Source organism: Amblyomma mixtum, chromosome 2 (assembly GCF_055824585.1).
Source record: "Amblyomma mixtum isolate Tamu chromosome 2, ASM5582458v1, whole genome shotgun sequence".
Classification (NCBI taxonomy): Eukaryota; Metazoa; Arthropoda; class Arachnida; order Ixodida; family Ixodidae; genus Amblyomma; species Amblyomma mixtum.
Window position 1 is genome coordinate 203,275,573 of NC_143013.1, and position 143,479 is coordinate 203,419,051.

Below are 143,479 nucleotides of genomic sequence, written 5' to 3' on the forward strand. Positions count from 1 at the left end.
AGCACTTAGCCACTGCGCCGTAATATAAGTAGCAAAATAAAAGCCACTGAACAGCCACAAGACTGAATACAGACGCTTAAGTAGAGTTTTCCATGATTGCATGTCACCTGTTTAAAAGGACACTGAATATCAGTTCAGTAATGGCTGGGTCTTGTAGAATAGGCTGTACTGGACTGTATCACAATCGGCTGGAATGTCTCATGACTTTCATAACTGTTTTTTATATGAACACATGAAGCAATAAAATTAACCTTAAAGCCTCTGCCGAGACTGTTCAAACGATGAGATGGATATTCGCTTGCTGGTGGGGTCACAAAAAAAAATACATTCGGCTTGAGTGGGCCAGCGCGGAGTTATGGGGTTGAGCAACTGCGGTTAGCACATTAGTGTCATGTTTCTTTCTGACTGCTTGCCATAACAATCCGGAATATTGCTGATGTCTTGCGGGTGTTTTATGCAAGTTTGGCGGGTATTTTATGCAAGTAGCTTATGCAACACACTATCTTCTTGTCACCGGCACGTTCTTCCATACAGTAGGATATGTGCACATCGTAGGACAGGGCACAGGTGAAGATGACCTTAGAGAGCACCGGTGCATGCGATGCACAATCCCTACAGGTACAAAAGCGATAGAACTTAATGGGACGGAGCGCCGTGGCCTGTGAACAGATGCTGGGTGACAGGCGTCAACCTCTACACTGTCTGCACTGAAGAGCACTTATTGTTCAAGTGGTTTTGCGCACTCATGCACAAAGTTCAAGTTATCGGCTGCCGCTACTTCTCGCCAATTGCGCACGATAGAGATTACGCTGGGGATCGGTTTTAGCAAATGTCCGCAGAAACTTTACTCTCTGGCTGTAGTCAAAGGCCACGAACGATTCCTGTTGCGTGTGTTACCACGCACAAAAGAAAACGCAGTGTGCTCAAAGGCAAGCGGGTTTCCTTACCTTGCTCCTAGCTCGAAGTAATGAGCTTCAGCCTCTGCTATTAATTGCCGCCTGTGCTGGGTGCCGGTAGCTGCTGAATACACATATGCTACAATTTTTTTCTCGGGCCCCTGCAATTAAAGTAACTATATGGCGGTGTTGAGCAAAACTCTGAGCATTTTGACCAGACACCGTCACACTAATTTGTGGTATGACGTAGAATTATTTTGTTTTAAAAGCGTACTTGACCAAAAGTTTACTTCGGCTAATTTTGCGCTCGATATAGTGTGCATCTTATGAACGATATTTATTTTTATTATTAGGGCTGTGAAGTGTCTAGTATTTTAGTTAGAAGCGTTCAAAAACCTCGGTAGCAGACGGCGCAGTCCCCTAGCGGTGTGCTGGACAACTACCAAACCAGACCGGAAATGACGCACCATTGAGACACCGGCATTGCCGGCTCGCCAGTTTCAGGCGTTCTGACGTGAGTGAACGTCCTTTGTAAGCCCTTCTTCTGGCACGTTTCTGGCTGTTTTTACCGCGAATCTCGATGGTCTCTGAGAAAAATTAGCTGCTGGTATCATGTCGACGAAGTGCGTGGCCGCGGAAAGGAACATGAGGAATGCTGAAAGCACCATGTATACCTCTCGGCAACTGCCCTTCTCACCCGATCTCGAAAGCTGGTGTCAACTGTCGAGAGCTAAGGTTTTAAAGTGATTTCCCGTCTCTTCTTCAGAACAGATAATGGTGGGCTCTTGACGCTTCTACCGCACGCTAACCCTTTTTGTGAATAGGGCTTTGTCAATAGACCTCTCCCGCTATACATCATGCATCAGAGCATGTACAGAGGGCAAAATGCATGTCTAGAACGGCCGAACTGCGTGCTCCGGGCCGCTTGGAGCTACGCGCGCGACGTCTAGCGATATAACGTCTGGTTAGAGACGACGGAGTGTGGGCATGTGTGGCTAAACTGATAGCGCTGCCTGTCTTTTCGGGGTTCGCAGGCGGCCGCGGCTTTACCTCCTGCTTTTGTGATTAGTAGCACTGATTTGCGCTATCGTCTTCGAAAGGACATACGCGGCAGAGCGCACACCACTGGCTTATTTTTTTTTCACTTTCTTTTTGTGCGCTTGCACAGCTCTGGTGAGGAGCAATTCACCGCATCACACACGTGCCGGTGTACTGTATCGTCATCGCGGCTACGACCCTTAGATAAGGGAGCGAGGTTTGGCATTTTGCGTTCTTCGGCAAATGCCAAAATAGGCATGTGATTATTGAAAGCATACTGTGGCCGCAGGTGAGTTGGCCACACAAGACCAGATATGCGATAACCGGAATAAATTTTTGCACCCTGCAAGTGAAACAGACCAGATGCGTGAAGGCACTGATGATGGCGCCACGACTGACGCTAGAGCAAAGGAAAGCCATCGCGGAGATGGGACGGACAATGTCCCAAAGAGCTATAGCTCAAGCTATAGGGCGCCCTTTAGCCACCGTCAACAGTGTGCTGCAGGCCTTCTAAAAATAAGGCGGCCGATTTAATGACGCTCCGCGTGGCCCGCCATCAAGAGCGACGACAAAAGAAGAAGAGTGGCTTGTCGTCTTCGCGGGAGCAGATTATGATCCGAAAGCGAACATGTCATGAAGCGCCCGGGAGCTTCGTGACATGTTCGCTTTGAATGCATCCGCTCAATCAGGAACAGACTTCATGCAGCGGGCGTGAAAAGTAGAATAGCTTCGCAGAAAACACAACTTCGTCAATTGGATCGGGACATGCGCCTGGAATTTGCATCAGTGGTGGAGGACTGGACACCAGAAAACTGGAGGGCAGCGGTGTTCAGCGATGAAGCCAGTTTCTGCACACGCTGGGGCCAGCAGAAGCGGTTGAGGAGGCCGGGAAAAGCCCGGTAAGATTGTAATGTGTTTCGATGTGCTCGCCAGTTGAAGAGTATACAGGGCGACGTCTTTCAATTTGTCAAATTTATATTTTAAAGTAGTAGAATAGAAAGTTGGGCGAGTTGGTATACGTTCATTTTAAAACTAGCGAAAGTAGGTGGGGGCAGTCTTAGTTGTTAAACTGCATAGCGCAGTGGACATTATGTTGGTAATAGAGATGGAAGACGCATAAACAACTTAAATCCCTAATTTTATTTCCTATTTCAGGGCGAAATGATAAATTGCAAAATTGAATGTTCTGAATGTATAATGCAAGCTTAATTTTTACATTTTCGGAATGGGCAATGTTATTTGAAATATACAACGTCAAAATCGCACTTTTAATTGTTCGTTAGTTACCTTTTCCGCACTGCACCCTAAAAAAATTGTATTCTCAAGTTTAAACAGTGCGTACATTTTATGATGATATAAAATACACTACATTTATTTCAGGTATTATACTGTGTGCTGCGATGCCATATTGAAAACCTACAAAGCTGGAAAGCCAGCATAACGAGCTCGCGGACGGACATTTGGCGCTCCATATTTCGAACCATAATGCCTTTAATCTCTTCAATGCGTTGTTCTCTCGTCGCCTCCTGTCTTTCACTGTTACCACATCAAGTATCATTACTTCTAATGAGAACCTGGTTCTTCTAATAACGCCCTATTTCACGACTTGCAGAGAGGACGTGTTTCAGTCAGCGTGTGGGGAGCCAACAGCTAAGATGGACTAGGGCCCCTGTACCGCATCATTCCTGGACGTATGACGGCCGAGGTCTACACGCCGGTAGTAGAAATGGTCCTATTGCCTTATGTGCTTGATGGGCCGTTTCCGGATGGGCTGTATTACTTTCAACAAGGTGGAGCGCCTGTGCACACAGGGAAGGCTGTCCGAGACCTTTTTGAAAGTCTTGGCGTTACGAGTACTCCATGACCTGCACGAAGCCCCGACCTAAACATCATAGAAAACGTGTGGGGACTGATAAAAAAAAACCCTATTCATGAAATCGGGGATCTCTAATAGCGACCCAGATCATCCGTGGGAAGCCATAGAAAATGAGCGAGGACGCCTTCGCAATGACCGCGCTCTCGTCGGCTCCCTCTACAAGTCAATCCCGTGGAGAATCGAGAGCCTAAAGCCGTCTGGCGGAGCCCCAATCCGTTATTAGTTTCTCCACAAACCTGTGGAAAAAATAAAACAACGTGAAATGAGAAGGCAGCTATCTGTTGCATTTTTTATGAGGAAAAAAAGAAACAGTGCAGTGAAAATGAACCCGCCGCTTGCGCTTACTTCAAAGCACCTTGAACACTATATCTGCCTTCCTGCAGTTGCCGAAGAACCCAAGATGCCAAACCTCCCTCCCTTATCTAAGGCTGGTAGCCGCGATGACGATGCAGTACACCGGCGCGTATGTGAAACGGTGAAATGCTCCTTGGCAGAGCTTTGCAAGCGCGCAAAAAGAAAGTAAATAAAAAATAAGCCAGTGGTGTGTTCTCTGCCGCGTATGCCCTTTTGCAGACTACTAACGACAAAAGCAGGAGGTAAAGCCGCGGCCGCCTGCGAGCCCCGACAAGACAGGCAGCGCTATCAGTTTGGCCACCCATGCGAACACTCTGTCGTCTCGAACCAGGCGTTATATCGCTAGACATCGCACAAGTAGCTCTGAGCGGCCCGGAGCACGCAGTTCGGCCGTTCTAAACATGCATTTTGCCCTCTGTACATATTTCTGGCCCGATCGGCAAAGCATGCCACGAACTGAGGGGGGTTATAATTAGGAGAAAAAGGCTTCGAGGCGTCTCTAATCGGTAGAATAAAGAGGAAGGGGGACCACTCGTCACAAGATAGCTTAGCCGGTTTAGAAGCTAAAGTGGACGGCTTTGCTCATCGAGTAACTCCCTTTTGACGTCACATTGTTTACACCGGGCAGTAGCCTAAGGAGCGGTCTGCTTCGTCTGAAAAGGAATCAACATGAAGCGTTTATTGCAGGCACAGCTCTGCCCAATGCGCAATAATGCGGTCGTTCACCGAGTGTATTTGGTGCCTCAAGGATTCGCAGGCCGGGCTGAGAATCCTGGAATGCCACACTAGCGTTACTGAAAACGTCGAATTTCTTACTGCCTCACGCCGTTCATACTTGAGGTCGATTACAATATTAGCCAGGACAGCAGCTTGGGCATGTTGGTTATTCATTTGTGACGGAACAGCGCAAAACACGCAGCGCTTGTCTCTTGTCCCGGTGTTTTGCGCTGTTCCGTCACAGATTACAATATGCTTCACCATTGCCATCCGAGGCCCGTCTCCAAGACCTCAGAGACCTGAACGCATGTCATTTGAATGATAATATCTTCATAGGAACGCAACACGTAATTTTGATTATAAGTTCTGCGTTATTGCTCAGTCGATACAGATATACTGCCTACCGGCAATCTCCGTGGTAGGCGTACACGGTCGACTGGGGTCTGGCAACCACTTACGTCATTCTATCTAGGTTTGAAAAAGATTAGGAAAACTTTCCATCACTGCAGTGCACGGGCTTTAAGTTATTCTAGGTAAATACAGTAATGCACGTAGTTCATAAATATTTGTTCATTTGAACCGGCATGTACTTTGCAACACGCAGTGGCTTGCCCGACCCAGGCACGTAAAGATCAATCAGCCCACCATCGGCACCGCATTGATGCCACGGTCCTCGAAGAGAAAAATATGTATTTAATTTGCCACACCAATTTTGCTTCTGGCTTACGCTTTCTCTTAACACAGCGCTTAATTCTTAAAATTCTTAAATTCTTACAATTCAGAGAACCGCAGTGCGTTTTATATGTTCGCGTTATCGGAAGACCGATTCTACAACAGACATGCGTAAATCCTGCAACTGCTCGAAACACGACGAAAAAAACAACGGTTGAAACTGTTTTTCCAAATTATCAGGACTCAACTAAAAATAACAAAAATAAACAAAGAAACATATATTCACCCCCCTCTAAAACAAAGTGCGCGTTTAAACCACAGTGCCGCAATACGGCCGTACAGAGGCCACCTATATGCTTTTCAAAACTCTTTTTTCCCCTCATGTATTAATATATGGAATGGTCTTGCGGAATTCATTGTCACAGCTCAAAATGTCAAAGAGTTTGAGAACCTTTTGGAATTATATTACAGGCAACAGGAATTGACAACTGATCATGCTGTTGTTATGATTTCCCTCATCTTTGTTTGTTAAGTTGTTAAGTATTCGTGTTTTATTATGTTTTTGTTTCTTGTCGGTGCCTGAGGTTTTTGTTCCTTGATAATTAAAATAAAAACCTCCCCTGTTATGGCCCTCAAGTGAGGGCTGCAGTATCCCAAATAAATAAATAAAAATTCTCTAGAGCTCCATTTTTAGACATCCAGCGGATTTTATTAATTTCCCTCGGGTTAACAGCAGCTATTTCAAATTCCTGTGCGCAGGCAGGGATGCCTTTCGACGGGGGAGAAAAATTGGAATGAAAAGGAGAAAGCAGGTCATTTTTTTTTTCATCAAGACAAAAACCATATTGCACGCACAGCACAGCGCACATCTTCTGTTGGCACGCACGTATCCGCTCAAGAAAGCCGACTTTATAATACCAAAATTTTTTTCTACTTGGCCTCTAGTTCAATATGCCTCCTCTTTTCGAGATGTCCGAATTTTGCACAAGCTGTAATCTAATACTGCCAGGCAAACAACGCTCATAGCACTGTGGCGCGATCATCTTCGCTGTGGTTGAGCGAGGAGTTTTCTAGCCTACTACAGCTTTTGACAGGGTCCAACATAGTGATTTAATTAACAAATTACTATTAATGGGTATTAATCATAAAATCGTGCACTGGATATCAGCTTATCTAAGCGGAAGAACTCAATTTGTCGAAATCAATGGTAGTAAATCAGAATTATTAAACGTAACCTCCGGTGTACCTCAGGGGTCCGTCTTGGGTCCCGTTTTATTTTTAATCTATATTAACGACATTGCTTCCCATATTGATAAAGATGTAACAGTGAGACTTTTCGCTGACGACTGCCTGCTCTACTCTTGTATAAATAATACAGATAATCAAAAAGCGCTTAATGATGCTCTCGTAGCTGTCAAAAAATGGTGCCAATGCTGGAAAATGAAAATCAACGAAGGGAAAACAGTAGTTTTACGCGTCACGAACAGGACAAAACATGTCCATGAGTACTGTTATACGCTAGGATCTACCGCACTTACCACAGTGGAAACACTTCAATACCTGGGAGTCCTCATTTCTAGAGATCTAAGCTGGAAAAATCATGTACTAAAAATCTGTTCAGCCGCTGAAAAGAAACTCTGGTTTTTGCGCCGAAGATTGAAACTGGCCTCACAGTCTGCCAAGCTAGCTGCCTATTTAACTTATGTACGACCAACATTAGAATATGCCTGCATTATATGGGATCCTGCAGAAAGTGGCTTGATAAAAAAACTTGAAAGTGTGCAAAGAGCAGCTCGATTCATACTGTCCAGATATGCACGTACTGATTCTGTAACAGAGATGTTGTGTGTTCTCAATTTACCACCTCTAGCCGAACGTCGCCGAGTAACCAGACTAAAATTTTTATTTCAGCTCTCAAGAAATTCCTTCAATATCACTAACTCCCATTACTTGGTCCCAAAACAACTTACACATCTCAGAGCAAGCAATGAATACTGTTAGCAAACCCCGAACCCACGCATTAATGTGTATGCTAATTCTTATTTTCCGAAGACGATAGCAGAATGGAATAATTTACCAGCATCTCTTACAGTCCAGTACATTAACAACTTTCGAAAATCTCAACTTCGCACTAAAAAGTTTTTTTTCTTCTTTTTTTTTGTGTGTGTGTGTCATACGCCTAATCAACTCACCTAAGGTGAAGGCCGGGAATGTTGAAATTTTTGTTATTTTTTTCCTTTTCTGTGTGAAATAACTGTTTTTCAAGTTAATGTTTATTAACACTGCTTCTGTATAAAAAGTGAAACATTACGCGGTAAGAAATGATTGTATAGATGAAGATTCACTTTGTATTTTTGTATAATCGTCGAAACCTTTTTGCTTTCCAAGTGTCACGCCCCACCACTGTAACGGCCTCACGGCCAACAGTATTTTCAAATAAATAAAAAATAAAATAAAAAATAAAACACTTTGACATCTTTTTCTGGGAGGTGTCATGCGATTGAAGATGTGTGTTTTCATTTATAACCAGTATTTATTGCGCAAAGTGCTGCACGTGCTACCGGTACCAGCACTTTGCATGAGCCGCAACGAGCAGACGCTCCGAACCTTTCCGAACTCCAGTCTCAAACATGCGTCACTTCCGGCGGGTGGCAATGGCGCCCGTTTTTCTAGTTTCCCTATTGAAAACTCGGATTTCTGCGTGCCGTTGGCACCTTAACTGCTTGAAACTGGAACGTTATGTTTTGTGGGTGACATAGCGGGGGGGGGGGGGGGGGGGGGGTTACTATGAAAAAACAACATTTTTACTGTTTGCAAAACTTTGGTGAAGTAGGCCTTTAAGCTGGTACGATATACGGCATTTGACGCAAATCCTTAGCATGAAATTCAATATTAAGGCGGAAGCCCTTAATGCCTCATCGTTGTAAGCAGGAGCTGTCGACAAGAAATGTCACGCTTTTCAGTTGGTCGAAACGGTCGTAACGTCACAGTGCGCGAATTTCAAACGGGGCCAATTGTACTTTGGCTACTAACCATGCAACCAATTAAAGGGATCGTATAGTGATGCTCCAAGTAAGTTTGAGTTTAGTTAATTGCTTACTTCACCAATTAGCCCAATTAACCTTTCTAGTCAGACCAGATAAATAAATAAAACCGAGTAAGAAATTGGCCGAGCTTGGGAATCGAACCCCGGTCTCCGGAGTGCGAGTCGAGCACGCTACCACTCGGCCATGCCAGCTCGATGGTTTGGAATGAACAAAGGTGCGTCTAGTGAATACGGTGTCTTCGTTCACTCCCATCTTCCTCCCTTCCCGTTACGGCGAGGTTCAGGAGTGCACCGAGCTATGCGAGACAGATACATTTCCTTTCCTCAAAAACCAATTTACTGACGAGCAAGGCGTATTTGCCCGCGTTTGAGATTGGTCCAAATTGTCGTGATGTCACCACGCGCGAATTTTGACGGGTGTCCACCGAAATATGTGAGACAGTTACTGCGCAACTTTCTTTCGTCAAATACAATTTTCGACTAGTGTCTACTGAGATATGCGAGACAGTTACAGCGTAATTTCCTTTCCTCAAATACAATTTTCATTTTCTTCACTAAGGCCCCTCTTTATTCTTTCACTCCACTTCCTCCCTTCCTGTACAGTGCGGCTCAGGTGTCACCGAGACGACAGAGAATTACTGCGCCATTTACTTTCCTTAAAAAGCGTTGCGTTCAAAGGGCAAGGCGTCGCGCCGAACGGGTGGTGGCGTTCAATGGACTCAGTGGCAGCGCTACAACACGCTGTCGCGTTCCACTCCTAAAGGCGAAGCTTAAGCGTCATTAATTGGCAGTTAATTAATGCACCAACAAAATGTGAAGTGAACAATCGCGTAGCAGAATGCAGCACTCAGGCTTTCGCCTTTCAGCACTTTAGCCGCTAAAGTTCCTCGTAATTTTTTTTTAAGTGGCTTTAAAAGCTGCGAGACGTCGTTAACCTCTATTTACATTTTTTTTTTCAGGGGGGCTCGTGAACGCTTTGAGTATTGAAAATTATCTGAATTGAATTTTCTTCAGTTGACTACAAAGCCAGCAAAAAAGCGCCTGCAGCGCCGGAGGACCCAAGCGATACGTAGTTTCCAAGTAAACGCAGTTTATTCAGATGATGTACGAAGGTGAAGGATGACTATAACAAAAACGAGTATTTACCGCACTGTCTACTAATTTGTATATGCGACGAATCCGTTCTGTCTATTAAGTAGCCTGAATTGTGAAAATACTTATCCGGCCCCCAAGGTACTGCCAGGATTCTTCGACTATCCTGCGACTATGCAGTTGCTCATATATCTCGCGTATGAATATATTAATTTCTGTGCATATACCTCGCACTCCAGTAAATTCTATTTCAGACCTGAAGAACTCTGGCGGTTGCTGAACAGTAACATGTGCTCATCCAAACCAGGAGACCTGGAATGCGATCCTCCGCGCAAATGTCGGTCTTATTGCTGGTCGTCTAGGTCCTATCTGCGCCGTAAAACATCGATGCCCATCAGGAAACATACAGGCGTCGTCTTATAAAAATCAGACATAGAAACGATGTTCAGTAAAGAGGACTTTTAACCGCAAGGTATTCGCTGTTCCTGGCAGGGCGTTGCTTTGCGTCGCAGCTTTTTACCTGACGTTCACAATGCAGGCACAAAATCACAGAGAGGTGTTAGAACGTCCGTGAAAAGAATACATATTGCGTGGTAATATCCCGGTTTTCGAATAATTGGCAGCGGTCTGGAACGACGCACCTGGTATCGCCGGAGGGGCACTGAGATGCGCAAATCTATTTGAAGCAGCGCTCTCTTGAAAACACATTACACAGTTTAACAGAATTCATTAAGTTCTGGCTTATTCGAATGACCGTGAATGAAACCTCCTGTTACCAACATTCTTGCATGATCTCGCATGACGCCGTGTATTCTGGAATGAAACTTCCAGTATTCAGCAATTCTGTCCACTTTCTATTATTACTAATTTTCAAGGTGACAACCCTTCCAGGTGTTGCGGTGACAATCTTTTTGGAGTCGATCTAAGATTGAGTTTGCTTCTCCTGATCGATCAGTGAAATTAGAGTTGAGTAGCGAGGGTGATTTGCTTCTACCATTCCACTGTGATAATACCAAATCAACTTCAAGACGACGCCTGGCTGGACCATTGCTCTCAGTGTGCCGAAATAAAGCCGCTGTGAAAGTCTTTCAGATACTTATAGCTCAAAAAAAGGAATGCACTTTATTATGGTCGCTGTTTAATGAATCGCCTCACGGCGAGGCCTTAATTCCTTTCGAGGCCGACGGACGATGACTTCTACTTCAGCTTGGCCCAGACCTGCTTGACAAACTCTATGGCAGGGCCATGGATCTCTTCAAAGTAAGGAAGTTTGGACTTGAGACGCTCGTAGTAGGCGGTTAGCTTGGGGAACTTCGCCTTCTGGATGGAGCGGTTCTGTAAGAGAAGCAGTACGGAAGTGCATGATTGGCGGCTTTGAACACAACACAGGTTGAACAATATTATAACATAAGACGCGAATTACTTCAGTGCACTCTAAGGAATCATGCTGGGATGCGCAGCTCAACTGCACTGAAAGAAAGCACGTGCTGAAGTACAATGGCATGGTTTACAAGGAAATATACTTAAGATTTGCGGTGTTTTTCTCCTGCGCGCCTGCCTCACGAACTCAGTGTTTCAAGGAGAGGTTTCAGAAAACTGTAGATTTTTTCAATGTATTTCAGTTGTTTCTTCTTTTTACGTTCACGCCATGAACCTCCCTCCCCAGTTAGCCTGTTTCAATTAGCGACGACAGATACAAGCATATAACTTTGCAGGAAAGTTGCAAGTTAAATTCAGTGCCTCCTTTCTGAAGTGAGCAAAGTAAAAATCCCGGGGAAAATGGGCGCGATCAGTGCAAGCGCGTTAATTACAGTTATTGAAATGCTTGACAAAACAACTTATGACATCGAATTAGAAAGCTATGCGAAGATCAGGGCTGACTATTTCTTCAGTTGAATGCATGGTGCGATCACCGGGTCTGCGTGAATTCGCATTCTCTGTATCGTTTGTTATATTTCAACACGTGGTGGTGAGAAGTGCTCGATATGGCGCAACAGCCCATAGGCTGAAGCTTTTTGGTTGTATTCATACGCTCTGCCAGCAGCGGGGCGGTATTGCACGGTGTTACTGCAGATGAGCGACAAGTGGAAAATAAGCATGACGCACACCTTGGTATTGCATGCACCGCGATCGCCGGACTCACGCCGCGCGTTCCTCGTGGTTAGCAATAAATGCTGGTCGAGGCTAGCAAACACAGTCATATCGTAAAATCTTTCAGGCACCCGGATATAAGTAAAGTATCTGGTGCGCAAGAGGCAACAGCAAGGGTCCGATTTGTGAGAGCTGCGGTTCCCACGCATACAACAATCTTTTCGCCTTGCAGGTAAGAAGATGCCTTTGTCCCTCTTCTAAGTGGGTGGTTTCACAGAATTCTGCACTAGTGACTGGTGGTCACCGCCCCCAGCGAACTGTTATGTCAATAGGAGTGGCAGTGGGGGAGCACCAATCCCGGATATGGGACGGCAAATAGAATGGTCCTCACAACATGCATGTTGCGCCCTTCTATCTTCTCACAAGAGTCGAAGCCAAAAAGGGCTATCAAGAACCCACCAACGGGACACGCACAAATTGTCAAACGCAAAGCCGAGAAGAGGGAAAGAAATGTTTGAGGACATGTACTGAGTGGGGCTTGGTGACTCCAGACGTCGCCTGACCGTCCGGTTGGAAACTGCCCATAAAGTGGAAGACCCCCCAACTACTGAAACTAGCGAAAAATGGCCCTTTAAAGAAGTGGCCATGCGGTCATTCAATATGAGACAAATCTTCGTTATCAGAATTGGTTGTACATTTCGCTTTCACATTGATGGTCTTCTCATTGCGTACAAACAGCGCGAATTCAGACGGTTATGAAGGGAGACACACAAGGACTAGCGAGGCTTCGTCCCAGTCTATATTCGCACTGTTTCTAACTCGCAGAAGCTTCTGTTTGAGCTTCTCAATGCGTATTGCAACTTGATTTCGCGGCCGCTTTTCGTTTCTACGGCTGCGTGGGCATCAGGTGCGTGTTGGATTCTAGAGGATAGCTTTAGGTGAGTGTGCGGAATCCTTCTATAAGGTAAGCTGGACGGATGGGGTTTCTGGAGGGCGTATTTGGGAAGGGGTAGGTGGTGGGCTGAGGCCTGTAGATGGGCGATGTATTTTTACTTGTGGGAGCACGGATTTCCTCACAAAAGGGAACATCAACTCCCACACGCACACGCAAAGGCCACGGCTTTTTGGCCGTAAAATGACTATACTGCTACCGCCTTAAAGAAAAAAGAAAACTTTCAAAAACAGAATAATGGGTGGTGGAGTGTGCGTGTACAGGAAGTTGTATGGATGCCAAAAGGTGGGTATTGCCCGTGCAGCTATACGCCTGTGTGCCGAACGACAAGACAACGACAGTGGACGAAGACACAGCACAGATGCGCCAATTAGAATGACGCCCATATCTGCCGGAACAAGATAATGCCCCCATGCTTTTTTTCCATGCAAACATAGAAACCTGAAATCTGAGGAATATCTAATTGCAGGCCAGTTTCTAATCTTCAAATTCAGCCTTAAGCAGGGGAGAAAATATTATGCGCAACTCTGAATAAAAATTCCTCATTAAGCAGTTTTTAGTATATGAGAATTTGCGTTCAACCAAAAAAGTTCTGCTCAGTTGTCACTGAAGAAACAAAAGTAAATAATAATACGGACATTTAAAAAAGAAAAAGCTCTTTATCCCTGGTAGATACAAAGATTTCAGAAAAAAAATTTATAACGTCAACCACCACCTTTATTAATGTTAACAAATTATGACATTAGAAGCTCTAGTCTTTCTTAATAGAGTGGCACCTAAAGCTCTCTAAACAATTTGTACTAAACTAATGTGCTTCTTCTAACATGAAGAAAATCAATTATGTTGTTCTGCACAGCCGTATTTTAGGTCTCTTCCCATTCCCCGTGTATATAATCGTACTAAAGTGCTTCTTCTAACAGGGAGAAAATCAATTATGTTGTTCTATCAAGCGGCCGTTGTTCTGCAGAGCCGCATTTTAGGTCCCTTCTCATTTCCCCTTGTATATAATCGATAGAGTTTCAGTTCATGCTTCAGTAAATATTACGGTGTTTGCTGGTAATCAAACAAAGCTTACCAGTGGCAAAACTATAGGTGAATTCATGGAATGTGATAACGAATTTCTGTAATGCTTTTAAAAATTTCCCCAGAGTGCTATTTCAAAATTAACGTAACAAAAAGAAAAGTTCCTCTATTCCAAGCAAAAGAAATTTAATAAACGCATCTGCATCTTTCGCTTGGCGAAAACAATGATGAAGTCTTATCGAGCGTAAGGTATGTGGTAATCGTTTCGGATGCTCTAAGCTCGGATGTGCAAAGTGATAAGGTTTTAAACAAAATAAAGAACGTAACTGGCGTAATATTTGGCAGTAGACTGAACCTGCCAACTGTGTTTATGATATAAGTACTCAAAGCGTTTTTACTACGATCCCTCCCATATTTTGGGATTATTCCGGTAACTACCATCGCAGAGAACGCATACGAATAAGTGCTGCCGCAAAAGCGCTCAATCAGAGTTATCGTCAACGTGCAGTGGCCTCAAAAACCGGTACCTACTTTATTGATATTTCTGCTATGAAGCCTAAACGGCGTTCTGCCTTTTCATGCTTAAGTATATATAATATACCTGTAATAGGTATAACACAGTAATGCACTAAGCGTTTTTTTCCTCCTTTTTCCATACGCCTACATAATACTTGGGGTATACCGTTGTCTTGTACAAATTTCTAAATGGAATCAGTACCCTTAACGCCCTTGAGGATAAGTACTGTGTCAATCATGAAAGGCCATCCTATGAAACTCATTTCACTGCTTCATCATCTCAGACAGACAAGTCGACTGAAACATTTTAAGTAAATGCGCTCTTTGTGTGCTTGTTTCTGTTGACCAAATGGTGCATACAGCTTGCTGTTGTATCCGGCGCTAAGCAGGCTGCTTGCGTCTGTGGGCGCAGTGGGGCCTCCAAGCTGCATATCGCTGCTTTTTAGGGCGAAAGCTTTTAATGGCTCCTCGTTTTCCATCCGTCCGGCCGTCCGTTCGTCCGCGAAAACTGTCACGCTATAGCTGTCAATCATCCTGACGACGTCATCAGCGGCGTAATACACCTTAACCAAAATGATTGAGTTAATCGTGGCATAGTATGCTGTAACCATTAAGTAGTAACCAGCCATCAGTTAGTAATTTGTCATTAATGAGTAGTTATTGATTATTGAATAATTAGTCATTGATTAGTGATTAGCGATCGGTTAGTAATTAGTCATTAATTAGTCATCAGCGACTGAGGCAGTCAAATCGGCGCGAGAAGGCTTTCGCTTCAGAACCATTATATCGTCAAAGTGCTCCCCCCCCCCCCCCTAATTTTTTACACGGCGGCCTTTTAAAAGGAAGCATGCGTGTTGAGAGAGAAATAAACATTTCACACATGCCTTTCTGAATTATTTCGTATCAGTTTTCCAATTATTCGGTGTGTGTTTTGTGCGGCTTTTGGAGAAATTATAAAGATCGTATGGGGTTTGTCCGGATCACTACACGGAAAGGTCGGAACACATATGAACGTCACAGAACGGCATACACTTAATGCCGAAGCAAAATGGAAAGCAGGTGCAAAGCGCACAAATGGTTATGGAAAGCGTCCGAGCTTCAGTATATGTATGGTATCGTACGGACTCCCTATTTCTTCAGATCTGCTGGTGCGATTCGTATGGAAAGGCATCAGTAGGGATTGCTCTAAGTTTAGGTCTAGGTACGTGGAAAAAATTCAACATTTAAACATTAGAAGCTTTACTCTGCATTTGCTGACTTCAAATATTCATGAGGGGGTTTTAAATGCGGAAGAAAGCACAATCCTTTTGTCACAGGATATCTATAGCTGTAAAAAGTGCTTATATGCGGGCCAAAGATATCTACTAGCTCGATATGCCACCAAAACGTACCGCTACAGGCTTCGACATGGGCTTTACACCAGTTGGAGATGCATCTTATGCACATAGACAAAGAAAACATGAACTGAAGAAAGTTCAAGGCAAAAGGAGAAACATTCCTCGCTTCGAGAATAAATCTTGATTTCTGAGAAGTACCATGTTGTTTTGGAAACAGAAGCATGAACTGCTTAATCGAAGCCTTGTCCTTATCTCCGGTGTCGATAGCTTCAAAATCGATGTAGTTGCGAACATGTGTGACTTGTTAGCGACAGCATATTTCGCGGCTATCACTGCCTGAAAGGCGACCAAGAGATTCCATTATGATTTGCGGCGCTTACCTCAAGGGCAATTATTAGGTGCCCGATCAGAGAAAGGTCGGCAAGGGTGATCTCGTCTCCGATAGCAAACTTGCTGTCGCCAATGAGGTCCTCCAATCCTCTCAGCACATTTTTCTCAAAGCTGGCGACCTCTTCAGCAGTTGGCTCGGTCTTCTCCCAGAAACGAGGGCGCTGCAAAAAAACAAGAAAATCAGCGGTTGATACGACCTGTTCTTGCGAAAGGAAGCACCCGGACCGCCGTTCAATTTTGTGCATTCGCAACATTGCAGTTTTGAAAATGTTTACAGAATATTAAATGCAGACTGTGGGCTAACGCCTCAGTTCTTACGGCTGCGATGCTGCAAAAATTGAGCACACAGTAAGTTGAAAAGTTCTAAAGGTGATGATTGCCTTCTTCAAGCTCTTTAAAGCAAGAAAAAAGAAAAACATAAGGGAAGGAGGGCATAGGAGTCTATTGCGGGAGCATTAACTGTCGTTCTAAACTTGCTAAACTAAAATGTGGCGTATGCAGAAACTTTTACGTAAACCTGTGCAAGGAATGTGTGCGATTTCAGAAGTATTGAGCTTACGTAAAGCACAGCGAGGGGCTTAAATCCCGGACACCAGGAAATCGACAAGGAGCACGCAGTGGCAGGTACGGCATCATTCGGACCCCAAGGTCAAGTTGCACCAATGTGAGCTCTTCAAAATAGTCTTAGCTGCATTGTTCGAAGTCGTTATTGCGAAGTGTTCCCTAGATATCTCATGTTTCTCTAACGAACAGGTTCGAAAGGAATCCTAGTACACGTGTTTAGAAGAAAAATCGGTAATATGTGTCGTTAGACTAGGGTGAGATGAGAGCAAGGCTGGTACTTTTGCATTGGTAGTTAAGGCGCCGCAGGTATACAAGATTTTTCAAATAAGACTTTACACAATTTTCTAAAACGGGCTGTTTGAATTACACGAGCACTTTTTTCGGAATAACATTTTCAGGGGTGCAGTACATCAAAATATAGCTTGGACGTGTTAACTACCAAGTTATTTAACTAGTATTGAATAGTTAACTTTTTAACTATTACTGTTAGACTGCTTAACTATTGTGACTGCCTAGCCCAGTGTAAGGTTCTAAAATTTCAAAAACTCAGTTTACCCTGGGCGCTGAGGCCCAACAGATTTTGGCTACATCGTGCTGAAATACGTGTGTTTTCGAGAACCCTCCAGTCAAATCAACTCCTCCAGTGCGCCTAACTCGTCAGAAAGTCAAAATGTGAAGGGCCACAGCGCCGAGGATAACAATGTTTTCGAAATTCTAAAAACGGATATGGTTATAACTTTCGTGGGCTACACGCACCGCGGTGGCTCAGCGGTTATGGTGCTCGGCTGCTGACCCGGAAGACGCGGGTTCGATCCCATCCCGGCCGCGGCGGTTGAATTTCTTTGGAGGAGAAATTCTAGAGGCCCGTGTACTGTGTGATGTCAGTGCACGTTAAAGGACCCCAGGTCGTAGAAATTTCTGGAGCCCTCCAGTACGGCGTCTCTCATAGCCTTAGTCGCTTTGGAACGTTAAACCCAATAAACCAAACCAAACCCCTCTCAGTAATTAGGGAGCAGAACAATAATAATTAAAAAGTTAACTATACTGCATTGGTTAAGCAGCTAGCTAGTTAGCACGTCTCCGCTGTATTCTCATGCACTACATCGCTCACAGTGCTGTGCCGAAAAAAGCGGTCCTGTAACTCAAAAAGCTTATCTTTAAAAATTTGCGCAATTCTTAGGTGAAACAGCCTGTATATGCTGCCTAACTATAGACATGGCAACGAGTAGTTTTAAATTAATAACGTCTTCCATGATCGAAAGTCTCTTACAAACAGTTCATGCAAATGCTGAGTGGAATGTGAAATGGGCACTGAGGACAAATTGCAGTCGGCCGGGTCGATAGTCTACGGAATTCTAGTGACGGAGACCAACCTCACTATCTCGCAACATACCTACGTGTCAGGCCTAGGTTGGACACCTCGGCGAAACGGCCTCTTCATGAGGCAGCACCCGCGGTACCTGCACACTGTCTTGAGGAAGGAACCTTAACTACTCCTATCTAAAAAAAACGAACCCCGACTTGGGTAGGTTAATTAAACGTTTCTCACTCTATCTCTCTAAACAAAAATCGAAGTTCAATAGGTTAGAAAAGAAAAAAAGATGGCTGGTGGTGTAGTATTTCTAAACAAGAAATATTGTGCGAAAGCCGGTTTTTCCAGGTGGACACCAATGTCACGTACTTGACAGCACGATTGAACGCGCCTTTCCTTTCCTTTCGTGTCTTATGTCACATATGCAAGTTGATGAAGACAACGATGGGAATGCACTGCACGAGAGTGTGGAAGTTTTAACACGAGGCGTGATCGGCTGCGGCGATAGCACAGTGCTCTCGTGCAATGGCCAGCGAAGCTGTTCCGTTCGCTCCGTTGCGGTTTGAAACCCAGTAGCGGGAATATTTAACTTCTCCAGGTGGTCAAGGTCATCCTCATCGCTGATATCGATCGCTGAAAAAGATCGCTGAAATGGAGAGGCGAATCGAGGAACATACACTTACTCTCCAAACACAACAATGGAACCAAATATGTGAAAGCGTCAATGGACAGCTCGGAAATAAGAAGACATGGCATCTTCTAAGACACCTGCTCGACCCAGAACAAACACGTCCCGCGCAACAAAGTCAACTGTACAGACTCATACATAAATATTAGGGTACAACTGAAGACCTTATCAAAGAGCTAGCAGAACGTTATCTAAACATGGATGATGGTACCACACAACCAGACTACCGGGGGACTCCTAATCCAAATTTAGACGCAGACATCACAGACGCAGAGGTCTGGTACGCAATTGGAAAACTGCGGACAACATCTGCGGCAGGACCAGACAAAGTAACAAATACTCTCAGGAACTTAGACGCAACGTCGATCGCGGCAGTTACAGACCTTATGAACAAATACTGGCATGCAGGCAACATACCTCCAGAGTGGAAACACGCGAAAATCACTTTTATTCCTAAAGCGGGTAAGAAACTCAGCACTGAGAATCTACGCCCAATTTCATTAACATCATGCCTAGGCAAACTCATGGAGCATGTCATCCTCAATAGGCTCCAAAACTATGCGGAGGACATGAACCTCCTACCTGAAACAATGTTAGGATTCAGGGCCCAACTATCTACCCAGGACATACTCTTGCAGCTTAACAAGGACATAATTGAAGCTGACGAGGGAACAGGAACGAAAGCAATATTGGGTTTAGACCTTGTTAAAGCTTTCGACAACGTCACCCACGAAGCCATTTTGACAAACTTGTCAGAAATCAACCCCGGAGAAAGGACGTACAACTACATCCGATCCTTCCTCACTAACAGAACAGCAGTGATAACGGTCGGAACAATAGAGTCTGCCCCAATCACACTAGGAAGTAAAGGAACGCCACAGTGCTCCGTCCTGTCCCCTTTCCTTTTAACCTCTCCCTCATCAAAATTCCCCCCAAACTGGCACAAATACCAGACCTACATCACACGTTCTATGCAGATGACATCACACTTTGGGTAACAAAAGGATGCGAAGGCTACATAGAAGACACACTCCAAGCAGCAGTGGACATCATTGAGGCATGCGTATGGGAATCCGGCCTCACTTGTTCTGAGCAAAAATCTGAACTCTTCGTGATCCGTCGTAAACAAAGAGGTAGGCGCACCACGACATCCCCCCCGCAAATAAACGTCTATGTTAATGGACGATCTGTCAAAGAGGTACAGACCATGAGAATACTGGGGTTGTATTTACAAACAAATGGAAAGAATACTGACACACTCACTAAGCTAAAACGCAGGGTAGAAGCGACGGCGCGATTAATCCGCCGCATAGCTAACCGCAGACAAGGGGTGAGGGAAAGAGATTTATGCCACCTAGTGCAGGCCTTTGCGCTAAGCAGGATACTCTATGCCACCCCTTATCTCAAATTTTCGAAAGCAGAAAAGGACAAATTGGATAGCATGATAAGGCAGGCCTATAAGGCTGCGTTAGGACTCCCACTAAATGCCTCAACCGAAAGGCTTATGAGGTTAGGAATACATAACACCTACAATGAACTGAAAGAAGCCCATTTAATGGCTCAAACAGCGCGGTTAGCCAATTCAAGAACTGGCAGGAGTATTCTTACCAGGCTCGGAATTAACTTTCAACCTACGAATAACGATGCTAAAGTAGACTTACCCCGCGACTATAGGACGGCCCTACTAATCAAACCACTCCCCAAAAACATGCACCCCTTACACCATGAGGGTAGAAGACAAGCACGAGCCAAAGGCTTACATAAGAAATACAGACAGTGCGCTGCAACACTTTATGTAGATGCGGCAGAATACAAAAATACCAATGCCTTTGCAATTGTGGTTGTGAACGAGAATGGTGACCACATCGTCTCGGCGACAATCAAAACGAAATCCTCTGAAACGGCAGAAGAGGCGGCTATAGCCCTCGCCCTAGCACATACCCAAGGGAGCATCATCCTCAGCGATTCCAAAATGGGTATCAATAATTTCGCTAAAGGGCGAATTACAACCACCTCCCTTAGAATCCTTAACGCAACCAAATTCTCACCAAATTATTCCGAATTGATATGGGTCCCAGCCCATTCGGGGAATCCGGGGAACGAGGCAGCCCACAATAAAGCCCGAGGTTTCGTCGACCGGGCCGTGGATGAGTCTGGCTCCCTGAATTTCAAGAAGGACTCAATGATCACATATCATGATCTCACCAATCATTTTAAATTAGAGAGGAGAATTTTCCCCCCTCCAGACAAAAGACTTACTAAAGAACAAGAGGTTACGTGGCGTCGTCTACAGACGAGATCGATACGCACCCCATCACTCCTCGCGCACATTTATCCAGATCTTTACAACCCAAACTGCAAACACTGTGGCCAACGTGCTACCTACGATCACATCCTGTGGGACTGCAAAATAGAGCCACCTCCGGGTGATCTAGTTACAGCTCCTTCTCTCGAGCGGTGGGAGACCGTGCTGGCTAGCTCTGACCCCAGAACGCAAGTTTTGGCGGTGGAGTGGGCTGACAAAGTCGTCGAGGGCTATGTACTCTCGACCACTTAACGCGACCTCTTGCCAAGCTCTTCCCGGCGAATAAAATGTTTTACAATCAAATCCTCATTTAAAGCCTCGTTTATTTCCCGCCATTCCCCTCATCATGTGATTATCTTCAGAAGCTTCACCACATGCCGGCATTTCTCAGGTTAGGAGGCCAACAGTGCTTTCGCACAAAAACGAAATCCGGGTGTCGCCATCACCGGCGAATTTCGCAAGTAAAATGCATGCACCAAAACAGATTTTTTGGCGCAGATCTAAGTGACCAGGGTACGCCGCCCGTCATTTCAGTACAACGGAAAACCGTCATTTTCAGTAAGGACGCTCAAAATTCGGACAGACTGGCAGGAAAATTTTTGAAATCCACTTGTGCCGTTTATAAATGAGAACTTTTCCGCCATAGCAACGTCAACATAGCTAAAAAAATAATAAATTTTCAGTGTAAGTAAATTGCACGGAGTGATCCTGAGCGTTAGTTTGAACTGAAGCTCAAACGCCTCTTTGCGTGCATCATGAGCCACTTGTCGTCTTCTGCGAGCTTCTGCTTCTAGATTTAGAAACACAGGATCCTGTGGTTTTAGGGTTAATCTTAGTTTCGTTAGCACGAACTTCAACTTTAGCTCTTGGGTGTCATTTTCGCTGAACTTGCCAACGGCGCACATTGAAATCTTGAGAACGGTGCTAACGTTGTCGTAATCCTCACGAAGATGTTGTTCCTCTATTTATGAAACTCTTTGGTGAGGTTAGAATCACACGTTATCTGCCAGGAGCTTTTCTTCTTTAAAGACCTGAGACCGGTACGAGCTCCTAGAACGCGAAGGATGAGATAGAGTTTTTAATGTTTTTTTTTTATTTCGCCACTGGCCTCCGTGAGCCGAGCGAGGCGCAACATTGTTTAATCGAGATTTCATGCACTGGCCCTGCAATGCGTGCTGCCCACCAGGAACGGACGCCGTAAAAGATCGTCGGACACGCTTGCATTAACAGCCGCTCCTGTAAAACAGACTTGAGAGGAAGGCGCCATAACTGCGATTCGCAGTGTACAAGAATGCTGCAAACCCCGGCTGAGAATACCTGTGGTGGCTGTAATCCGAGTGGCGCAATCTCATGTGCACAACACGAACTACACTCGTTAAATGGTCTACAGGGATATACTGCAAACGCCAGAAAGGAAAGTGCTTCCCTGTCAGCATTGTCCCGTCGTCCCGACGAACGACCAATAAATAAATAAAAGAATAGGAGTACTGAAATCGAACTAAAAATAAAACATACTCACTAGAAAGGTCACGAGATGAGGCTGAATGCTGCACGAAGCTGAAGACAGTACCTGGTCGATACGAGCGCGATCCTTGATGTTAGCGGGGTACAGCTCAGATGTCGGTGCGTACTTGCGCATCAGGTAGTAGGCGATGGCGTTGCTGCAGTTGAATAGTAGAACTTGTGTAGGGCAGATAAGGCAGCGTAGGCAAGCAGCCAATAGATAAGGGAGGATGCCACGTGCAAGGCAACATTTTTTTTTTGATGGAGCAACCAATGCAGTAAGAGACTGCGCACAGCTTCAGAACAATTTCAGAACAATAGATAAATTTCATCCGACCATACACTTTTTTCGTTCTTAACGCATATTGGTTAAACCTTAGTTCATGTACATGCATATGCTTATGTCATGCATATTCCATTTTGAATGAATACATTATGCGCCCCTGTGTCGACGGCACCGAGTAACCTCTACTGCCGCACATTTATATGTCTGGAGAGAGCGGTTTGACTAGACGGGGCTTCAATTTAGGATGCTGCTGAAGGAATATCGTAGCGACGAAAAAGGCAATATACTTTAAAATTGATGAACGTGATACCAAACAGAAAATTATATCTGAGCTTTTGCCTGAGACTTTGACAGCTGTACTTGTAATTTTACTTTTTTTTGTATTAATATACCAACCCTGCTAAGATCCCTTCTGGGATTGCAGTATTCATAAATAAAAATAAATAAAATAAATTAATTAAAAAATGTTAATGAATACATCTATTCGGCCTCTTTTGAAAGCTGATGATGAGATCCGTGATGCTGCTGATAAAGCTAAATGCATACTAAATGCTTACTAAATGCTTACTAAGCCGGCAGTAACGAGTGGCAGTCCAGTGAGGTCTCTTAAAACTATGACATAACCTGCATATGCCATTCTGTTCAAATGTGGTAGCACTGTTATACTGATGGAAAAGTCAGGGTATCCACTAAGGCTTCAGGTCCTGATGGGCTGCCGGTTGCACTGCTGTGGCCATGCTTACACTCAGTAACTCCATATGGAAATATTTTATGGGAGAATAACAGTTCCCTTCCTGATGACTAAAAAAGTGCTTTAATATTTTAAGTATTTAGTGAATCCGCCCCTCGCAATAAAAGCTGCACTATCGTCCTGTTTCTCTTTCCTAAGCCTGTTTCTCACAAGGCGGGAGGTGCAAACTTCTTTAATATGATCTGAATTCGTGTAATGTAAAAGATATCGATGCATATCCTTTGTTAAACCCTAACCAGCACGTATTTCGAAAGGGATTGTGCTGCTTTATCCACTAAACCGGATCCGTCCACTGCAGCTCTGGACAACCGCATTACTACCGACTTAATTTTTTAAGTTGTCACAACAGGTTTGACATGATCCAGCATGTTTTACCGATAAGGAATAATTGTTTTACAATATTGACGATGACATTATAGTCTGAGTTTCGGATTTTCCACAGCTAAGACACCAGTTCGTAATTATAAATAAAGAATGAATCAGGCATCGCTGATGTGACGTTAAGAATCTCACAGCTGTAGTGCCCAAGAAAACTACTGCGCGATCAGTTTTAGAACATGCATGCACATTAGGGGACCATCTTACCAATACCGATAAATAAACACTTGGCTGTCTTTCGCAGCCACGCTTTTAGCCTTTAGCAAAAGCCTTTAGCTGCTCGTTCTGGTTTTAGGTAATAGTTTTAGCTTAAAAATTTTACGCCAATTAACACTTGCAAAAATTCGTTATAATGTGAGTGATTAGCACTCAGCACACCAAAGCTTCGGCTCAAATTGTTCCGCAAAACATTCATTACTCTCGCATCAGCAGCATGTATGAAACACACATTATGGAGCCACATTACGTAGACAACCGCTCGACTAGATCTCAAGCAAAAAGGGCGCAAAATAGAAATGCACGGCAGAATTTTCAGGGACTCTGTTCCAAAAGATATCTATCAGTTCAGAGGTATGCATTCTGCTCTTGCAGCTATTTCTTCGAACGACATATTCCACTGATCATTGTGCCATGTCACGTCGTGTCAATGACAGATTCAGAATGCCGATTGGCTACCTAGGTGCAACTTCCGTGTTCGCTGGATTCCCAATATTTTCCACTTGTGCGAAATGCAGCTTGCATAGTCGCGGCGTTTCCTCCATTTTCCAAGCATTTTTCATGTCCACTGCATTTTTCACGTTGACCGCTTTATTTTGTAAATTATGTTAAAGTTCTCGTCATTTCGTCGCGCATTCGGATGTAGGGTTACGAGCATTACACGCCTCCCTACCTTGCCCCACTGTAACAGCAGTTAGTTGTGACTAGTAGATGAATAAATAAAATAGATACCTGAAGCCACTTTTCTTCTTCGCTCATAACTGGCTCAACGTTCCTTTCCGTCTGCCGGGTCGGTTTTCGATGGCTTGCGATGCAGTCCTCACAGGTATGACGCCATGTCCTCACTGCGGCGGAGTGCCGTCGGATGCCGACTGAAGCTGTGTACCAAACATCACTATGGGCAGGGAAAAACCAAAGTACGTCCTCTTCCAAGTTGCGGACGTTTGCTCGACGGTGGTCTGTCACGCTCATCTTTTTCTCACCTCGCGCACGTAATAGTCCGGCAGGAAATATGGCGACAAGCTGCGAGTGTTCTTTCAAAGAAACAGCTCAATAACACAGAACGAATTCGGCTGCATCTGTAATGAAAACAAGCTACTTAATTGAGTTAAGGCCAGTCCAGAAAGAATTGTTCGCTTGCCCTCGGCGGCATGAATAAATAAATAAGCAAAAATATTTAAAGACAACTGCCAACGAATGCACTCATGACACTCGGCATGATTATGCAATGTATAGCGGCCAGATTTGTTAATCCTGTTATGATATCCAGATAACCTCAGCATAGCGGCTAAATACAGGCATACTGCATTGCCTGATGGCACTGAAATCTTTCCACTCAGGGCCTAAAAACTACTGCCGCCAGTCTTTTCAGTCGCGATAAACGGACAGCTATATTCTGGATGATTAGAGGCCCGTGTTTGGGTGGCTTTTCTTTCTTAAGTACTCTGGACAAAACCCAGTTGCCTTACGTACGCCACATGTGGTTTCGACATAGTTGGGATGCTCAAGGCCATTAGAGCAGACAGGTCGCGTGGAAAGTCACTACGAGTGCGCCTAAAAATGCGTGCTCCTATCGTACGTGGTGTATTGCGGTGCAGCGGTCCGCACCGCAGGTCGCCTATAGGGCTTCGAAATCGCGACAGCATGAACTAAGCAGGTTATTGTGCATCAAACACAATACCACTTGTTCTTCAGGAAATTGAGAAACAATGTCTACCCGTGGGAAGCCGCACCAGCAATCACTACAATCTAGCAGATCTCATATGTTCCATTTTTCATTACGCAAGGCGGAAATATGGTCAGACGGTCATTGTGCGATTTATTTACTCATAGGCAAAGGTGCACGACTAGGTGTTTCTCTATCGAACAGTGAGGAGTCAGGCTAGTATAACACTTTGCATCGATTGAAGTATGGTCAATTCGTCACCATCGTGTCCTGAAAAGGCTTTGCATAATGTTTGTTTTATTGCAAAAATAGAATTCTTTTTCTCATTTCCGAGTTACAAACCAAATATGCTTAATGAAACTGTGCGTTCTCGTTTTTTGTTTCCGCAGACGCCATTTTTTTCTGAAAGAATAAAGCTGCCAATTTCCACACATTTAAAATTTCTTGAAACTTTACATGGACTAAGTACCTGACTGCAAGACGGCATGCTTACTACCGCGTGTTCTGTACTGTTGTCAGCTTAATTTTCTGGAGCGCTGGAGCGGTGTGCTGCGAAGCGAACAAAGTGTCATCCTGATTCAGCTCCTATATTAATTGGGACAGATCAACTGCCAAGGGAAATTGCATGTCTATACTGCATCAATCGAGTGGAAGCATTGTCTTTAGAATCGTATACTTGCTTAAGAATTTCATGTCGTTTCTGGGACAGGGCGGTGTTCGAGCGCTCCAGACAGTGTGCTGAAGACTATACAGTAATGTACACCCAGCGCGTTGCCTAAGGCCATGAGTAAAATAATGTTTCTTGTTGATTGTGCGATCGAGGCATTCTGCTTATTTTGGACTGATGAGCATTACATCGAAGATCATGCGAATTTTCCATTTGTTGCCAGTTTCAGCAACGTCTAATTTTAGAGCTGAAAACTAAAGCTGCCAGAGGGACCAAAAAGAAGGATCTTCAAGTCACATAAGAGCAAGCGCTTTTATTAAGTCATTCGTATATTCAATGAGGCTTGCACACGGTGAGTACAGCACAGGTGTGTCACCTCTATTTCAGCGTAGCCACAATGTGGCTATTCATAGCAATGGCAGACCCGTAGATTTCGTCGAAACAAGCAAGTTCAGATTTGACTCGCTCGTAGTAGCCGGCAAGCTTGGGAAACTTGGCTTTGTCTACGAATCCACACTGTCAAAAGTAAAAAAGGAAGCATGGTACCAATTAGGAATGAATATGCCGCCATAATAACAAAACTTGCTCTCAGCCTCTACGCCCTGTATAAAATTCGCGTTTCTTTGTATTTGAGCCGGGGGTTCGGTAAAGTGGTGTGGAAGCTGAGCGGTCGTTAGCAGTGAAACGGTCATTCAGCTGAAGACATGAATTGAGCACCGCCACTTTCACTACACCAACAGATATCTGTCTACCGAGAGGAAGGTGTTGTGACTACCATTAACAAATATTTAGCGGATACCTAAGCTCCGCCCTAAAGGGTAGGACGCAATATCGTTAATGGGTCACACTGGCGACTCCACTTGATCTCAATAGCGTATAACTTGATCGCGTGCTCTACTTAAGTTCCAAGATCAAATGACACACCATTGTCACGTGTTAAGCATATAGTCGATCGCGTACAGTCACCCCTCACCGACATGCATTTTGCTACTTGATTAATCACTTCTTACGTACTTAGCGCCTCTCTAATCTAATACACCTTCATTATGATACAGTCGTAAGCTACCACAATATCTTAAAGGCCATATGAAACATATATAAAATTCCGTTCTAACTAAACATGCGAGCTTGGCGGCGTCACCTATAGGTAGCATGCCTGACTCGCTATCCAACGGTCAGGAGTGTCATTGCCAACTAATGACCCCAATAATCTTTTGAGAGAAATTTTAATTCATATTGTTATAAGTTGTATTGACGTCTAAGTCATGCTGCGACTTTGAAATGCAATTTTTCTAATGGTTTAGTCAATTTTGCAATTAAAAATAACGTAATAACGTCGTAATTAAAATTGACGGACGTTCGCGCCTCAACAACGCCGGACGCCGACGGGGCGACGCTACCTTTTGCACTGAACGGGGGACCTTCAACGCTGTTGTGTTTAAAGGGACTTAGCCATTGTGCCAATGGGACGTTGCATCAACCGACAGCGTACGAAGGAGAGAAGACTAAACTGTAAATAGCCAGTTTTTAAGGACAGAGGTGTCTTTATTTATTTAGCTTGTGCAAGATCTCTGCGCTACTACAAGGTAATCGACATTGTTTTGTGTTTGTAAGGGTTTCGCCATTGACTTGTGATGTCATTTTAGAGCGGAAGTACTAATCTGGAGGTTCAGAGCCTAGCAAAACCGTACTGCGTTTGGCTGTCCGAGAACAACCTGGGTCACACAAATTCCATCGGTAGCTGCACCTGCCATTTCAGGGCCGTGGCGTATCTCTCAACCACTGTACCACCACGTCAGGAGCAGTTTGAGGACTCCCAGATGTATATGAATCCTAGTTAGAGAAAGAACAATTCTGCATATATGGACACGCCGTGCCTACGCAGTGTATACGAATGTTACAAGCATTCTGTCTCACTTTCTGAGATTGTACTCTGAACATGTGCGCAAGAGCTGCTGCATCGTGTGATTGTAGCTATAAGTTTGTGTTTTCTTTCTCAATAAAAATTTAGTAGCGAATCAGGGCTCTGCTGTGTGTTCCGTAATATTTTTTGTGTCTTTCATCCGTCTCTGCTGTTACCCCTAAAATGACCTATTACCAGCAAGCTCATTTGTCGATATTATTAAAGTAATTCAGCGCTAAATTAAGATAGCAGAGGTAGAGGACAGAAAAATTGTTTACTATATTTCAACGAAACAGCCCGTGGGCAGAATGAGCAACAGGACTAGTAAATTATATCTCGGCTTCTATAAGCCCACCGAAGAAAAAGTTGTCTTCCTGCTATAGAGAGTAAGTAGCGAGCACTCATTAGCAAAATTAAGAAATACGTTAATGGTGATTATACCGCTAAACGTGCTCTCTTGGTTTCATTGGCGGCTGCAACTACTCAGACATGCGTTACTGAGCTAATCAGGTTCATGACACGTTTTCAGCAACATTGAACGAAAAATGTGGAAATAACCGCTGTCCTCTTTGGCTGCATGTGAATTTACCCGCAATTAGTTATTTGTCCTTTGCATGAATTTCTGAAACTCTACATCAATTTTCAGTGAGTGACGGCCCTCAACTTTACACATAGCCCGGCCAGTCAGCTCGTTAACATGCTTCTGGCTGTTGCACAGCGTGCTGAGTACACAGCCACACTTGTAGTGTATGCGCACAATGTAGACGAAATGGTTGCGTGCGCTTGAAAACGACTAACTTTCCACCTGCCTACGTTTACCCTCTACTAACTAAGCACGGTATCTGTGCCTCTGCTAGTTTCCAGCTCATCGCAGACGTGCCTTCAGGTATATTCAGCGTACAAGTCACATTAACCACGCACCTTCATGCATGTATTTGATCACCGCGAACAATAAAAAAACTTGGACCTACACAATTGACACCACAGACCGCTGACTGCAACTAGTTTCTTTGCAAAGCACTGTGCCCGCAAGGGTAAAACTCGGCGCATATGCGCAAGCAGAAAGAATACCAAAAACGAAGCGATACATCGAGCCCGTCCCCCATATGTAGGCGCTTTGCGTGGCAATGAACTAGTGGCGATGTGCGCTTTGTATTCTGTGCTCGGTGGTTTTTTTATTGTGTGCTGTTATCAAATAGACATGGGTAGCGAACTAGCCCGCCATCTAGTGCTGACCTCCATGTCACATGCCTAATAGAGCCCCTAGTTATAGTGCTTACCTCGAGAGCGGCAGTGACGTGTCCAGTGAGGCATAGGTCGGCAAGAGTGATCTTGTCGCTAACGGCGAACTTCTTGTCGCCAATGAGGTTCTCGAGTCCCCCGAACACTTTCTCTTCGAAGGAGCTCACCTCTTCGTCTGTCGGCTTGGTGCCTGCAAAGAAGCGGGGCACCTGCATAGAAAAAGGGAAAACGCGAAGAGCAATGACCAGCGGTCAAGTATGTCACCTCAGCAGTCGCGTTATATAGCCTAGAAGGATACTTCTCGCTCTTGAAAAGAACTTGCGCTACCAAAGACAAGCATATTGATGGAGACAGACTAAAGCGTTGCTCTTTCGTTATATTTTTGTGTGTCTCTGTTTGCTCGTTTCGGTGAGCTATTTGGTAGTGTGTAGCCCTTGTGTAGAACCTTTTTAATGTGTGCCTCTTTTGTGATCCCATGCCACTTTCAAGAACCAAAAAAATGCACCACGCTTGTCTTCAAGAAGCTTTACAGAAAAATCGCTCGAGTACAGCGCGACAAGCAAATGCTCGCATTTGTTGGATGGAGACTACGGTCGCATCTTTCGGGGGTTCGTAGTGATGCCATTAGCTTTTGCGAAAAGAATACCGCTCGTTCTGGAAGCTCAGTGATATTACGCACGAGGCCAACAAATTAGAGCCAGAAATCTGCTTACCGTCCCTTTTTGCTGGCTCTTGCATCCTGGCCACCGCCTGTAGTTTGACTGTTTGGTTACTCCAGAAAATGAAAAACATTCCGTGAAAATGCGGCAAGGAAGGCGCTTGTCCTCTTTCTAAGCTGTGTTGCTCAAGGGGTTCTTACTTCCGCGCCGTATTGCCGTTTCTGCTTGAACGGCCCGTAGCTGTGTGCGGACGTGGGATGGATGCAAGATAATTTACGAAGGGCATCAAAATCAACACGAAATACAGTAGACTACCGTTAGGACGAATTCTGCTCAGCTGGTTTTTCGGATACGATGAACAACCTGGGGTTTGCTAGGTAGCGCATGTGATTCAATGTGAAAAAAAGTGCCAGCCACCTCGATCCACGGTTATCCAGCGCAACCATACCACGGGCGTTTGCGTGGTGCAGTTGGGAAAAGGAAAAAATCTATAAAACGCTTCTAAAAAAAGAGAGAGCACCCCCAAAGAAACTTTCCCGCATTGAAAAAACGCGGAACGCCTGCACTGCGGGGGCATGGTTTCTTGCAGCAGACTCTTTCATGCCAGTGTGGAAAAGCGACGACACTTACGCACCTGCCTGCGCACGGCGCAGACGTCTAGGCTGGCCAGACTTTGGCATCATGTGCTCGTCGCGTGCTGCGCTTGGCCTCCGGTTGAATAAAAGACGCGTTGGAGGAGCTGAAGCTGCTTGGTGACTGCTGGTGACTAGGGCTTTAGTGCTTCCAAGGCGAAATTTAAACTGACGCCCCGTTGAACACGCAGTACCGCGCAGCAGAGAAGGTCCGGTATTGGCGCGGTGTGTGTATTGCCTGTGCCAGACGCAAATGCGCTGTGGTGAGGGCCGCGTAAAAAAAAATATAGATACAAACTGCTATTCAGCAAGAGAACTTTGAGAGCGCTCTGAGCATGACGAAAAGCGAGAACCAGGGAAAAAAAACACAAATTTCAGTTGCTGCTGAAGACAGCAAGGAAAAGAGGAGACGAAAAGGGCACTTCATGCATGCTGCAGTAAATGAGATTATTTATTGAAATTACGTTCTCCCCGAAAAGCCATTTTATTCATTATACGCATATGACATATATTCAGGCACTCCTAGCCTGCTCACGTAACTTTATGTGGCCACTTATGTTAAAACGAACAAATGATACCTTGAACAGATTGTCATGGTTCATTCAAACTTGCCTTGTGGGGACCCTAGTGTCCTCACAAGGGGACAATAGGAAAGCTGTCGTAATGGTATGCAACTATTGGGTGGGCTGAAATATTCACTTCATTTTGTAAGGCAAACGTATTTGCATGTACAGAAATAAAGCACCTGGAAATGAATGAATCTGAAAGAGCATCAACTAGAAGAATACTTCAAGTTACTAAATACATCACACTGAAGTAAAATGGTTGAGAGAAACCTTAATTCGGTACATGAGAGAATCGTACGTGCCAGGAGGTCAGTATGATACGGCATAGCATTGTATGGATTATAGGGTTTAATGTCCGAAATAGACTCAGTCTATGAGGGACCTCGTAGTAAAGGGCTCCGGAAATTTCGACCACCGGCCTCTAGGATTTCGCCTCCATCGAAATCTGACCGTCTTGGCCGGGATCGAATCAGCGGCTTTCGGGTCAGCAGCCAAGCACCATAACTACTGAGCCACCGCGGCGGCTGTGGCATGGTATGGTATGGTATGGTATGGTATGGTATGGTATGGTATGGTATGGTATGGTATGGTATGGTATGGTATGGTATGGTATGTTACGTATGTATTGCATGGTATGTAACCCTTTAGTTGACAGTGAGAACCGCATGCAGTGAACACGGCGGCATGAACCACCTTTGCGGGCTGAGGTATTCGAAACTGGTTTGCCCCCTACCGAGCACAGCGAGGTTTGCGGTGCCTGCTTCAAGCGCACACCCCTGAGGAAACCACGCATCGGGCCGGGGGTCGCTGATACGCATTTTTACCAGTTTATGTCCGGCGGTGGGCTTGGAACCAACCACCCCCGCAGCCGAAGCAGACGCCCGGGCCCCTAAGTCGTGACTGCGGTTCAAAATTCCCTGTGAAAACGACAATGGTGGTTGAAATATTGATCGGCTTCGCTCAAGAACCGCGCTATTGTGGAATAACTTTTAAATTGGATGTCTTATCATGGTTAGTGCTGCTGTAGTACGAACTCGTGTAAGTGCACCGTATGCAACTGTTGATTCAATCTGTTTTACTTGGTCTTCGAAGCTTATCCTCGATTGGCTTGCAGGAAGTCGCGCCTGCTAATGCGACATACACTGGCGTGAGTGTGGCGCCGCCATTCATCTAATTCGTTGTTCTGGAGAAAGCTACGCGCTGAGGAAAACTCGATCGAATTGTTGCTCTGATTATAGACTGATTATCTCGTTCTTTCTTTCCATGCTATGTTTGTCCGGCACAAAGAATGCATTGATGGCTGTGAAAATTGAACGTAATATTTTTAAGCCCACTCGATTCAAACTCGCGACGGCTTTGCCGAGCAGGACTTGTTGCCGATGTTTTCAGTTAACTCACGGTGTACCTTAATCCCTCGGGTCCGCTCCGGAAATTCGGTGTCGGGGCGTGCAGTTTACTTACGAAATCGGCCTGTGGGTCGACACCAAGATGATTTTTTTTTCTGTTTGCTTAATTACAAAAACCTCCGTATTTGAAGAGAGAGGCCCCTCTGTCATTAGAATTAAGTAGTCAGTCGATGCTTGCCAAGCTCAATAGGCCCTCAGAGTTCTTTTAAGCATAGTGAAGCAACCATGTGCGCGCAGCACTCCAGATTATGACTTCAGGCGCAGCTTATAGAATATTGCCAAGCCACATATGAGGTCTAATTGCTTTCTTTTTTGTTTTATACACTTTTAGATGCAAAAAAGTGGGGCTTTCTGTGTTTGTTTAACAGCCCTGCAATCGACAGTGTAATAATGCATTTGTAGTCCTAGTTGCGACTCAAGCACAGCATTTACAGGATTCTTGCGTGTCTAGCTCAATGGGCTCACGCTGAGAGAGAGAGAGAACAACTTTTATTTAGAAAGCCTGCAGAGTCGGTTAGGCTCCCTCCAAGCAGGGAGGACAAGCTTTTACCGCGACGCGGCCACTACGTCAATCTCGTGCTTTGTGCTCCTTGAGGTCTTGGTACGTCCCTCGCTACTTCCGCGGGTTCGAGAGGGCCGCCGCCCCCTTCCTGGGGGTGCCGCCCCCCTCTCCTCGGTTTCGCTCGGTCGCTGCCTCTCGAGAGCTGCCGAGACCTGCTGGACGGCCTTTAACACTGCGTTAATTGGCATAATAGCAGGGGCCGATGAGAAGCGCGTCCCCTCCCGTCGGCGACCGCAGCGCCATCGGGCTCACGCTCGCTCAAAAAGAAATCGAAACCACTAGAGACGCACTTACGAAGAAAGCGGCCATGTGAGGATGAATGTTACAGCAAGCGGAGGCCAACACCTGGTCAATGCAGGTGCGGCCCTTCACACAGGCGGGGTAGAGTTCCGAGTCCGGTGCGTACTTTCGCAGCAGGTAGTAGGCGATGGCGTTGCTGCGGTGCCGGCATTGGCAAGGAAATGAGAGTTCAGTTATGTGTAGTCGCAACAAGTAAAGTGAGCTTGATGTAAGGAGTACTAGGGCTAAGTTGTACCCTGGTTTTAAACGAAGCCCGCACGGATATTTATAATTTACATTTTGTGGGAAAAGAATTGCCATTGTGGCATAGTAACGCCAGTGGCGGTGGACGTTAGAAGACAGAGGAATCGTGTTAGCTCCTAGGATGGTTAAATAGTTATAGTATATAACTTTTTATGTTTGGTTAATAGTTTATGGGGTTTAACGCCCCAAGGCGACTCAGGCTATGAGGGACGCCGTAGTGAAGGGCTCTGAAAATTCGACCATCTGGGGTTTTTTAACATGCACTGATATCGCGCAGTACACAGGCCTCTAGAATTTTGCCTCCGTCAAAATTTGACCGCTGCGGCCTGGATCGAACTCGCGTCTTTCTTGTCAGCAGCCGAGCATCATAACCACTGAGCCACCGCGGTGGCGCATGTTTAATTTTTGCCCACTGCAATTCAGCACCAGGTGGTATTAGATACTGGAGCCGGTTGTTAGTAATAACCATAAATGTTTTATAAAATGCCTTTACTCTAGGCGGTGCGGCGCACCTAATTCTGAATATGAAAAGTGCACGTAGGTGCACACTGCGCAGGAACGCCCACCAATTGATGACACTTGCGAGCACACGTCTCACGTGACCTTCTGTGTTCTTCCATGCGGTAAACGAAAAAAGCTGCTGAAAGAAGGCAAGAGAACTAGAAAGAGCCGCACCAGCTCGTTGACTGAAGATAATTTTGTCCCGACAGAAACAAAGCATATAATGCACGAGTACAAAACAGATACCTGAGGATTCCTTCGTTCACGACACTAGGAAGGAGACGGAAAAAGCGCACTGTCCCTTTGCGCATCTTATCGTCTCTTGCCCCGTGGCTCCTGCCGCGAACAAGAGGTCATTCTTTGCCACTTTAGTGTCAGTCACTTAGCCTCTAATTTGGATTCTTATTGCATCCAATAGATTGTATTGTATTTTAGCGTACAGATTGTATTCTCATGAGATGAAAATACATATTAGAAGTGTGCGCTACGGGTTGGCGTCTCTAATGTGAAGAGCGTAAATCACTGGGGCTAGTTGGCTCATATTGCGCAAAATGTGGGTCCAGCGAAAACGGTCGCAGTACAAGACACGGGAGGAACACAAACAACACCGCTGGACTTACAGCTTATTTAGTCCGCTGAATGAAAGAATATTTAAATTCTTTTAATGCGGAAGCGCACTCTACGAACAAGACGATGGAAAGATATTTACGTTGACAAAAACTCACCCTGCTTTTTGGCGATGAAAACTGAAGTATCGCTTATGCGTGTCTGTTTTTTCTTTATAACTAAAAACGCTTCCAGCAGCTCACGCTCAAGTCTTGCCTCCCCCCCTACCCCCACCCGAACGATAATACTAGCGAGGTGCAGCAGAGGGGAGCAGTTGCGGCAGTCCTTCAAATGCAATGCTATGTTGCCTCCCGAGCCTGAGCCCAAAGTTGTGTGCTGCCTCATACACTCATCTGGAAAATGAAGTTCGAAGATGCCATCAGAACGTCCTATGCGTGGTTTTCATCTCAAAGACGCATAATCCTGGTTACTCTTTTAGGCTGATCGCCACAGAAGAGGGTTCTTCTCAAAAAGTGATAAAAACATGAAACATTGCTTCGAGGGCCTGGTGCAAACGGATCTCTTTCTTGTGCACAGCTCAAAGAGACTGGTGGAGTGGCTCTGCAATACAACTTTTCGACAGGACATTGAGGACCAGTTTTATTGTGCACCATGACGAACTTTTCAGAGCAGTGCGCGAATTAAATGAAAGAACTGGGACAGATTTTCTAAAGAATGAGTGCGGCATCACTCTGGAATCTTTCCTTGGATTTTTGAAGGTGTACTTGAATTTAACGATTGTACACCACGATGTCAACTTGTACGAAACCGACGTATCTGTTTTGGCTCCTGTGTGGCGCTAGTTCTTTGTTACTTATTTTAGCGAAGATTAGCTCGATGTTACAGAGCCCACTTAAGGAGAGGCGTGTTTTCAAGACATTTAGATATGTGCATGAGTTTTTATGAATATTAAATTTAACTAAAGCTCCCAGCTGACCGTTGCGACAGTTCTCAGAACCTGTTTTTTACGAAAGAGGTTCCATGTGAAAAGACTGCCATAAGGTTCCTAGATTTCCTAGGTTCCTAGCCAGTTGTAGAAGGTTCCTAGAACCGGCTTTTTTACCTTTCTGATGCCTGTATTGGGAATATGCATCGAAGTATAAAAATGCCTTTTTCCCGTATGAATCCGTACATTCAAAGTTGGTGAAGCGAACCATCGCGAATTTCTTCTTTTTGAATGCTTTAATGAAAAGTTGCCCGCATGTGAGGCCACAAAGTCTGCGGAGCAGGTGGACCGCTCTACGGCTTCCGGGATTCGCCCTTCGGTTCGGTTTTGCTGGCAGTGAGTGAATGCTAGGGGAAAATGTGAAAAAGCTTTCCTCAATGTCTGCAAGCCCAATGAAAGAGGTAGGAAGAAGACTGAAGTGTTCCCTTACTACATCAAGACGTCACATGGACTAAAAAAGCTGCACAAAAATTTGGTGTCACTTTGGCGTTTTCTGGTCCTCGCAATGTTTCCATATTGTGTGCCCGAATCTCTGGTGGCTAGGGGGAAACTGAAGATTACAAAACGAACCGCCAGACGGTGCTCACTATGTGCGCAGTGGACGTTGTGTATTCCATCCATTTCTCCTGCGGCAAAATCTGTATTGACCGAACTAGAGCGTGCCTACAGGAACGGCTGAACGAACTTTGGGCACTTGCACGGGAAGCAATTTAGCCTTTCATGTGAAGGACTGCTGCCAGTGTTCCCCTGGGTTTCACCTCGGTAGTAGTCTTGGTCGGGGAAATCAAGACATGAGGGTGAGCTGCTTGAAGGGCTTTTAATCAGATAGTATAAGCAGACATGCACATTTACGACCGGCCAAATCTTTAGCTGGCGTGCGCGACAGCCGCATTTTCCGTGCTTCTGCAGCTTATGACGTAGCAAACTTGCGAAAATATCAAATCTAAGCACAGGATCACAAAGCACTTGCGTAATATTGAGCTTTCCGCAAGTTTGCTTCGTAGCAAAGCGCAGGAGGGCTGAAAAGCGGCCGTCACGCACGCCAGGTAAAGATTTGGGTGGGTGTACAAGCAATTCTTCATTTTCCATTACCGACAAGAAGTTTCTGTTTTTATCACCGCAAACATCGTTCCATCATCCCGTTAGGAGCATGCGCTTGCGGTGGAAAAATACAAATGTTGTTTTGTTTCATCGGTGTAAATCAATTTCATGTGCAGCGGTGTTTTGTATGTACCTCCTATTTCTTGTCCTGTGTCCGTTGTCGCTGGTTCCATCTTACGTGCCTCTCCCAGGTCCTCCTCATGTTTTGCACAATTTTATGAATTAACAACTAGCCCAAGGAGTCAATCTTGCATTCGATGTCCCGCATAGCCTACTGGGTTGCAGCAGAGCCGATCAGCGGCTCGCAGCTGTAACACAGAGGATCACGTGACATGTGAGCCGAAGACTGAGTTTTTTTAGGTGGGCGATCCTTCGCGTGCTCCACAACCTACGGTTTTTAGTGGTGCACAGGATGGGAATGATTATTTGCATCGAAGGGGATATTCACATTATCATTGGTCCCAATGAAACGCGGCGGGGCTCGTTTATTGCGATCGCGACCTGAGCGAAAAGACAGACAAGCGCCTAGCCAGCACTAAGGTCTAGTATATGAGATTATACGACCCTACTGCAGGCAGCACCTTAGCGTTGTGCTGAGCTTTGGTGCTCAGTAAATGACAAATGCGCAAAGCTGTACCTCTCATATACGATTAACCCGTCGTCGTCAATTGTAGGCACCGTGTGGAAAGGGTTGATCTGCAATAGTGAAAAAAAGGCAGGCAATGTCAGTGATGAAAAAGGCACAGTGGATTAAACAGCTGCACACGGAGGTTCACGAGAAGACAATATGAGCCGAAATGGCCTAGAGGCATCGAATTTGTCTTGATGCTATCCTCGCGAGGAACAGTGAGGAAGTCGGCATGTAAAGCGACCACCGGAGAAAAAGCGCGATATGTTCCTTCCGAAATTTTCTGATCTGGCTCTCCAGCTGGAGTGTCTCAGACGTACGTCTTGCTAGACGAGGTAGTGGTGCGACAGGCTGTTTCCACTAGACACTGCCTAAAGTTAGGTGAAGTACACTTTTCACTTGAACGCTCGGCCCAGACCACTCCAATCGCCTTTCCGCAGCCGTGAACACAGAGTTTTCGATGCAGTGAACGTAATCATTAATGCCACGAATTTCGATAAGTTCAGTGGGAAAAAAAACATTGAAGCAGTCAAGCTAAACTTCAAGGGGTGAAGTGAGTCTTTTGCTGCCGAAACACTAAGAAAGAAATAAACAGCTAAAGTATTGAAATTTTCAACGGACGAGATTTGCTGTAATTTGGGAAATCTGGCTCAATATAAAATGATTCGCAAGTGAGGCATACTGAAATGATCACATTCATTAAAGCGCTAAATAATGTCTGGTTGAACTTAATAAATAAAATGCTTTTCGGGGGTGTTATGCGTACTTTTTTATCTTCATTATCTCAGGCTTGCCAGAATCGGTTAATGAGCCCCCCTTCCGCGCCTCCATCCTCCGAGGGCTCAATTTATTTGCCCTTTGTGGCCAAGGTGTTATAGAAGAACAATTATGTAAGAAATTCACGTTAATCCGTGTAAACTATGCCGGGTTGGTAAGATAAAAAACTCCATTACAATCTTGAGAAAAAACAGCGCTTGCAGACAAAGGACCAGAACAAGAAGGACACACAACTGCACACAACCTTCTTGTTCTGGTCCTTTGTCTGCAAGCGCTGTTTTTTCTCAAGATGAATCCCAACCAACTCGCCCAGCAACACACCTTGCTCCATTACAATTTTGCATGCTAAAGTAGTCTTGGGCGAGTAAGCGGGAAAGCATATTGCTCATCCTTTTGGCGTCCTCCTAAACTGCAAAATGACAACCTCCTAAACTGTAATAACCTGTTACTTTGCAGCGCATACTAATTGTAGCACTGGTCAAACAGCTACTCCGGACCGAAACTCTACTTAAAGTAGTGACTTCAGAAAAGGAACATTGAAGTAAAATATTTAGACAGTAATTAAAAATACGGCGTATCTGGCAGACAGTCTCTGGTCATGCACAGTGCCAGGATCTCACAAGTGAAATTATGGGGCAGAGTTGTGACGGACCAAGATCGGGATAAAAAAAAGGCTCTGGAAAATTAAGGGAGATGGTGCAAGCTACTGAAGGCGAAATGAATGGGGTAGCATCAAGAGAAAGGGAAAAAGGTTGGCTGGCTGGCTGGCTGGCTGGCTGGCTGGCTGGCTGGCTGGCTGGCTGGCTGGCCGGCCGGCCGGCCGGTCGGTCGGTCGGTCGGTCGGTCGGTCGGTCGGTCGGTCGGTCGGTCGGTCGGTCGGTCGGTCGGTCGGTCGGTCGGTCGGTCGGTCGGTCGGTCGGTCGGTCGGTCGGTCGGTCGGTCGGTCGGTCGGTCGGTCGGTCGGTCGGTCGGTCGGTCGGTCGGTCGGTCGGTCGGTCGGTCGGTCGGTCGGTCGGTCGGTCGGTCGGTCGGTCGGTCGGTCGGTCGGTCGGTCGGTCGGTCGGTCGGTCGGTCGGTCGGTCGGTCGGTCGGTCGGTCGGTCGGTCGGTCGGTCGGTCGGTCGGTCGGTCGGTCGGTCGGTCGGTCGGTCGGTCGGTCGGTCGGTCGGTCGGTCGGTCGGTCGGTCGGTCGGTCGGTCGGTCGGTCGGTCGGTCGGTCGGTCGGTCGGTCGGTCGGTCGGTCGGTCGGTCGGTCGGTCGGTCGGTCGGTCGGTCGGTCGGTCGGTCGGTCGGTCGGTCGGTCGGTCGGTCGGTCGGTCGGTCGGTCGGTCGGTCGGTCGGTCGGTCGGTCGGTCGGTCGGTCGGTCGGTCGGTCGGTCGGTCGGTCGGTCGGTCGGTCGGTCGGTCGGTCGGTCGGTCGGTCGGTCGGTCGGTCGGTCGGTCGGTCGGTCGGTCGGTCGGTCGGTCGGTCGGTCGGTCGGTCGGTCGGTCGGTCGGTCGGTCGGTCGGTCGGTCGGTCGGTCGGTCGGTCGGTCGGTCGGTCGGTCGGTCGGTCGGTCGGTCGGTCGGTCGGTCGGTCGGTCGGTCGGTCGGTCGGTCGGTCGGTCGGTCGGTCGGTCGGTCGGTCGGTCGGTCGGTCGGTCGGTCGGTCGGTCGGTCGGTCGGTCGGTCGGTCGGTCGGTCGGTCGGTCGGTCGGTCGGTCGGTCGGTCGGTCGGTCGGTCGGTCGGTCGGTCGGTCGGTCGGTCGGTCGGTCGGTCGGTCGGTCGGTCGGTCGGTCGGTCGGTCGGTCGGTCGGTCGGTCGGTCGGTCGGTCGGTCGGTCGGTCGGTCGGTCGGTCGGTCGGTCGGTCGGTCGGTCGGTCGGTCGGTCGGTCGGTCGGTCGGTCGGTCGGTCGGTCGGTCGGTCGGTCGGTCGGTCGGTCGGTCGGTCGGTCGGTCGGTCGGTCGGTCGGTCGGTCGGTCGGTCGGTCGGTCGGTCGGTCGGTCGGTCGGTTTATGGGGTTTAATGTCCCAAAGCGACTCAGGCTATGAGAGACGCCGTAGTGAAGGGCTCCGGAAATTTCGACTACCTCGGGTTCTTTAACGTGCACTGACATCGCACAGTACACGCGCCCCTAGAATTTCTCCTCCAAAGAAATTCAACCGCCGCCGCCGGGATTGAACCCGTGTCTTTCGGGTCAGCAGCCGAGCACCATAACCACTGAGCCATCGCGGTGGCGCGAAAAGGGAAAAAGAGTACTGAAGAAACAAGAGTCTATGATACGCTAGCAGAATGCACGAATAGAAAAACTGGGACACTTGAGCTCCACCTTAAGGGTAGGACCTTATAGCGTCAACGGGCATCTTCCCTTACATGTGGGGTTGATCATTCTCTACTTTATATTCATAGGTCCCTGGGAGTCCTCATACTACTCCTGGCGAAATAGCGCAGAGGTTAAGCGAAGCCCCACTGCCCACGCCACTGGCTGTTTAAAACACAAGCACCGGCGGACCTTGTGAGACCCAGGTTGCTATTCTCGAGCAACCTTTCTCGACCAACAATTACTTTAACTGCCGCCCGCCACGGTGGGCAGTTCTCTAGCAATCGGATCAGACACTGGTACATCAATGAAACTGTAGCGCCATCGCTTCTGAACGCGTGAGGTGGTAGAATAACGGTGAGCGCTAGGGCAATAGAAGAGGTCAAGCTCCCAGCTCCAACAGTAGCGTTGTTCTCCTTGGTGCATGACTCACACCTTCGTCCATGGCCTGACATCAGCTATAATAAAGGAGGCTGCTCTGCATCTCATTGTCGTGTTCCGCCTTTGTAATCTGTACCTTGTATCACTCCTATCTTGGTCCTGACCGGATTGATAGTATCTCTAATAAATAATTAAATAAATAAATTCCACTATGCGCCACATATTTGGTCACCGAGCACTGCCTCAACGCCCCCAAAACCAAAACACTACACCCTCGAATTTCTGCCTTTTTGCCATCGACGTGGCTGAAGACGAGTGGCGGCCACCCGAGCTTCACAAACCTTCTCGTCTGCAACTAAGGCCGTTCCGCGCACACAGCCCCGTCATTTGGTTTGCGCAAGTGAACTGTCAGCTCTACGTGAACGGAGTCCGGTCACAGCTCTGGCTTTGTATACCTTCTCTTGAAGATGGAGTTGCTTCCCGATATATGCTTCAAGCTCGATCTTATGCCGCCGGGTGAGTACCGTTACGGCTGCTTGAAGGACAACTTATTCAAATTTTTGGCGTAAACCTTTCCCTGCCTGCCGCTCGATTGGTACAACCTGCTTGACTACGGACGAACATCAACCTACGAGCTCCCGTCCCACGGCGCCTCCTGCCCAGGCCTGCTTGGCAGCTCTGGCGCCTGCCCTCGAGACGCCACCAGACGAGCTCTCTCTCGAAACATATCCCATCTCTTTGGAAAGCTCCATGACTTGCGGCGTATCATCGTTTCTAGTAACATGTTCGCCTGCCACCTCATGCCCACCCCGGTGAAGCCATCTGTCCCTCCCTTCGCGAGGCACGCATGCACGCCACATCAGAGACCTGTCGCGCATTACACTCCACCTGAACCACTTACCACGGCTCCCTGGTTCTGTGGCACCTTCACACGTCGGTGTGCCTCCGCGAGAGACGAGACAGGTGCCGTAGGCGGTGGCATACTTGCGACATGGACGCATTACAGCGGGCCCCATTGAACTCCGCCTATGGTCTCAGCACGACCGGATCCTTCTAATTCTTACCCTTACATCCCGGACTTGCATCCTGTGCCCCCCGAATTCGGTTAAATTCCACAGCGGGCACGCTTTTCACGTCAGCCCGTACATCCCGTCGCTCGCTTCGACCAGTTCCGTAGTACAGTATTCTGCGTTTTTATCGTGAATATTTTCAAAACTTTTCCCGCCTAAACCGCTAGATCGCTTGCGGTGAAACTGCACACAGAGCTTACGTATTATGGTAACTTTTGTATCGTAGCAAGTTTTAGAACGGTACTTAGTTGAGCCGTGCATGATGCGAAAACGTGATCGTCTGCGTAGAGATCGGTGAACCAAAACCCGCAAACGCAGCTTTTTTGCTGAAGGGCGACAGTGGCGCCATCTGTTTTCTGCAGTGGAAAGCGTCACGACATGGCGCCGAGGTGAGAGTTGCTAACAATATGCTTTCAATGGTAATGACTCGTTAAATCAGTTATTATGATATTTTTTTCTGCTCAGTTACCCGAGAATATTAGAAGCGCTACAGTTGAAGCGGACGCAAATGCCGGAACTGCATATTAAAAGAATCCGCACATCATGCAACGCTCGCCTCGGCGCCTTGTCACACGCTTTCCACTGCAGGAAACAGATGGCGCCACTGTCGCCCTTCAGCGAAAAAACTGCGTTTGCGGGTTTTGGTTCACCGGTCTCTACGCATACGATTACGTTTTGGCGTCATGCACGGCTCAACTAAGTAAGTACTGTTGTAAAACTTGCTACGATAGAAAAGCTACCATAATACGGAAGCTCTGTGCGCAGTTTCACCGCAAACGAGCTAGCGGTTGAGGCGGGAAAATTTTTGAAAATATTCACTATAAAAACTCTCAATACTGTACATGGCAGCTCCAGGCAGCAGACCGCAATTCCAGTGCCGTGCGCCGCTGTTTCACCGTCGCCAGCACCCGAGGCATCGCCTTGGCGGCTGCCGCACACTATACATTCGTTCGCAGCTACTCGGGCAGGGCACGTTACATATCGCCCGCAAATCCTGCACGGGTGCATTTTCTGCGCTGGCATTTCCTGGCCAACTTCAAGCCGACTGCACCAGCGGACATTACTACTGGATCACGACCAATTCGCTACCAATTACTGGGCGGCTTTTCCCGCTTTTTCCTTCCATCAACACCCTCACCTTCTGGTTCCCCTCGCCCTTTGCGAAGCAGCCAGGCTCGGCCGCCCGAGCTTGCTTTCCCCGGCTCGGCGTCCTTCACGGACTATCGACTTAAACTTACCGGCGTGAAGATAACTGTGGATACGTTTTTTTTTTTCACTTTTGGGCCCATATCCTTGGCCACTTTAGCGCAAACTCCTTGTTCGCACTGGGCAGGCGCCTCTCTAGCGCCACCGCTTCTGCACGCTCGAGGATGTAGAGAACGGTGAGCGCGAGCAGAATAGAACCTGTCGGGCTGTCAGCTCCAGCAGCTGGTATGTTTTTGAGCTCCTTGGTGCATGACCCGGCATGAGCAATAATAAATATGGCCGCTCCCCATCTCATACCTTCATGCGCCACATAAACATAATCGCTCCTAGACTTCTTTGACTTAAAGGGGATTTGTTTTTATTAAAGGGAGGATCATAATAAAAAAGATTGGGCGAAATAGTGCATGAGGTGATTAGTAATTCAATTACAACACGTCATGTGTATGCGTTGTTTATTTCATAATTTATTTAAATGTTTGTTTTGGAATTGTTTCGTAACTTATTAACCCATGTCTTATGATAAACAGGGTGTTGGTGCTGCTGCGTGCTTATATGGTAGATTTTCTTGTAGTTCATAGGCCACTCGTAGGCAATTTTATGAGCGAAGTTTAAACCAGAACATGAATTTTCCGCTGGCTGGGGGAGTTTTTGACTTCTCGTGGTGGCGGTTACAAGTTTAAGAGTCCAAACACTATATAGGTGTTTTTTTAACTGTTTACAGATCATTATTTTAAAACCTGTGAGATATACGGCGTTGCGGTTTGTGCAGGTGCATTGTACAGCTATGCGGACATCATGCACGCTATAGAGTTCAGTGATTAAACAATTAACTAAAATTAACTAATTAACTTTTTAGATTTGTTTTTAGGGGCCAGCATTTTAGTAAGAAATTGCAGATTGTCAAAGTTGAAGCTGAGTTCAGTTTTTAAATTTTCTTTATCGGCAATACATTTCAAAATATTTGGCGTCAAAAATACGCGTTTTTTTAGCTCCTAAAGTTGGCTTCCCGCAGAGCACATTTTTAAAATGGCCTTGCTCGCACTTCTAATGCAACAAATACGGAAACCATTTTGTACATTTTATGCCCTAGAAGCAGTTAGGGTGATTTCCTCTGCAATACTACGTCCAGCGACGCCATTTTAAAAATGTGTACTGCAGGAATCCAACTTTATGAGCGAAAAAATGCGTATTTTTGAACTCAGCTTCTTTCGCTGACAGCCTTCAATTTCTTAATATAATGTTGGCCTTGCGATCAGAAGTAAAAAAGTTGTTCAGTTAATTTTAGTTAGCTAGCCATTTCTTCACAGAACCCGATCACGCACATGTTGTCCGCCTTGCTGTAAAATCCACCTGCCAAAACCCCACCGATGTATCTTTCGCAGGGCTCCAAATAGAGATCTGTAAAGAGTTAAAGTGCACTGTTCTGTTATTAAAGAACTAGCAAACTGAAGCAAAATAGTTAGAAAGAGGTAACTCATAGCTTGGTTACAATACTGTAGCGCAAATAGCAGCATCAGTCAATGTGACCGAGCGCATACTGAGCAAAAATATGCTTTCACAACAATGCGGCAATGCGCCGACAATATGACGGCAATGTGCCAAACTACTATCAGCTGCGCTCCAACACCTTCCCATCTGATGTCTCTTACGAGTTAATCCACTTCTCGGGTGTCCACAAGATCGGAAGTCATGATGTGAGACATTTATGTGCGTTATTCTAGGTGAGCACAATCTAAAGACACCTCAACGTCCCAACTCATACTTCGGGGAAGTATACACGAACACGAATACACGAACTATTTGATCGCTGATGCTTAAAAACAACGTGGACGCAGAACAGAACCTTTTGGGACGCCTCAGAGCACCTAAAACGTCAGTGGCCAATAATGGCTTGGAATTTTAATACACTTACTGTGATTATTAAACAAGAAAACTCGCTGTCCAGTTGATATGGTTAGGTGTTTCGAAACAGTCAGGCTTTCACATGAGGGACAGTCAAACACGGCTGATAAGTCTTCAATAAATTGGAGGGGACACTTAAGCTTCCCGGTGAGGATATGGCGCGATAGCTTTAATGGTTTAAAGACCGTATATGTGGAATAGGTAATTCTCAGCTTTACGCTCACAGGTCCCTGGGAGTCCTCACATCACTCCATCCGTAATGGTGAAGCGGATAAAAAGGATTTACCACTGCCCTGGGATGGAAAGCGCTCCTACCAGTGGGGCTTGTGCGACCCAAATTCCTCTTCCCGACAACCTTTCGTAGAGATCAATAATTGATTTAACAGCCACATGACACCGTGGTCAGTTTTCTCACAATCTGGTGGGCAGGTTGTGGTAAAGCCACAAGGTCACGTGACCTAGGTGGCCAATCAAGTTTCACTGGCGGGTAACCACCTGGGCCCCCTTACGCCACACTATATTTCGCTCACAACACGACAACGCCGACGTGAATTTTCTGGGTAACGGGGCCTTAAACGTTATCGCGTTAATATTCAGTCAACCGGTTCACCCATGTGAAGAAAACGGGTGTAGGAAAAAAATGTTCCTGGAAGATACTTCCCCCGAAAAAATTGCCTCTAGGACAAATGTTCCCCAAGCGAAAAAACACTCAAAGATTCAATTCCTTGGATATTAGGCTTAAAGTAACCTCTCAGCAATTACTCCGCCTAAGTCACTGATTTAAATGATTGTGGCGATACCACTGTTACTTATGGGTAGTGTCCTGTAAAAACTTCATGAGTGATTGACACTGATCTCCGCTAAGTTCGGGACCCCTCAGGGTTCTCGATGACAGCTACTAGGTTTGTCTCAGCTCCATGGAAGGTATGAGCGCCCAGAATCCGTGCGTTGTTTAGTCACTTCAAAGCCGATCAGTGGAATCGCTGTAGCGTACAATGTTGCATTGTCGGCCCTGTTCCTCCATCAAGAGTGGCCGGCCGAGTGGACGCTCCACATCGCAAGGGGATTAGTGGGAGGCGTTCGCCGGAAAGTTAAGTAGGTTTTAGCTTTGTTTGCCCGCGTGTAGGTGCCGGAAAGATATCATGTACCAAAAGAGCCTATTATGTCTCGGGCAGCTTCTGGCATTAGTCTCTTGAGGGACGGTCCACAATCAACGTACTTTTGCAGCCATTACGTTGTGCAGTCATTACGTTTAGCACAGCGCCAGCGGGGACAAGTATCCAGTTTAGAGCACATTGCATACCGCCCCAGATCAGGGGAAAGCTAGTGCCCCTTATAAACCAGTGGGCACCCGGCAGCATTGAAAATATAGCTGTCCCCCCCCCCCCCCCCCAGGGGGTGTTACGGGACGTTTGGTGAAATATTTCGAGGGATTTTTTCCTGCTTCGAAAATGAGAACGTTTCTTCCGCATATATTTTTTCAGTGACATTTTTTTCCGGGTACATTTTTTCCGAGGACGTTTTTTCTGGAACCCGAAGAAAGCAAGAAATGTCATTAAATAATTAAACTAATTTTTTTACACCTCTTGTCGCCCTTGATGTCCTGTCATACTGTCAGCGTGCTAAAAACACAACTGCACTCTGCAGTTTGCAAAAAAAAAAAATGGCCTATGCCGAGGCAATTTTGCTGCACAGCTCCGCGCATATGACCACAAGGTATCGGGAATTCTACTGCAAAAACAATATGCAGTGTCGGCGTGACGTTTTTCAGTAATGTGCAAATCGAATCTAGTGTAAATTAAATATTAACACTAATTTAACAACCACTTACACGAGCCGTACAACGTGTACTAACGGGAGCTTTTGTTACATGCTGGTCAGGGCAAGATTATAAATATGCGGAAATGTGACGACGTTAAGCATCTTCAACGAGTAAAAATGACTGCCTGGGCAATGCTTGGAAATTTTTACGCATGATTCGGGTGGCTATGTACTGGTTAGCAGCAACGAACAGACAGACATTTTAGGCTTGTAGAAAACATTTATAAAAATGGCCCTAGAACATTGCTCTGAGAGGGCGCTTAGGCCGTGAATATAGTCCGACGTAACGAACATGCGCCCGCACGCTCGCACACTCTGAGTTACGTTAGCGAAAACAACTCCTGGTATAGTCCGACGCATTGCAGCGCTGATGTTGCCGACGTCTGCCAGCGCACCCCGACGAGCCCGGCGCAGACTTGGCTCCACCTGCTCCATTCGGGCGCCGGCACCGTCGACTGCGTCGACCTAAAATGCTTCGCGCAGAGGAAAATGGCTGATGCCTGCTCGAACAATATGATTGACGCCGGCGGCTGCGTCGACCTACAGTGCATCGCGCAGAGGAAAATGGCTGATGCCTGCTCGAACAATATGATTGACGCCGGCGGCTGCGTCGACCTACAGGGCATCGCGCGGAGCAAAATGGCTAATGCCTGCTCGAACAAAGTGACTGGCGCCGGCGGCTCAAACGTTGCATTTGCGTCGAATAGCAAGGTGGAGATGTCTATCGAAGTCATAAAACGACGCTCATGTGTGTATGACAAAAATTAAGCGTCTCTATTTCCGGCACCAACAGCGCAAAGAGAACGCATAGGAGTTCGCTGCAGTGACTCAGTGGTTGTGATGTTCGGCTGCTGACCTGAAAGACGCGGGTTCGATCCCGGCCATGGCTGTCGAATTTCGATGGAGGCGGAATTCCAGAGGCCCGTGTACTGTGCTATGTCAGTGCAGGTTAAAGAACCCCAGTTGGTCGAAATTTCTGGAGCCCTTCACTACGGCGTCTCTCATCTCTCATAGCCTGAGTCGCTTTGGAACGTTAAAGCCCATAAGCCAACCGAACAGAACGCGTGGGAAAAGATACGACAGAGCAGCGGTCTCTCCACATTTGAGCTGTTTACGACTGCTGTTTTCGGCCTCATTTGTACGTTTCTCGGCCGAAGCATCCCGCTTGCTGCATGCACCGTAATGTTTGATGATTTTTTTTTCTCTCGTTTCCGTTTGTCGCTGAAGAATGACACATGTTGGACGAAGGTCCGAGACCGCTTGAGCCGTGAACTCAAAGCAAGCGAGCTCGCAACGAGGAGAGGCAGCACCTTCGTTGCTAATCTTAAGCAACTAATATGTCAGACCAACTCGCCCACCAGGTCATGTTGTACAACCTTCTTTGCTAGGTAGGAATGGGACTTTGTCGATGCATTGAACTCTTACAAGAATTGCCGCGAATGAAGCGAAACGGATGAGGCTGCGATGAAAAACGGGCGAACGGAATGTAGATGGCCCGCGGTTCTGCGATCATTCTGCGCAGCTCCAAAGAGAACCGCCGACGGCGCGCAGGGAGTTCGCATTTCGTCAGGCGTAGCCCAAACGGGGTAGCGTGACTGATCGCGAGCGATGCTTTTCTCGTGGGCCGAGTGCACATAAACGCGCCTTAAGCTCTGCCTTGTGTTTGTTCGGGGCAATGGACAATGGACAAAAGCAACCAAAAAAACTTACAGCGCTGCACAATACCGCCGAATGAGCACTGGAGAGACCATCCGTCTGCTGATGGGCGGTCCGTTTATCTTTCGATGAGTAGGCATTTGATAGCGTCGACTGCAGCGTCGTCTTTCAGTTGAGTGCATACCATGTTCTAGGCCTTCGTTCGCAGCTTTACAGGACATCAGGGTGTGTGCAGACAAGGACATCCATCGGAGTCGCATGATCATTTTCGTTTTCAATTATGTTTTTATTATGGAATAGATAACTGTGTCCATACGAATGAAACTACCTTTGTTCGGTAGCAAACGCGATATCTTATATGCAAAAAAAACGCATATCAAAAGTCTTCACTTTTGCGATTTTGCAGAATTGCAAATTGAAGGTCTGCAGAAAGAAATATAAAAATTTTGAAAACAATTAAGCCTTCATCAGTAACCATAAGCGAACTTTTTTGTTTCACTCAGAAGACAATTTTTTTTCACGCGATTGACGTCTTGCAGCGAGAAAATCAGGAATAATGCTGGAAATGCTATGCGATTTGAAAAATGCACTTTGCAGTATGATCAAGGAAAAAGATGAACATGCAATGTGTAACATTTTCTAAGAAATGTTCGCTTTTGCTACAGATGTGAAATAAAATGCTTATCTCAAGATAGGGAACTATTACTCGGTGCATCTAGAAGTCTTCGGGAATATCAGAGTTGCGAGAGGTGGCCGAATTGGACTTTCAATAAAGAAAAGCTCCCAACGCCGATTTTCTTCAATATTCTTTTCTTAGACCTTCAGAACTTGGCAAATGAAATGGAACAGTGAAATGTTGCACTCGATCCTTTAAATCTATAATATTAAATGCGTAATGCCTCCCATATTTGCCCATATGCGTGTGCCGCATATTTATAGGTCCATACTCTTAAAAGATATTCTCTGTTAAATATAGCAATGGTCATGGCTAGGACTTCGCACTGGTTGCACATCGATGCATTTTACTTTGGACAAAGACAAAACCCCCCCAAATACTTTCGAAGCATGTTTTCTTTGTCTACCTCCATCAGTAAGTTAGGACATGAATGAATTCAATACTTCGCTAACCTTATGCAGGCTTGCCTATTGCGAGCCAGAATTTCTGTGCACTTGTTGGGGTTTTGAGGTTCACTGGTTTGTGACAAGATCTACACAACACTTAGGCCAAACTTTAGTGGCCCTTCGATCATGCATAGGCGGGTAATTAAGCTCAGATTAAAAACGCGAAAAACTTCACATGTGTTTTGTTGTACAACTGTCTCACGTTGGCCTCTTAATTCTTTAAATGAACAGATTATCGGCGTTTTTCTGTAAGCTACTGCAGCTTGTATTGTTGTGAAGCGTTGGCGCTGCAGAGGGGATTAATTAATCAGAACAGAAAAATTTGGATATAAAACTGTCACCTCTTCATTATTTTAGCGGGAGCTGTAAAGGAAGTCAAAAGAATGCATTCCTCACGTATACTTTACATCTGACTGGAGTATGTAAACATAAAGAGGGGCAGAGCTATGCGAAGAGAAAATTGCCTCGCGCTTTCATTTCAACGAGCACACAACAGTTGGGTTTACAGATGCAGTAAAGCTTATCATAAGAAAAAACCAACGTTAACGTTTTCACTTGTGTTGCGACGTCAGAAAACTCTAGGGTCTGCTCCGGCATTGCTTCTGGCCGCCTATTTCACGACTGAATAAATCTGTACCTGCTCTGTCAAAAATGTGTTGACGACAACGTGTCTATTTATGCAAAGGCTAACTGCGCTACTGAAAGCATTGCCGGTTACATTAGGATCAAGTATCATTTTCACGGGCTGCGACAACTAAGTGAGAAAAGGGTTGTTCCCAGTCACAGACCTAAGAAATAAGTGCGTGGGAAGACGTCGGCTGGCTAGCAAAGAAAGACTGGGCAACTTGCTTTCGTCTGGTAGTGAGGCCATTGAAGCCGCCAGTGACCGCGTAGGCATACTAGAACGAGCCCCAAAGGGTATCAGAAGTCTGAACCTTCCACACAGTGTGTAAAAGTAGTTCTGCGCTAGTTTAAGGGAACAGGGTAGGCAAAAATTTTGAAAAAATTGCTTTTTTGTTTTTTCGATATTTGCAATTCCCAATCTTTCCTCCACGATTTCCAATGGGTCGCTTGCGTGTGCAAGAATTATTTACCCCGAAAATTGACCCTTTCCGAAACCTAGGTGGTGACCGACCATGCCTCTTTTCACATCTATGCGAGATCTGTACGTCTCCTAGGTTGAAAAAAAAATGAGAAAAAAACGCCTGTTTTCTCCATGTTTAGCAGAATAGTTACTGCTCCTCAAGCAACATCAATAAATACCTAGCGTTTCGTTTTCGGCCAAAACAATCCTCAGACGCTGCCGGTATCTCTCGCGACGCGCGTTATTTTGTTTCTCTTTCGGTTTGCTTTTATAGTCAAAATCGGTTTTTGATTGCTTTGAGACTACATTCTGAGCGTTCATGATATGATGAAGACGAAGAAGTTATTTCAGAAACGTCGCTTTCGCGGGAATCAGCATAAGTTCGTTACTCAGGGCACCAAATCCCCGCAACGCATTCCGACGCTGGACTCGGAACGCGCGTCTTCAAAGCTGTCGCACTCGGCAGGACACATGGATGACCTAACACAAGCTTCTGAGACCGCGGCTATGCTCTGATTGACACTGACATGCTGTCAAGTGCCATCGTTGAAAGCTGTGCGTGTAAAGTGTGCGGTGAGCAGCTGCTCGAAAACGCAGCACGAAGAGCTGGCGTTGCTTGCACTTACTCTCTCATCTGCGTAAGGTGATCTTCTTCACATCAATTCCAGACGTCAAATAAGACAACGTCTGGTGTAAGGGATCGTTAGTGTACGCGGGGTGATCGGAACGCGGCTGGGATCGCTCAAAGCGAAGCGTCTGCTTTCTCGGAACGCGGCCGCTCACGAACGCGCCAGGAAGTACGGGTGTCCCCCGCCCCGCGGTACCGATTCGCGCACGTACTGGCACGAATGTGTATTTGTGTTTGTTTTTATATTTATTTAGTGGTAGAGAGGGTGGTTTACCTTGTTGAAGCCGGAGGGCTGGCCATGCCCTTGAAGAACCAATCATGTTAAGAGCACAACATGATTGGAAGCTACGAAATGTGGGCCGGGCCTTTAGGGCTTTAAAACCGGGCCCCGGAGCCGGAAGCGGGGTTCTGCGCTAAGGTGAGATGCTATGCATCATCGGCTATGCCGAGTACGGGCCTCCTCTAGTATTAGCCAGATCCACCCTTTTTGTTGTTTGTCCTTAGCTGTTTAATTTGTCTCTAGTGCCTAAACTTGTATATGCGGTAAATATTTGTATATAAAACTTCAAGTATTTGCCTTACCCCTGCATCTCAACTCATCGCGAGACCGTCTCTGACGGGGCACCCCTGGTGCGAAGGAACGCTTAAGTCTTCAAGTGAACAAACCGTCTCTGGCGGGGCACCTCTGGTGCAAGGAAAGAGAACCTGAAATTTACTTCTGGCCTCTATAAAGTCAACATGAGGACTGCGCATGCCTTACGATGCACAGAAAAAGGTGCAGCTGCTGGGAGCGACGACTTTACTTTGCATACAGGGTTGCACAGCTGGTTACAAAAGAGGCCCGAAAAGCAAGGCAGAGAACGAAAAAGAGAACGATTGACTCTGGAGGTGACTACGAGGCTGCCGGCTATTGATCTGATACATCTGCATGCATTTATAGTGTGCAGGGTTGGAATAAAGCGCTTTCGGTTACTTCAAAGCTACTTATCTCGAAATGTCTAATTTCGCAACCTTTGCCCCTTTTTCTCAGGAACCACTGAAGCTAGAAACATCATTTTTTGCCAACATTTTTGCAGCGTAAGGGGCAATCTACTGAACCAGAATTATAAAAATTAGTTTAAGAGATTTTGTTTCACAAGCTATTCATTGGCCATTTTGGCCTAAAAAATGAGTACGTTCACTAAAAGTAAGAACAAAAAAATTCCTCTTCTTATTACAAAATACTCCTGGTTCAGTAAAGAGAACATGGGAAGCTAATTTCAATGATACCAATATGATTGTTCTAACCTTAACAGATCCTGAGAAAATGGGTCACAAACATAGGCTAAAATACATTGGAGGTATAGGGCCTACCCTGTCCCCTTAAGACGTTATGCGGTACCTCTCGCAGCGGTACCAGTCTGGCTGACTGGTTGGTGCGTAACGTTCATCTTGGAAGCTGCGATTATATCTGTCCTTTGCTTTGTAATGATTGTTCGCGCAGTTTCGGTGCCCCAGGCCTGAAGGACTTTTTGATCGGAGATGCTTTCGCATTTTTCCCGCAACATCGTACGACTGACATCTCTATGTAGGGCCGCTTTAAAATTTAAAACGCTACACAATAAATTAGAGACGAGAAGTTTAGCGAGCTAGAACACCTGCGAGGAAAGAGTACCCCATGTAAACACACTCGAGAAAGTTACAGCTGAACTCGAGAACATCTGCACGCACTCTAGAATTGTACATGAGGCCACCCGGTTTTGCGTATGTTGTATGTGCGATTTGTCAAGAGTGGTGTGTTTCCCTAGTTAATTATTCATGTTGGTATCCACATTCAATAGCCGGGTTCCATAACATCAGAAAAATAAAATGTAGGGAGAGGACAATAATCAAGTTTAGTAAAACAACTATGCATAAAGAAATCAATCCCATTAGTCAACCAAATAACAATTTCTTCAGTGCGTTCAGATTGAGTACATAAGCATTAGCATAGAGGCGCCGGTCCTAAAGTGAGGAGAGTGATGTCACCATTACTCTGATATTACTAAACTCAATAACAAAAAAAATATCGAGCTAATAAAATAATTTAACCTAAAACAACATTGAAGCATTGCTCTTAGGAAAGATCACCTCTCGCCAAATGGGAAAATCTTTAACATACGCACTAAACAAAACAGGGATAATAAAGCGAACGAGGCTTCCAATATATTTTCAGAACTTGTGCCACTACAGCAACAAGAGAACAGCCAATTGCCGTTTATGTGCACTACAACGCATGATTGTTGCAATTTTTAATGACCCAACGCGAAACCAATTCTTCTTTGCATTATGGTTTAGCTTGCAGTTTGAAACAAAACAATGCAGCACTTTACTTTTGGGGCACAATTCCTAGCTGGGGAAGGCCTTTTATGAAAATTTTAATGATAAATCTCGATGATAGTTTATCTTTTAAATAAAATGAGGCTATTTTTAAATTGTCAAATTCGGTAAGATTTCAGGCCGCAACTAAAAAAGATGGCTCATATTGAAGTACGTAGTTTGTCTAGAAGTTGTTAGCAGAAAGCTTACAATTTTGTGAAAATATTTCAGCGCTAAGTATCAGCTTGGTCCTTTTCCATGACCATCCTGTAGCGTGTCGTTTTTGAAAGAATAGGTTTCGCCACGATGTTCCTGTTTTATATGGCGCGAAGTTTCAACCGAGGACGGTATTTATTCCCACTGATTCCAAAAGAAGGGTTTGCATGCAATTGCTAAAGGAAGGTTGAGGTTGAGAAAAATTTTTATTTCTTCTGCTTTGATCTAAGGTTGTAATTTTGCGAAATCTCAAGCCTGCATTTTCCACCCATTGCACTGCTTGAGTTTTTCTTTTGAAGAAATCTTCCGCATGTCTTGCCACACTACAGCGCATTGCTTTCGGTCGTCACATTCACCTATCACACACAAAAGTATCACTTTGAGGGAAGAAATGGTCATGCGGCCTTGGTGAATTTCCTCTGCAGAACACGCCCATGAGATGCAAAAATAGCCAGAAAGCGTCATCGGCACCCGCTCGCACTCTAGAAGCATTCCGAAGATATCGTCATACTTACCTTGAGAAAGTCTTCGGAAAGGTGTTCCTTGTTGATGAAATCCAAGTTCTTCACGCTGAGCTCCACTCCGATCTCCTTGGCCAGGGATCGGATGAAGCCGCAGGGTGGACTGCCGACGAGGTTGTATAAGACGATGGGCATGGCGATACTGAGAGCAGGAGCTCGGCTTTCAGCTCTCCAGCAGAGCGCGTCGACGAAACTGCGGCGGTGACCGCCAGTGGGCTTTATGACTGGCGACGAGCGCGGGAAAGGAGGCCGATCAATGCCGCTAGACGTCACCGCTGCCACGGCTTTGCTGTCTCTGGCAAATGTCGTCGCCGGCTGCGAGCACGTGATGTTGTCGGTAGTAATGAGAAATGGATGCGAGAGCGCAGGAGATAGGGGCGACGGACGCCTGCCGCGAGTTGTTATGCGTTACGGAATCATATACGAACCAGGGGAGGGGCAGGTGAAAACGAGGGTAGACCGGTTGGGAACGGTATTTCAACTTTTTTCCCTTTTTATACTTTCAGCCTCTTGATGTGCGGGTCAGTGCTTGCTCTGAGTAAAGAGAAATAAAAAGAAGTGCCTTGAGACTGTGCTTATCGGAGCAAATATCTCGAATAAGCTTTAAGGGAAACGAACATAAAGAAGAGGACTGATGTCGGGGATTGATTTAAAATGCAAGCACTTAGCCAGTGCTCCGTAATATACGTGGCAAAATAAAAGCCACTGAACAGCCACAAGACTGAATAGTGATGCTTAGGGGGGTTTGCCACGCTTGTATGTCGCCTGTTTAAGAGGACACTGAATATCAGTACAGTAATGGCTGGGTGTTGTAGAATAGGCTTTACTGGACAGTATTACAACCGGCTGGCATGTCTCATGACTTTCATTGTAATTTTTTATATCAACACATGAAGTAATAAAGCTAACCCTAAAGTCTCTGCCGAGGCTTTTGAAATGATGCGATGCATATTCGCTTGCTCGTGGGGTCACAAAAAATACATTCGACTCGAGTACGCCAGCACGGAGTTAAGAGTTGAGAAACTGCGATTAGCACTTTACTGTCATGTTTCTTTCTGACTGCTTGCCATAACAATCCGGAGTATTTCTGATGTCTTGCGGGTGTTTTATGCAAGTTGCTTATGCAACACACTATCGTCTTGTCACCGGCGCGTTCTTCCATACCGTAGGATATGTGCACATAATAGGAATGGGCACAGGTGAAGATGACCATAGAGAGCACCGGTGCATGCGATGCACAATCCTTGCAGGTACAAAAGCGATAGAACTTAATGGGACTGAGCGCCGTGACCTGCGCACAGATGCTGGGTGACAGGCGTCAACCTCTACACTGTCTGCACTGAAGAGCCCTTATTGTTCCAGTGGTTTTGCGCACTCATGCACAAAGTTCAAGTTATCGGCTGCCGCTACTTCTCGCCAATTACGCACGACAGAGATTACGCTGGGGATCGCTTTTAGCAAATGTCCGCAGAAACTTTACTCTCTGGCTGTAGTCAAAGGCCACGAACGATTCCTGTTGCGTGTGTTACCACGCACAAAAGAAAACGCAGTGTGCTCAAAGGCAAGCGGATTTCCTTACCTTGCTCCTAGCTCGAAGTAAGTGAGCTTCAGCCTCTGCTATTAATTGCCGCCTGTGCTGGCTGCCGGTAGCTGCTGAATACACATATGCTACAATTTTCTTCTCGGGCCTCTGCGTTTAAAGTAATTATATGACGGTGTTGAGCAAAACTCTGAGCATATTGACCAGACACCGTCACACTAATTTGTGGCATGACGTAGGATTATTTTGTTTTAAAAGCCTACTTGACCGAAAGTTTACTTCGGCTAAATTTGCGCTCGATATAGTGTCCATGTTATGAACAATATTTATTTATAATATTAGGGCTGTGAAGTGTCTAGTATCTTAGTTAGAAGTGTTGAAAAACCTCGGTAGCAGACGACGCAGTCCCCTAGCGGTGTGCTGGACAACTACCAAACCTGACCGAAAATGACGTAACATTGAGACACCGGCATTGCCGGCTCGCCAGTTTCAGGCGTTCTGACGTGAGTGAACGTCCTTTGTAAGCCCTTCTTCTGGCGCGTTTCTGGATGTTTTTACCGCGAATCTCGATGATCTCTGAGAAAAATTAACTGCTGTTATCATGTCGACGAAGTGCGTGTCGGAAAGGAACATGCGGAATGCTGAAAGCACCATGTATACCTCTCGGCAACTGTCCTTCACACCCGATCTCGAAAGCTGGTGTCAACTGTCTGGAGCTAAGGTTTTAATGTGATTTCCCGTCTCTTCTTCAGAACAGATAATGGTGGGCTCTTGACGCTTCTACCGCACGCTAACCCCTTTTGTGAATAGGGCTTTGTCAATAGACCTCTCCCACTATACATCATGCATCAGAGCATGTACAGAGGGCAAAATGCATGTCTAGAACGGCCGAACTGCGTGCTCCGGGCCGCTTGGAGCTACGTGCGCGACATGTAGCGATATAACGCTTGGTTCGAGACGACGGAGTGTGGGCATGCGTGGCCAAACTGAGAGCGCTGCCTGTCTTTTCGGGGCTCGCAGGCGGCCGCGGCTTTACCTCCTGCTTTTGTGGTTAGTAGCACTGATTTGCGCTATCGTCTTTGAAAGGACATACGCGGCAGAGCGCACACCACTGGCTTTTTTTTTTCACTTTCTTTTTGTGCGCTTGCACAGCTCTGGAGAGGAGCAATTCACCGCATCACACACGTGCCGGTGTACTGTATCGTCATCGCGGCTACGACCCTTAGATAAGGGAGCGAGGTTTGGCATTTTGCTTTCTTCGGCAAATGCCAAAATAGGCATGTGATTATTGAAAGCATACTGGGGCCGCTGGTAAGGTGGCCACCAAGACCAGATATGCGATAACCGGAATAAATTTTTGCACCCTGCAAGTGAAACAGACCAGATGCGTGAAGGCACTGACGATGGCGCCACGACTGACGCTAGACCAAAGGAAAACCATCGCGGAGATGGGACGGACAATGTCCCAAAGAGCTATAGCTCAAGCTATAGGGCGCCCTTTAGCCACCGTCAACAGTGTGCTGCAGGCCTTCTAAAAATAAGGCCGACTTAATGACGCTCCGCGTGGCCCGCCATCAAGAGCGACGACAGAAGAAGAAGGCAGACTTGTCGTCGCTGGAGCAGATTATGATCCGGAAGCGAACATGTCACGAAGCGCCCGGGAGCTTCGTGACATTTTCGCTTTGAATGCATCCGCTCAATCAGGAACAGACTTCATCCAGCGGGCGTGAAAAGTAGAATAGCTTCGCAGAAAACACAACTTCGTCAATTGGATCGGGACATGCGCCTGGAATTTGCATCAGTGGTGGAGGACTGGACACCAGAAAACTGTAGGGCAGCGGTGTTCAGCGATGAAGCCAGTTTCTGCACATGCTGGGGCCAGCAGAAGCGGTTGAGGAGGCCGGGAAAAGCACGGTAAGATTGTAATGTGTTTCGATGTGCTCGCCAGTCGGAGATTATACAGGGCGACTTCGTTCAATTTGTCAAATTTATATTTTAAAGTAGTGCAATGGAAAGTTGGACGAGTTGGTATACGTTTATTTTAAAACCAGTGAAACGTAGGTGGGGGCAGTCTTAATTGTTAAAATGCATAGCGCAGTGGACATTATGTTGGTAATAGAGATTAAAGACGCATAAACAACTTAAATGACTAATTTTATTTCGCGTTTCAGGGCGAAATGATAAATTGCAAAATTGAAGGTTCTGAATGTATAATGCTTTACGTTTTCGGAACGGGCAATGTTATTTGAAATACACAACGTCAAAATCGCACTTTTAATTGTTCGTTAGTTGCCTTTTCCGCACTGCACCCTCAAAAAATTGTATTCTCAAGCTTAATCAGTGAGTGCATTTTATGATGATATAAAATACACTAGATTTATTTCAGGTATTATACTGTGCGCTGCGACGGCATATTGAAAACCTACAAAGCTGGAAAGGCAGCATAACGAGCTCGCGGACGGACATTTGGCGCTCCATATTTCGAACCATAATCCCTTCAATCTCTTCAATGCGTTGTTCTCTCGTCGCCTCCTGTCTTTCACTGCTACCACATCAGGTATCATTACTTCTAATGACAATCTGGTTCCTCTAATAACGCCGGATTTCACGATTTGCAGAGACGACGTGTTTCAGTCAGCGTGTGGGGAGCCATCAGCTAAGATGGACTAGGGCCCCTGTACCGTGTTCCTGGACGTATGACGGCCGAGGTCTACGCGCAGGTGGTAGAAATGTTCCTATTGCCTTATGTGCTTGATGGGCCGTTTCTGGATGGGATGTATCACTTTCGACAAGGTGGAGCGCCTGTGCACACAGCGAAGGCTGTCCGAGACCTTTTTGAAAGTCTTGGCGTTACGAGTACTCCATGGCCTGCAAGAAGCCCCGACCTAAACATCATAGAAAACGTGTGGGGACTGATAAAAACAAACCCTATCCAAGAAATCCGGGATCTCTAATAGCGACCCAGATCATCCGTGGGAAGCCATAGAAAAGGAGTGGGGACGCCTTCGCAATGACCGCGCTCTCGTCGGCTCCCTCTACGAGTCACTCCCGTGGAGAATCGAGAGCCTAAAGAAGTCTGGCGGAGCCCCAATCCGTTATTAGCTTGTCCACAAACCTGTGGAAAAAATAAAACAACGTGAAATGAGAAGGCAGCTATCTGTTGCATTTTTATGAGGAAAAAAAAACAGTGCAGTAGAAATGACCCCGCCGCTTACGCTTACTTCACAGCACCTTGAACACTATATCTGCCTTCCTGCAGTTGCCGAAGAACCCAACATGCCAAACCTCGCTCCCTTATCTAAGGCTGGTAGCCGCGATGATGATGCAGTACACCGGCGCGTATGTGAAACGGTGAAATGCTCCTCGGCAGAGCTTTGCAAACGCGCAAAAAGAAAGTAAAAAAAAAAATAAGCCAGTGGTGTGTGCTCTGCCGCGTATGCCCTTTTGCAGACGGTAGCGCAAATCAGCGCTACTAACGACAAAAGCAGGAGGTAAAGCCGCGGCCGCCTGCGAGCCCCGACAAGACAGGCAGCGCTATCAGTTTGGCCACGCATGCGAACACTCTGTCGTCTCGAACCAGGCGTTATATCGCTAGACATCGCGCAAGTAGCTCTGAGCGGCCCGGAGCACGCAGTTCGGCCGTTCTAAACATGCAATCTGCGGTCTGTACACATTTCGGGCCCGATTGGCAAAGCATGCCACGAACTGAGGGGACTATAATTAGAAGAAAAAACACTTCGAGGCGTCTGTAATCGGGAGAATAAAGAGGAAGGGGGACCACTCGTCACAAGCTAGCTTAGCCGGTTTAGAAGCGACGGCCACGTTGTTAGAAGCGAAGGTCACGTTGTTTACACCGGGCAGTAGCCTAAGGAGCGGTCTGCTTCGTCTGAAAAGGAATCAACATGAAGCGTTTATTGCAGGCACAGCTCTGCCCAATGCGCAATAATGCGGTCGTGCACCGAGTGTATTTGGTGCCTGAAGGATTCTCAGGCCGGGCAGAGAATCCTGGAATGCCACACTAGCGTTACTGAAAACGTCGAATTTCTTACTGCCTCACGCCGTTCATACTTGAGGTCGATTACAAGAAGCTTCACCATTGCCATCCGAGGCCCGTCTCCAAGACCTCAGAGACCTGAACACATGTCATTTGAATGATAATATCTTCAAAGAAATGCAACACGTAATTTTGATTATAAGTTCTGCGTTATTACTCAGTCGATACAGATACACTGCCTACCGGCAATCTCCGTGGTAGGCGTATACGGTCGACTGGGGTCCGGCAACCACTTACGTTATTCTATCTAGGTTTGAAAAAGGTTAGGAAAACTTTCCATCACAGCAGTACACGGGCTTTAAGTTATTCTGGGTAAATACAGTAATGCTCGTAGTTCATAAATCTTTGTTCATTTGAACCGGCATGTACATTGCGACACGCAGTGGCTTGCCCGACCGAGGCACGTAAAGATGAATCAGCCCACCATCGGCACCGCATTGATGCCACGGTCCTCGAAGAGAAAAATATGTATTTAATTTGCAACACCAATTTTGCTTCTGGCTTACGCTTTCTCTTAACTCAGCGCTTAATTCTTAAAATTCTTAAAATTCTTAAAATTCAGAGAACAGTGCGATTTATATGTTCACGTTATCGGAAGACCGATTCTGCAACAGACATGCGTAAATCTTGCGACCTGGAACTGCTCGAAACACGACGAAAAAAACAACGTTGAAACTGTTTTCCAAATCATCAGGAATCAACTAAAAATAAACAAAGAAACATATATTCACCCCCCTCTAAAACAAAGTGCGCGTTTAAACCACAGTGCCGCAATACGGCCGTACAGAGGCCACCTATATGCTTTTCAAAACTCTTTTTTCCCCTCATGTATTAATATATGGAATGGTCTTGCGGAATTCATTGTCACAGCTCAAAATGTCAAAGAGTTTGAGAACCTTTTGGAATTATATTCCAGGCAACAGTAATTGACAACTGATCATGCTGTTGTTATGATTTCCCTCATCTTTGTTTGTTAAGTTGTTAAGTATTCGTGTTTTATTATGTTTTTGTGTCTTGTCGGTGCCTGAGGTTTTTCTTCCTTGATAAGTAAAATAAAAACCTCCCCTGTTATGGCCCTCATGTGAGGGCTACAGTATCCCAATTAAATAAATAAATATTCTCTACAGCTCCATTTTTAGACATCCAGCTGTTTTTATTGATTTACCTCGGGTTCACAGCAGCTGTTTTGAAATTCCTGTCCGCAGGCAGGGATGCCTTTCGACGGGCGAGAAAAATTGGAATGAAAAGGAGAAAGCAGGTCATTTTTTTTCATCAAGACAATAACCATATTACACGCACAGAACAGCGCACATCTTCTGTTGGCACGCACGTACCCGCTCAAAAAAGCCGACTTTATAATACCAAAATTTTTTTCTACTTGGCCTCCAATTCAATATGCGTCCTCTCTTCGAGATGTCCGAACTTTGCACAAGCTGTAATCTAATACTGCCAGGCAAACAACGCTCAATAGCACTGTGGCGCCATCATCTTCGCTGTGATTGAGCGAGGAGTTTTCTAGCCTACTACAGCAAATAAAACACTTTGACATCTTTTTCTGGGAGGTTTCATGCGATTGAAGATGTGTGTTTTCATTTATAACCAGTATTTATTGCGCAAAGTGCTGCACGTGCTACCGGTACCAGCGCTTAGCATGAGCCGCAACAAGCAGACGCTCCGAACCTTTCCGAACTCCAGTCTCAAACATGCGTCACTTCCGGCGGGTGGCAATGGCGCCCGTTTTTCTAGTTTCTCTATTGAAAACTCGGATTTTTGCGTGCCGTTGGCACCTTAAGGCGGGTTCAGACGAGCGGACCGGATCGCGGATGGTCCGTGCGCGTGAGCGCAGTTATCGTGAGGCGTGAGCAAGCTCCGGGAGACGGTCCGGACGTCGAGCATTCACACGAACGCAGCGGACAATCCGCGCGTCCTCTCGCCCCCGGCGTGCTTGCGCTGTTTGCGTGGCTTCGAAAACTCAGCTGCCGAGAGTTTCAACATGAACGCCGAGAGATAACGTCGTCTCGCCGCACTGGCTGTAGCCATTGAAGCGTCTGAGGACGAGGAGGAAGCTTTCGTGGCTAAAAACTTATGTTGGGCAAAGTCATGGTTGGAAAAAAAGTGCTTGGGCATGCAGGACCTCCTGTACGAGGACCTACTTGAATGCGACCCAGAGAGTACAAACGCTTGCTGCGGCTGAGTCGAGAGCAGTTTTACCAGATACTGGCTCCCTGAGCGCCTTCTTTCCAAATTCACTCAAATTAGAACAAACAACAAAGCAAAGCGGGCATTTACGCACACGCTCAAATACACAGTACGTCGCAGTGCAGCATACGCGGAGTGAACAGCGCAGTGAGCGAAACACGAAAAGCAGGACACACAATGCCGCACTCGAGCTGCAAATTCGGCGAAAACTGCGTCAAAACGAAAGGCGCCAGCACGGAGCAAAGCCGACTTCATTCAGGATAGCTAGCCAGACGAGCGCGCCTAGAAGCAAAAAAGAGCAAAAACACTCCCGGTCCGCGGCGGAAGCTCGGTCTGCGCGGACTGAAAAAGGCGCTCGCCTATTTCACTCGGTCCGCGATCCGGGCCCGGAAAAATCTGCGCCGCCCGCTCAAGGTCGCTCAGAGCCGTGACGTTCCCGTCACGTGGAGCGCGGAGAGCGCTGACGCGCCCGGACCATCCGCGATCCGGTCCGCTCGTCTGAACCCACCTTTAACTGCTTGAAAGTGGAACATAATGTTTTGTGGGTGACATAGCTGGGGGGGGGGGGGGGGGAAGTTTGGTGAAGTAGGCCTTTAAGCTGGTACTATATACGACACTTGACGCAAATCCTTACCATGAAATTCAATATTTTTAGGTGCTTTGATAGCTGCGAGACCTCGTCAACCTCTATTTACATTTTTTTTCAAGGGGGCTCGTGAACACTTTGGGTATTGAAAATTATCTGAATTGAATTTTCTTCAGTTGACTACAAAACCAGCAAGGAGGACACAAGCGATACGTAGTTTCCAAGTAAAGGCAGTTTATTCAGACGATGCACGAAGGTGAAGGATGACTATAACAAAAACGAGTATTTACCGCACTGTCTACTAATTTGTATATGCGACGAATCTGTTCTGTCTATTAAGTAGCCTGAATTGTGAAAATAGTTATCCGGCCCCCAAGGTACTGCCTGGATTCTTCGACTATCCTGCCACTATGCAGTTGCTCATATATCTCGCGTATGAATATTTTAATTTCTGTGCATATACCTCTCACTGCAATAAATTCTATTTCAGACGTGAAGAACTCTGGTGGTTGCTGAACAGTAACATGTGCTCATCCAAACCAGGAGACCTGGAATGCGATCCTCCGCGCAAATGTCGGTCTTATTGATGGTCGTCTAGGTTCTATCTGCGCCGTAAAACATCGATGCCCATCAGGAAACATACAGGCGTCGTCTTATAAAAATCGGTCATAGAAATGATGTTCAGTAAAGAGGACTTTCAGCCGCAAGGTATGCGTCGTTCCTGGCAGGGCGTTGCTTTGCGTCGCAGCTTTTTACATGACGTTCACAATGCAGGCACAAAATCACAGAGAGATGTTAGAACGTCCGTGAAAAGACTACATATTGCGTGGTAAGATCCCGGTTTTCGAATAATTGGCAGCAGTCTGGAACGAAGCGCCTGGTATCGCCGGAGGGGCACTGAGATGCGCATATCTATTTGAAGCAGCGCTCTCTTGAAAACACATTACACAGTTTAACAGAATTCATTAAGTTCTGGCTTATTCGAATGACCCTGAATGAAACCTCCTGTTACCAACATTCTTGCATGATCTCGCATGACGCCGTGTATTCTGGAATGAAACTTCCAGTATTCCGCAATTCTGTCCACTTTCTATTATTAGTAATTTTCAAGGGGACAACCCTTCCAGGGGTTGCGGTGACAATCTTTTTGGAGTCGATCTAAGATTGAGTTTGCTTCTCCTGATCGATCAGTGAAATTCGAGTTGAGTAGCGATGGTGATTTGCTTCTACAATTGCACTGTGATAATACCAAATCAACTTTAAGACGACGCCTGGCTGGACCATCGCTCTCAGCGTGCCGAAATAAAGCCGCTGTGAAAGTCTTTCAGATAATTTGAGCTCAAAAAAAAGGGATGCACTTTATTACGCCCGCTGTTTAATGAAGCGCCTCACGGCGAGGGCTTAATTCCTTTCCAGGTCGACGGACGATGACTTCTACTTCAGCTTGGCCCAGATCTGCTTGACAAAGTCTATGGCAGGGCCATGGATCTCTTCAAAGTAAGGAAGTTCGGACTTGAGACGCTCGTAGTAGGCGGTTAGCTTGGGGAACTTCGCCTTCTGGATGGAGCGGTTCTGTAAGAGAAGCAGTACGGAAGTGCATGATTGGCGGCTTTGAACACAACACAGGCTGAACAATATTATAACATAAGACGCGAATTACATCAACGCACTCTTAGGAATCATGCTGGGATGCGCAGCTCAACTGTACTGAAAGAAAGCACGTGCTGAAGTGCAACAGCATAGCTTACAAGGAAATATACTTAAGATTTGCGATGTTTCTTTCCTGCGCGCCTGCCTCACGAGCCCAATGCTTCAAGGAGAGGTTTCAGAAAGCTGCAGATTTTTTCAATGTATTTCAGTTGTTTCTCCTTTTTACGTTCACGCCATGAATATCCCTCCCCATTTAGCCTGTTTCAATTAGCGACGACAGATACAAGCATATAACTTTGCAGGAAAGTTGCAAGTTAAATTCAGTGCCTCCTTTCTGAAGTGAGCAAAGTAAAAATCCCGGGGAAAATGGGCGCAATCTGTGCAAGCGGGTTAATTCCAGGTATTGAAATGCTTGACAAAACAACTTATAGCATCGAATGAGAAAGCTATTCGAAGATCAGGGCTGACTCTTTCTTCGGTTGAATGCATGGTGTGATCACCGGGTCTGCGTGAATTCGCATTCTCTGTATCATTCGTTACATTTCAACCCATGGTGGTGAGAAGTGCTCGATATGGCACAACTGCCCATAGGCTGAAGCTTTCTGGTTGTATCAATACGCTCCGCCTGCAGCGAGGTGGTATAGCACGGCGTGACTGCAGGTGACGTGACTACAAGATAGAAAGATTTCAGAAAAAAATTTATAACGTCCACTAGCATCTTTATTAAGGTTAGAAATTATGACATTAGAAGCTCTAGTCTATCATAATAGAGTGGCACCTAAAGCTCTTTAAACAATTCGTACTAAACTAATGTGCTTCTTCTGACATGGAGAAAATCAATTATGTTCTTCTGCAGAGCCGTATATTAGGTCCCTTCTCATTCCCCGTGTATATAATCGATAGAGTTTCAGTTCCTGCTTCAGTAAATATTACGGTGTTTGCTGGTAATGAAACAAAGCTTACCAATGGCAAAACTGTAGGTGAATTCATGGAATGTGGAAATGAATTTCTGCAATCCTTTTAAAAATTTCCCCAGAGTACTATTTCCAAATTAACGTAACAAAAAGAAAAGTTGCCCTATTCCAAGCAAAAGAAATTTAATAAACGCAGTCTGCATCTTTCGCTTGGCGAAAACAATGATGAAGTCTTATCAAGCGAAAGGTATGTGGTAATCGTTTCGAACGCTCTAAGCTCGGATGTGCAGAGAGATAAGGTTCTAAACAAAATAAAGAACGTAACTGGCGTAATACGTGGCAGTAGACTGAGCCTCCCAATTGTATTTATGCTATAAGTACTCAAAGCGTTTTTACTACGATCCCTCCCATATTTTGGAATTATTCCGGTAACTACCATCTCAGAGAACGCATACGAATAAGTGCTGCCGCAAAAGCGCTCAATCAGAGTTATCGTCAACGTGCAGTGGCCTCAAAAACCGGTACCTACTTTATTGATATTTGTGCTATGAAGCCTAAACTGCGTTCTGCCTTTTCATTCTTAAATATATATAGTATAGCTATAATAGGTATAACACAGTAATGCACTAAGCGTTTTTTTCCTTCATTTTCCATACGCCTACATAATACTTGGGGTATACCGTTGTCTTGTACAAATTTCAAAATGGAATCAGTACGCTACCACTCAAAAGTACTTCTTAACGCCCTTGAGGATAACTGTGTCGATCATGAAAGCCCTTCCTATGAAGCTCATTTCACTGCTTCATCATCTCAGACAGTCAAGTCGACTGAAACTTTTTAAGTCAATGTACTCTTTGTGTAGTTGTTTCTGCTGACCAAATGGTGCATACAGCTTGCTATTGTATCCGGCGCTAAGCAGGCTGCTTGCGTCTGTGGGCGCAGTGGGGCCTCCAAGCTGCATATCGCTGCTTTTTAGGGCGAAAGCCTTTAATGGCTCCTCGTTTTCCATCCGTCCGTTTGTCCGTCCGCGAAAACTGTCACGCTATAGCTGTCAATCATTCTGACGACGTCATCAGTGGCGTAATATGTCTTAACCAAAATGATTGAGTTCATCGTGGCATAGTAAGCCGTAACCATTAATTAGTAACCAGCCATCAGTAAGTAATTAGTCATTAATGAATAATTATTCATTATTGAGTAATTAGTCATTAATTAGTGATTAGCCATCGGTTAGTAATGAGTTTTTAATTAGTCATCAGCGACTGAGGCAGTCAAATCGGCGCGAGAAGGCTTTCGCTTCAGAACCATTATATCGTCAAAGTGCTCCCCCCCCCTAATTTTTTACACTGCGGCTCTTTAAAAGGAAGCATGCGTGTTGAGAGAGAAATAACCATTTCACACATGCCTTTCTGAGTTATCTCGTATCAGTTTTCCAATTATTCGGTGTGTGTTTTGTGTGGCTTTTGGAGAAATTATAAAGATCGTATGGGGTTTGTCCGGATCACTACACGGAAAGGTCGGAACACATTTGAACTTCATAGAACAGCATACAATTAATGCCGAAGCAAAATGGAAAGAAGGTGCAAAGTATATTTCAGCTTCAGTATATTTATGGTATCGTACGGACTCCCTATTTCTTCAGATCTGCTGGTGCGATTCGTATGGAAAGGCTTCAGTAGGGATTGCTTTAAGTTTAGGTCTAGGTACGTGGAAAAAATTCAACATTTAAACATTAGAGACTTTACTCTGCATTTGCTGACTTCAAATATTCATGAGGGGGTCTTAAATGCGGAAGAAAGCACAATCCTTTTGTCACAGGATATCTATAGCTGTCAAAAGTGCTTATATGCGGGCCAATGATATCTACTAGCCCGATATGCCACCAAAACTTACCGCTACAGGCTTCGACATGGGCCTTACACCAGTTCGAGATGCATCTTATGCACATAGACAAAGAAAACATGAACAGAAGAAAGTTCAAGGCAAAAGGAGAAACATTCCTCGCTTCGAGAATAAATCTTGATTTCTGAGAAGTACCATGCTGTTTTGGAAACAGAAGCATGAACTGCTTAATCGAAGCCTTGTCCTTATCTCCGGTGTCGATAGCTTCAAAATCGATGTAGTTGCGAACATGTGTGACTTGTTAGCGACAGCATATTTCGCGGCTATCACTGCCTGAAAGGCGACCAAGAGATTCCATTATGAATTGCGGCGCTTACCTCAAGGGCAATTATTAGGTGCCCGATAAGAGAAAGGTCGGCAAGGGTGATCTCATCTCCGATAGCAAACTTGCTGTCACCAATGAGGTTCTCCAATCCTCTCAGAACATTTTTCTCAAAGCTAGCGACCTCTTCAGCGGTTGGCTCGGTCTTCTCCCAGAAACGAGGGCGCTGCAAAAAAACAAGAAAAACAGTGGTTGATACGACGTATTCTTGCGAATGGGAGTACCCGGGCCGCAGTTCAATTTTGTGCATTCGCAACATTCCAATTTTGAAAATGTTTACAGAATATTAAATGTAGACTGTGGGCTAACGCCTCAGTTCTTATGGCTGCGATGCTGCAAAAATTGAGCACACAGTAAGTTGAAAAGTTCTAAAGCTTATGTTGCTTTTATTGCCTTCTTCAAGCTTTTTAAAGCAACAAAGAAAAGAAATTAAGGGAAGGACGGCATAGGAGTCTATTGCGGGAGCATTAACTGTCGTTATAAAGTTCCTAAACTAAAATGTGGTGTACGCAGAAACTTTTATGCAAACCTGTTAAATGAATGGGTGCGAGTTCATAAGTATTTAGCTAAGGTAAAGCACATCTAGACATAAATCCCGGACACCAAGAAATCAAAAAGCAACACGCCGTGGCAGGTACGGTGAACGCATCAGTCGTACGCCAAAGTCAAGTTGTAGCAACTTGAGCTCTTCGAAATTTTCTTAGCTACATTGTATCGAGGTCATTATTGCCAAATGTTCCTCAAATATCTCATGTTTCTCTGACGAACAGGGTCGGAAGGAACCCTGGTACACGTGTCTAGAAGAAATATCTGTACTATGTGTCGTTAGACTATGGTTAAATGAGAGCAAGGCTGGTACTTTTGCATTGGTGGTTGAGGCGTCGCACGTATACAAGATCTTTCAACTAAGACTTTACACAATTTTAAAAAACGGGCTTTTTGAATTAGATGAGCACATTTTTCGGCATAGCATTTTCAGGGGTGCCGTACATCAGAATATAGCTTAGACACGCTAACTAGCAAGCTGTCTAACTAATATTGAATAGTTAACTTTTAACTAATACTGTTAGACTGCTTAATTATTGAGACGCGTGTAGCCCAGTGTAAGTTATATTCGTACTAGTTTCTAAATTTTCAAAAACTCAGTTACCTTGCGCGCTGTGGCCCAACAAATTTCGGGTACATCCAGCTAAAATGCCTGTGCTTTCGAGAACCCTGCAGGCAAATCAACCCCTCCAGTGCACCTAACTCGTCAAAAAGTCAAAATTTTAAGGGCCACAGCGCCGAGGATAACGCTGTTTTCGAAATTCTAAAAAATGATATGGATATAACTTTCGTAGGCTACACACCTCTAGATTAATTAGGAAGACTAACAGTAATAGTTAAGAATTTAGCAATTCAGTATTGATTAACCAGCGTGCTAGTTAGAACATCTTAGCTCTATTCTGATGTACTACACCGCTGACAGTGCTGTGCCGAAAAAAACGCTCTTGTAACTTAAAAAGCCTATTTTTAAAAATTGTGCCAATTCTTAGGTGAAATACCCTGTATGTGGTTCCTAACGGTAGACGTGGCAACGAGAAGTTTTAAATTAATTACGTCTTTCATGATCCAAAGTCTCTTACGAGTTCATGCAAATATTCAATGCACTTTTAAATGGGCAGTGCAGACAAATTTCAGTTGGCCGTGTCGATAGACTACGGTGTTGTATATTGAGGGAGACCAACGCCACTATTTCGCAATATACCTACGTTTCAGGCCAAGGTGGGCCACCCCGGCAAAACGGCCTCGTCATAAGGCAACCCGTGCGGTACCTGCACACTCTGTTGAGGGAGGAACCTTAAAACCTTCTCCCTGAAGGAAAATGAACCCCGATTTGAGTTGCTTAATTAAACATTTCTCTCTCTCTCTCTCTCTCTCAACAAAAATCGAGGTTTGATAGGCTAGAAAAGACAAAAAATGCAGGCTTTTTAGCATTACTAAACGCGAAATATTGTGCGAAAGCAGGTTTTTGCAGATGGGCACCAACGCCACGTACTTGAAAGCACGATTGAAAGCGCCTTTCCTTTCGTGAATTTTGCGCACATATGCAAGTTGATGAAGACAACGATATGTGAATGCGCAGCGCGAGAGTGTGGAAGTTTGATACGAGGCGTGATCTGCTGCGGCCACAGCACAGTGCTTTCACGAAGTGGCTAACGAAGCTGTTCCGTTCGCGCCCATTGCGGTTCGTAACCAAGTAGCGGGAATATTTAACTTCTCCAGGTGGTCAAGGTCATCCTCATTTAAAGTCTCGTTTATTTCCCGCCATTTCCCTCATCACGTGGCTATCTTCAGAGGCTTCACCGCACGCCGGAATTTCCCAGGTTAGGAGGCCAACAGTTCTTTCGCACAAAAACGAAATCCGGCTGTCGCCATCAACGGCGAATTTCGCACGTAAAATGCATGCACCAAAACAGATTTTTTGGCGCCGATCTAAGTGAGCAGGATGGTGGTGGTGGTAAAACTTTATTTCCCACAGTAGGGGTCCTGAAGGACACTCGGCTAGGCGCCAGGTGTAGAGGGCAGCTCCCACGTAGGCACAGAGAGCCCGAAGCTCCCCGCCGCCGCGCGGGCCTCCTGGACAGCCCGAAGCTGGTCGTGAAGTGAAGCACTTTTTAGTACCTTGTACCCCGCCCGTCATTTCAGAACAGCGGACACCATCCTTTTCAATAAGGGCGCTCAAAATTCGGACAGACTGGGAGGAAAAGTTTTGAAATCCAATTGTGTCGTTTATAACCAGGACAGCAGCTTGGGCATGTTGGTTATTCATTTGTGACGGAACAGCGCAAAACAACGGAGCAGCGCTTGTCTCTTGTCCCGGTGTTTTGCGCTGTTCCGTCACAAAAGTCGTTTATAAGTCAGAATTTTTTCGCCGCAGAAACGCCAACATAGCCAGAAAGAACCAAATAATAAATTTCCAGTGTAAGTAAATTGCATGGAGTGATCCTGAGTGTAAGTTTAAACTGAAGCTCAAATGCCTCTTTGCCGCCGTCATGATCCCGCTTGTCGTCTTCTGCGAGCTTCTGCTTCTAGAGTGAGAAACTTAGGATCCTGTGGCTGCTAGCGTTTCTCTTGGTTTTCTTTGCACGAACTTCAAGTTCCACTCTTGGCTGTCGTTCTCGCTGAACTTGCGAATGGCGCACGTTGAAATCTTGAGAACGGTGCTAACGTTGTCGTAATTTTGGCAAATAAGTTGTTGCTCCATTAATTAATCTCTTTGGTTAGGTTAAAATCACATGTTATCTGCCGGGATTTTTCTGTAATGCTATGAAACTAGATTTCATAAAGACCTGAAACCGGTACGAGCTCCTAGAACGCGAAGGCTGAGATGGAGTTTTTAATGATTTTTTTTTATTTTGCCACTGGCCTCCGTGAGCCGAGCGAGGCGCAACTTTGTTTCTTCGAGATTTCATGCACTGGCCCTGCAATGCGTGCTGCCCACCAGGAGCGGACGCCGTAAAAGATCGCCGGACACGTTGACGTTAACAGCCGCTGCTGTAAAACACACTTGAGAGGAAAGCGCCATAACTGCGAGGAAAGCGCCATAATGCTGCAAACCGCGGCTGAGAACACCTGTGGCGGCTGTAATCCGAGTGGCGCCATCTCATGCGCACAACACAAGCTGCATTCGTTAAACGGTCTACAGGGATATTCCGCAGACGCCAGAAAGGAAAGTGCTTCCCTGTCAGCACTGTTCCGTCGTCCCGACGAACGACCGATAAATAAATAAAAGAATAGGAATACTGCAATCTAACTAATAAAAAAATACTCACTAGAAAGGTCACGAGATGAGGCTGAATGCTGCACGAAGCTGAGGACAGTACCTGGTCGATACGAGCGCGATCCTCGATGTTAGCGGGGTAAAGCTCAGATGTCGGTGCGTACTTGCGCATCAGGTAGTAGGCGATGGCGTTGCTGCAGTGGAAGAGTAGAACTTGTGTAGGGCAGATAAGGCAGCAATAGATAAGCAGCCAATAGATAAGGCAGCATGCCACGTGCAAGGCAACATTTTTTTTTTAGGTGGAGCAACCAATGAAGTAAGAGACTGCGCACAGCTTCAGAACAATTTCAGAACAGTAGATAAACTTCATCCGACCATATACTTTTTTGTTCTTAACGCACATAGGTTAAACCTTATTTCATGTGCATGCATATGCTTGGGTCATGCATATTTCCTTTTGAATGAATACATTATGCGCCCCTTTGCCGACGGCACCGAGTAGCCTCTACTGGCGCACATTTCTATGTCCGGAGAGAGCGGTTTGACTAGACGGGGCTTCAATTTCGGATGCTGCTGAAGGAATATCGTAGCGACGAAAAAGGCAATATAATTTAAAATTGATGAAAGTGATACAAAACAGAAAATAGAGCCTCTTGTTCTCGAAATACGAAGAGTTATAAGTACTAGCTAGTTTGTCGCTGTCTCAGAACTCCACCATGCGAACGCGAACGGCCGCAGTAGCCTATGAGGAGAAGTGCGCTCAGCATCACGGTTTGGGTCAAGGTCACCGGTTCGAATTCGGCTATGGAAGTTGGTCTTCGCCAGAGAGTGGAAGAAAGGGTATACGAGTGGCCGTGCCTCCTAGTCGAGAGTATGGATATCATTTTTTTTTGCACAACCTCCTACTACGCTGGTGCATTCGTCATTACGTTTGACCTGCGACCGGCATGACATTCGACATTCGAAGACATGTGGTCACCTCTCTAGAGTTTTCAAAACTCAGAGATGCCAGAAGTATTCGGACTATGCCTTTAACGGGCCTGAAGTACTGAACTTTAAAGCCACGAAAAGGCTGTAAAATAGTCTTCTCTATGCAAGCACGAACACGGCCAAGTATTGGACGCAACAAACAATTGACAGCTTTTTTTTTTCGGCTTCAAACATTCGGTACTGCTGCAGTTTGAACTGTTTGGTTGACCACATTTACGAAGAACAGCGCACTTGGAAAACACAACAACTAGATACAGAACGGGCGGAGATAAGGGTTGCGTCAAGTGCGGCCGCTTCTAAGAGCCCCTAAATTGCCTGACTTACGATCGAGACGCATCGATGGCACGATACTTTGACATGTGAACCTTGCGGTGACAACTATAATTAGCGAATACTGAATCGCAATAGTCATCCGCGAACGTGACATTCGCGTGACGTAGTATGAGCAGGGCCAGGGTTCGGTCACGCGGTATTATGCGACATTAACGCTGACGTTGACGTGGTGTTCCTAGCATTAGCTTACTTATGCAGTTAATTTGGGCCCCGCCGCGGTGGCTGAGTGGTTAATGGTGCTCGGCTGCTGGCCCGAAAGACGCGGGTTCGATCCCGGCCGCGGCGGCTGAATTTCTTTGGAGGAGAAATTCTAGAGGCCCGTGTACTGTGCGATGTCAGTGCACGTTAAAGAACCCCAGGTGGTCGAAATTTCCGGAGCCCTCCACTACGGCGTCTCTCATAGCCTTAGTCGCTTTGGGACGTTAAACCCCATAATCCAAACCAAACCAGTTAATTTGGTGCAATAACCTTTCTGCAGCTTGTGCAGCCGGATAGAGAAGGGCTTAGAGCGTTGTGGTGAACGGGCGAGAAGCGTTACGCTGAGCGCGCCAGCCATCAAGCTTAATGTTGTAAGGGAATGTCATAAACTTCCTAGGCCAAGTATTATAAAGTGCATTGCGTAATTAATCGATTGCATAATGGCGTCCTTGAAAGAACTTCCCTTTATGAATAGGCCCGCCAAGATGACAGGTATGGAGGCACCATCCTTTTTTTGTGTGTGTTTGCAATTGCAAATATTTCCATCGTCAGAACAGATATCGATGACACGACCTGTCAAAGAATGGGAGATTTGGAAATCGCACAACACTCTGAATGCTGTGCTAGGTAGGTCTGTATCCCGAGATCAATTAGGGGAACACTTAAGCTCCGCCTTAAGGGTATGACGCGATAGCTTTAATCGGCTCCTTTGGCGGCCTGGTGTCCTTTTTGCGTATCATTCCGAAAACACTGAAAACACTCACACTATATTTTGTCTCCCCTTTTTATTATTTATTTCTATCTTCTTTTTTACTTGCTGATAAATATGCGGATGAGATGGTCGTAGAAAGCACCGAAAATATCGCACGGTACAAATATTCCTCTGCGGTCAAGGGGTAGCGCGCACATCTCACAACCCAAGGAGCAGCTGTTCGAATCCTCGTCCGACCTTTTATTTTAGCAACCGGTTTGAGTTCTGCAGCGGCACTACTTATTGGTGGCGCAATGATGTCGCTACCCTGCATACCAATCATGAATTATGTAGTTACGTCATCGCTGTTGTAGTGTGTGATCATTGCGGAGGGTTTGAATTCTCCCCGTCAGATTATCTCGTTGTGATGTCACCAGCCTATCGACAAATCTCGATTTTTTCGAGATGCCAACTCCTACTATAGCGGGACCTGCGCTGAACGGCACCCTTAACTCTTTCACGTTGAAAGGTAAGGCGTGCTTCATGGTCATTCGCAACAACTCTTACCTGTGTACGCAAAGCCTGCGGCAGCTATCGCTGATAAAGAAAAACCGAGTACTTCACTGGTACATAGTGACTAAGATGTAGGCAAAAGAGAACAGGTCGAACAAAGATAAAGTTCTGCGCTTCCCCTATCGCCCCTTAAGTCCTTTTCCCTAAGTTCTTGTTAGTCTGCTAGAGCAAAGTTTCCAAGCAACTAGCCACTGCTAAAGGCCTGCTATCCTTCAGTTATTTCTAACGCTGCTTACTGTATGTGTTATGTGGTTATATGCGCAAATTTCACCCACCCCCCTTTTCTTTACACGTAAAGGCTAGTTCACATGCAAGCGACTGAGCGATTGAGCAACGCGTCGCAGCGAAAATTTCCAACTTGTTGAAACCTCGCCGCTCATCGCCGCGACGACTCAAATTGAGGAATAACACAGCGCACTCCTAAGACACGGACAAAGAAAGGCAAGACGATACAGCGCTGTATCGTCTTGCCTTTCTTTGTCCGTGTTTTAGGAGTGCGCTGTGTTTTTCCTCAAGATGAACTACGAATTAGCCCGCTCTTCCGCCCTTGCAGACGACTCAAAAACAGGTTTTTCCGTCGCGGCGGCAGGATTCGCTAGCATTTTCGCTTGAATGTGAAACAGGCTTAACATTTAGCTTAAAAGCATAGCCTGTTTCGTCGCTATATTCTGTTCTTCTCGACGTTTTGCTTACGGAACATCTGGACGCATGTCAATTCTCCTTATGGAGGTAGTGTGTGCAAGACGCCACGATTATGTATATGTGAATATTACGCTTAGAAGCAGCGTGCTTACAAAAATTTTGGCATACTGGACAGAAACAGCGTCAACCAGTTTAAACTGCGCAAACATAGAGCAAAACGTCCCAGTCTTCGGCTGCCACTATGATGGCCATCAAAAATTCACATCGCAGAATGACTTGCTTTATCGTTCAGTAACTTGTGAATGAGGAGATACAGCTGACTGGACTGCACCTCTCGTAAACAATGAAGCCATCGTCGTCAATCGTTGGTACCATGTGGAAGGGGTTGACCTGCATTGGAGAAGAAATTGAAATCAAGAAATGGATGCAATACACCATTCATATTCAGATGGGGGTCGGTTGAGTAGCGGATTTCCGAGTGATGTGGGTAGAATTAATGGAAGAATTAACCGTGTACAAAGTTTTCCTTCACGACTCAAGAGGAGCACTGCCTTATGGGTAGTGACTGTGAATTTGCCTTCAGTTTATAACCGTTCTTTGAATGATCTGTCTGCGTTGAAACGAAGAATGATTTCGCGTTGAGCCGGTTAGTCAGGCTGTCTATACGTTTGGTTGGATGTCTAAAATGCTGTGTGGAGGAAGCGCGATCGTCTCCATAATGCCTAGCAGCAGCTCCGCTCGCGTACAAGAGTGTGGATGCAATGGGGTACGCTAGTAATACCCATGAGCCATCTTCGAAGCTGCGTCCCATACATCGGAACGCCCTTTCCGCGATTGAGCTATTAGCAGTAAATATTCATTATTTCCTCATACAATATAGTTAAACAGATAACGAAAAGAAGCCTTAATATACTGCCGGATGGTGCACTATCCTTGACGAATATTTGTTTTAACTATCGAAATAGCGAAGAAGGTGGAACGTTCTATTTATACTTGCGGACATCCGCTGCAGAGCTTCTCTCTGCAATCATTGCTAAAATCTCGGTTACTGCACGTTGTTCCATATACACATCATAGCCATAAATGGCTCTAAAAACAGAAGGAAATTTGATTTGGGGCGTCCAGTGCTCGATGCTGCATTTCTGCAACATACATTTGAAAGCGAGCTGTCTTGTGCTGCCATCTCTGCTGCTTCAGTGGAACTGTTGCCAAACAAGCGTGATGAAAGCTTCACGAGCTCACGTGCAGTGACGCTGGTAAGTTTTTGCAATTTAATTGTGTTTCTGACCTGGATAAAGTGCACTAAACTTTTTTGGGCCTTTCTACTTATCATTCTTAATGTGTAGAAGCCAGGAAACTTTCTTATTTTGGAACAGTTGTTTCTGGCGACCGAAAGTTTCTATGTTGCACATATGCAACAACGTGCACATGGCGGCTGAGAGTATGTTTATTTCCTAGAATATGTCTTTTTTTTTGTAGAATACGTGAATTTTTTTGTACGGTCGCAGTAGCAAGGGCAGGCGTAATGCCAAGGAGGTATTTAAAGAGAGACCATGTGGATCGCGAGTGAAATGCAGAGTGAAGCCCATCGCAAAGATCACTCCACTGAGAGTGCTCGAGAGAGGCGCACTGCGCGACGATCTCGTCCCGCAAAGCAGCGACGCGGGAGGAAAGTTGGGCATTGTGGGGTTGGGACCGAAATGAGAGTTGAAACCGTCTACGGCAGCGCCATAAACGGAGAAGGTGAGGATCTCGGTCTGGGATTGGGTGACAAGAGCGAACGCGACGGCTACTGGACGTGAGCGCTGCAGAGATGCGCGACGCCCAGTTGTAGGATTTAAAGGAGTCGGAGACGAGATTAGTGCGAAAGGCGTGCCAGTCAGTGTGAATAACCGGGTGACATCGAGGGATGTTGGAAAGAGAGGTGGTATTATGGATGAGAAAGTGGTCACTGAGAAGAATTTCGGCTGTCACTTGCCAGTGAATTGAAATTTAACGCGGAGAGAAAGTGAGGTCGGGTGTCGTGGGTCGCTGTGAGGCAGTGCCCGCTCTATTAGGGGAGCCAGGAGTATTAAGAAGGGTGAGGTGGCGTTCCTGGGCCAGACAGTGGAGGAGGCGGCCTGGTTTGAGGGTGTGGGGGTAGCCCCAGAGTGTGTGAGGGGCATTGAAGTCACCACCAAAGAGGAGATGGGAGGTAGAAGGAAGAGAGTCATGGAACTTGCCCAGAGCAAAGAATAAAAAGTAAGTGACAGGGGGATTGTAGAAAGACAAAAGGGCGAGTGAGATGCGGGTAGAAGTGTGGTAATAGATCACAACAAGTAAATATTTAAGGAGGGTGGAGGGGACGTCAAGCGGCTCGACGAGCACATCGCCACGTACATAAATAGACGCAAGTGGTGTGGCCGTAGTGGCATGGTAGGTGCGGTAGCCTGGGACAGTGCGGGCCGTCCGAGCCTCCTGGAGAAGGAGAAAATGGGCCATGGAGGGGAGGGTGAGTAGTTACTGTTGGAGGGGGGTCTTATTATGGCAAAGCCACGCAAAGCCACCGGGGGGCGCGGTGACCTAGAGTGAGACAACGGGTGCAGGTGGCACGCTTGGGTTTATGTGGGCGGCACTGGTTGGCAACGCGGTATACCACCTCACCCGTGGCACTCCTCAAGGTGCTGTTCTATCTCCTACCCTTTTCAATCTCGCTATGGCCCCTCTCACCTCACCGCTGGCTGAAATTCTCGACTTGCATCATATATTTTACGCGGATGACATCACTCTCTGGTGTTCGTCTGGCTCTCCGGGTCACGTACAGGACACCCTGCAACGTGGCCTAGATCTCATCGACTCCTTTCTCACCACCGCTGGCCTCTATCGTGCTCCTGAGAAATCCGAGCTCCTCCTTCTGAACCATCCTCCTACCAGCGCTCACACAACCACTCCCATTCCTGTCGACACGCAGTGCAAAGTTCTTGGCTACCCTTTGCATGCCGCCAAGAATGTGCAAGCCCTCCACCATGCTGTCACCACCTGCCACTCGGTAACTCACCTCCTGCGGCGCGTGGTCACTCGACGCTCAGGTCTCCACGAGGCTCATGCGTGCCGAGTTGCCGACGGGCTGGTCCTCAGCAAGGTCTATGCTTCCTTCACTCAGACTCAACGCTCTCGAGACTGCCCTTGTGGGCCTTTAGAAGGCAGCTCTCAACCTCTATCTCGCTACCTCTAGCGCTAAGCTTTTTGCCACAGGCCTCTTCCATCCGCTTCGTTCTCTTCTCGCTCTCCATCGCGACTCACAGCTTGCCCGGCTTTCCCTTACCCGTCAGGGTCAGTGGTTATTGGCTCAAGAGGGTATCTCGCCCATTCCAGTCTACCCGTTCACCTCTCCTAGTCCAACCCCGGCTCCCAATCTTCGTATCCTCCCCCTTCCGGCCAACATGTCCCCCGTCCGGCAAGCCGCCGTCGTCATGCGGCCGCGCAGCACCATTCCCCTCTATTTCATACCCAGGGTGTAGCCTACACGGATGCCTCCTTCGTGGCTCCTCGACGTTCCTGCGGCTACGCCCTGTACCCTCCCCACCTCCCCGCTCCTGAAACCCACACCAGCGGGCTGTATCTATGCCCTCCGGACGCATTGTCCCTCGAGGTCCTCGCCATTACGCATGCCCTCCAGTCACTTGCCCTCCTTCCCTCTCCAAGAGTACACAGTCTATACACACTCACAAGCCGCTATACACCACACACAGAAACGCACCCGAACCCCTTCTCTCCAACAAGTGGTCGAACGAGCGGTCTCCGCACTGCAGCCTTCCATCGCTTTCCTCCGCTGGGTCCCTGGGCATTCAGGGATTGACGGCAATAAGCTGGCCCATCAGCTCGCCCGCGACACACTTTTCAGGGCACCGTTGATACCCTGGCCCCAGCCCTCGGAGGACGGTGGGAGACTCACCCTTCGCCGCACCATAAAAGAGGTCTACTCGAGCTCCGCCTCGACAAACGCCTTTATCCTCCCCCTCATCCATCACTCCCGGTACCGGAGGCTCGCCTTCTTTGGCACAACCAAATGAATGCAGTCATCACCCCGTGCCGCCTCTTTCTCTAACGCTATCGATAGGACCCTTCCTGTCACAACTGCCCCTGTATCTCTGCGGACCTGGCCCATTGCCTCTTCTATTGCCTGGCTGCTCAGAAGTCGGGTTCCTAACCCCCACGTTCTCTATCCATCACTACCTGGCTCGACTGCCTTGGCGCTGAAGGGGAGGAATAACAGAGACTTCTGGTCGCCCAGGCGGTCCACATGCTCCGCCTGTAAATTATGGTCGAATAAAGGTCTTCTTCTACTACTACTACTACTACTACTAGATAGTCTGTACATTGTGTACTGACAAAAAGAAATTAGCGGCGCTTTAGAGCTGACCTTACATGCAGTCCGCAGATATTACTATAGACGAAAATGTCTAAAGGATGGCAATAAAGTCTAAATGTTTGCAGAATGTCTATGGACTATCTTTGTAACGATCCTTTGCTTTTTATAGGACTACCGCATGGTTTGCCACCATCCTCTAGGGCTAAAGACCTTGAGTAATGTACAGCTTGGCTATTTTGCGCTTATGTTGGCTCTAAATGCTTTTTTTTTTGTACCGGAAGCAACAGTACGCTAGGTGTGAGTGATTGCGCAGAGCCCCGGAGCGCCCGAACTGCGCATGCCAGAGAGCGAGTGTGAGACAGCTACTGCGTAATTTCCTTTCTCAAATACAATTTTCATTTTCTTCATTACGGCCCCTCTTTCTTCTTTCACTCCGACTTCCTCCCTTCCTGTACGGTGCGGTTCAGGTGTTGCCGAGACGACAGAGAATTACTGCGCCGTTTCCTTTCCCCAAAGAGCGTTGCGTTCAAAGGGCAAGGCATCGCGCCGAACAGGTGGTGGCGTTCCGTGAACTCCCTGGCAGCGCTACAACACGCTGTCGTGTTTCATTCCTAAAGGCGAAGCTTAAGCGTTATTAATTAGCAGTTAATTAGTATTTATTCACTAATCAATAATTAGCCAAAAAAATAGTCATTTGTAATTACTTGGTAATTAGTACTTAATTATGTGCGAAATCATTCAGTGGTGACGTCACCAGTGCCACAGAGGCAGTCAATGTGATGCGCAAAACGCTTTCGCCTCTACGCACTTTAGACAAAGTGCCCCCTACGGTGCCGCTGCCTCTGCGATGCCGCGCCGTTCCTTCCCCAGTTCTACTCGGGATGACCATTGGTCAAACCACAGCAATTTTTTTCTTCTGGCCAATTACAATCAAAATTAGAGTAAGAAACCTGGCACCTAGAGGTGCCAGGCTTTGTATCCAGGGCTTTGCTCAGGAATAGGGATAAATGAGGCCCGTGTTAATGCATAGGCTTGCTGATATTTTCAGCGATGTATGGTTCATGTACCTTTTCATTTTTAACAACAGAACAAAGATGAAAGATACGTCACAAGCGAAAGCAGATAGGACAAGAGCTTGTCCCTTGTCCCGCGTATTTATCAGCATTAAATCACCTGCATTCTTTGTTTGCTCACCTGAGTGCCGGACGCTTTGGACGAAAAGAACACTTTGGAAGCGCAAACGACGTGGATATATCAGCGATAACGCCCAAACATGCAATCGCGTGAAAAACACCACCTCGACCTTCTATCTTCCACGTACCACTTCAAACAAATCTTCCACCTGTGTACCTTCCACGGGTCTTCTATTATGATTGATAAGCGCGCACTCAAATGCGTTCATCTCCGGGTCCCGCCTGGCAACCTTAATCTTCTCCACATCTCGTTCACTTGTTTTTCGTGTTTTTGACGCTACTCAAAGCTGTACAGCTGAGCCCGAAGTCCAATTTTCAAATGCCTACTACGCATATGCTACTTTCGGTTGGTTGGTAACGCACTAAAACTGAACGATGCAGTAAACGAAAAAAAATCGGTACAAAAAACTGCCGGAGAGGCGCCACTAGAGGCAGGAGCCATCAGAAGCACTGTCAGTCCTGCAGAAATGTCCTATTCAGATTTTAGGTGGCAGTGGCAATAGCTGTGCACATGTCTAGCATAAAGCGAGCATGGATACGAAAGGCGAGAAAACAAACGCCACGGAATGTCTTACTTTGTCCTTTTCTCATTGCACGCTTTGCAATAATCATAAAGTGTATGAGACAGGGATATGCCGTCCCTGCTTATTCACCGGGTGCTTACAGGAGTCATTTATATATCTGAAATGGGAGGCATTCAAAACAAATGGTAGTGGAGAATACCTTTGTTCTCTGACAAGCTCAAAAAATTGCCTTCCTGGGTGCCTATAGGCCACGACTTGCAATTAATCGTCGAGGACCCAGACAGACAAAGCAGAACGATGAGTTTAAAAGTCATTATGAAGTAATCTAAGTTAAGTTCCGGATAATCACGGAAAGTCACAGGAGTTTGCGGTTCCCAACGAAGCACTTGAAAATGTAACGCAATGCATCTACTTTGAGAAAATATTGACTGCTGACTCGGACCGTGTTAGTGAAGTAACAAAAAGACTAAGAAAGGAGTAGAGTATATATCCGGCAGGTAGTCTCAAGTGATGAAGGCAGGTTTTCAGTATTACTTAGGAGGAAAGTATAAAGAAGAGTATGTTATGTATACTCACCTATGGCTGAAAACCATGGAAGCTAAGGTAACGGGTTGCACTTAAGGACCGCACTGCGAGCTCCGCAAGCGAAACAATAGGTGTCACGTTAATAAACATGAAGACAGCAGAGTGGATGAGGGAACGAACGGGAGTTTATATTATCCTTCTCGAAATCAAGAAAATGGAAAGGACATGAGCAGGGTATGCAATTCCAAGGGGAGATAACAGCTGATCGTTAAGATTAACGGAGTGGATTTCACGGGAAGGCAAGCCTAGCAGCGGGCGGTGGACATCAGGTAAGGCGATGTAATTACGAAATTTGCGGGGACAGGGTGGCTTCAGTTTGCACAGGGCAGGGTTAATGGGAAAGAGATAGGTGAGGTCTTTATACTGCAGGGGTCCCTCTTATTTTGATTCTGAAGATCAAGCAAAACTTCAGAAACATGTACTACTGTGGCAATGGTACCGAAAGCGTTATTCTATGTGGCGTTTCTACTGTGGTGACACTCCAGAAATGGAAAGTGAAACAGTCTCATCCTGTTTAACGCAAATAACTTTTAGGCCTTATATGCAGGAATGTGCTCTGTGCTTTTCACGCAAGAATTTGGCGTTAAGACTTTCATGTCCGCGCTGTAAACAGCTGACTTCAATAGCGGTGCTTGTAGACGCTCACTTTCATAAAAATAGAGCGCGCCCACTTCTTCATAAGCACACAATACACTGCCACCTATACAGTACACTACACACATGGTTGCCTAGAGAGAAGGCTAGGATACTCAAGCGGACAAGGCGAGCACGGAAGAGGGTACAGGAGTGATAAAATAGATTAAAAAAGCCTTGATAGAACGAATTTTCTTCTGCACCAGCTGCTGTAAAAAGAAGAGTCGAAGAATGGCACACAGTCCTTCGCCAGTGCCGAGCACAGTCGGAGGAATGCACTTCTCAACAGCTTCACCCCGCGTTTCGATGGTTTATCAGTAATCTTCTTTCTGTCTTTCAACGACAAGATTAACAGCTGCCGAAATAATATTCCCTAGTTGCAAGCTTCGCGTATACAGTTTCAGCTTTTCTCTCGAGCATATAACAAACATGCGAGACCGAACCATGTAATGAGTTCGCATAAACCACCACCAAGACAAGGAAAAAAACAGCCATTAGGCCTAAAAGACGGGGTACGTTGCAGTCGTTATACTTGCCTTGAGGAATTCCTTAGAGAGATGTTCTTTCTTAGCGTAATCTAGGTTACTTAGGGTGAGCTCCACACCGATCTCCTTGGCCAGAGATCGAACAAAGCCACAAGGCGGACTGCCGAATAGGTTGTAGAGGATGATGGGCATGGCGATAATCAAAGGAGGAGTCCTTTTGCTCAAACTCAGCAGCCGCGACGTAATAACGCCGGTGACTGAGATTGCGATTTATATCTTTCGTACCGTGCTGCGGAGAGGAGGAAACGTTTTATCTGCATCTCGAAAGGGCTCCCATTGTGTTCCGCCACCGGGAGCTTCTGCGCCCGTTTTAGGTTACCACACATATTTTCGACGTCTATCTATTAACAGCGTCAGAGGGGGCCCTTAATGCTAGGCGAAAGAGCTTGGCACCGTTTTTTTTTACATTTTGAAGTCTACTTCTTGGGCTTAGTTCTTACGTTAAAAGTAGGAGCGAAAGCGAGGTAAAGTGGAGGTGGACTTCATGGGAGCTAATGACGTGACGTTTATAAATTTTGGCTCGCAGCGGCACCGCGAAAAAGGCGTAGGTTAAGTGCAGCATTAAAGTGCAAGCGCTGTCATGCATTCCTGCTCTCTGCTTACTTTCTTGCACTGTTTGTGTTAAATGTGTCTCTGAGTCGCGCTCGTCATTGTGTTAGGAATATTTATCGTGTTCCCAGGTAGGGTTTGCCTCAAGGAATATTGATAAAGAGTTCAAGGAGTAAAACGTAAAGCCCTTTTAACATTAAATGCAGCTACTGCACCAGCAAGCGCTGAGAGCCAATAACATGGTTGTGTAACGAGAACTGTTGGTCACGGCAAAATTTCCTGCTCCGGACATGAAATGTGCAGAGTGCGCTAATGCATGGCTGCTCAGGTACAAGAACTAACGCTTTGCATATAGTGATGCTTCGCCCAAGGTGTGTACTGGGCATCAATATGTCACGAACAAGAACTTCGGCACACATTGTGAAATAAAGGCGAGGGATGCTAAATACATCCATATTGTCACTGCCTCTGCTGGCGCACATGTGGGGAAGATTTTGTTTTGAAGTATTAAGACCTCAACGCTCATTAAATTTCTTTAACAGCAGGGTGCGAACATTGCTATTCTTTTAAAGCGCCTAGATAGCTCTTTTTTTCACATTTTTAAATGCTTAACATATTGCACTCCGCATCATTATTTCTGACCATCTTCATGGAGCTACCTATATTTTCTTCTTTAAACCTTCTAGAAGATTATCAATTGCCGGGATTTATAGGCCATCATTTAGAGTGCATTCAGCCACACATGAAGGCTCTAGCGGCAATCACCGCCATGTCCCGTATTTCGAAAGCGGCCAGTAAAAAGCACATATCCATGAAGTTTCAAGCCATGTACGCAGCTGTGCTGCTGCGAACATTTAAAACCTACATGACTTCGTATGTGGTGCTGGAATAGCCGCTTTGGTAGAAAACTCACAACTTTGCCTACACCGCGATGGGGATCAATTAACTGCAGCAGAGTCTGCAAAAAGATCAATGTGGATTGCCTCACGTGCTACACACAAGCCAGGACACTTTATATTTAATTATTTTGGTTAAGTTCTAACTTGCTAAAACACTAACACATAAAACTGAGGCTTGCACTCACAAGAGGTAAACATTAAAAGAGAAACAGTCTGTGTTCTTGCCTACATATTACAAGAGATTACGCGTGTCTTGGAAATGGCAATTGCGTACACGCAATACAGACAAAGAGCTAGTGTCTGGGATGGCAAAAAGTGTATGTGTTTTTGCTGCTAACTCTTAGCAGTCAGAGTCGTCATGCTTACATTAGCCACGCCGTGAGAATCACTAGACGTGGTAGTCGTCGCATATGGCATCAATCGTTGCGAGAAAGCTGACACTAAGTTTCTCATAAACAAAATATTCTCGAAACGCATTCAATTGAAGACGGCGCATGTACTCTTCCGATGCCTGCTGCGGAACTAATAGTAATAAAAAAGGAATAAATAAGCTACGCCTCTCAGGGCATGACGCCAAAGCTTTAACAGGTCTCGTCAGTGGCTCCTCGTGCCCATGTAGATACGTACACTCTTTCCGTTTTGTAAGAAAGAACACATCACATCCATACAAAGACTTGCCTTAACCACGCTGTACAAAACGGCATGCGTGGGTTATGGATAGCGTGCTCGACTGTGTGGGATTCCATTCTCTACTAATTACCCCATTTCTTTTCTTCGCAATTCATTTACTTTTTATACTTATGTATCCTAATGACATTTAGGCAAGTAGCGCCTTTCTAATCATCAGTTTTCTAACGTTTCATTCACTTTTCAAACTCACCGCTCGACGTGTGACGTAACAACCTTTTCGTTCAATCCGGATTTTCCGCTTGCAACTCCAATGCCTCCCGATTTTCTGCAGACTTTCTGCGGAGGTAGCCTTAAAAGGAGCTGATCTAAAAGCCGATGTATTGCTATTTGTATATTCGCAAAGGACAAAAGTAGTAGAGGCGTTGTAGCGCCACCGTTGGTCTTCCCGATTTATCATCCTGTAAATATCTGCGTTACTTATAGAAATCATATAATTCCTCGGGTTCAAACAGTGAAGTATCTTGGAGTAATATACGACTCTACTCTTTCCTGGCGGGCTTACACTGAGCAGGTTTCTGTAAAAGGAGTTCGGGCCATTGGCATCCTGCGTCGGCTTTGCAGCGCTCGGTCAGGGATGAGACGGCACACACTTCTGCTGATCTATAAAATGTGTGTCCGCCCAATTTTGGAGTTCCGATGTCTTTTATTCTCAGGAGCTCCTGCCTATAAACTTCTCTCGCTAGTGCTCTTGGAGCGTGAGGCGTTGCGCCTCTGTTTGGGACTTCCAAAATATGTAGCTAATGTTGTACTGCACCTTGAGGTGCGAATTCCATCTTTATTAGCCAGATTTCGCCTTTTAACAGTCCAAACCTTTTTAAATTTGTGTGACTCTCCTCTCCACACATCCAATGTAATATTTCTTAGTCAACCCGCAGTTTTTTAAATGCCACCTGGTCTCGTTTGCATACTCCGCAGATATGTTTCGTGCCGACTCTCCTCGATCCCTTAAACATTCAGCTCACAGATATCCATCCACTGTATAACATCTCACCTTCAGTCAAGATTGCATTTGATGTCATTTTCCCATCGAATGCCAAGCTCCAGACCTTTCCTCTCCTTCACAGTTTGTTGCAGGACCACCTAAGGTCCTTTCCTTTTCACATTCTCATTGCTACCAATGCCTCGCAGGATCGTGAAAAGGCAGGTGTGGGCATTTTTTCACCTCCATTGGGATGGTCATTTTCTCTCCGTCTCCCTGACTTCACTCCAATTTATCTGGCCGAATTATTAGCTGTTATTCTAGCCTTACGTAAAGTAGATCTTTCCGTTTCCCAAATCATGGTTATAACGGACTCTGTCTATTTGTTCTTCATTATCATCACCCACTGAGTCTCGGGTATTACGCCTATTTAAGCAGCTGATCCCGCTCCATCTAAATTCGGTGCGGTTGCTTTGGGTACCGGGTCACGTGGCCATTCAGTTAAATGAGGTTGCTGATTTTTTAGCAAAGGCCTCTCTCTGTGGCCCAATAATTGCTGTCCTGCCAACCTGCGCATATACAGCTGCGGTGAGGTTTCGCAGTTACATAATATTTCAGGAATTTTCAGCCTCGGCGCTTACTTCATCTCTCGAATATCAGCACCTTCTCCACTCTTGGAGTAGCATAGACTGGCGCTCGCGCAGGCTGGAGGTCTCTTTCACGCGTTTGCGATGCCGAGTTCCTCTGCTGAATTTTTACCTTCACAGATCTGGTCTGGCGGTTTTTCCACTGTGCCCATTTTGTGCCGAGCCTGAGACGGTGGATCACTACCTGCTGTTCTGCCGCCGATTCTCTTCTTTGAGGAGGCGGCTATTAGAAATTCTGTTTCACCAGCTGGGTCTGCCTGTGTCCACTAAGGTTGTTCTTTCCGTTGGCGCTACTTCCCTTGGACGAAGCAACAGGAGTGCGCGCTGTGCTGTTCAAAAGTTTCTTCTAGAAATACAGCGACTCCCATGCTTATATTATTTAATTTATTTATTTCTCTATTTGTTTTCATTATTCTGATTATCAAACGGTTCATTTATAATTTATTTTTCTTTTATTTTTGTCTCTCTTTCAGTCAATACAAAATTGAACCATTCCATGTGTTGCATTAGAATTTGCACATAAAGCCGTCGTCCCATCTTCGATCTCACAGCTAACAGGACCCCTGTAGCTGCGTCGTCCAATCTGTCAGCCTATAGCCTATTACTACTCCTTTTCCTCTGAAACTGCTAATCTTTCCAACAGTTCACCGCCTGTGTCTTGGCCACTCCCCCGTAGTGGGTATGTGCCATTTTACTTGAGACGAACCAACTAAACAAGCTGTTCTTTGCGACATTATCACGCCTGACCACCTCTGCCGACTCGCCTGCCCTGCCTCAGGATGCCTGCCCTACGACGAGTTGCGCGCTGCCGTCTTCGCCTACAACGGCGCATCCTACTACCCGCCACCGCTCTATGACGAGGCGGACCCGCTTTCGCCATCGCCATCGCCAGCGCCTGCGCCCGCACAAGCATCGCACTCGTCTCCGGCTGCATCCTCGGGAAACTGCGCGCCGCAACCGTCACTGGCCGGTACTCTGCCGCTCCAGTCTAGCGTCTCCGGCCCGGTTGCTCCAACACCCTCGAATTTTGTAATAAAAACAGCGCAAGGACACAGGACGAGAACGGAGAGTAGACACACACGTGTGTGTCTACTCTCCGTTCTCGTCCTGTGTCCTTGCGCTGTTTTTATTACAAGATGCTTAACCAACTCGCCCAAACTGCCATTTTACCCTCGAATTCCTGCCCCCTCGCCAAGGACCTGGCTCAAGACGAGTAGCAGCCACTCGAGCTTCACGACCCTTCGCTTCTGCAGCTGTGGCTATTCCGCTCGCACTGCCCCGTCGTTTGGTTTGTGCAAGTGGACACTCAGCTAACTGTGAACGGCGTCCGATTACATATCTAGTGGTACCTCCTCGTGAAGAGGGAGTTGCCCGCCGATCTCTTTTCCCAGCTCAACCTACCACCGCCGGGTGAACACCTTTACGACGACTTTAAGGACGCCTTCTTCAAGTTTTTCGGCGTAAACCATTCCCGCCCTGCCTCCCGTACGGTACAACCTGCTTTTGCCATGGACGCTCATCCATCTGCGAGCTCCCGTCCCACGGCTCCTCCTGCCCAGTATTGCTTGCCAGCTGTGGTGCCTGCCCTGGGACCATCACCAGAAGAGCTCTCTCTCGACACGTGCCCCATCACTTCGCAAGTAACCCGGCCTTCGGCGCAGCCTCGCTCCTCGTCACATGCTCGCTTGTACCCTCATGCCCATTGCCGGTGAGCCGATCTGTCCTTCCTGTCGCGAGGCATGCATGCACGCCACATCAAAGCCCTGTCGCTCATAATGCGCAATTGCACCGCTTACCACGCTTCCCTGGGCATCTGTTGGCTTCGCTAGTGACCCGGCCTCCGCGACAGAGGAGACAGCCGATGAAGGTGGTGGCATGCTTGCGAGATGAACGCGTCTCAGCGGGCACCATACAGCACCGCCTGTGGTCGCAGCACCTGCATCCAGTTCCTTCCGACGCTCGCGTGCCGGACTTGCGCCCTACACCTCCAACTCCGCTGCCAGTACCCAAGCGACCACGGCTTTCCCGCCAAATGGCAGCCGCCCGTTTCTCGCTCCGCCTTCGCCTGCCTTGCCGTTGTTTCGCCGCCTCCGGCGCCTGCGCCATCGCCTCCGCTTCTACCACTGCTGTTGTAGCAGGCGGCACCTTCTACCACACTGGCTGGGGCGACGCACTTCACACGCTCGCAAATCTGGACGCTGGTTCATCTTCAGGCCATCCTCGAGCGCCCTGTAAACTCTACCAGTTCCCCTCAAGCCTGGTTCGCGATCATCTCGTCGCCGCTTCCTGGGTGACTTTTCACGCCTGCTGCCTCGGTCCTCACCGTCGCTGTTCTGCATCCCTCGCCTGTTGCGAAGCAGCCAAGCTCGACCGCCTGAGCTTGGTTCTCCCTCCCGACGGCCTTCCTGGACTGCCGACCTGAACTTACCGGCCTTTACTTCCCAGTTCATACTTTTTTTTTGTTCAACGCTCTCCCTTACAGTTTTCTGTCCTTTTCGCACAAACTGGTCGTTCGTGCGTGGGGGGGAGGGCTTCTGTAGCGCCACCGTTTCGGCCACGGAAAAATAAAAAGCAGTGGGCACGCGGAGGAGAACACTGGCTCGCGCAGAAGGGAACGCTCTCGACCAGGTCCTCGGCCGGACGCTGCCGTCACTGCTCTGCCGCTTTCAGTTCTCCGGCAGCCTTCAAATAAACGTGGCCGCGGTCGCCTTCTGGGTCGACTTCAACAGCGCCTTCGCAGTAACGCCAGCGTTTGCCTTCTAGTAGTTACTAGTAGCATGCCTGCGAAGTTTAACTCCATCTGGATACCTGCTACTGCGGTCAGACTTGAAGAGAATACACGAGTAATCTTAGCCACGAGGTGCTTATGGTGTCGCTCATGTCTCGTTAATTGCCCAACGGGGGTGAAACTTGCAGTTAATGTGTGCAAAACGAGAAGTATTTTACCTAAACTGCCTAAAATGAAAGATAAAGACAGGTGGGAACTTTACTTTGCAGTCAGCACTGTATAGTGGCCGACAGCTAACACGGGCGCAACCCCGGTGCAACGAACGCAACTCCGGTGGCACGAACGCTGTCTTGCCCCCAGAAGCGAGCGTAACTTCGCATAGGAGACGACGGTCAGTCGGCCGTGCAAGGTGCACCAGGGCACGTGAGCAGTGGAAAACGCATCACGGAGCTCTCGCATTGGACGCCCATGCATACCACGATGATGCACGTAGCAAGCAAGGCTGAGAACTGCTGTAATTATTAGCACCGAGGGCCAGCCAGCGCATCTTCCATAGTAGCGTGTTTCGTTTCCCTTGGGGGACACCTGGACAAGATTTCTGTGCCGTGACCGCTAGGAATTAAAACGAAAGGACATTGACTAGTGTGGTTGCGTTAGAGGGACAGAAATGTCTTTTGCAATAGCTCTCATGCGGCAGCACTCTATGCCCTCTGATCGAATAATCAGAGAGAGATGTCTCTATATCGCAATGGTACAAGGCTTACGTACAAAGCTATTGATCGGGCTTAGTACTGTGTACTAACGGGATAGTGTCAACGGCTCCGATACTGAGAAAATCCGCCATTGCCGTTGTCGGCGTTGCGAGTGAAAAATAGGGTGGCGCAGGGTCGCCTAGGTGGTCACCTGCAGGAGAAGAAATGAAAGTGGGCTACTTAGGTCACTTGACCTTGTGGCGTCATCACAACCTGCCCACCAGATTGTGAGAAAACTGACCACCGAGGCAGGTGGCTGCGAAATAAATGATTGATCGCGAGAGGTTGCTGGGGAAGAGAAACTTGGATCACGGAGGCTCCACCGGGTTCAGCGCCTGCACCGCAGGGTAGTGGCGCATCTCTTAACCGCTCCATCATTGCGTACGGAGTGGTATGTGGACTCCCAGGGACCTAAGAACGTAAAGTTGAGAATTACCAATTCCGCATATATGGGCATCACCGCTCATTAACGATATCGCGTCCTATCCGTGGGGCGGAACTGTCAATGCAGTCCCCTAATCTAAAAGTCATTTCTAGCTTATAATGAGGATCATAATAGGCGTTGCAAACGGTCCTTTACTAATGCTTCTGTCCATGAGCCCAAATGGTTTCGCAGGGAATGTGGGACTCGTAGTGTCTATGCCTCAAGTGCTGCCAATACAAAATGGGAAGTATCCAGTATCATAACCACTCCCAAATTTGTGTGCAAAAAGGAAGTCGGAGCGCACAGTCAACTCGCGTAGAACAGGAAAGAAGTTGTGTGCGTTTCAACGTAGGTACAACTACATACATAGAGTACCCACATGAAAAGTGTTCAATGAGCACACGCCGTTTAACATGCAGTGCACCAGAAAAGAAGTCCAATTTAATACGAAGGCCTCTCGCTGAGTCTACTTCAGCCTTGCCCAAATATGCTGGGTAAAATCTACGGCAGGGCCGTAGATCTCATCGAAGTATGGGAGCTCGGACTTCACTCGCTTGTAGTAGCTGGCTAGCTTCGGGAACTTTGCTTTGTCGATGGAACCGTTCTGCAAGAAATTATATAAGAACATGAAATGAGATTTTGCGTTGATTTCAACTCAAAGGCAAGCAGGCATGAGAACTGCTATAAATTATAAAATAATGTCCTGTAGTGGTGCCTGGAAAACAGGCCACAAGACAGGCACGCAAAACCGCAAAATCACTCTCCCTTTTGGGAGAACTTGTTAACGTAAGCAATAAACTATTCAGTGGCGGCGATAGCATCAAGTCGTGATCGACTGAAGACGGGTTAAGGATTAACATTCCTCGCGACGGCTCTCAAAGTGGAAACGGCGACCAATATCCGCGATTAGATACCTGAAATACTGACAAACATCTGCAAATAGAACACCCACACAGCACAGACACAAACACACAGACGACATATAAACATACATCGAACCACCTTCATTGAACCACTCAGTGTACGTTCCCGAAGGGAATAGCAAGAAATCATAATAACTGTCGAAAGTTATCACAAATGTTCTGGACTCATAACCCTCAGCGTGGCTCTCGCCGCGCCTCAAGTGGCAAATACAAAATGGTAAGGTTTCATGCCGGCGGCGACGGGCACAGAAAAAAAGGATAAGAAAAAACACTGCGTCCTAGTAGTACTACAACCGTGTGGAAGTGGTGATGGGCTTTAGTTGTGTGCCATTTGTGCGGAAAGCTGTGTGACACAAGATGTTTAGTTCTGGTGTCGGTTCTCTCTTTCCATGTATGATGTCACGAAGAAAATGAAGCTGGTAGTGGCGAGGGACGGCGCGCTCGCATTAGGTCAGTAACCGTTGGATCATCTCATTGCCATCAGTCATCTCGTCACATTCTTTGGCTGGCCGCCGCGTATCATTTGGTGTCAGGTGCGCGAAATTATCATCATCCTGGTCTGGAGCTTCGGCGTCTTGCATCAGCCGTGGTCGTCCGCCATGCGTTCCTGGTCTACATCGCCCTGCTGCGACCCAACCTGCCAGACTCGAACTCGGAACTCGACGTTGCTCCCCCGCCCCAGGATTCATTTGCCCATCTTTTTCATCGTGGCGGCCAGCACTTCACCACATTTCCATTTCTTTTGTAGCGTCCTCTGAAGCCTATCACCATTTCGAGTGGGTATATTGTTCTATTCACGATTAGGACGATCGCTCGGTGTCCCCTGACAGCTGCCATTGCCCCTGTATGAAACGCCCGTGTTAGGCCTGCAGCCATGAAATCATCTCACTGCTATCAGTCAACCCGTTCCATTGTTCGGCTGGCCACCATGTAACAGTATAATGTGCTCCATTAATGAGGGCTTTAGATGATATCGCTTTTGTCTTTCCTTCATCCGTGTCTTTACTCTCTACTTTATTTCAGTCATAGTAGAAAGTTTAAAAACAGCCGTGGTTTGCTGTTATGAATTGAAGGACCAGCTAGGTTAGAGCCATACCCCACTGAGATAGACGAAAGCAAATTTTTTATTCAAGTGTCTCCACTACTGGCGGCAAACGAGAGTTCGGGACGACTTTGCCAACATCCAGAGAGACGATGAATGGAGTGAGGGATTCTAGGATTTGCGACACTCACCTCGACAGCGAGAACCACGTGACCGATGAGGCAGAGGTCGGCGATGGTGAGCTTGTCCCCAACGGCGAACTTTCCTTCGCCAATCAGATTCTCGAGTCCCTTTACCACGTTTTGCTCGAAGACAGTTACTTCCTCTGCGGTTGGTTTGGTGCTGTCAGTGTAGCGGGGACGCTGCATAAATGTTTGGTGAGAGCAATTACATAATACCCGGGCCTAAATGTGACGTCGATTAATATGCAGAGAATCTCCAATTCATTCGGATGGTTCACTTTTGGCACGTATTCGTGTTTGTGCATTATTTGAAACTGATGCCAATGGAAATGTCGTCCGAATCGGCAATGCACAAACACGGCACCAATTAGATCTAGAAGAGCATCTACGTTCAATTTTATGAAATTTCACAGTGTTGTGGTGATCTGTACACACATGCCTGCATAGTAAAATGAGCAACGTTTCTTTGTTCCAAAATAAAACCGTAAAATAACAATTGAAACTCTCGTAAACTCACGGTTGCGCCCCACAAGCAGCATTATCGCTGGGTGATTATTTGTCACCCTACTTGTGTGCGGAATTTCAAACTGCGCTTTAACCCCTTCAGACGCGCTTTATATGCTGGTGGTGAAAATCATCTGAAAATTTGTGTGTGTATACTCACAACTTTCAGTTTTAAATATTGCATGAATAGCTCAAGAACTTAAAGAATTCAAGCACGCACACACTTCCACCCGCACGAAATCCTAGCCTCATCAAGGAAAAGAAGACGCATTTATGCTTATTTTCTTTTTATTCAAAGCTATTTCCGGAACAAAAATGTACATACCTCTGTGTTATTTAGTAAAACATTCGTAGGCTTTAGGGATGAAAGATGTGGGAGGAGCAGGTAGCAATTATTAGGCGCTCAGTGCAGGTCGGCTGCGTTGATCTTTATTCTTTAGTTTGAAAAAGTAATTCTTTTTTATAGGTGAGCAGAGGCCCCGCCATTCATTTCAGCAGCGATTTCAAGTGCAGCCGGCATCACTGACTTCCTGAAACGAGCGCGCTACACGCTTCAAGTAAAGTTTCTACAAGTGTGCGGTCTTCAAACATAGACCCTGTAGCGCAAGCGTCTATGCTTAATTTTAGGATAGCATGCCGATTTCATAGTCCGCTTTTGCGATGTCTTCTATATTATATCGCGCGTTGTTTCATTTTCGTTGTTTTCTCTTAGAGCTGAAAAAGATAGAACACCTTGATAAGCGCTTGTGCTAGATGATCGTAGCTAAGGATTTCAAAAAAGAACAAAATCTGGATATGTTCGTCTTCTCGGTATTTTTCAAAAGTAGTATAGAGATAGGGCTGGACAGTAAAGCCCCTCTAGAACGTAAAGCTAATGCATTCTAAAACTAAGAATGCCATGGTTCTAAAAGAGATATGTCTACAGCTAACGCTCTCAATGACCCACTGACACAACCAAATGTTAAAAGGTAGCACAGACCATAAAAATTTATCATGTGTACTGCGGCGATTATCTGAAGTTGCAGGTAAACATTCAACTGCCTGCATTTCAGCAGTAGTGTTCAGCGCGGGTTCTGAAGGGAAACAAGACATGTTCATGCTGCCTGTCTGCGTCAGTGTCACAGAGGAGAACAAACTGAAAGAAAGAAGAAAAGACACACGCAGAATGCGGACTCACGAAGAAGTTTCCCAAGTGAGGATGAATGTTGCAGGATGCGCTGGCCAGCACCTGGTCGATCCGTGTGCGGCCCTTCACGCAGGTTGGGTACAGCTCGGAGTCTGGAGCGTACTTTCGCAGCAAATAGTAGGCGATGGCGTTGCTGCATCGTCGGTGTCAATATGAAAACAATAAGTCATGAGACATTGTTAATTGCAAGTCCCTTTATTTGCTACAGGAAAGCATATGGCGGTGTCATGGTAGCGTTCTTAATGCACGGGCACCACGGCAGAAAAACGCACAATACAGCACCGGCGTCGAAATGCGCGCTGCAATCACATGAAAACTCTCTCCACGCAATACCGGCCGAGGTCCCTCTGACTGGAGTGGCATAAGCCGCTCCGCCGCCGTCAACGAACCCTTACAAAAATGACTTTTGAGCTTCAGTTGATGCCTTGTTGAGCTCCTGTTGAATCAACTGGAAACCAACATGAACTCAATGTATGTTGAGCCTACTCAACACCTGCTACACAGAATTTTTGTTGAGCGTAGTCAAGAGATTAACTGTTGAGCAATTTCTGTGGAATTTAAGTTGAATCATCTCAAAGCAGCCGTTTCTAAGCCGAACTAAATGAAATAATTTCGACATGCGTCGTGTAAAAAGAACCTCATCTCATTACACACATTACGAACGCATGCAGCACCCGTTAAAACTCTCATAAACCGCTCAAAGTCATTTTCTTGTATAGAAAAAAGTGCTAGTAGTGCAATATGCTCATTCAGGCATACCTACTTTAGAGGATTCGTATGTGCTCTCATAAAAAAGGGCGCTTAATTAATGCTTTATCTATGTTGTTATGAATGAATCAAGGTCGTTCAATAAAAGACCGTTGCATGTAAACTTGATTACTTCTGCTACTCATAAAATAAATAAATATTAATAGTAATAACTGACATAACTTTGCTGATCGGCAGGCCACAACCTGCGCAGGTCCGGACACCCCTGAGTAGGACTATATAAGGGCGAAGCCGAGGTTGCACTTAAGGTCGTAAGATGAACTCTCAGTCAGTGCATTCTATAGCCTAGTGGGTAGTACTGTTATATATATATATACCGCCGAAAATTGCATTGGTAGTCGGTCCATCTGGCGCAATGCGAATACATTCCCGGGATTTTTTTCCTTTTTTACGTGTTAATTACGTGTTGATTCACTCCCGTAATTTCAACATGAATTCAACATGAACGCAAAGCAGAAATTTCATTGAGAATGCTCAACTCTAGCACGGTGGCCACTTTTCCAATGAGTTTCAACTCGGCCTCAATAATTCACCAACACTAGCCCATCCTGGTCACAACAAAAATTCAACATGGCGTGTTGAGTCTGCTCATGAGAACTTCAACACTGTCTCAAGAAGCATTTTTGTAAGGGAAGTGTGACATTGGTAGAAGCCAAGAGGTTCCGGCACATGCTCTCCCCATGTCATTGAGTCGGCAGCCCGTCATTGGTATTCCCAATTCGCTGCAAACGGTAAGCCTCCGAAAATGACCCCGCAAGTCATTCGTTCTGCGCGAGAACGACATGCCGCTCGGAAGCACTCGCTGCGCGTGTTTTGCCGTCGCGATTTCTCGCATGTGTGCCCTCACGTTTACATTTTATGTGGCACGCAAATAGTACCGTTTTCAAGGAAGGTCGGCGCACGAAAGAATTGGGAAAGTAATGGCGCTTCCTGAGCTTAAAATTCTGCGTCAGTATACAGAGTAGCCTCTTCTCCTTTCTTTTTTTCTTTTTCAACATAGAAAGTGCATTATTTAAAAGCTCTACCCACTCCACCACCGCCCATCCTCTTGGCTGCAAGGATCCAATAAAAAGTTTTGTCATAAATGCAGCCTTGGAAACGAATACAAGAAGCTCAGCTTTAAGTTTTAAGGATAGCTGTGAAATTAAAGTGTCGGGGTTACATACGTGCATATATTCTGTTTACGCAGTAAATTGATAAGGAGATGAAGGGGCCTGCTGGAAGAATAATATCTTCCATCACAAAATAATTCACAGTCGATCTCGTTGTCGAGTGAATATGTAAGCACAAAAAGCGCTGCAGGAAACGGGTACAGGAATAAAGAAACTGGGGGCGCTGGTTGCTGCTGCAATCACTTGGGTGGACGTAGTTGCCGCAATGTGCCTCTTTTTTTTTTAAATCTGACGGTGTCTATAGTCTGTAGCTCGCGCACCTCATCAGCGTTTAATGCTATGTTCTGCTCGGAGGACACGATAGCTTTCGCAAACTGCGAAAAGACAGCTGTGTATGCTAAATCCTAAATAGAGTGCAAGGTGTGTATAGCAGACGGAAGAGTATTGTAAGGCAAGTATCCTACGGTCTAGTTCCGCAGATGAACTCAGGAGTCTCACGAAGGAAAATACACAGGTGCAATTTTCTTTTTCCAGCTTTGTTATTTGGTTATCGTAAAAATCTTGCAATGCGATGTGATAAGCTAGTTCAACGTTTAAGCAAAAATTTGTCGTTACAAAACAGCTGTATTTTATGAGCAGCGAAAACGAGCCTTTGCTTTCTTTCACACGTGCTTAGATTTTCTTAGACAATTGAAATTTGTTAGACCTGCAAATCTGTGTCTACTGTACTTTGGTCCACATCCATTGTTTCCAGTGTTGTTGAGTTTGGGGACAGTTATATGATAGAAGACTGCTTTTTTGCAAAGGTATTCGCTAAAAAGCCACGCTGCTTTCAAGTCCAAAAAATCGCAGTAGCCGATACCGTTGCAATCGGAAGAGGCAGATAGATGTATCGCGATACGAATAAAGGGGACGTGTGAACAGTTTCTCAGATCGCAGTGAACAGTTTCTTCGCGACTGCGAAACCATACGACGCAGTAAATAGTTATTGTGCTGTAAGGTGAAAGTGAATCCACCATGCGCAACTTCTTCTTGTACAGTACCTCTCATAAATAATGAAGCCATTGTCGTCAATGGTTGGTACCTTGTGGAAAGGGTTCACCTGCAATAAAAGAACGCAAGATGGGTTCCGTTACTGTTTGCAACAAAAACAGTGGCTGTGGCTCAACTCAGCTGAGACAGGATATACAGAAAAGGCTCTTTTTTATGCGGTTGGACACGGTTTACCTTTAGCTCATGTTTGTTTTTTCAAGACTTCAGAGAGAGCAAATTGTTTCAGCGAGAGCGAATCACAGGATGCATTATACTTATCCATTTCGCAGAAACTGAGCAAGATCTGTCAGTTCCTAGCACCTATTTCTTCATTGTTCACTTATTAAGTGTGTTTATAAATCTATTCTCTGCAGACAGAAGTCTTCTTTTCTGACTCGATGCTTGTTGTCAGGTGTCCTCTAAGAGGAGGGGCCAGTTTTACGGTTTTCGGCGTTTTAATACCACGCTACTCTAGATAGCCTCGCTCTTTCAAGTATGTCTGCGAGCTGAAGGCTGCCGCACGCTTGTATGAAAACAGAATGAATGCCTGCGACGGCCAAAAGGTGTCAGTATCTCTGCTGTTAAAAGATGAGTAAAAACAAATTTACAAGAGGACGAAACGCTTATCTATCTGTTAACGTGACTCGCTTCTGAGGCGCTGCAGTAAACAAGATCCTGATAGTGTGCAGTGACATCAGGCACTTGAACGTTCCTAGCTCAGCTGGATAAGCGTTGGACAAAGGAAGAATGCCATGGTCATACATAAGCCCTCGAGAGGTAAAAAACAACGAACGCGCCAGCACTGTGAACGACACCACTATATTTAGTCTGACCGGGGACGTTGCTACCCAAGACTAGATGTACGTATCTGCTCTGACTCCTTGACATGCTCTCGCTACGGCGGCACTCAAAGAAGCTACACTTACGATCCCCGAAGGCGACCACGAACTCTTTCTAATTCCCCGCCCTGTTGCAGGCCTTTGTTTCATTGAACCGAGGGAGCGAAATACTGCTTAATTGTCAGAAGGCTTTGCGGAGAATGTCGGCGTCGAGAACTTTGTTGTTAGAATCAGCGAGGAAAAAGTAAAAAATATATTTATTCATACAGTATTGCGAAAAATGCCGTAAACAATTATTATGCACCCATGAGAGGTGGTCGCAGCGGTAGTGGTTGAGTTCAAAATAAAACGAAATGGATAGAAAAGATGGGTGTCAGACGTGGCAACTGCTACGTAATATTTTGTGCACCGGTGCTGTGGCCGGCGGAAATAATAGGAACGCAGGTGAGGACAGGGTGATGAAGCACAGAAAGTAGAGGCAGCGAGAACAGATAGCGGAGGGAATATACATCTAGCTATTTACAACGACACATTTATACTAAATAAAATAAAGTGTCAGAGCTGACGCACCAGTCACTGAGAACAATTCCGCGGCGTACGCGAACAATCACGTTCATCATATACATGTATGTGTACATATGTACACAGTGCACATTTAAACAGCACGCGTGTCAAATTAGTTCAAAAGAGCGGAGCCAACGCCTTAAATTCCACTGGGATTATAGTGGCAATGACAAGGAACGTTACAGCGCCCGTTAGTTAGTCCAAATGTTGCCCAACTCTCGTTTGTTCGAAAAAAAGTAAATAAAAACAAATTCGCCCGACTATATTGATCTCTTAAATTCAGCTTTGTTTTCTTTTGTTTCATTTTCGCACCGGGGAATTTAAAATGCTCAGGTTATATTCAAATTTCGAGAGCGTTCGTCCGCTGCAGGAGTTTCTGCACCTGCTGCTAACTCAAACCGTCGAGCGAATAAATTAGTGGTACATCTTAATAAACCGTCTTAGAAACCCAATTAGATGACCGCCGCTAGGACAGTAGAAAGCAGTTTTGCCAGAGAAGGTATGTTATGTCGTGATCCTCACCTTGAGAAAGTCTTCTCCAAGATGTTCTTTGTTAGCAAAGTCAATTTCCTTGATTCTGAGCTCCACACCAATCTCCTTGGCCAGAGACCGGATGAAGCCGCAGGGCGGACTGCCGACAATGTTGTACAGAACAATGGGCATGTTGAACGGGACGCAGTAAGCTCGGTGTTCGGCGAGCAAAGAATCGGAGAGCAATGAGCCAGGACACGCGGCGAGGCAGTGGCTCTTAAACCACGTCGTCGCCGTTGCGCGGCGCTGCAGGCGCGTTTGCCTTTAAGGACCTTGATATTTTGAATGTAGCGACCACTGCCCTCCGCTCCTCGCTTTCCTCCTCGATTCTCTTTGCCGCCTGCTGCTATGGAGCGCTACACACGGTGCGTTTTTTTTTGTTTCTGGTGGTCGGCGTGTATTCGGGCCAGTTAAACGCATCAATGGATTAAATACTTTGAAAAGGGCGATTACAGAAACCAGCATACTGAAAGTAACGTTTATGAGCGGATTGCTTTTTCTTAGGCTGTCTGAATAGGAGGAACTGAAGTAAGACGAGGTTTTCGGAGAACTAATTTCACACTTCAGACCCTTCTATCGTCGAAATAGGTCTTACGGTGCACAGAGGACCTAGTATTGCCTTTGGCACGCGTTAATTCATGTTTCGCATTGCTTAGTCTGCCGCGCGAATGCAACGCAGGTAATTTAATTCAGCATGTTTTCGTGTCACAAAAAATTTCTGGTGCGGTATCTTTTCCCATGTATGGCTTCCTGATGTAAGCGTGGTTTCTCCGCTGAAATGAATAGGACTACTTGTACTTCCAACACGATCAAGCAGTGCCGGCCGCATGTTTGTCACTACCGAAACGCCGGATTTGCTGAATATTCGTCTACGCACAGGTGGGAATGAAGATTTTTAAATAAAACACAAAGAAATCTGATGGAAGAAGCAGCCATTATATCATAATGAAGCAAATCTTATATACGATGATAGGTAGCTTGTGCATTGCATGCGTATACTCGCACACCTAATCATAACCTTCGCATTATTGAGCCGCCGAGGTACCTCAGTGGGTTTGTCATTCGCCTGTTGATTCTGACGTCGCGAATTGGATCACGACCGCGGCGGCCGTTTATCGACGGCGGCGAAATACAAAAACGCGACTTTGCTCTGCGGTGTCAACGAATATTAAATAAGCCCGCTCCAGCAAAAAAAAAAATGTTTTGAAGAGTGGTTTATTGGCACGTTGAAGCGCCGGCAACGAAGACCCGGGCGCAAGTCGTCTAGGAACCAGCGAGGCGAGAGACCGGCACACAAGCGGCAGTTCTCCAGCACGAGCCTTTCGCGGGCGGCGCTAGCGCTTCGTCGTCGTTGGTGGCGGTGCTGGATCTTCTTCTTCATTCCAGTTTGATTTAATTTTAAAATTACCCAATAAAAAAAAAACACGGACAGAAAAGCATCAAGTAGGAAGAACAAAAAGTGTTGAGTCCGCGGAGATGTAAACAAGACCAATAATTAATCCGCCTTATATCGCCAACAACGCTGTTTCTAGGCGGAGCAAAGTTACTTCCCCCAATGCGTGGGAGCCACTGCTTTTTGCTCAAGGCACAAAGCTTTCTTTGTGCTGTAATGAAAGCTTTGAAGCCTTTTTTCCGGCCCCTTTCTGCTGGAAATCGCGCAAAAGAACGATATAGCGGTAGCGCACCACGCACAAAGCACAGCACGGAATGCTCGCTACGCCATCGTTAAGAAAAAAATGTCGACACGTTAAAAAAAAATTGCTTGGGAGATGAAAGCTCTGCGCGCTTCTAAACGCAATGGAGGGGGACTGACAATCGCCCTCCAGAAAAGCGGGCTTGAAACGAATTCACGCGGAAAGGGCGCGCAAGCAGCGAGGAGGTTGCACGGTGGCGGCAGAGTTGAAAGAACGACAGCACTTTCGAATTATGAAGGGAAGCAGCGACAGTCTCCTCCACGCTGCGCTTTCCTCCTCAGTTCTCCAGTTGGGCGGCTGCCCACGCTGTACGCCGCATGCTTTTTCTCCTAAGCTGCCGCTCGCATCGGTCGAATCAGTCATTGGATGCGCGTTTTTAGGCAAGCTGGTGCCCCATCATTGCATAAAATTTCATAAAAAGGTGTCGACAGCATCTGAAAAACGCAACAACATTGACGAGAAAGTGGCTTTTTAATGCGTGAGCTTCACTGTACTCACTTTGTGAAAAATTTGTCCGTCTGCTGTGTCATACCTCCACAACCCGCCAGGAGGCCTCCGTCTACTACTCTTCAACCTTTGCCCTCCACCCGCTTTGAGCGTCTAGTAGTCGCCCCCACGACGAACCAACCCACTATAACCATACAGAAGCTGCAGCAACCATCAACAACCCACCTTCCCCCTCTCGAAGGCCCTACCCTCCAACCACGCACCCACACTCTGGGCACACTTCCACCCACGACAAACCCGCGCAGATGTGGCATAGAAATCTGCAGTCTTTTGTGTGATATGCCGTCGCCATGGAAATGCTTCCTGTCAGCGCGAACTTAAAGGCTTCGCAATGCTCTCTTAAGCAACTTCCATGAAATAAGCAACGGAAGCTGCAGCCATTCGTGCACTGGCGGATCCTCTTGCTTCAAGCCCAAATGCGAATATCGATTTAGCACACTGATGTCCATACTGCCCTGTGTCAGTTCTTAGCGTGCCAATAAAAAGAGATTAAGAGATGCAGTTCTGAGTACTCCTTATTTCAGCAAGCCACTACCTCCATGATGGCGTTTGCTCTCGCATTCAAGCAACGTCAATACGAGAATGATAACAAATTTCACAGTCCTAGAGGGCAGCATTTATACCACCGTGTACTACAATATCAAAGGGAGGCTTGACGTTGGAGAAGGAAGCAGCATTCAGCGGACGAGTGTGGATTATTCTTCCACCATTAAAACTAAATGAATTCCTCTTAAGCGATTCGGAACTGCAATCTATCTCGCTACCGTCGCAATCGCATTGTCCTTGGCGTCGCGCATTTCATATTCTCTAGTAACAAAATTAGACGAATTAAAACCACATGGTGGTAGCGATAGCTGGATCTGGGTTGTTTTGCTTCCTGCGACATCAAGCAAGTGCGCTTCGAATTGACAAATGCGGCACATGCGGACGCATGTGCGTATAGTCTCACAACGCAAGACGTGGTAAGCATGCTCTGAAAATATCGGCTTCGCACATTTTCCCTGTTTGCATGGACGAACACATCCTTCACGGATGGCCGCCGCAGTGGCTCAGTGGTTATGGTGCACGGCTGCTGACCCGAAAGACGCGGGTTCGATCCCGGTCGCGGAGGCCGAAGTTCGATGGAGGCAAAATTCTAGAGGCCTGTGTACTGTGCGATGTCAGTGCACGTTAAAGAACCCCAGGTGGTCGAAATTTCCGGAGCCCTCCACTACGGCGTCTCTCATAGCCTTAGTCGCTTTGGGACGTTAAACCCCATAAACCAACCAAACCAACCAACCTTCACGGATGGATAGTTTCCTCCATGATGTATTTCAAGTTGGCGGTGGCAAAAAAGTAATCGATGCTATGGATTCTGCTGAAATTATGCGTGTCATCGAAAACGAGTCTTTATTTTCGGTACTTTCACAGACTCCGATTGTTTAAAGTTTGGGTCGTTTCTGAACGTGCGCTCAAGGGCATCTCGACGCCGCTGCTTCTGCAGTGTTCGCAGATAAACTAATTCTTAAATGCATCTAAGTCATGTACGAACAGATAGTACGTTATATCCGCTAGCTAATACGAAAAAAAAAATAGTTTGGCACTTTAAACGCTGTCCTTGATGACCTATTTGAAATATTTGACAATGGTTACCAACATAACAGCGACTTTTATGAGATACACTCATCGCTGCCGGCCTTAAGCCGCGCTTCTCAAGAAAGCACTCAGACTTAAGTGTCATGCACTCACTGGCATTTCAAACACACCTAGCTGGCGTCTACAGGGCTCTAAGATAACATGTCTTGTGTATTCCTTGCTTTCAAAAGGGCGCCAAGGTGATGAATTTTCCGATGTTCAGACCCTGTTGCCAAGAGAACGATAAAGCTCAGAAGGGTTCTGCCGCACTTAGGCACAGGCGATGAAAGACAAAGAATATGACTGCATTAGCTCCAGGGAAAAAGAAAAAGAGCGCGAAGCTCCTGCCCGGGGTATAGAACATTGAAGTGCTCTTCCCATTCTGGGAGAGCATAGCCATGCTGCAGGCTAGGCTGATCCCTTAACATACCAGAAGCGTCCGGATGTATCTCTCTTTGCAACTTTCTACAACAGCTGTGGCATGAAATAAGTACCGCTGTTCTCCAAAGGACGTATAAAAGGAGTCGAATTAGACACCTTATCATATAGGAATTTTGAGCTTTTTTTGTGTGTATGGCAATAGGCTCGCAAGGCCAAAGCAGGCTTTGATGCTCTGTGTCTTAGTTCAGCAGCCTATCGAATAACATGACGACGCTTGTACTATACAGCATTTGGTAAAGGGCATTATATAGCGGGAATGAATAATACATTATTGATCATTTATAGAAAATAGTATCAGATGAAATGCTGTAACAATGGAACATAATAGGCGAGCACCGACAAAAGGTTATAAAGAAACAAGTTAGCGTAAATAAGCCGGGCTTATTTAATGGGAATAGTTGATTAATAATACACGCAAAGTTTACTCAAAATAGTGAACAAAAATAGAGAAATGAGCAAGACAGTTAAGTATAGTTCCAAGATTAATAAAACAAAACTACACTGAAAACAGGACGAAAAAGAAAGGAAAGAAGCATGTTGCATGTATACAACACATGCAGCGCTTCAGTAGAGTGTAATAAGAATGCTATTGTAAGCAGTGAACACATACCCAACAAAGCACACTAATTAGACAGCCACAAAGATACCCTGCACGCAGTAATAACGAAATTGGGTGGGGGTACACTTGAGCTCCGCCTTAACGGTATGATGCGATAGCGTTAATGCTCATATATGAGCCATTGGACATACTATAGCTCATATTCATAGGCCTCTGGGAGTCCTTATACCAATCCTGGCGCAGTGATGCATAGGTTGCTCTTGCCGATTGACGTCTTGATAAATGATGCCCCAAGTTGGCTACTGCCATCTGCGATGCCATGGCCACCTGGGGCACCCTAATCCAGCCCAAATTGCAGCGAAAAGCTTCACTATGAGGGTCGGAGCCGAGCTTCGCATATGCCGTGCAACCGAATGGCGAGTTCTGCGCATGCGCGAAACCGACTGACGTCACGCGCGGAGCAGGTGGCCGCAGCCGTCGCCGCCGCCTGACCTTTCAGCGCAGCCACGCGCTACTGCGCATGTGCGCCGCCTCCTCACCGCCGCTACTACTGCGCGCTCGCCTCCTCGCCACCGTTTGACCTTTCGTTGAGGCCGCGTGTTTACCACAGTTACTGCGCATGCGGAAGAAGGGCTATATTAAGCCCTTCGTTATATTCCTTATCGTGCTCTCAGCGCACTGAGCGCGAACTGCGACAGCCATGACGTCAAACAAAGCATACCTGCAGCTTTTCGCTTGTATATCCAGGCTTAAGCAGAGCTAAGCCACTGCCTATTTTGTGACCATGACGGGTTGCGCGAGCACAAGCAGAATCTTGTGGCTCAGGTTGGCCATAAGGGCCACCCCGAGCCTGACAGGCTGGTCACGTGGGTCACCCTACTCCGGCTCATTTTTCGCTCAGAACGGCGACAACGCCCGATTTTCTGCAGGACGGGGGCCTTAACGCTCATGCGTTAAAACGGGAGACCGCGATTATATGCCGGTACCTGAGCAGATGAGTTCTTGGAATTTAGACCAGTTTATTTCAGTTGGAATCGTTTCGGCTACATGGCGCCAATATACATGGTCTTCAAGAAGCTTGAAGGGAAAATAGCCCCTCCACTCCAGTGGATGCAACTCGTCGAAATAGCAAAAATTTGTTGGGCTGAAGCGCCGAGGGTAACCGCATTTTCGGAATTCTAAAAGCTGATGCGGACATTATTTACGGTGCGCTACACGACTCCCAATAATTAAAGTTAAAAAATTAGCGGTTCAATATTCACCTAAAGTTAAAAAGTTAACAATTCAATATTAACCATCCTGCTAGTAAGCACGTCTTCTCTTCTCTATTTTTTACTACACCGCTGACAATGCTATGCCGAAAAAAGTACTCTTCTAACTGGAAAAGCCTATTGTGAAGAATTGTGTAAAGCCTTAGCTGAAACACCTGGTATATACGTTTCATTTCATTTTATTTAATTTATTCTACCCTCAAGGCCCGAGGGCATTGAAGAGGGGAGTGGTTGTATACAGGGGTTCAAGTACAAGGCGTTTGATTTCTAATTATACAATGGTAGCTAAGGCGGAACAAAAACGCTGATGGACGATGATGGAGGCTGTACTTCCGGGAAGTTGGTTCCAGTCCTTTGCTGTTCGTGGAAGGAAAGTCTCAGCTGCGCATTTTGTTTTAAAGAAAGGAATGCCGATTTTATGAGCATGATCAACTCGTGATGAAACATATGACGGAGGAAGTATAAGATCTTCGATGCAGTCTACTGGTGTACTCCGTAATGCTGCCACTCAGGTGGTAAGTTGCAGGGATGACAGAGGTCAAGTTGGTGAAGGTCTTCTGTAAATCTAATTTTTCGCACACATTGTTGAGCTCTTGACTGAGCGTGTTTCGCCTTTGATAGAGTCGAAGCCGGCAGTGCTTACGCAAAGAACAATATAAAAAGAAAGCAGAGTGTGGAACGGAAGTAAAGCCTTCGATTACCAAAGGCGCCAGAAAAAAAAACGAAAGAGGCGCTTGATGTAAACACGAACCCCTTCCCTGTGATTTAAAACAGGTTTAAATGGGTTGTAACTTGCTGAATTCAACACATTCAGCAAGATATTAGCAGATGTACCAGCTTCCGTATTTGGTTTAAGGAAGCAGTAATTTGCAATGAATTACCAAATGAGTGATATGAAGAAGGCCCATCTAATTAATAATATGCCATTTTTTGAGGCTCAGATTTTAAGAGGGCATCGCTTCTTCCTCCCCAAAGGTAAGGTACACGGCCTGGTTGTTTTGTGTCTGCAGCCCGCGTTGACCTATTTTGCTAGCCGCTCCTGAACGCCGCTTTTTTGATCGCGAAGTATCCTTTTTGAAATCTGCTGATTCCCCGACATTAAGGACTGTTTCCGGATGATGTTTCTCGATTATGGACTTTTTCCCCATCAAAAAAAAAATTGAATCAACAAATTAGAGCGCATCCAAAAACTAGCTGTAAGGTTTGTCTATTCAAGGTATTCACGCCAAACTAGCGCTACCAGTCAAGTAATTCAATCAAATTTACAAAGCCTGTCCTAGCGAAGAATCATTTCAGAATTAAAATTTTTGTTCCAACTTCTTCACGGCCACTTCAAAATAACCAATTCGCAATACTTACACCCGCATTTCAAACACTCGTCTAGAACTAACCACAGTAAAACACTGCGTCAACCAGTCAGCCGTGCAAATATCCACCAGTACTCCCTGTTTCCAGACTTTATATCATATTGGAATAATGAAAAGACTTTCGGGAGCGCTACGGCTCCCTTGTTCTCTGTGAATCAATCGGCGCACGGATCCGTCCTTTTGTAGCACTCAGTAGCGTTTTTAATGATTTAGCATAGATAGGATGTAGAGTCCCGTCATTCCTATTTAGTGATGTCTGTATGATAAGCGACTCAAGATTCTGCCATGCTGATGTGTTCTTTTCTGTTGTCAATATCTTTACTTGATCCCAGTTAATCTCGTGGCCGGATTCTTGCACATGCTCGGCGATGGCGTTAGATGTTACTTTCCGGTTTCGGACGTCGTTCTAGTGCTCTCTCAGGCGTCTCCTAAAGTCCTTTGTCTCACCAATATATATTGATGAGCAATCGGCGCAGTCAATTTCATACACTACGCCTGGAAACCTTTCACGAGGAAGCCTGTCCTTCACATTCACCAGTTCTGTTCGTACCTTGCCAGCGCGGACGTGCGCGATGTTGACACCATGCTTGCGGAAAATACGTGCAAGCGCTTCGCTAATTCTCGCTACGGATGGGACAGCAGCTCGTTTTTCTTTTGGTTTTTCTGTGTTCTCGATTTCTTCGGAGGCAGGCTGATTCGCTGGCATTATTCTTTCGGCACAGCAATGGGAGCAGCAATTTCGGTGACAGCGGCGAACATCACGGTGGAAGTCATCGAAAAGAAAGCCCTAACTACTTTCCAACCGCGACCGAAAATATTTCTAAGATATGTGGACGACTGTTTATGTATCCTGGAGCGCAAGCACATGGCCCTTTTCCTGGACCACCTGAACGCCATTGAACCCTCAATCAAGTTCCCTGCTGAGGAGGAAACCGACGGCTGCCTCCCATTTCTGGACACCACGGTAACCCGTACTCCGACTGGCCTTTCATTAATTGTTTACCGCAAACCTGCGCACTCTGGAAGATACTTACATTTCAGTTCTATGCACCCAGTCGCTCACAAACGGTCTGTGGTTGTCTCCCTGATCAACCGTGCCAGACAAGTCTGCAGTAAAGATGGCAATCTAAAGAGCGAAATGAAAATAATAGAATCCGATCTGCGAAGAAACGGCTATCCTCTTTCCTTCATCAGGAACACCGAAAGAAGAATGCCAGCGAATCAGCCTGCCTCCGAAGAAGTCGAGAGCACAGAAAAAAGCGTTACCCATGAATTAACGACGCAACCAGGTTCTTTGATTCGCTAATAGATGGCAATAGCAGCCTTGCAAGCGCGCTTGTTGTGGGCTCACGGAGACTTCGCTACGCCACGGCTTCGTCGCGCGACTCAGTGCTGTGGTTCACTTCGTCCCCAACGCCGGCCTTCGAACGATCGCCCGTCCGGGCAGTTCGCGTCATGCGTTGTCAAAGGTGTGGCGTAGCGTGTACGGTGCATCTAGGTTGGCGCACGGCGCTGGGCTTGCTTCTTCCTCCCTCTCGCCGCTCTGCTACCCTTGTATTGGTAGAAAGGCCAGTTGAAATGGGTCACAACGGCGAAGTTAGAATGTTCTGTACAGCCAACTGCCAGCGAGATCAAATGGTGGCGGGCAAGTGAAGCGCTATTACGAACTTTTATTTATTAGTACCTCAAAGGCCCACTAGGGGCATTACATGAGGGGTGGGCATACATATCATTGAAGAAAAAAATCAGTGATGAATGCGTGCCCAAACAATATAAAACAAATTATTTCTGCCGAGAATAGTTGATAACACAAAATTACTGCGCTAATCACTGGTATTCAAAAGCCTTTTAGTAGCGCACGCTTCCTTGCAATCTACAGTACTTTATTGTCATTAAAAAGTATTTGGATTTTCCTTATGCCCTTCTCATAGTTATGCCAAGAAAGGTGTGACTGGTAGCCTAGCTTCCACAGAAGCCCGCAGGCTAAATAGTTAGCGACTTCTGCGCGGAGCCAGCACCACGTTCTCAGTGAGTAAACAACAAACTATGACGTCATAACCAGTAAAGAAAACAATACTTCACGTAATAGCATACGTGTTTTTTAGAGCGCCAAAAAAACGCGCGAACGTCTCGAAGTTCAGCACAACATACAAGAGGAGGATGAAAAAACAAGACACGATGAGTGTTAGCTATCAGTGCAGTTTTTAGCTCGTTAGCTCTTGTTGTATCTTTCGGCCTCTTCTTGTTTGTCCTACTGAACTGTAAGGTGTAAACGTACCATCAAGCCCAGCTACTTGTCCCAATTACCGAATGGTACAGTTATGCAGCACTGACCTCCTGTTTCTGGGCTATTTTCGAGTACCCGAGACTGAGAGCAGTGGGCAGTGACTTCATGTGAAGAGAATAAACGGGTGCAAGACATATTTAATTATATAGAAAGTGAAAACGTGACTCAGGCTCAAAAATAGGTTGCTGACCTAGTGCACGAGACAACTTAAATATCTACTCGCACAGAATTTGGTAAGCAAATCGCCTGCTGCGCATAAATGGCTAAAGTGCTCTGAGTTTGGAAGTGTAATTAACCCTGACTTTTATAACATATGGAGGACAGATATTTTCACTAGTATGGTCAAAAGCTACGCAGACCAAATGAAACATAAAATCGAGAACACTCGGGTACGACCGTTTTAAATAAAAATCGCCCAAAATTAGCTGATAAGCAAGGTACCCCGCCTAATTTGACAGGCTGAGCCTGCCTATTCTAGATTTTAGGTTTTTGGGTCTCGTGCGATGAACAAGTGGCGAAAAGCACAGTGTGATTAATAATATCAGCGCTTCGGTGGTGAGGCGATTTTGGTTCTCGTATAGTCTTTGATGTCGAGGCACAATTCAGGGGAGCACTTGTTGAATTTTTTTAATTTGTACTCCTTTTCTGGAGGAGTCTATGGCTCTAGATTTGCGATCTGCTATGTGATATAAAATAATTTCTGAGACCCTTTGCCTGTAGCTGCTTAACTGGGTTCAGAGAAATTGGGTGTGGTTCTGCTCAATGAAGATATCACGGTAATTTTCTACTTTTCTTAACGGGGCCTCTGAGAAGGACCAGGTCTAACAGCCGAAGTGTTATGCATGGTGTCGATTCGTTGCCTCATTGTATTTCCCCTATAGAAGGTGAGTCGGCTTCACGCCAGAGAGTGACATTCGTGGGGATGGCATGTCTAGGACGCGGTATTTGCGATTTGTTGAGAGGTCGATGATCTCCACTTGGGATACAACTGCATGTGGCAACGGAATGTGTTATAGGCACTGTGATGTAGCTATGAACCTTTACACGTACGCAGTGGGCTTATTGGAAGCATATCTATTCTTCTATGCGTCATGGTTCCATGTCAAGATGCTCTTTGCTTTTAGAATTTTATGTGCAACAGTGCGAAACGTATCCGAATGGTTTAACGACTGTACCGTGTTGAATTCCGGCAATTTCTTATGCTCTAATAGACTCTGTGAATTAACGACCGGGATCCTTTGTTTTCTGTAAATATTTTTTTTGTGCGTGTGATAAACTGCAGTCGCAATCATAGAGGTTAATGTGCGAAATTTATTCCAGCGGTGTGCTCACACATTAAGTAGAAAGAGAGTGACATGAGGCGCATCTTACTTCATAGCATAGTCCTTCAGTGTTCTTTCTGGTCACGAAACTCCGGCCAAAGTTTCATATAGGGACTGCACGCGCCCCTAGTGGCGAGGGGAAACGAGTCGCTGCTAGAGCCCTGCTCGCAGCGGCTGTTTTCCGGCCAACAGGCTCATATTCGCTTGGTACTTGTGCTTTCTGGGGATCGGTATTTGGGCTTAGGATGGACGCTACTTTACCGGTTATCATCTGAAAGCTTGACTGCAACGTCGAGACACTAAAAACCCTCTGCGATCAACGACGGCCACTAGTGAACCTTGTTAGCGACTGTTTTCTGGCAAACAATTAACGCGCTTACTTTCTGTCGTGGCTTGTCACAAAAAAAAAAAAACGATTTTTGTACATTGGTCCAACCTTCGCATTCATTTTTACCGCAACTTGCCTACAACGTTATTCTGGAAGATCTAGCGTAGCGATCGGTAACATATCTATATGTGTTTGGGTTGCGCCTGTCTCGGCCGAGTCCTCGCTTTCATCTAAGTGCACAAGGCTGCTTAAGGCTGGCGTTTACCTTGTGATAAATGCTGCAACCTCAATAATGCTGAAAACACGACGTTATGACGGTATTTTAAGAACTGGAGTGCGCGCTACAAGAGCGATCGCATGACGAATGCACCGGTAGTTTAATGGTGCTCTCTTTTTTTTTTTTTTTTGCTGACACTTTCGGAGGTGGCAAAGCCAGCTGCTGGGGACTCTTGCTACATGAGACATTTATTTACACTTTGTGACGCTGTGACTACGGAGGCGCTGACGAGTGCAAGGAAATTGTGAATTTTTGTTGTTCATTGCTCATGTGCTCCCTTCGCGCTACCAAAATAAGAGACAAGCTGTGAGCGGCCACGCAATAAACCAAAAATGAGGAATGACAGAAATCACGGAGAAACATGTACAAAAAATAAAAAGCGCTAGGTGTTCAACTTGGTTAAACCCAGCAGACATGCGAACGCATGTGTTTAGGCTGCTTGGCTCATGGTTTTGCTTTGCTAGGTCGTTGGCACGTCTGGCTACGATATTAGACTGAAGTTAGGCTCTGATCGAGGTTAAGCTGGTCTGACGTGTTCGCTCCGAAGGTGGACGTTGATGAAGACGACGGTGCACAATGCGCGCCGCGCGAGAGTGTGTTACAGTTTAGTTTTTTCCTGTTTGGATCTGCACGAAACCCTGGCCAATCTCCCACCGTGGGTATCTGCCGTCGTTTTTGAGGCAACAACAACAACACGAGGCGTGATCGGCTGCTGCGATAGCACAGTGCTTTCGTGCAGTGACCAGCGAAGCTGATCCGTTCGCGGCACCGGGGGTACGAAATTTCCAGTCGCGGCAATATTTATTTTATTTCGGCACCCTTAATTCAGGGACGCCACAAGATTTTTGGTTGGGTTTCACCCCATGAAGTAGTGCTTTCGCACCAAAAGCCACTAGCACATTGAAGAGTACAGCTGTCTGAAATGCAACATCGTCACAGATTCACTCCCAAGTACGCTGATAGGCCTTCGAATATTCGTGGGACGACTCCGGGCCTGAGTTTCGGTTCCTCGCATTGCAGCGACACTGCTTCTCTGTTGATCACAAACTCGTGAGACCGAATCAGCGGGGCAAAATGCCTCTCGCAGACACGGACATGCTTGGAGTCGAAGCTAAATCCACCTCTTTCCTGTCGGGGTATCGCCCGCTTCTTTATTTTACGCTGCTCGGCGTCACTCGGCAGACAGAACAGCGAGGCCTTTTCCTGCGTACCTCCGTAGCCGGAGCGGCAACCCGTCACGCAGCAAGTATTCGGCATCGCAGGCTTGCACGTCACGTGCACTTTACTTGTTTTGCGAATGAAGGCAAAATCAGAAAGAAAATAGCTGCTGCCGCACTGCCGGAGTCCCATTCAGCCCGTAGACTCGCGGCCGTAGAGACGCTCGCTCCCTCGCGTCGTAGCCCCCACAAGACTCTTAGCGCCGCCTCGTGGAAGGCACGGTCAACATATGAAGCTCTCCCATAGCGTTACGGAGAAGTTTCATGACCATAAAAGCATGGAAGGACTATGTTCATAGGTATGCTGACGTTATCAAACGTGTTAAAGAAGTGTACTCTGTGTTCTGCTGCATAAGTGTGCCAGAAAGACTGACCACGTGATGCATGCAGACGGCGCCAACTTACAGGAGAACAATGGCCGTCGGGCGACCACACGAGCAACGCCACCACGACCTTCCCGCAGGCACGATTGATTGCCAACATGACATCAAACTTCGTATGTGCAACGGCTGACACCCTTTTATCGATAAGCATGCAGTCTGTTGCGCTCAGCATCGTGTCTCGCCAGGCAATCGTATTGCTCTGCATATTGGATACACTGTTTTCGACGTTTACTTAGAGCTCCCCGCTAAAATCTTCAGATACGTTCAAAGTATGCACGCTTGTGTTGAGAGTCTTGTATTTTACGAGAATCGAATGCAGTCATAAAAATAGGAACGAAACGTTTTTATTTCAGGCTGTGAGCTCCTATAAAAAGAAGAGCAGAGGAACTGCGTATATTCTGTTGCCATTGCCGAGCTCAGTCGGGAGTGGAATTTTGTCAGCATTATCCAGCGTTTCGCGCATGAATCTGCAATCTTTGTTTTTGTTTTGGAGAGGAAGGTACGAAGGTATCGAAACAATATTGGTATGTCGAAAACGTCTCCTCTACGACATCCGCTTTTATTATACGTTCCTAATACCCCTGCCGCACAGTTATTTCGAAGGCCGTCGATGCGATAGTCCATCCACTCAAAGATCAGTTCAGCATTTGTGCACGAACGGCTCCGATGGCCATCGATTCATTATTCTATCGTGTGAACGGTAAAGCCCTGAACTCTATTGAGATTGTGACAGCCTTCGAGCTGCAGCTGCGCACACTGTCGGACGCGGGGTGCTCGCATCAACGTTGTAAGGAATGGAATAAAATCAGAACAGGACCATGTAAGGAAAACGTCGAATTTAAAAATCTCTCTACTGATTAGCCTTTTAAGGTAACAGTGCGACAAAAATGTAACAGAAACAGCAGGTCAGAGCAAGCAATGGTTCTCTTAGGCCGCTAGCAGAACACAGAAAATAAATCCACTATCTGTAAAAGGCGGGGTGTGTTGCAGTAGTTATACATGCCTCCAAGTCCTCATTAGACACACACTTTATTTGCGTAATCCAGGTTCTTGAGGGCGAGCTCCACACCTATCTCCTTGGCCAAAGATCGGACGAAGCCACAAGGAAGACTGCCGGGTAAGTTGTAGGGTACGATGGGCAAGGCGATAATCAAAGCAGCAGCCCTTTTTCCCCGAGAGAGCAGCCTAGACAGAATACAAACGCCGGTAATTAAGGATGGTATATGTTTCTTCCAGCAAGCTGTGGACAGGATGGTTGGTTTTAGCTGTGGCCGCAAAACATTGCCGTTGTATGTTGCCACAGGGAGATACGCCCATCGCATTGGATTGCGATAGGTTGTGGTATAGAATATCGAACATGGCATAATAGCGATGCGAGTTCTGAACGCCAGGCCAGCAATCGACGTCATATTTTATTTTTTCAGATTCGGAGCGTTATATTTCTGGCCTAGTTATTAGATTGAAAGCAATACGAATAGAGATTCCAAGAGGCACTTTAAGGTAAACGTCTGCCTGCCAAAGTTGTGCTTTATGATTTTCTGCTTGCTGGAGAAGAGGGGAAAAGCCATATGCGAAGTAAAGGGTCAAAGGAGGAGCCCTGTCTTAAAATCAAAGGAGACCTTAAACGGGACAAACGACGGAATAAACTTTAAGATTAATTTCCTCAGCCTACCCTTCTTCTGTGGTGGTTATCACTCATCCCTTCGGCATTTCGTAAGGAATGAGAGTAGAAATATTTTGTTTGCTGTGTATGGCTTTTAAAATGCTGAGGAGTGCTGTAGAGCGCTCAATTTTTCTATCTATGCCAGGTATAGTTTTTTGAAGTTATTTTTTGCAAGACGGCATTGGAAACGAGTGTTGCCAACAATCGTGCCCACGAGCCCAAGTGCTTATGCGAGGTACGTACTAGTCGTGGTGTTTATGCGTCAGGCGTTACCATCGCAGATCCAGCATTAGTACCTTTCCCAACATTACTTGTAAACGACGAGAGCAGCACACAACCAAGTATTGTAACAGAGAAAAATAGTACACACTTCCTTGGCGATTCGGCATGGAAATGGTCCTCGTTTCCAACGTAAGTAAAATCACTTATATCCAGTGCCATATGAAAAGTGCGAAAGAAATACGCACCATCATTTCACTTGCACTACACCATAAAAGAAGAGTAATTTAATACGAAGGTCTGTTGGTTGGTCTACTTCAGCCTAGCCCAAACTCGCTTAGCAGAATCTATGGCTGGGCCGTAGACTTCATCGAAGTACGGGAGCTCGGACTTCACACGTTCGTAGTAGCCGGCTAGCTTAGGGTAGTTGGCCTTGTCAACGGAACCATTCTGCAAGAAAAGATGTGCGAGCATGTAATAAGCTGTTACCTTCATTTCAATGCAAAGGAAACAAAGCCGCACAGCTGCTATAAGGAATAAAATAGTGCCCCCTAGTGGGACCAGTAAAAAAGTCCAGAAGGCAGGCAGGCAGGCAGGCAGAACCGTAAAAACTGGTGGCGACACATAAGCTCCGCCTTAAAGGGGTCGCGAAATGTTTTCTGAAAATTTTGAACGACGTGTGTATTTATAATTCTGACCCTTCATTGGATAGTATACCTTAGTTCATTTCGTCATCTGGCTTGACTGAATAGCGAGAACAACTAAATTTTGGTTTGCCAGCGCGCGTTCCCCTCAACTCTACAGCAAACGTCATCTTAAGCAGCCAGTCAGAGGCTTCTGTCGTCAACGCAACAAGGCGTCTTAGCAAGGCCTGTTGAGCCATAGTTGACCGAGGTCACAGCACAATATGGACTCGAATGTGGCGCCAAAATGAGGTCACGCCAGGTACTTAAAAAATGGCCGATCTTCGGGAGCTGCAGCGTCGCCTGCTTAAAACGGAGTCTGCTAAACGTTGGGCTGACACATGAGCGAAAACTTTCCCGCTGCGCAGTACCGGTCACCGCTTCCGAACTGCCACCCACAGCAAGCAGGGACACACGGAGCGGCAAGCATCTTTGCGCCGCTTGACACAAGCCCTGCCCACAGCCGGTGTAACACTTTGCCACCGCACACCAGCGCCTGAGTACTACTTGGCTACTGAAGTTCGCACTAGAAAAGACACAATAGCAATGTTATCAGAAAGGTTGCCTGCTGTACTAGAGCGGCGACAAAGCATGCCTGCCCATGTACCGCGCTTTCGGCAACGGCGCTGAACGCGGGGGCGCCGTGTCACGAACTGCACTGCTGTCTGGCTGCCTTAGTCGTCGCTAGGCCTATAGCCTGTTTCGCATCGAAACCGCTGTGGACAGCGCTTAGGAAGTAGCCTGCGTTGCGTTATAAAAAAAAGGCTCCTTGGCATCGCTTTACTGTCAACAGCATCATCTCACAAAAAAAATGGTCACTTTTGCGACGCGCTTGGCAGCGGTGCTAGCGGACGCCAGGTGCGCGAGCCGGACCTCAATGGCGGGGTAGCGCGCTGATAGGCGGTTCTGGAAAGAAATTTGCTCGTAAGTTGCTACTTTTACCAGCAACTCGGCATTGTTCAACGATCCTCAAAATGATCTATTTTTCTGTCGTCAACGCAACAAGGCGTCTTAGCAAGGCCTGTTGAGCCATAGTTGACCGAGGTCACAGCACCATATGGACTCGAATATGGCGTCAAAATGACGTCACGCCAGGTACTTAAAAAATGGCCGATCTTCGTGAGCTGCAGCGTCGCCTGCTTAAAACGGAGTCTGCTAAACGTGAAGAACAATCTTTCGCTCATTTTTATGACGCCAGCGGACGGGATCCAGGCTGGCTGGCCGGCCTGCCTGCAGGCTCGGTGTATTTCACATTCGCACCAGAAAAGAAAAAACAGCCATGCTATCAGAAAGACTACCTGCTATATTCGAGGCATGAGAACATGCCGAGCTTTCGCCAACGACGCCGCCTGCGGGCGCGCCGGGCGATGAACTACGAGGCTCCCCGGCTGCCCTGATCGTCGCTTAGCCTAGCTGGTTCCTCTGACGGAGCTTAGGAACTGGCCAGTGCAGTAAAAGGTAGTACTCTCGTCACCCCTTTGACTGCGAACCTGTCTCATAAAGAAATAAAGATATGCTCGATTTCCGCGACATATTCCGCAGCGGAGCTAGCAGACGCCAGGCGAGCCGCAACCACGCACCAAATAAAGCGGCCATTGGATGAAATTTGCTTGTATCGCAGTATTCAATACTACCAGCAACTCGGTATTGCCCGACAATCCTCAAAATGATTCATTTTTGACATTAATCTATCCAAGCTCTTGTTGTGCAGAGTGAACAATGATACTAGCGCGTTTTCTGACGCCGGCGACCGGCCTCCAAGCTGACAGGCCGCCCCCGATCGACGCGCCCCTACGTCACCATGACGCTGGCGCTCTGCGCGCTCGCATTCTGCCCCTTGTGAGAGCGACGCGTCGCGTGTGGCATGTTGTTCACATCGGTTGGGCGCAAGCGGCGAGCTGCTGTCGGTCGTTGTTATGCTGTTCGCAACAACGCGTCTTGCAGCCTGCAAATAGCAGTCGTGCCGAGAGCCCGCGACACCTATGTATGCGGAAGCCCCGGCCGTGAACCTCGCGAGCCTGTTAGTGGACTGAACTCCTCATATCTCCATCGCAAGGGGTGGATCGATTCGCAGCCCTCTCCACAAATTATGCCGAATCCTCTTTCACGTTTGGGGAAAGCATTCTTCTGCAGCGAAGAACAGAAGAGCGGAGCCACTGACCGCCACGATAGCTGACTCGTTCGTATCGAGATCGTGTTAATGGGACACTGAGGAGAAATTGAAGTTGGCTTGTGTCGATAAATTACCCGCTCCTGATTGCAAAAACGCCACTCGTACTGACAACAAAGCTCTTGTAACGTAGTAAAGAGCAAGAACCAAAATACAGGTATCGCCGCCACAGGTCAAACTCGCAAGTACAAGCGTGATGACGTCATAGGACATGACAGCGTCTCTAGAACCAATGGTTCTAGCAACACTGGGACACGAGAAGCCACGAATCACTGAGGCTGACAAACGAAGGTTGCTCGGATGAATACTGAAGTAAGTTTTGTTTTGAAAACAATAGTGCAATTTAATCACACAAGGAAGACCGACAAAAGACAACCTGAATGTTGTAAGCGAAGAAAATCAATGCTTAGCGGCGCCACAGGCGGCCAGATGAGTTTCGAGATATCATGGCGCTTCGCGTCTATGCGGTGTGCATGCCCACGTGGTTTCGATTTTGACGCTCCTCGATTTACAAGCGCGGATTAGCAGAGGAACTCCAAGTGCTGCTGCAAATGCTAGTTAACTTTTGTAGGAGCCTGTTAAGGTTGGCCAGGTGATCGCCACGGTCGATGAGAAACTATGACGGCACGATTTTCGGTGAGCGTACAAGGCAGTTTGCAGTGTAAAGAGCACCTTGAGTTTTCGTACGCTCGCACGGCGAAGCGTTCCTGGTTGTGCCAGTCAACTTCCAACTACTTGACGCTCTGTGGGGCTGAGGTCGCTGAAGTGCAGGCCGAAGTTATTAGACACTTTTAGCATACCGTGTACCGTGTTCCCGTTACCGGTACCTGAGTTCCGGGAGCCCGCACGCAGCCAATGCATGCGCAAATCTCCTTGACATCGCCAGATGGCGCCACGTACTCGGCAGCTATAAAGCCCCTCGAGGGGCTTTAGGCAGCTACACTGCAAACCGAAAAACTCCCAAAAAGGAGTAAATGGCTCATCGCGTAGCGCACTCCCGAAAAGGGGTTTTGATACTCCTCAGAATAGGAGTATATCGTCTACTCCTCTGTTTGAAGGGGTACTTTCGGAGTGCTGGAAGGAGTGAAGTGTTACCGCTCTCTAGACGGGAGTTTATTTGGGAGTAAATTTGCGATCACAAAGGAGTTAGCATGGCAATTAACAGAAGTATTATATACTCCTTTGCAGCTACTTTTATAGTACATTTCTTAGTACGTGCCTGTTCCTGTTAAGTAGTTTTGACAGGAAATTTTTTTAGCAATTTCCCTTACTATAAGGTAACATTCATGATGCCCAGACGAGTTTATTATTTCACTTGATGAGGAAGCCCATTTGAAATGAAGTATTCCTATGGAAGGCTCATTTTAAAGCCTTCCCAGGATAAATGCGTCGATGAAATTGCAGTGATTTATTTCAAACAATATTTTATTGTGTACAAAACATTTGAACCAAGTGTTCGGCAGCTTGCTTTCGATGGTTACAGAGAACCAATGTCTTGACCCCTGTAGAAAAGAAGAAGAGTGCCTTAACCCGCGCTGTCTTTGGGTGCAGAGTTGAAATATCCCAAGGAATAAAAATAGATATGCCACACTTGAAATCAAGGAGGGAACCTTGAAATGCTTTGCTGTCAACATACGGGCATGTCATGCTATCGCTGGTTAAAAGGCACGACGTCAAAGGAGGCTTATTCTGAAAGAAAGATTAGAAAAAAAAAGTGCATCAGAGAAATTACACCCCTAAGCTTGAAGTATGATGTGCTTCAAGTGTAGAAGTCAAGTTCCCAAAGCAGTTCAGAGTGCACTTTTCAATAAAGTAGGTGTTGTTGAAGTTTAAACGTTTCTCGTGACAAAAGATTAGCTAATAGAACATAGTAGGTAATCAACTAGCTATAATGCATATCTGTACCCTGTCGCATGACAGCGGCTAAACGCGTTTTTCAGGGAATCAAAAATTCCAGAGAGCCGCTTTCGTAAACGTTAAGGCAATACGGCGAATGGGAAGCAGCGTCGATGGGGAACATTTTTCCCGTAAAGAATAAAACTAAAAAAATAAAATGGTCTTACTGAGGCACTTGCGCATTCGCGCTGCCTTTGTCTGCGTTCCGGCACTGCAAGAAACAATGCGATATCATTTTCTTTTTCACTTGTCAGAAGGTTCCCCACACGTTCCAGGCACCATATCAGGACCAATTATTCAAATCAGAACATGCAAACAAAAGACTGCATGTGAGCTTCTACTGCGTGTATGCAAAGCGCTATTTCCTTGATGGGAGAACCCGCAGCCGTGCATTTTGAGGGCGTCGTCATTCTGTGTACAGGCACGGCCGCTTGATACAAAGCGCAAAGCGTGGTACAGGTCAAAGGCAGGGCAAGGGTGACTAACGTAGCAGGCACTGTTAGGAATAGAAAGCTACCACCAGACCCACCCTTCCGCCGCCACCTGTCTTCTGTTATGCTTTGCCCTCACATTCGTTGCCAGGATTCAAAAGAAAACATTCTACACAGGTCTATCTGGCTGGGAAAGGAATTTAAGTAGGAAAGAAAGCCAACCAAAAAAAAAGCGAAAAAAAAAACACGACAGAACCTTCTTGGTTCTTACCAGGTGTGACTGCGAGCGAGTCACAACGCGTTTTTTAAGCCTTCGATTAGTCATCCGCCGGGTCACTGCTCGTAGACAGTTGATGCAAGAGGAGGATAGGGTTTCTAGGGAGAGTATAACATTTCCTTGCGTCTGCTGAATGCGCCGTGACTCAAGTAAGAGCGTCCTGCGCGGGTGCGGCTCAGTGTCCAGCACAAGAGTTCCCTTGAAGTCAGTCTTGTCAACCCGCGCTTCGTTCCTTATTCATTTGTTTGACATCCGGTTTGTGCTGCTTCAATTTTTCGGGGAAGTGCTTGGTTTCGCCAATGTACTATGTCCAGCTCGAGCAGGGGATCCTGTATTCTAGCGTATGCTCTATTTTTTTTCTTTCGCTACCTTCCCGGCATCAGCAGTCCGAACCGGAACGCTTGCCTCCACGAGTTTAACATAATGGAATGTGTTCAGAAACTGCACGCGAAGAGGAAACTTCTTTTCACATTTTTCAAATGCGAAGAGCTTACAAGATACCACATTTTGGAACTAGACGCCTAACGATCCAGAAAGGCAACGCTCAGTATGGTTGCCACCTCATGTCCGCTGCCGACAATCGCTGCTACGGTAAGACGCCACCAACTCGGAAAATGTAACAATTTAGGCAATCTGCTTGAGCGCTAAGGCTTCGCCATGTCCTGTGCTATGACTGAAAAGAAAAAAATCGCTTGCATTCTTTGCATAACAAGGCCCTCTTAAAACACAGGAAAGGGAGCAACACATTAGGGCAGGCAATGTTTTGATCTCAGCACTGTTCGTAATAACGTGACAAAAATTTCCGGACCCCAAGGCTGTGCATTTTCACCTGCTCATTGCCTGTACAGCTTTTCCATATTCATGGGGCGTGAACGCATGGAGAAAATTTGGTCCCTAGAAGAATTGACCCTACTTCCAGTCGTACATATTAACGTAAACAACCACGACTGCAGTGCCACACTCTTTTTCAGCCGCATGCAACAACAAATTTCTAGATGCTTACTTAATGACCTCTGTGTGAGCTGGCTCCTCCGGACGACGATGAAGCCTTTCGTCTCCGTGCACCCGGGGTTCACAGCAAGCCTTCGCACACTGAAAAGGGAGCGGCGTTAAGTGCATGCGCGTATGTGGCATCAAAGGAGAGTTTAATACTGCTTACCGCTATACACGACGATGATAATACGGTCTTTTGTATTCTTGCTGTAATACAGCGAAAGAACGAGGGGCCGTCGGTGTCGAGAAAACTGATTCGTCACACACACACCGCCATGTCGGCGCGGCGAAACGGCAGCAGCCAACACTTGTATGCTGCGTAGACAATGAACGACCATCCGCTGTTTCTGCACATATTGCTGGCTTGAGTGAGACGTTCATTGCAGCATCTTGCTGCTAAGGTCGATGATGTCCAGTCTCTTATGTCACGACAAGCGCGCGAAAAGGAGCGGGTGGCAAGCTGGCGGCTGCGGGCAGGTCGACGCGTCACACACCGCCATGTTGGTTCGACTGAGCTAGGCTGGCTAAGCCTCTCGCGGACTGCCGTCGTAGGCGATGCAACACCAAGCGTTCTCCGAACACACTGGAGACTTCACAGGAACTGTCTGTGCAGAGCACACTGCTGCGCAAGGCTGCGACGATCCGGTGTCTTGTAACATGACAAGCGGGCTTGAAGCAGAAAAAGCAGAAGCGAGCAGGCAGCGACGAGCGAACAGGCGTCGTCACCTGCAAGTGCAGCGAACCGGCAGCTGCCACTAGGCGGCGGGCAGACACTAAGGAGTGCATAAAGGGTCTGAAGGAGTATTGAAGCCGATATACTCCTGCTTGGAAAAGTAGTAAATTCATGTGAATACTTTATTTTACTTCTCCATTTCGCGACAGCGGTAAAAAAGGAGGATTTCCTCATTTTTACTACTTAAAGTCGATTGCACAATTTTCAATAAGGAGTTTAAAAGCGGACACAAGCTATTTATACTCCTATTTAGGCTCATTTGAGTTTGCAGTGTACGCGCGCGCCTGCAGCATCGGGCCCAATCAGCGCCTGCTCTCCGGCGGTAGGCGGGCTCCCGGTACTCTGCTAACGGTAACAAGGTACACGGTATGCTAAAGGTGTCTTTTTGCGAGAACTTCGCTGACGACTTCGAGAACGGTATCCATCGTAACGCTGGCAAATCGCCGGTGCAAACGTAAACGAAGCGACGGTAGCGACGGCCGCAATAGCCGATAGATGCCTTCAACGTGCGGCCGGCGGTAGCTTTCATTTCGGCTTCTGCTAGGCCGCACCTTTAGGAGCCAGAAATCACGGAGCCTGCATTACGTCATGTGCACGTCATGTTTCACGTCATGTTTCACGTCACTTAGTCCTGTGTTGTCATAAGAGAGTCCCAAGTTTGAATCAGCGGCGAGAAAAAACTTTTTCAACTTCGAATCCAGATTTCTTACAAATAAATACATCTTTCGCTGCTGGCCAAGTGGCAACAAAGCCATGAAATGCCGAACTAACGGATTTTGATATAAAAAAAATATTAACAGTGCTTACCTCACTGTCCCTTTAACAGAGAGTCGTCCAGATGGGCTCACCTTGCTCAGTGCGATTTCCTGACTGAAACCACCGCTGTCGAGTTCATGAAACACCACCTAGGTAGGTTGATGTAAGCAAGGCTCTAGAGCCGCTGATACTGGAGCCATGGGGAATGGATAAGAAGAACCGAAACCGAAGTCGGTCCCTGGTCAGATGTCGATCTACGGCCACGTGTTGTAGCTTAACTGAGTACAATTACGTGTGAAAATCATTGTGAAACTTTATTTTACTTTCTAATTTTGGCATAAAGCTATTATTTTAGGGAAAACGAAAGTTAAAGCTTTGTCTGCGTTTCGAAAAGTCTTACGATGACGTAGTCGAGTAATGGGTGTGCCCGCAGACGGCGTCGCATGGTCGTTTCATGAGCGCAAAAAAAGCAACTATTTCCAACGGGCTTTATTAAATGCAGACTCAATATTTCAGAGAAATATTTCGGAATCGGGAAGTCTATTGCCTATTGAAGCAGGAAAAATTAAAACCGGGCAGCTTCATTTTTTTAACAACCCCTTTAATGGTATGACGCAATAGCATAGTGTATTATGCCCATATATGCTATATTGGTCACTCTCTACATTACTTTCGTAGATCCTGAAAGTTCTCATGCCAATCCTTGCGCAGTGGTGCAGCGGTTAAGCGATGCGCCACTGCTCCGCAGGTGGCAGGTGGGCAAAGTGCGACCCAGATCGCTCTTCCCAAGCGATCAATAATTAATTTAACTGCCACCTGCCACAGTGGGCAGTTTCCTCACAATTCGGTGGGCAGGTTGTGATGCCGCCGCAAGGTCACGTGACCTAGGTGGCCCACCTGCTTTTTAGGTTGCTTCTCAGGGGATTTTTATGGGATTTTTCGCTCACGGTCAAAGAAGCCGAGGACGCCAACGGCGACGCGATCTCCTTTAAGCTATGGTGCTAAAGCTGGAGAACAATGCACATGGAAAACCTTGCGCACGAAAGCAATGAACTACTCGGCGGCGGTGATCGAAGCCAGTGACGCTCGTTTGTCGACAGGTTAAGGATTAACATCGCTCCTGGCCGCGCTCAAAGTGAAAGCGGCTACAGACGTTAGAGATAAGGTGCCTGAAATAACGAGAAACATCTCTAACATCGTAAGCGGCCGCGAGTGATTAGGGCGGCCTATGACTAGAACTTTCAATATAAATAAAGAAATTGTTAAAGAGCCAGCACTCAGCGAAATCTCGCCTCAGGAAATACGTGACACGACATTGGGAGCGAGGGAATCCTGTTACCGAGGGATGACCCCACTCAGGCGTCACCTAGCATAGACCGTGGCGAGCGAGACCGCACGCAGGTGCGAGCGGTCTCTGTTATAGCACGACAACGCTACTCGTGAAAAGCCCGAGGTATGTGCGATGCCTGAACCTTTGGCTTTCGAGTGAGCGCCAGCGGTGGAGATCTTGCGCAGCTCATGCGTCAACGCGCCTACCCAGTACTCCCCCCCCCCCCCCCCCCCACGCGTGTGAGGGTGGAAGACGGCGATAGCGAGGAGGAAAGCGGAGGGGGAGTGTAGGGTGTTAGCGTGAAGGCAGGCTGCCTGGCGGCGGCCCGCGGCACCGGAGTAGCGCACGCCGTCGTCTCCTCATCCATGACGTAATTTGTAAGGCACGCGTAGCCCGCCGCCAGAGTAGTGCGCGGTCTGCGAGTGCCAGAGTCGAAACCCCGAGCTGCGTGAGTGAGACAGTGCGTGTTCCGCATGCGGGGTTGCCTACAGTTCGGGTGCCGCAGCCGCGGCGCTCAAAGATAGCTTCAACATGAAACATTCGTGTGAAAGGAATCCAGCGGCCTGTCATCCTTCCAGGTGATTGTTTTATGTTGCGCTAATGTTTGCAGGACAATATGCACAAACTTTCCCATCAACAAGTTTTACTTAGGTGCGTATCATCCTTCGAGTGTTTTGTGTTCGCTGGGACAAAATATGGTCAGCTTGCAAAAACGGGCAGCCAACAAATGAGTAGAATGATTACGCATTTCAAAACTGCCGGAAAAAAGGTAATTCGTAGGATTAAAAGATCGAAAACTTGATACCTACGCTTCGTAAATGCCGTCCTGTGTGCTACTGCAAACATGCTGTGCACCCGCGAATTTGTTCTCAGTGCTCCTAGGCGGCATTTTGTGAGTCTCTTGGAGGGAACTCGTGCCGTGGCCACCCCGCCACCCCCGTGCAAAAGTTTTAGTCGGAAGGAATGTGATGTCGGTGATGTAATCGGGCTTTTAAGGGGCAAATGATAACGTCGGGGAACGAACCAATGCTTGAAAATCATTGGGAGATGCCTTCATTATGCAGTGTATTATGTATGGTGTACTACTACATCATTGTTCCGTACGAGAGGTTCGTAAAAGCATATTGCCGTGTTCGCAATTTCGTTGATTGGCCGCTTTAACTACGTTTTGCCTATTCGCGCAGTTTTGGCGTAACGTTTATCAGAATAACACGTGCTCTTCATTTACTTTTTCCAGCTCATGCCACCCGGTGGGAGCCACAACCACTGCTGAGTGCGAAGTCTGGAACGAGGCTAATGATGTGCCAGATGACCACGTCAACTACATCGTTTTTCTTTTATATGAGCAAAATAAAATCGATTTCAAAAGGCGTCAGGCGTCGCTTTCTGTAATATCATGGTTGGATAAACGATGTAGAAAAGCGCGGCTGATCACTGCGGAAGATCACTCGCAACAGATTTTTACTAGGCCTAGAATAGTATTCACGCCTAAGCTACAGGCCACATGAAATAAAATACCCGGTCATTACGACACCGATTGCACCCCAGGATAGCGCTCGCTACCATTCAAACTCAGCGCGCTTAAAACCGAAACGTGAAGTAGCCCCCTGCATTTTCGATGTGTCCTGTCCTAGCAATTGATGCACGACAGTCCATTGCGCTCTTTACCAATTACTCTGTCTACGCTTTCATTATCAGTGCGGCCGCGTCTAATGTGGCATTCTATATGTGTTAAAGGGGCTCTGAAACACCATCAAAGGAGAACACATCAACTGGCTCAATCTCAACATTGTGTTGTCAAGAACAACTGAGCCAAATAGTACATTTCTGAACGCAACACACAACCCACATTCACGCGCTAAAGTTGGCGACCACTTTCCGGTGGCTGTTTCATGCTCGCACCCTCCTGCGTCGCTTGCACCTGTGTGTACCAATTGAGAGATGGCTATTGGTTAGATTCTCTCAGACTTCAGGCAGCTACTATGGCTGCCGCCAGTAATCCGCGTAGCTGGCGGGTCAGGAAGAGCCGGCCTCGGTTGGGGAGGCGCTGAAGAAGCGCGAGTGGAAAAAGTGACGAGAGGAGCGGAAAGGCTCGAAGATGCTGAAATTCTAATTTTGACTGCAGATGACTTAGCTTCCGCCAAGCAAGTTAAAAAAAATTCTTGCTGGACATTATCCGTGAAGCGGCGTCCATTAACATCCCAGGCATACCGCAGCTTTATTAAAGCCCCTTTCAGAGCTCCTTTAAGGCCACGTGCTGGCAGTGACAGCCACACAACAAGGAAAAGAGAGTAAAATACTTCGCGTTAATAGAAAGACAGCGTTTTGAAAGCAATGGTTGGCTCCAGCTGTGTGCCATGCGTGCAAAGTTGTGTGTGGCATAAGGCGTCAAGTTCGGTCTTTGTTCTTTTTTTTCCATGCACTGATTTGCGCGAAGAGTTTTAATGGCTGTGTGCTCATCTTCAAAGCTGCCGGAACGCGGCTTTGTCGCTTTGTTCGTGATGCATGTCGCGACTAGATTCATCTCGTTTAATAGCACCCAGGCGGTGCCGATTCTACGCTCTTCCATGCTGTTGTGGTTATTTTGCACGCCGTATCTCGAAAGTTCTAGTTAGCTTTAAATTGAGCGCAGCTGAGAGCGGAGGGGATGCTGTTCAGAGACCGTAGAGAAGGCTTGTTGTTTTCGCTGCCACCGAGTCATTCACTTCTTTTAGGGCACGAGTCAGCCCAAAAAAGGAGCCTCTTTCAGAAGCCCTTTTGATTTCCTCGTGTCTGCTGAACTGCAGTCACCAGTGATAATATTGTGCTTCATTAAGGGGGCTTTAGTTAACAGTGCCTGCACTGTCTTTTCTTCCCCGGCATCCTTAAACAGTTCTTTAATTTGTTTATAGTAGCAAGTTTAAAATCAACCGAATATTCGTACTAAGAATAGAAGAACCAACTATCCGATAGCCACGCTCTCTTGAGAAGGGAGGATACGAAATTTCGACTCGGCTAATGGCGGCACGCCTGCGGTAGTAGTGAGCTGGCGAACATCTCATGAGACAGGGTAATGGTATAAGTGATTTTCGGAGCTTACCTCGAGAGCTAGAACCACGTGGCCCATCAGGCAGAGGTCGGCGATAGTGAGCTTGTCCCCGACGGCAAACTTGTCCCCGCCAATCAGATTCTCGATGCCTTTAATCACGTTTTTCTCGAGGGCAGTCACTTCCTCAGCTGTCGGTTTCCTGTTGTCAAAGACGCGTGGACGCTGCATAGAAATTTGAAGCAAGTGACTACGACAACCTGGACCTATATGTGGCGCAGGTGCTCTTTTAACTGAGCACTAGATAAATCTACGCAGGGACTCCGATTCCTTCGGATGGTCCACATCTAGCACGCACCGGCATGTGCGTATTGCCGTAACTGATGCCACTGGTGACATTATGCGAATGGACAATACTCGAACCGGCATCATTAGGATCTACATGCGCAGCTATTTCTACTAACACCTAGATGAAAATCAGGAAACACATTTTGGGACAGCACTCCTGCAGAGTTATGAAAGCCGCTTTTGGGATATCTCTGCTCCATCTTCTCACTGGCTGCTCCTCTGGGTTCACACTTTTCGGGTTTATACGTAACCAGAATTTTAAGCAAACATTGGGGGCTACTGCATTAATTTTGTAGAGCGGGTAGTGAAAGGCTACAAACTATTTAGCTTAATTTTGCAGTACAAGTTGGAAAATGAAGTTTTGGACTAACAAAAAATATTAGCAAACTTCTAAAATAATTTATGTTGTATGTAAAGCCTGTCCTGTTCCCCTGCCTCTTCAAGAAATGAAAGACTGATGAATAGCTGGGATTGAAAGCAGTAAACTGGTCTATTTTTGTAAACCAAATGAAGCCACCAAAGGGTAAGACATGAAATTAGAGCACCAGAAAAGGGTTGTAGCGCCGAAACAGACAACACACAGAAAGCTAGACGGGTCAGGCGCCACTTCCAACTCATTTATTCACCGCGAACGCGAATTAATATAAGACAAACAATCAAGAAGGATCGCAAGAACCACACATGCGCGGGAGAGTTGTACAAAAATTAAAAAAAAAATTGAAAAAATTGAAAAAAAATTAGAAAAAGGAGATAGCCGAGTCACACAGGTGTCTCACCCCCATGTATCTAAAAAAGCAGTTTCATTCTTATATATAGCAATTGAGGGTGTACTAACGCAGTCGCTACATTTGCTTTTGATATAGAAAGCTATCTCCTTTTTCAAATTTTTTTCAGTTCTTATCAATTTTTTGCAATTTTTGTACAACCCTCCCGCGCATCTGTGGTTCTTGCGATCCTTCTTGATTGTTTGTCTTATATTCATTCGCGTTCGCGCTGAATAAATCAGTTGGAAGTTGCGCGTGTCCCGTCTAGCTTTCTGTGTGTTGTCTGTTTAGGCGCTACAACCCTTTTCTGGAAACATGCACCAACTAGCCCCCCAACAAGTATTACTAAATTAGAGCACGATTTCTAATAGCTTATAATTTAGCGTTTTCTCTTATATCCAGTAATGGAACACGGGAACGCGTTTATTTTTGCCTTCCAAGGTGAAATTGCTGTTGTCTTGACTTGCGTTGAGCCCTTTTAGTTTTGTAGATTGTCACAATGTTGCGACGGGTTTTTACTCACCTGCCTGAAACGCCGAGTGCGAACACTTCCTTTCTTCCAAAAGAAGGCCTAGAAACGTTAAATAATTCAGGGCAAACTCACGGTTGTGGAACCATAACACCATGCGCCCTAAATGCTGTCTTTATGTTACATGACTACCTGTCGCCCTCCTTTTGCGACGAACTTTAAGCGGCTATTTGTAGTTTATTCTTGGGAGGCCATGTACAGTCTTTGCAAAAGTAACCCGGCACAGGTGATTTGTATCAGCCGCGTAACGAAGTACCTACGGCAGCCCTTTATCTCTGATTCTGGGTAGAGTAAGGTGAGCCCTTGTGCTCACGTTTTGACAACTTTCGGTCTTTAAGGGTGCTGTAAAGGCTACGTTATGCAGTTTAGAAACAACACACTGTTGCTCGGTTACTTTTGTCAAAGGGGGTATATACAGTAGGACATGTTAGCCGCGTTTTGCTTAGTATATGATACGTTGTTTTGTTCTCTTTCTGTTTTCTCTCAATGCTGAAAAAGATGGGAAGTCTCGATAAACACTCTTTTTCGGACTAGAGTGGTCAAAGTTGTTGTAAACTTCTAATTTATACAAAAGGAACAAAATTTAGATATTTTCCCGCGGTCGCTATTTTCCTGCCGTAGTACACAGATAGCAGAGCCCCATTCGGCGCCTCAAACAGCGGGGCTTGGACATCGCAGAGCTGCGAGCTCAATGATCTGGAATAGTAATGTCGACAGCTGACGCTATCAGTCGCCCACCCAATGACTACATAGACTCAAAAAATGTCATGCATCCCGTAGAGATGATCCCAACGTGTCTGCAAATTTTCAGCTGCATTGGAATAGCACTGCTTTGCACAGCAGTTGAAGCAAAACAATAGTAGTAGTAGTAGTAGTAGTAGTAGTAGTAATAGTAGTAATAGTAGTAGTAACAGTAGTATCAATAGTATTAGCAGTAGTACTACTATAGTCAATGCAGTAGTAATAGTAATAGAAGTAGTAGTTGTAGCAGCAGTAGTAGTAGTAGTAGTAGTTGTTGTAGTAGTAGTAGCAGTAGTAGATGTAGTAATTGTAGTATAGTAGTAGCAGTAGTAGGAAAAATACTGGCAGTAATAGATTGGTTTGGTTTTTATCGGTTGAACGTCCCGAAGGGACTCAGGCTATGGGGACGCTGTAGTCAAGGGCTCCGGAAATTTCGACCACCTGGGGTTCTTTAACATATACTGACTCGCAGAGTACACTGCACAGTAATAGGAGAGTAATAGTAGTACTAGTAGCTGTAGTAGTAGTAGTAGTAGTAGTAGTAGTAGTAGTAGTAGTAGTAGTAGTAGTAGTAGTAGTAGTAGTAGTAGTAGTAGTAGTAGTAGTAGTGGAAGTGGTTTATTATTGCGAAAAATGCAAAAGGAAGGAAAAGTAGTTGCCAGCTACCTCAATTGCTCACTATTATCTTTAGCAGCGGAAATAGTGGGACAGAGATAGAATAGCAAGGAGAAGGCGCACGCAGAAGGCGCACTCACCAAGAAGGTCGCCAAGTCAGGATGAATGCAGCAGGAAGCGCAGGCCAGCACTTGGTCGATCCGGGTGCGTCCCCTCACACAGGCAGGGTACAGCACGGAGCCCGGGGCATACTTTCGCAGCAGGTAGTAGGCGATGGCGTTGCTGCATCGCAGGCGTCCGAATGGAAACGAGGATAAGTAACTTTTATTGCTTGAGGAAAACTTTTGGTGACGTCGTGAGTGCCTTCTCACAGTATCCTTGAAACGTAAACATGGGCGTATGCACATAACGTGGCTGGAGGGAGGAATCAGCGAGGTAATACGGCTTCCTGAGCTTGATACTCTGCATGGGTAAATTACAGTAGCCTCGTGTTGTTTTCTTTTTAAAATAGAAAGTTCGTTATTTATAAGCTCCATCGCCTCAAACCTGTTGCACGCCACTACTCAATCAGAAATTTTGCTACCAATTTTTTCTCACAAGATAAACTTAGTCGTATTTGCTTATCATGCTTTTAACTGAAACTTCTTCAGTGCATAAAAAACATCTTCAGCTCGTACACATCCCATTAACTAAGTAACCATAATCTTGCGAGATTTTAATTGCACAGAAATGTTGCAACACCAAATGTTTGAACTAACTATGGAAATCAGACGGTTGGATGCTCCTTATTCAAGTTGTAAAATTCATTCTACTAAATCTGAAACCGCAGTCATGTGCGTTCTCATATACATGTAAACTTTGTTTGTTGATTTTTTGTGCTTGATTTATCCTGATTTTGTTTTAAACTAAATTATATTTATTTGGTGATTGCCCGGTCCGTCTAATCTTCACGATCTTTTATTTGTAGTGTAGTTTAGTTGCATTTTTCCTAAATATATTGCCAACTGACCCATTTGTATTCGTGTACAATTGTTACATTTGTTATTTGCTCTTTATTGTCAAATGTCCCTCTACAGTGCCAAACTTTGCGACCTCTTTCACTATTCTTCTCTGTAAGTGTAAGTTTTGCAGATATTTTTGAATAAACTTTGAAACTTCGGACATGAGAACCTAAGCTAATAGTATTTATGATCGATGCCAGATGAAACTGAAAACGCCATACTCAAGTGAATATTTTTTTTTCGCAGTCAAGGATGAAGAGATGATGGTTGTGACTTCGAGAAAACTATCTCCTATTGGTAAAATCGGCTGGATTGTGAATATGACACCATGGCTGTATCAGTTATCGCAGTCTTGCCAATCGTCAGAAGCTTGCGCTCCCCACCAGCGGCGGATGAATATATATCAGCTCAGAAGACAGGATAATTTTCGCGAGGAGCCAAAAGACGGCCGTGTTTGGAAAATTACGAAATGAGTGGGATATGCACACAAAAGATGATAAGTGTTAAAGTGCTGGCATCGTACTGTGCAAATCAGCAGGTGAACTTAGCAGCCTGAGGTTCCAAAATGAAGGAGCGCAATTCTTTTCTTTGAACATTTAGTTTTAGGAAGTCGTACAAAATCTTATGAAACTCGGCGACAAAGTAAGCTAGACATTTGAGTAAAGATTTCTTGTAACAACACCTGGAATCTGAAACGAACGAAAGTTCTTGCTTCGTATTGGACGCGCTCAGATTTCCCTGCACAAATCAATTTACAAAAAACCTACTTATCTGCATCCTGTCCATTTATCGCCATCTGTTGTCTTCCCTAGATAGGGCGAGAGAGGCAGACGCATCGCCACACACGTAAAGTGGGCGTGTACGACTGCAGTATGGTAGACACTTTCTTTGCGACTACGAAACTACGTAACACAGTAAACATGGTTATTGTTGTGCATGATACAAATACAAATAGAGAATTGACAACTATTCCATGAACTCCACCTCTCGTAAACAACGAAGCCATCATCGTCAATGGTAGGCACCTTGTGGAAAGGGTTCAGCTGCAATAAAAGAAGAACACACAGTGTATTACGGTGCAGATTGCAACAAAGGGTAGGTAGGCGGGAACACAGCACATCAATGCTTGGCTAACTGTAGTGTTCATTGCAGTTCACGTTGGTACATTCTCTAAGTACCATATTTGTTTGCGCATTTCAATCTGAAAATTTTAAACAACATTGGTCACTGTTTAAAAAAAGCTGAAATTCCTAGCCTGCACATGTTTTTTCCGCGGCGTGTGAACTACTAACTACTATATGAACAGCTGAGCACCGACCAGTGGATATAAAAGTTTGGTTTGGTTTATGGGGTTTAACGTCCCAACGCGACTCAGGCTATGAGAGACGACGTAGTGATGGGCTCCGGAAATTTCGGCCACCTGTGGTTCTTTAACGTGCACTGACATCGCACTGTACACGGGCCTCTAGAATTTCACTTCCATCGAAATTAGAACGCCGCGGCCGGGATCGAACCCGCGTCTTTCGGATCAGCAGCCGAGCACCATAACCACTGAGCCATCGCGGCAACAAAAGGGACAGAGTACAAGAAGGTGAAGCACACATGAGATGAATAGAGAGCAAGGGTAGCGGAGATAATATTGTCACGTTGTAGTGACGGCAGTCCAGTGGTCAGGAAGACACCAGCCAGTCTTGGAAACGAAGCTCTTTATTTGGGCTGACTTGCGCCCGCAAAATAAATGAATCACTCGGCGGCGGCGTAAGCAACAAACGTGCTCGTAGGTCGTCGAACTACGAATGTCCGCCGCTCGCGGCATCGCTCAATTTAAAGCCGGCAAGGAAACTTCCAGATAACAAGACAAGATCATCTACAGAAATCTGGAAAAACCTAGATGCAGCCTTTCATCGCTGCGATCAATCGAGATTAGTGTGGTCGCTTCTCGCGTCGCGAACAAAAGTGATAACAACCCTTTCCTGCAGCCTTGAGCGTGAACGAACAAACACTACAATGATACGTGGCAATATGTAGAACTGTGCACAAGGTAATACTCACACATGGACACCAATACAGAAAAAGGAAGTGCTCAGCCACTGGAGGCCAAGCACACTTCTGCACATTGCCTAAGCGATAATGCGATAATTGTAGTTTTAAACGGATGTGTACACACTGTATTTATAATTTTCACGTGTTGGGGGGGGGGGGGGGGGGGGGGGCACTTGTTCGTTGATGGTAGGGACCTCGTGTGAATCAGTCTTTCATTGCTCAACGGGGTGAAAGGACTAAATGAGAGGCAAGGCAGAAATGGGTTCTGCTGGCGTGAAGGCGGAACGGTGGACATGTACTTTGGAGAGAATTCAAATTCAGGCCTGTAGATGTTGTGAATCACAAAATTAGAAACGAAATTCTTGGCATTAGGCACTTCAAGGTAAGCAAGGCTCACTGACTGCTTGCGCTGAAAACAATTTAGAAACTCTCTTATTTTCGGAGTAGTTTTACCTGATAAAGCTGCTCCTGTTTTGCGTTTTTTCGAGCTCATAATTTTTGGTGACCACGTGCCACGTACGATATGAGCCAATTTTCAATCATTTATGAAGGTGAAAGCGAGAACAATATCTGATCACCGCCTTCCCATTCCCTATTTTCTCGCACCAGCCAGACCCAGGACTCGCTCTTCGTGAGGAGTTGTTGGCAGGCAAGTAATGAATATAACGCCATTGTGACCCACTATTTCAGTCTGATTTCACTAAGTTCTTACCATCCGCCCACCAGAGTGCGCTTCGAATTACAGCGAAGGCATGGGGGACATAACAACTTAAAAAAAAGAGTTATATCGAAATTGAGTGCGAGTAAATACTTATATCATTCACATACTTTTTGGACAACAGATCATAACAGACGCACGGTGTAATAAAGCCTGCCGTCAAAGGGCCATTCATGCACAAATAAACTCGCGCTTTCCATGGTCGCGTGTGCTTAGCGATGGTTGCAAATAGCTACCGCCTTGTATTTACTTAGGTCCACGCAAGTAATGTGTTTAGGAATACAGGCTCTGTGCCTGAGATGAACTGTGCCCTCATAGTCCTGCAAGCACTCCAATACATAGCGTGCAAACTTCCTGTCCCCACGCGTTCTTTTTACTCCTGACACAAAAAACCCGCGCAGTGGCACCCAATGCCTCTTCCATCTTGTCATCGTGCAAACATCGATGTAACAGGGCTCCCAAAATATATTTTGACCGCTGAACTCGGGCAAAAATCTCTGAGCGTGCAGGCGAACTACTCACGGAAAGAAGGAAACTGCGTGGTTTCGGGCGCCGTTGCTCAGTTAGAACAGCTCGCGGCGTCGCCGCAGCCTGGGGTCGATTTGTGCTCATCGCCATTATACAAGTCTTCGCGCGTGTGTCGGGTCCTGTAGTGTGCGTCATGCGATTAGCTGGAAGGAACCGGCCCGAAACTATGTTTTCCTCTGATGTGACTGTGTCATTAACTTGGCATATTATACTCGGGGCGTTAATTTCCTCTAATTTCTCCTCGCTGTCACTCATGACAAAAAGAAAAAAATTCGGCTGGCGACATCGCTCGAAACCAAATTCAAATTCAAATTCAAATTTATTTAGCATCAACAATGATGTTACAAAACTCGCGATGCTACGGGGTGCTAGCAAAAAGCCTGTAACGGCTTGACAAAGGCCAGCACCCCGTTCACAGAGAAATACAGCAGTGGACAAAAAAAGAGATAGCGATATAAAGAGAAGCAATATATATATGGCAACGGCTTTACAGAATCATAAAAACATGTTAAGCGATCGGGCTAACATTGCGGGCTCATAATTGCAAGTGTTAATGTCTCGAGTAATTACACATACACTGATTGATAGATCACTTGGACGTGTTATCAGAAGAGTTGAGAGCGTGTGGTAGTGTGTACATCAGCATTTGGTGGCCATAATTAGTACGGGTGTGAGGAGTCTTCCATGTCTGACTGCTTCGTGTGCTATATGCTTTCGCAAATGGAGACAGGGTCGCAAGGTTTTCAAGGAAAGGGTCATTATTTAGATAAAAGGCATGATGACGTTTTAACAGAAGTGCATTGAACAGGTTCGGTAATGGTTGTAATCTAAGGTCATCAAAAAGAGGTTTTGTGTGTGCGTCATTGGGTTCATTTGAAATAATTCTTACAGCTTTCTTCTGCAGTCGATAGGTTTTGGACAAGTTTGTGTACGTTGTCGTGCCCCATATCAAGTAGCAATACGATAATGTGGATGCGAAAAGGGAGTTATACAAAAGTAATTTAATGTGCTTAGGCAGAAAGTAGCGAAAACGTGCAAGAATACCAACTATTCGTGATAGTTTGGAGTGAACGAGGTCAGTGTGTGTGTTCCACTGCATATTCTCGTGAAAAAGAACACCTAAGGTTTTTATTACTGGTACCACCTCTATGACTGAAAGACCAAGTTGCAGGACAATATTTGAATTGACTGGTTTATTTTTAGGGCGAAAAAGAACTTATTTTGTCTTCGAGACGTTTATAGTTAGGGAATTATTTAGACGCCAAGTGTTCAATACAGCAAGCACTGCATTCGCTTTCTTTACAAGCATGGGTAAACTGCGATGGGAGAAAATTAAGCTTGTGTCATCGGCGTAAATAATAAATGATGTATTTAAATCCATGTTAACACGGTAATTAATATATAGGTTGAAAAGTAGTGGCCCGAGAATACTTCCCTGCGGAACGCCATGTAGGAATGGTTTGAAGCTGGAGCAAGAGTTATGTTGTGCACCCTTTGTTGGCGGTATTGTAGGTAGGATTTAATAAGAGAAAGGAAACAGCCTCTGAAACCATAATATTCCAATTTTGTTAATAGTGTAACGTGATTTATTTTGTCAAATGCCTTTGAATAGTCTATGAAAATTCCAAGTGAATACAATTGGTGTTCAAAGGCGTTAAGAATGATTTCTTTTTGCACTAGCAAGGCACTTTCTGTAGAGCTTTCTTGGTGAACCCAAACTGATACGGTGTCATAATTTGATGCTTGGTTAAGAATCAGCTCATTCGTACGTGTATTAGCTTCTCAACAACCTTGGAGAATACAGGCAGTATTGAAATTGGCCTGTAGTTAGACATGTTACCTGATTTTAGCAATCACTTTTTTTTTCACATCCGGAAAATTTAAGAGCCTCTCATCTAGAGTCGAATATGAAAAGTGTCACGTCCCATGCTTTTAGCAACAGTCACAAACTCTTAATACACAATTTCTGCAATGCCCCCATCTTAGACAATCGATCAGAAAATTTAGCGATAAGTCCTCATAAAGCCCATCGAATTCCGGAAAAGGATAAGCCCTAGGGTCGCAAGAAGGATTGTTGTAAAGGATTGCAAGAGATTGCGTGTTGCTAACGCCGTACTCACCTTGAGAAAGTCTTCACTAAGATGTTCTCTCTTTGCAAAGTTCACATCCTTGAGGCGCACCTGCACACCGATCTCCTTGGCCAGAGACCAGATGAAGGCGCAGGGCGGACTGCCGACAAGGTAGTACAGGACGATAGGCATGATGAACGCGACGTACGAAGCTCAGTGTTCCGCGACCGAAGTGAGAATGAGCTGAGCCGCGCTCGTTGTCCGGCAATGAGCGAGGAGAAGCGGCTAGGGAGTGCCACTTAAAACACACCCCCGCCGTTGCGCTGCGCTACAACGTTGTTTGGTTTGGTTTATTGAAGTTTAACGTCCCAAAGTGACGCAGGCTATGCATGGTCCTATGAACGTGCGCATGTGCTCAAACTATGCAGCTCGAAGCTAAGAAAGCAAGGTGGCCTCTGCTGCCGCTCGCCGTTTTCCGTCTCTCCGCTGCTGAGGAGGGTCTAATGGCAGGGGGGCGTCTTATTCCGAGCGTAGTGGGCACATTTGTCACTGGATTTCTTGGCGTTTAACTTGTAGGTTATGACATCCAACCAGGGGGTTCGTGAGGGCTGAGGGGGGGGGGGGGACTTCTCTACATGAAGAATTTTTATGAAAGAACCTATTGACAGCCTCTTTTTTGTTAACAACAAAACAATGCACAGTGCCAACGGAGCCGAGCCTTCTTCTTGCCTCCTTTTGAAATGTTTCCCATGAATTTGAGGGGCAGATTTCTTTAGTCGGATGGATAGCAGTAATCATATACAGGATGTGAGCTTGCTAGAGAAAAATGATTAGTGGATTGGTATGCTTTATTGTGAAGATAAAAATTGAAATTAGGTGAAACTATTTTTGTGCTTATTTTTGCACATTTCTATGGATGCGCGGTGGCGCTAATTAGGTGAAATCGCGAGGCTGTAAAAAATAAAACTCTGTCGGTAGTAAGTTCGCAGGTGGGATACCAAACCAAGGAAATTAATGATTGGAATTAGAACAATCAGGAATGCAAGCATATTTGCCGAAGCTGAGTCCTTTCTTCACTGGTATGCTACGGCGGGTGAGTGTACGCGTAGCTTAGAAGGACTACTAAAGTCTAAAACCTCATTCGGATAAATGCTCCCACAGTGTCACAAGGGAACGGGCGTGGTTGACAAGTTTTGCACCAACAGCTGGGTGAGTACTTCAACCTTTTGGACCAAGGCCAGAAAGGAGGAAGGTGCACCAGGAAATTACACTTTTGCACAAGCGAGAATCCGAAAACACATTAACCTTGTGCGCTGCATCGAGGAAGTAACTGACGCCCGTAACAGCTGACAGCGACAGGATCTCTCGTGTCATTCAAGCCTATTGCTCTTATATGGCTGGTTTCTTTAGTGGGCAGAGGATATTCCGATGAGCTTTTAAACAGCCTTCTAAATGGTGAGAAGCCAACAGTTGTGTTAGCAGTGTGCTTGATCGTTCCATCTTCGGCCCAGTTATGCAAACCAAAGTGTTGGCAGGGAACGTTGTTCGGAACTGTTTCGCCAGACATTTAAACATACGTTGTCGGAGCGCCGTCTCCTAACTGAAAACTTGCGCTCGCCTCCGCGGGCTCCTCATTAGTGATAATGTTACCTCTACATACCTGTAGTGATGCTCGATATACGGACCTTGATAGTGCATATATCGATTTCCTGTTTTTTTCCCAGGGGGGTAGGGGGGGGGGGGGGGGAGGATGTCAAGGTAGCTGCACGAAATGTATCGTTGACCCATATTCATCCCAGAAGGTGTAAGCTCTACAAGCTCTCTTTTCCCGCGCCCATTTTATGTCGAATGTAGTCTATTCTATTGCATCCTACGCAGATGTTAAGAGAACGGAATGAGAGATATGCAAGGTACCGCTAGAAATTTCCTCCGTAGGATTTTGAAACTAATTTGAATTTTATTTTCATCCCTGATCGCAGCTGCAGGCGGGGAAAATCTAATATACAACTGTCGATAAAACGCGGTATTCGGCAACAGCAGATTCGGCACGCTCCTCTATATACAAATGACTAACCGCTGTGCGTAGAGGAGACGTAAATCGAGCGAAGGAAGTGAACGGAATGTGAATGTTAAACGTTGAAGCGTGTCATGGGCTTTAAGATATCCCTTGCGCCAGGGTAACAACGAGCACTCTAAATTATGCCTCGATGTCTCGAACAGCACTAAGCAGGCATTACGATGATACTTCAAAATCTACTGGTGGCCATGCTTACTAGGACAACTTGTTCATCTAAGGTGGCATTGCTTAGCATCTATGGCAACAAGATCATACGTGGCGCATTGCTGAAGCCTCCTCATGTGTCCTTTTGAACATAAACCATTCGGATGATATACTGTAGGACAAGGATAAAGGGAATGAAAAGACGTCTAGTTATGGCACACGTAACAGTAGCAAACAGTCACGACAACCGACGAGCGTAGGGAATGCTTATGTTTTAATCATTACTTTTCAATCAATGGGAGATTAATAAGCGCAGAAGAAAAAAAACAACGACATGCCGACAGTGGAATCTGCACGGACAACCTCCACCCGGTCAGAATTGGCTGCTCGTCGTGCGGCTGCGCAGTATATTGGTGCACAAGCACCCCAAAAAGGGTGTTCAGCGATTCAAAAGCTGCCCTACACTGTCTCAATTCTGCTTTAGACCATGGCGATAACAGGCAGCTAGTAGCCGAAATAAGACATCTCCAACACGAGGCAGAGGAAGAGGGTCATGGCATCATCTGCCTGTGAATGCATTTACACTGTGGCATTGTCGAAAACGACGCAGCTACTGCTGCAGCTGGTTCGGCCCACGGCAGTATCAACATTGCCCGGACACCACTTATAAGAACCGACGGAGCAAGACATTTGCGAGTGCGAGGCCAAACTGAGACGTTAGCTTTATGGTCTTCCCGTGGAAACCTGGCATGCCGTATGCGCCACCTCGACCGCTTCCTTCAACTCAATCCTCCGTCTCGCCTCTCCCGCTGCGATGTTACGCTTTTGCGTCGCCTATGACTGGGAGTGGCGTTTACAAATCACTACTGCCACTTAATCGCAATGGCAGGCTCTCCTGCGCGTCAAGACAACGAGTGCGGCGAAACAATAGAGCACCGACTTTGTGGCTGCCTTCGGTTTGGGCGGGAGCGTGTCTTTCTGGCTGCAGTTCTCCGCCGCTTAGATCTTCATCCGTTTAGGGAAGCCTAGCTTATGGGTCCTTGGTCTAAACCCTCATCGCAGAGGATAGCTACAAAGGCGCTTCTCAAGTTGTAGTTTAACAACGCTGGATTCATCTCAAGATTATAAAATTTCAGTGCGTGGCCTACGTACCCTGTTTGTAATGGCCTGCGGGCACATGAAAAGTAATTTCCTTCCCTCTCTCCCCTTTCTATAACTCTCTCCACTCATTTTCCCACGTGATGAGTAGCATACTGCGCGTCGCCCCGTTAACCTCCCTGCGTTTACGTTTATATTTTTCTCTAGTACTACAATGAGGTCCTCGGATTAATGGGTGGTAGCTAGTGGTGTGTTGTGGGATTCACGAAGCACTTGGCTAAAAACAAGAAAGTGGTTTGCCAGAAATTTCCCAACGAGAAAAAGGCACGCGGCAAATGCATTGATGCTTCCGGCGCCTCAACTGGTCCTCTACTTCGTGAACGTGTGCGTGATTATAACATTTCACAGCGGAGTGCTACCAAGTGAAGATGCTTCTGATGGAGGATGTTGGCCTCGCGAGTAGCAGGTGGTGGTTGAAGTCTGATGTTATGCCGGGAGAAACTAAACCATGCCGAATTGCCGAGGGGTTGAGATGTAGAGGACGCGAGCAGAGGTAGGTGGATTAGAATGTCTCCGTTAAGGAGAAAGCCTTTTCTGGGTCGTGAGTGGCGTGCATAGGATTTTTCACGCTTTCAGCAGCGCATAGTCAATCCACAGTTCAATCCATAGCCATCCAACAACCCAGAAAATTCGGGTCTCGGCGGGAATCGAACCTGGGCCTGCAGTGTGTGAGGCGAAGACGCTTCCCCTGATCCACAACGGTTAGACGTATGCAGTTGAATGAAGGGGCGCTTAGTGAAATGCAGATTTGCCTTAGAAGCATACATGAGCAATTATGAGCATATAAATTACAGATGCCGCAACTAACCGGGTACAAAAGTACGTCTCCTGTAAATTTAGTTCTTCCTTGGCGTGCCGTAGTGTCATTATGCGGTACCCACTCCACACTGCGATCCACACTCCGGTGGACAAAGCGAGCGGGGTAAATTGTATGCTATAAAAGCTGCCCGCCTTTTGCAAGACATGTGGATCGCAAAGGGCTCGGACTCACAAGCAAGCCCATCAAGTTTCATTTCCGCCCTTCTCGTTCTTCTCCAGCTTTGACAGGGAGCAGGGCAAAACAAGGAACGACCCCAGCTTCAAACTGGGCTTAAAGGGAAGCTGAAGAGATTTTCGAATTCATTAAGATGCTCACGTATGGGTGTGGGAACCTTAAAAATCATGCGGGTGAAATTTTTTTGCAGATTAATGACTTAGGAGCAACGTAATCGCCGTTTAAAATTGCGCGGTAGCTCCGCCCCCCGCTGTCCGCCGAGCGCTGCTGATGACACTGACGATGCGAGCCGAAACCGGAAACCGTGGGGTGGTGACGTAAACATTGGTGTTCCGTCGCCTCGCAGCCTCCGCGACCGTGCTTGTTTCTGTGTGCGTGCCATCATAAGCTGCTTCGAGCTGCCGTGTGTTTCTTTATTTGTGCGTTTTTATGTTTGTGGTGACGTACAGAAACGTGTGCAGCATCGAGTGAAGCTTTGAACCATGGTGCCGGCGTTCTGCGCAGCCTTCGGTTGCACTAACACCAGCGGCCGCGAAGATGTGGTCTTTCATTATTTCCCGCAAAATAAGAAGCTTTCCGCGAGGTGGGTCGCTGCTGTGAAGCGAAGGGATTTCAAGCCCTCAAAGACTACAGTGCTATGCTCTGTCCACTTTCGTGATGAAGACTATAATCAGAGCCTGTCGATAATGCGTTCATTGGGCCTGTCAACAAAGTCAGCTCGACTGGAACCCGGCGCAATACAGTCTGTCTTCGCGCACAGGAGCTCGTCACCGCCATCGAGGCCAGCTTTCGCGAAAAGGAGGAAGCTCGAGGTAAGAATTTGTGTATTAACTTTATGAGAATTTCACTGCGCGAACCGGTGTTCTGTGTAGTGTATGGCGCGTTATTTCGTGGATGCAAGACTTTCGGTAGTAGTGAGATGAACGGTGCTGGAATGAGAACGTCAGGACGGCAGCAAACTGCAGCTTACAAAATAAGTGCTTAGCTTTTATGCTTGCAGGCATGCATCATGCATCTCGTACAGCATTACTCATATCAGAGCTCGGCCCTAAATTTTTTGACTGAATAAAAATCTTAAACTGCTACTAATACTGCAAGAGCTGGAGCGACGCGAAGTGCGCCTCACAACTGGAGACTGCGCACCGCGCGTGAGCAGAGAACTTTGTTCGGTATGCGAGCATGTGAAAAGACGTTATATGCAGCCTCTTTACTCAATTATGCTGGAGCTCACATATTCTAGGATTCATGCGTAGCCCTCAGTGGCGAGAACATAGGGAGTAGTACGCGGCACATTTTTCTTCGTGCTCGGAGCGCCGAGAAAACTCTTTGCAAATGTTTCTGGTATACGGGCGCGCGGCGGTTCGTTTTCAATTTGGTTTCGCGTGGGGCCTGGCTGATAGCAGCCTCGTCAGCGCCCAATGTGCGCAGTCATGGCGCTTGCAGTCCGGACCCAAAGCGTACACTTTTTTTTTTTTTTAGCGATCTACGTCGGACGCGCCCGCTGGCGCTGTGTTAGCGCGTGAAGTTGCCTACCAGGGTGTAAGTTTTTAAAGAGATATTTTTGCTTGGCTATAGTATTTGCAGGAGGTGCTCCAAATCTGCAAATACAACATAATACGAAAATAAAACTTTAATTAAGATATGCAGTTTAGTGAGCTAATGGAAGCCTTCTGCCTATTACTGGTGCCTTCCATATCCCCCAATATAGCCCCAGGGATAAAATTATTACAAGGTTAGTTACCCATTTTTTAAAATAAATTTTGGACCTTCTAAAGAAACACCTGGTATATAATAAATGACCTCACTTAGCACGGAGCTCGCTAATCAACAAAATGGTTTATGAAATAAACAAGAAGATTTTACTCATACTGAAGCACACTTTTGTTCTGTTTGCAACAATAACATCATATGGCTTATGCCTTTCAGGTTCTTGCCGGACTGCTGCAAGATCAAGACTGCACATTAGACGATAGTGCAAATCAAGAGTGCATGCAAAATGACATCACACCTGGAGGCTGCACACCAGACAGTCAAGAATGCACACCAAACAGCAATACAAATCAGGACTGTGCAACAAGTCGAATGCCACTGGCAGATGCTGCTGAGGACCATGCACTGAACTTTTGTAAAAGTGCTGACAAATCTGTTCAAGTTCTAATGCAGCCAATACCAGTAAAGTGTTCTGCCAGGAATACATTTATAATAACACATGTAGTCGTAAAAAAATTGCCGAGTGCAGCATGGCTTCATACATTAATAATAATATATAATTGTGCGCCACGTGTGCTACAGCCAGCCTTGCGATTCGGCCTGCTCGGTTGCAGCCCGAGGCCATCGTGTTAGTGAAAAAAATCACTTGTCGCTTGATCTGAGAACAGCACAATAAAGGCGGCCGCAAACGGATGGAGATATTCCTACAAGGGCTTGCAGTATGAAGCAACTCGCCTAAACAAGGATTTTAATTTACTGCCAAATACCATCTTGGCACGCAGAACGGAAGGCGCACGTTTGTCACCTCGACGAGTTCTGCCGCAAAGCGCCGCGAACTTCTGTTTTACGCCTGTGTTATGAACCGAGCCGGCACGCAGCGACCGTGAAGCGATGCCAGCACAAAATTTGCGTGCAAAAAGTGCCTGACAACTTCTTGCGCATGTCAGTGGTCTGTGTGGATTACAAGCAGATTTGCGGCAGCACCGACAAGCGGCAAGACAACAGTGCCGACGATCGCATCCCGCTTACATTGCATTAGGAAAATTTCGTGGAGCAGTGCTATACAACATTTGCTCGCTTTAAAATGAATTTATTGTATCTCTGAATGAAGTTTGGCTATAGAAGTATGCTTACGAAATGACATTTCCAACACGTGGAGATGCTGACACTTCGCTTTCGTTCAAGCCAAAAGCACCGCTTGCGCCAGCATCGTTGCTTCCTTGGAGCGGTTTGCTCTTTGCGATTGGTTCGTACATGTAGGGGATGACGCCAAGATCCTCCTGGTAATCTTCGATGTGTTTCATTGTGATATAAGCATCAAACCAACAGCCAGAACCACCGCGCGATGCGCTTCATGTACTACATCGGCGGCGACCGAGCCGGGCTCACCGAGCCAACGCCAGTGTTCACGTCACGAGACGCCCAACTAATCACAGGCGGCAACGAGGCGCGCGAGCTGGCCCGAG

General features: G+C 46.4%; 5 protein-coding genes across 6 annotated transcripts; all 5 read right to left on the bottom strand.

Annotated features, from left to right (window-relative positions):
• Positions 1-10,796: 10,796 nt before the first annotated feature.
• Positions 10,797-24,841, bottom strand: LOC149362274 (glutathione S-transferase 1-like). Its single transcript, XM_089568252.1, has 4 exons — positions 24,828-24,841; positions 22,389-22,530; positions 15,991-16,161; positions 10,797-11,026 (listed from the first exon to the last, which is right to left on the bottom strand). The coding sequence occupies exons 1-4, from the start codon at positions 24,839-24,841 to the stop codon at positions 10,889-10,891; spliced, it is 465 nt and encodes a 154-aa protein (XP_089424378.1). The 3' UTR covers positions 10,797-10,888.
• A 1,788-nt stretch (positions 24,842-26,629) lies between these two features.
• On the bottom strand, positions 26,630-55,194 carry LOC149362275 (glutathione S-transferase 4-like). 2 transcript variants are annotated; one of them, XM_089572966.1, is made up of 6 exons: positions 55,081-55,194; positions 54,647-54,967; positions 37,641-37,699; positions 33,601-33,742; positions 29,520-29,690; positions 26,630-26,852 (listed from the first exon to the last, which is right to left on the bottom strand). In XM_089572966.1, exons 2-6 carry the CDS (start codon positions 54,785-54,787, stop codon positions 26,715-26,717), a joined length of 651 nt encoding a protein of 216 aa, XP_089429092.1. In that variant the 5' UTR covers positions 54,788-54,967; positions 55,081-55,194; the 3' UTR covers positions 26,630-26,714. The 2 variants fall into 2 exon arrangements, with proteins under 2 accessions (XP_089429092.1, XP_089429093.1); XM_089572967.1 differs by lacking the exon at positions 55,081-55,194 and having other exon boundaries at positions 54,647-55,024.
• Positions 55,195-64,370: 9,176 nt separating this feature from the next.
• On the bottom strand, positions 64,371-83,044 carry LOC149362276 (glutathione S-transferase 1-like). The gene is made up of 5 exons (XM_089572972.1): positions 82,832-83,044; positions 75,341-75,399; positions 71,635-71,776; positions 67,815-67,985; positions 64,371-64,603 (listed from the first exon to the last, which is right to left on the bottom strand). The coding sequence occupies exons 1-5, from the start codon at positions 82,970-82,972 to the stop codon at positions 64,466-64,468; spliced, it is 651 nt and encodes a 216-aa protein (XP_089429098.1). The 5' UTR covers positions 82,973-83,044; the 3' UTR covers positions 64,371-64,465.
• A 7,870-nt stretch (positions 83,045-90,914) lies between these two features.
• LOC149362277 (glutathione S-transferase 4-like) lies at positions 90,915-99,298 on the bottom strand. The gene is made up of 5 exons (XM_089572969.1): positions 99,123-99,298; positions 97,209-97,267; positions 94,277-94,418; positions 92,605-92,775; positions 90,915-91,052 (listed from the first exon to the last, which is right to left on the bottom strand). Exons 1-5 carry the CDS (start codon positions 99,261-99,263, stop codon positions 90,915-90,917), a joined length of 651 nt encoding a protein of 216 aa, XP_089429095.1. The 5' UTR covers positions 99,264-99,298.
• A 15,247-nt stretch (positions 99,299-114,545) lies between these two features.
• Positions 114,546-136,414, bottom strand: LOC149362278 (glutathione S-transferase 1-like). Its single transcript, XM_089572973.1, has 5 exons — positions 135,982-136,414; positions 131,557-131,615; positions 129,712-129,853; positions 126,629-126,799; positions 114,546-114,730 (listed from the first exon to the last, which is right to left on the bottom strand). The coding sequence occupies exons 1-5, from the start codon at positions 136,120-136,122 to the stop codon at positions 114,593-114,595; spliced, it is 651 nt and encodes a 216-aa protein (XP_089429099.1). The 5' UTR covers positions 136,123-136,414; the 3' UTR covers positions 114,546-114,592.
• Between the last annotated feature and the right edge of the window lie 7,065 nt (positions 136,415-143,479).

Bases quoted from the DNA above. Each gene is read 5' to 3' on its own strand.
- LOC149362274 (XM_089568252.1), bottom strand. The intron at 16,162-22,388 runs GTGAGTATGTTT...GTTTTTTTGCAG, and splicing joins CTCATCTCGTGACCTTTCTA to CGCCCTCGTTTCTGGGAGAA. The intron at 11,027-15,990 runs GTAAGCGCCGCA...CTTCTCTTACAG, and splicing joins ACCTAATAATTGCCCTTGAG to AACCGCTCCATCCAGAAGGC.
- LOC149362275 (XM_089572966.1), bottom strand. From the start codon at position 54,787: ATGCCCATCGTCTTATACAACCTCGTCGGCAGTCCACCCTGCGGCTTC. The intron at 33,743-37,640 runs GTACAGCTTTGC...CCGGCACCGCAG, and splicing joins GGGTTAATCGTATATGAGAG to CAACGCCATCGCCTACTACC. The intron at 29,691-33,600 runs GTAAGTGCGTCT...TTTTCTATGCAG, and splicing joins CTCACATGGCCGCTTTCTTC to GTGCCCCGCTTCTTTGCAGG.
- LOC149362276 (XM_089572972.1), bottom strand. From the start codon at position 82,972: ATGCCCATCATCCTCTACAACCTATTCGGCAGTCCGCCTTGTGGCTTT. The intron at 75,400-82,831 runs GCAAGTATAACG...TCTCCAATGCAG, and splicing joins TCTCTAAGGAATTCCTCAAG to GTCAACCCCTTCCACATGGT. The intron at 64,604-67,814 runs GTAAGCGCCGCA...CTTCTCTTACAG, and splicing joins ACCTAATAATTGCCCTTGAG to AACCGCTCCATCCAGAAGGC.
- LOC149362277 (XM_089572969.1), bottom strand. From the start codon at position 99,263: ATGCCCATTGTTCTGTACAACATTGTCGGCAGTCCGCCCTGCGGCTTC. The intron at 97,268-99,122 runs GTGAGGATCACG...CTTTTATTGCAG, and splicing joins TTGGAGAAGACTTTCTCAAG to GTGAACCCTTTCCACAAGGT. The intron at 94,419-97,208 runs GTACTGTACAAG...CCGACGATGCAG, and splicing joins GGCTTCATTATTTATGAGAG to CAACGCCATCGCCTACTATT.
- LOC149362278 (XM_089572973.1), bottom strand. From the start codon at position 136,122: ATGCCTATCGTCCTGTACTACCTTGTCGGCAGTCCGCCCTGCGCCTTC. The intron at 131,616-135,981 runs GTGAGTACGGCG...CTTTTATTGCAG, and splicing joins TTAGTGAAGACTTTCTCAAG to CTGAACCCTTTCCACAAGGT. The intron at 126,800-129,711 runs GTGAGTGCGCCT...ATTTCTATGCAG, and splicing joins CTGACTTGGCGACCTTCTTG to CGTCCACGCGTCTTTGACAA.